The 144,179-nt window shown below is 42.9% G+C and overlaps 2 protein-coding genes across 3 annotated transcripts; both read right to left on the bottom strand.

Moving 5' to 3' along the window:
* Positions 1–1,645: 1,645 nt before the first annotated feature.
* CREG2 (cellular repressor of E1A stimulated genes 2) lies at positions 1,646–47,370 on the bottom strand. 2 transcript variants are annotated; one of them, XM_053587316.1, is made up of 5 exons: positions 46,828–47,370; positions 44,440–44,609; positions 6,134–6,247; positions 3,809–3,960; positions 1,646–3,714 (listed from the first exon to the last, which is right to left on the bottom strand). In XM_053587316.1, exons 1-4 carry the CDS (start codon positions 47,269–47,271, stop codon positions 3,813–3,815), a joined length of 876 nt encoding a protein of 291 aa, XP_053443291.1. In that variant the 5' UTR covers positions 47,272–47,370; the 3' UTR covers positions 1,646–3,714; positions 3,809–3,812. The 2 variants fall into 2 exon arrangements, with proteins under 2 accessions (XP_053443291.1, XP_053443290.1); XM_053587315.1 differs by having other exon boundaries at positions 1,646–3,960.
* A 9,284-nt stretch (positions 47,371–56,654) lies between these two features.
* On the bottom strand, positions 56,655–112,545 carry RFX8 (regulatory factor X8). Its single transcript, XM_053589361.1, has 16 exons — positions 112,474–112,545; positions 108,153–108,410; positions 104,780–104,841; positions 103,789–103,875; positions 86,857–86,920; positions 82,963–83,013; positions 82,012–82,122; positions 81,429–81,482; positions 75,194–75,307; positions 74,207–74,357; positions 70,941–70,999; positions 69,730–69,889; positions 67,006–67,100; positions 64,119–64,233; positions 61,510–61,817; positions 56,655–56,831 (listed from the first exon to the last, which is right to left on the bottom strand). The coding sequence occupies exons 1-16, from the start codon at positions 112,543–112,545 to the stop codon at positions 56,655–56,657; spliced, it is 1,938 nt and encodes a 645-aa protein (XP_053445336.1).
* Positions 112,546–144,179: the final 31,634 nt, after the last annotated feature.

Here is a 144,179-nt window from a genome sequence, read left to right on the forward strand (position 1 = left end):
CCTGACTCAGCTTCCCAAGTAGCTGAAGGTATCTGCCACAATGACCTGCTAATTTTTCTGTTTTTAGCAGAGATAGAATCTCACTTTTGAGCAGAGATAGAATCTCACTTTTGGGGTGGCGCCTGTGGCTCAAAGGAGTAGTGTGCCAGCCCCATATGCCGGAGGTGGCAAGTTCAAACCCAGCCCCGGCCAAAAACTGAAAAAAAAAAAAAAAAAGAATCTCACTTTTGTTCAGGCTGGTCTCGAACTCTTGAGCTCTCCAGGGGTCCTCTCACCTTGGCCTCCCAGAGTGCTAGCATTATGAGTGTGATCCACCTTGCCCAATTATTTTTAACTGTTGAGTTTTGAGAGTTCTTTCTCTCCTAGAACAGATACCAGTCTTTTGTCAGATATTTGGTTTGCATATATTTTCTCCTAGTACATAGCCTGTTTTTTGTCCTCTTCATGTAATCTTTTTTAGTGCAAAAGTTTTAAATTTTAAAGTGTAAGTTATCAAATTTTCCTTCTTATGGATTGTGATTTTGGTGTTAAGTCTAACAACTCTTTGCTTAGCCCTAGGTCCCAAAGCTTTTCTGTTTTTTATTTTCTTCTATAGTTTATATTTTATGTTTATGGATATGAGCTATTTTGAGTTAATTTTGCATAAGGTAGGAAGTATAGTTTGAGGTTCACTTTATTTGCCTTTTGAGATTCACTTTATTTGCCTATCTACTTGCTTCAGCACATTTATTGAAAGGACCATTCTCCCTCTGTTGAATTACTTTTGTATTTTGTAAAAAAAAAAAAAATAGTCATATATTTTTGTGGGCCTGCATCTAGATTCTCTATTCTCTATTCTCATATCCACTGATGTATGTGTCTGTGCTCTACTATCTTGAGTACTGTAGCATATAATAAATATTTAGATTGGGGAGAGTAATTTCTCCTACTTTATTCTTTTACAAGATTGTTTTAGATATCCAAAGCCTATGCCTTTCCATATAACTTTTAAAATAAGCTTGCCTTCAAAAATCTTGTTGGGAATTTGATAGAAATTGGATTAAATCTAGAGATCAATGCAGGAAGAATTGATATCTTCACTATTTTCTATTCCAATCCATAAAATAGTATCTTTCTTCATTTGTTAAGACCAGTGGTTCTCAACCTTCCTAATGCCATGACCCTTTAATACAGTTCCTCATGTTATGGTGACCCCCAACCATAAAATTATTTTCGTTGCTAACTGTAATTTTGCTACTGTTATGAATTGTAATGTAAATATCTGATATGCAGGATGTATTTAGGCGACCCCTGTGAAAGGGTCGTAGGACCCCCAAAGGGATCGTGACCCACAGGTTGAGAACTGCTGGTTTAGACCTTCAGTTTCTTTCCTTAGTATTTAAAAATTTTCAGCATATAAACCTTGTACATGTTTTGTTAGGTTTATACCTAAGTATTTCATTTTCTTTGGTGTGATTGCAAATGGAATTGTATTTTTAGTTTTGTTTTCCACACGTCCATTGTTAGAATGTAGAACTGCAGTTAACTTTTGTGGGCTAATGTTGTGTCCTGAGATCTTGCTGCACTCACTTATTCGTTCTAGGGTTTGTTTTTTTTAACAGATTATTTGGAATTTTCTGCATAGGCAGTCATGCAATCTGTAAGTAAGGGTACTTGTATTTTTTTCTTTCTAATCTGATTTTATTTCTTTTTCTTGTCTTATGGCCATGGCTAGAACTTCCAGTACAGCCTTTAAAATTTTAATCGATGTAGAGTTCTAAAGATTTCCTGAAACATACTTGTCTGAATGGGGTCCATCAGACTTAAAACTCTGAATTTTCAACACTATTCTTATCATCCAAGCTGTTCAGATTTCATTTCCTGTAATTTGTTTTTGTTTTTTTAATAAGAGGAAGGGCTTTATTCACCACATTTCCTGTAATTTGGATAAACAGCTATGATGCATAGTTTTAATACACTTCCCATTTTGCAGAGCTCCTTGAAGCAGCAGTGACTTTTAAGGAGCTAAATGGAACTACAGAAGCAAACCCAGCTCAGAGACATTATTTGTAGGACAGAGCCAAGAGGCAGTGATGCTTCAGGAGTTAAGGTTTGAGGTTGACCTATGGAGTATTTTAAGTATGTGGTTTGTTCTAGCTTTCCCCCTTAGTCTAAATTGAGGGCAGCAATGATTTTAAGCTTTGTAAATATGAAATACCCTCTAAGTTACTTTATTCTTATGTATTAGAAATCACCATCGTTAGGAACTCTTGAGAATTGGCTTATGACAAGTAAAGAATTCTGTGTATTTTACTATGTTTTTAGTATAGGCACTTAACATATTTTGACAACTCAAATTCTCATCATGTCTTATTTTGTTAAACAAAGTATATAACATTAATAACACTTTTTTTGACAAATTTCTCATATATAGTGATGTATTTTTATGCCATACAACATACTGAATCCACCAATGAGAGTTTATAGCTATAATAGAAAGACAGAAAATTTGGGTACTGCTAGATCCTGTACAGGTTTCAATTATAAGTCTTGGATTTATATACATAGGTCCATGTAGGCCTTAAGAGTGTACACAGGTAAGACTAGTTTCTTGCAAACACCAGGAGCCCCTACATACAATTTGTAGAAAATTTAAAATCAGTAGCAAGAATCAAATTTCAGAGATGGTTTGTTTTCTGAAAGCAGGCCTTTTTTTTTCCCCCTGAAAGCAGTGACAAATCATTTCAAGGCAAGCCAATCGTTTTCTTTTCCAATTTTACTGAAATTCCTGGTTCAGTTTATATCTGTGCATTTCAATTCATTTTTTTAAAAAAACTGGAAATGTTCTCTGAAGTACTGTGCCCACCCTGTGCTCTGGAGTCAGACCTTAGGATGGGGCCTTAGCCTCTCTGGGCCTCAGCTGCCCTGTTTGTAAGCAACAACGAGGACATGCACCTCACTGGGGAGGGCCTGGCCCAGGAAGGAGCAGAGCAGGTCTCCAGTTGCTGATTTTCCTTCCTTTTCTGACATGTTGCTTCTGCTTTCCTAACTCCCCCTCTGTCCTCTCCACACTGCAGATTGAGGTGCTTCTTATTTTGTATGCCACTGTTCATGCACGTACGAGGGGACCTTTGTCAGAAGCATGACCATCAGGGATCTGGGGAACTTAATGCTGCAGCTATCCCTGCCTCTTCAATGCCATGGGCCACTTATGTACAGAAGGGCCATGCACAAGCTGTGTGTATTCTTAGGCTGATTTTCATATTACAGTGGGAAAAAAGCTCTGCAAGTGACTAGAACATTCTAACTAATATGACAATGCATGTGCAATGCAGTAGCAGGATATGTAATCCATGGACAAACAGTCTTCTACCAGCACCCTAAATACAATATTGTGGTTGTGGGATTCATATTCAGCTCCTTTGTGATTGCAAGGAGCTTAGAATCAAGACTGCTTTTGGCACAGCAAGCAGCAAAAATACTCTCACAATACAAAGCAATCACATTTACATATAGGCATAATTTTTTTTTTTCTTAAAGAATGAAGGAGCAACAGTCTCAACATGTCATCTTGACAGCCAATAATGATTTCCAAGTAGGTGAGTCTGGATTGAATACACGTAAACAAAGACTATCTCTGTGAAGTACTGTGTGAGTTGGTGATCTGCCAACGACCACTTTATTCTCAAATCTAGCACAGGGTTCCCTGTCCACCCTCTCTCATTCTGCTATGAACTGTTCAACAAAGAGACAGCAGTCAATAGCTGTCTGGAAGCATCACTTCAGAGGTTTTCATTTTTCATGCAAACACCAAGGACTTTTTTCTTACTCCATCAGGCCTTCCTGGGAACTGCTTTGAAATATTCCTCCTTTGAAATATTGGATACACCTCCATACCATTTCTGAAGCCAGATATGTTCTATCTTCATCTTCATAAAGAACCATTCATACTGACGGGGCCACTTCCTCATTCCTGGGTGCCTGCAGGAAGAAAGGGAGATCCCAGTAAAGCTACTCTTATCAGAGTGGTACACTCTGGGCCAAATCATAAGACCACTGGACTCCAGCCCTCCTTTGGGCTGAGAGATGCTTAAAGCAGCCAGAGGCCCCTTGGGACCATCTAGGAAGGCAGAATGTGTAGTCTCTACCCCAGGTGGTTAAAGCCTCAAATCTTGTGCTGTTGATACTGACAAGCCCCATTGCCTTACCTGTCACTTAGGGCGATGCTGCTGGTCACACAGGGAGCAAACCACGAAGCACCTGCAGAGAGCAAGTGCTCAGTGGCTATCAGTATTATTATTAGGAAACAAAACGGCGAGCCTGTGAAACGAATCTGCTCATGGGAACATTTCCAGCCCTGTGGCATGCTGGGACTGTTGAGGCAAGTTGAGAGGCAGTCAGAGTTGACAGGGAGCATTGGATTCTACCTTCTCCTGTTTACTGACTTGCTTTCTCCTCTATGTGTACACCTAAACACAATGCAATAATCTTTAAGGGCAGGGATTGTAGCTCACTTTTTTTTTTTTTAACTTCATAAAAATAAAAATGTCCTTTGTATCTAAAAATGTTAGAAACATAATTCAAAGACCAAGTCCAGACTGGGCAAAGCATTTGTAACAAAGCTAATTCAATAATAGGTGATGATCTTTTAAAAAATTATTTTTTTTGAAATAATCATAAATGTATGTGGAAATGGAGTGTACAGTATATGAACTATTTTCTTTTACGAAACCATATGAGTGGAAGTTGAAGATCTTCACCTTGCCCCAATACCCCAGATACTTGTGCAGCAGAGGTAATAACGTGGTTGGTGTTTTCAGCAACCTAATGTTCTGATTACTGGAATAAGGCTTGGTACTAGGAAGTGGATGTTGTTTCACAAACCCTAATCCATGGGGTGGTGGCCTCGGGCCCAGGCAGTGGTGGAAGCTGGAAGGACCTTAGGAAGACAGTCAGTGAAAGCAAAAGAAAAAGACGCAGAAAGGCTGTGGGAAGGTGGAGGGAGAGGAACCACGTTAAGTAGAGGCTGCAAATTTGGCAACATTGTTGCCTGCGGTTAGGCAGAAAATAGAAACCGAACCTAAAGCACCCCCTTGAAGACTTGGCCTCCTCTAGCTGCTTAGATAAGGTGTCTATGAAGTTTGTGTGCAATTTAAAATAGACAACAATCTTAAATCGTACACAAACTCTGTGGACATCTGTGTAATAACATGTGAGGAGAGGAACTACAGAACAACAGGTGAATCTAAAATAAAAAGTAAAAAATACCATGTGTGCGTACACACATCTGTATCTATTTCTTTAAGTTTTGAAAATAGGGTGTTTGCGTCGACATATCTAATCTCAATCATGCTAGTTTTCCTCTTCCACGGCAGGAAGCGACCTGGTTTCCCTGCTCCTTAGGAAGTTTGTTTGGAGGGAGATTCCTGGCGCGGGATCCGCCTCTCTGGTTGCGGATGGCACTGTCCATTCATCACTTGACTTGGTTCCTCTCTTGCCAACACGGATGCTTCTCAGCCTGTTTTCACCGCCGCCCTCCCCTACTGCTCCAGCTCCCAGGACGCCCTGCTGGGGGACTCTGACACCTGCTGCCCCCTGTCACGCCCCCGCGCGCCCCACGAGCTCCGCCCCCTCCCCCCGGGGGCCACCCGCTCACGCCTTGGGGGCCCTGCAGCCCTAGTTCTCAAACTTCAGCAGGCGTGTCGGCTTCCTGGAGCATGCATTTTATAAAGTAGGTTACTTAAAGACTGGGGCTTATTTCCCAAGACATTGATTCAGTAAATATTTCGGGGCCATTCTCCTGATGCAAGGGTGAGAAGAACCCCCGAGAAACGCTGCTCTAGCACGCTGGGCAGGCCCTGTGCTTGGCTTAACGTAGGCGTTTGAATATGTTTGTTGTGTTGAGGAGGAAGGCACGGCTATTTTCTTTGCAAGGTGAGGCGTTGTCAGAGGTTAGAAGTACATAGGCACTGTGCCTGCAACATCTTGATGTGGATGGGGACCCTGTGGCTCGTAGCGACCTGTGGTGCTACCAAAGGACAGCTCAGACACAACCCTTTCAATGCATCAGAAGTATCAAATAGCACAGTGCTGACGGCTACATTTTATTACTGTCCATATTTCTGGGCAAACCAATTTTAAAGCATCTACAAACCTTGAAAACATGGCTTGCTTGGCAAATTCCACTTCTTCTGGAGACACTGCCATCATCCGTCCAGTGAGCGTTAACCCTACACATCGGGGATCTTCTGGGTCTACGATGTTTTTTCTGCATAGGAAGAACATTTTCCATATATTAGAACAGTGATGGCACATTGGCCTGAACTACTAATTAATTTTTAATTTAAAAATTAAAAACAGCTGTCACATTACTGATTATATCATTCAGATTTCATGTTGTCTATAATTCAAAATACTTAGGCAGAGGCAGTTTGATAGGTGGGCTTGTGTAGACAGACGTCAGCCTACATCCTCAGGGCACTTAGATAACCCTAGCCCAAAGTGTGCATGCCATGGTGGGGGGAATCCAGGAGTTGTTCAAATGGGGAAAATGTTTCCGTTTTGCTAGATGAATAAATTCTAAAGATCTGCCTGACAACATAGTACTTAGAGTTAACAAAATGATAATTGAGCGCTTAAAAACTTCTTGAGAAAGTTGATCTCATGTTAAGTGTTTTTACCACAAAAACAAAACCAAGGGCACCAGAAAACTTTGGGAGTTGGAAGTGTCTATTACCTTGGTTGAGATGATGGTATCACAGGTGTTTGCATATATCCAAACTCATCAAAGTATATACATTAAGTACATGCAGTTCTTTATGTATTAATTATATCTAAATAAACTTTTTTACAAAAAGAATACACATGCCAAGGCTAGCATCTGCAAGACCCTCATCAGAACCTCTATGTGGAAAAGTGTTGCTGCCCTGCACAGCTCTGGGGGTGGGGACACATTCACATAGAAGGTAATAGCAGTGGCACTCCCAGGGAAGTGTGATGCATCTGCCTGGATCCAGTGGTGGCTGGGGTAAGTGCTTCCAAATATTGCCATCAAAACCTGCACTGCAGTTTCTTTAATCAGCATAAGGTATATTATAAATAATAAGAACAGGAGTGTGAGGTTATTTGTGACTGCTTGCCACTGGTAAGAAATGGTAAGAAATGTTTCTGGGATGGCAGAATTGTTCTAAGACTTCTTTCATTGTAAAAGTCTCCTGGTAATGAGCGTGTAGGGAAGAGAATATAAAACTCTCACCTACCTCTAATTGTGTGAGGCTATCTAATTCTGGAAGAAGTAGAAACAGGAGAATCTGGTTGAATGCTGTTCAGACAGTGGCTTCACGTAAACCCCTAGAAGGAAACTTCCTGGCCACAGCCTGTGCTTTGTGTATTTGCAAGCTCTCTGTTAGTGTTTGGGAAGATGATTCGAAGATGAAGCAGTATCGTGATAATGGTAGTCACATTCCCAGTATTTTTGGTGTTTTGAAGAGGCTTCTGTGTATATTTGGTCATTCGAGGCTGTATTAAGATTTGTTAATTCTCATGCCATACATATTTGCATATCACCTCCTTTTGTCTGACCTTCTTGACAATCCTAGCAGATAGGCTGTATTATTAACCCCTTTCAGAGATAAGGAAAATTAGACTTATAGGGGTTAAGTGATTTGTCCAAGGTCATGGAACTCACCTCACCAGTACAGCCAGGCCAGTAGGACCCCAGGGCCTCTCGTCTCTCAAGCAGGAAACTAAGCTCTCTACCAACTGGTCCCTTCTATTTGGACATATTCCAGACTCAACCTCTCCTCTACCTCTCAGATCCAATCCATCCTCAAGGTTTATGGATTCTTTTTCTTACTACCAGATTGCAGACTTTTTTAATACCATGCTAGAACATTTTCTCAAAAGGTTGGTGGGGGGGGGGTTGTTAAAAAAAATACTAGCATGGGGGGAGGGGAAGAGCACATTGCAAGGATGTTTGTTATATTGTTTATGATGGCAAGAATTGCAAGTAACCAAAATGCTTAACTTGGGGGGAACACAAATACATTGTTTTATCAGTACTACAAAATATAGCCTTTAAAAAGGATCAGATAGAGCTGTAAGTGTCCATGATAAAGATAAAGTAAAAACAGCTAAAGAACACTATGTGTAGTGTGGCTCCATTAAAAAAACAAAAGAGCCCCTAAGTGAAGTATGTATTTCTATGTGCTTAGAAAAAGTCCTAGAGAGATATGGCCCAAGGAAGTGACAACACAAAATAAGTGAGGCAAAAATCTAAAACTACGGAGGTTATTAAGCCAAAGTAGAGCATCCACCTGGGAAAAACCCAAACCATAGACATGTCTGTGGCTGTTTTTTCCAAAGAGGAATTTGGGAGCCTCAGTGTTTATAGGGAGATAGTGTTTATAGGAGATAGAGCCCATTGAAAGAAAAAAGGAGAGAGGTGGGTAGTGAGACAAAATAGTTACATGCTTCTGAAACCCAGGAAAATCTACATTTTACAGAGATAAGATAAGGCAAATGTTAGAAGAGAAAAAGGAGTGAAGGATGCATCAATTATGTAGATGTCCTTGGGTAGGTAGAAGAACTTCTGATCCTGTCTCCTCCCGTTCTGCATCTAGGAAGATAAACTGGTAAGCCATTATTAGTGTGCAATTGAATACACTTTAGTTTTAAGAGCTAGACGTATCCTGCAGACCTCAAGTTACAATTTGCATCCTTGCTTATGGGAGGTGAGCAAGGAATTTCCTTGTGAATAATCTATAGGGCCAGTTCTTCATAGGTGCCTAAGGCCTTTACCTTCCATTTAGCATAGGGAGTTGTGGGGTGCTCCTCAGATTTTGATTTTCTTTTATAGATGTAACTCTGGTTACTTCAGATGGAAGGGATTTGAGGAGCTGAGAGGTGTGGGTGAAGAGTCTCTTTTTATTTTATATAACTCTTAATTCTTTGAATTTTACAAGGAGAAGGTACTACTTCCATTATGCAAAGGAGAAAGAAAACCACCAGCAAGGCCCTGGGCTCTGGGCTAGATCCTGCCCCAGGTCTGTGGGGCCCCCTAGACTGTGCATTTTCTATGCATTCTCCTCAACCCCTCTGCCTGTTGTTTGCCTCACATGTAAGAATTCAGCCTTTGGCGGCTTTCTAGTTCTGTGTTCTTTAAAACAGGGGTGAGCCTGGCTGAAGCAGTAGGGTGCTGGCCCCATATACCAGACATGGCAGGTTCAAACCCAACCCCAGCCAAAAACTGCAAAAAATAAAAAAATTAATTAATAAATGAATAAAAAATAAAATAAAACAGGGACGAGCACAGCCTTCCCACTGCCAAGCTGTCCTTCCTACACTCAGAGAATGAGTGTGTTCCCCTTTCCATAATCCTGTGGCAGTTTTTCCTCAAGTGGTTTAAGGGATTATTTTTCAATAAAAGTAGCCAGGATATATTACAAAGTATAATGGGAAGTGCTTATTCTTTTTTTTTTTTTTTTTAGGTTTATCTATTTTATTGACCTTTTCAAAAAACCAACTTTTGGATTTATTGATCTGTTGTATAATTCTTTTGTTTTCAATTTCATTTAATTCTGCTCTAATTTTGGTTATTTCTTTTCTTCTACTGGGTTTGGGGTTGGAATGCTCTTCGTTTTCCAGTTGCTTGAGATGTCCCAGTAAGTTGTTAACTTCCTCTCTTTCCCTTCTCTTGAAGAAGGCTTGCAGTGCTATAAATTTCCCTCTTAGGACTGCCTTTGCGGTATCCCAGAGGTTCTGATAATTCGTGTCTTCATTGTCGTTTTGTTCCAAAAATTTGGCAATTTCCTTCTTAATCAACATCTCTGACCCAGCTATCATTCAGCATAAGGTTATTTAACTTCCATGTTTTTGTATGAGTATGCAGATTCCTGTTGTTACTGAGTTCAACTTTTATTCCATGGTGGTCCGAGAAGATGCAAGGAATCATTTCTATTCCTTTAAATTTACTGAGGTTAGACTTGTGATCTAAGATGTGATCGATTTTGGAGTATGTTCCGTGGGCTGAAGAGAAGTATGTGTATTCAGTTTTGTTGGGATGAAATGTTCTGTAGATGTCTTCTAAATCCAAATGTTGGATGGTTAGGTTTAAATCTACAATTTCTTTGCTCAGCTTCTTATTGGAAGATCGATCCAATACTGCCAAAGGAGTGTTGAAATCTCCGACTATTATGGAGCTGGAGGAAATCAAGTTCCTCATGTCTGTTAGAGTTTCTCTTATAAATTAAGGTGCATTCTGGTTGGGGGCATAGATATTAATAATTGAAATCTAATCATATTGAGTATTACCCTTAGCAAATATGAAGTGACCATTCTTTTCCTTCCTTACTTTCGTTGGTTTAAAGCCTATTGTATCTACAAATAAAATTGCAACACCTGCTTTTTTCTGATTACCATTTGCCAGAAATGTGAATGACCATCCTTTCACCCTGAGTCTGTATTTGTCTTTTAAGGTAAAATGTGACTCTTGTATGCAACAAATATCTGGCCTGAGTTTTTGTATCCAGTCAGCTAACCTATGCCTCTTTAGAGGACAGTTTAAGCCATTCACATTAATGGAGAATATTGATAAGTCTGGTAAAATTTTGGGTATCGAGTTTTTCAAAAGTCCAGTGGACATTTTTAATCCTTTTGCCAGTGTGGAAGTTGGAGTTTGATCAAAAGTTTCTGAGTGAGTTTACTTTTGGGGTAGAAGATTAGGTTGGTCGTTATGGAAGATAGGTCTGAGAATATCCTGAAGAGCTGGTTTGCTTATGGCAAATTCCTTCAACATATGAATGTCATTAAAGTATTTAATTTCTCCATCCTAAATGAAACTCAGTTTAGCTGGATACAGGATCTGGGGTTGAAAGTTATTTTGCTTTAGGAGATTAAAAGTCGATGACCACCCTCTTCTGGCTTGAAAAGTTTCAGCAGAGAGATCTGCAGTCATCCTAATATTCTTCCCTTTGTAGGTAATGACTTTCTTACGTCTGGCAGCTTTGAGAATTTTCTCCTTCATATTAACTTTAGTGAAGTTAATTATGATATGCCTGGGGGATGTCTTATTGGGATTGAGTCATGCTGGGGTTCTGAAACTGTCTGCTATCTGAATTTCAGAATCTCTAGGCATGTCTGGAAAATTCTCTTTCATAATTTCATGGAGAAGGGCCTCTGTGCCTAGCGAGGCCACTTCATCGGATTCAGGGATTCCAATGAGGCGGATATTAGCCTTCTTCGAATTATCCCAGAGTTCTCTGAGAGAATGATCCGTTTTTGCTGTCCATTTCTCTTCCTCTTTGAGAATTTGGGAGTGTTCAAAGGCATTGTCTTCAATGTCAGAAATCGTTTCTTCTGCTTGCTCTACTCTTTTACTGAGGGATTCTACTGTATTTTTCAGATCTTTGAGGGCTGCAAACTCTTGCTTCAGTGCATCAAAATCTTTGGTGGTTTTGTCTTTAAATTTGTTAAATTCTTGAGACAACTTTTGAATTTCTCCTCGAATTCCTAATTCCGACTTTTGAATTGCTGCTCAAATTTCTAATTCCAAATTTTCCTCCACTTTATTAATCTTGTTTGCAATCCAAATTCTGAATTCGATTTCTGACTTCTCGGCCAGTTGTTTATGAATGGAATCTTCAGTTACATCTGCCATATCTTTCCTTGGGGGGGTAGCTCTATTTTGGTTATTCATGTTACTAGAGTTTTTCTGCTGATTCCACCCCATGATTGTTTTACACCCTTTGATTTTTCCCCTGGAGCTTTTTCGAGGACCCGTACAGTGCTATGGCCTGAGAAACAGGGGCCCTGTTTGGTGTGGTGGGGCTGAGTGGTTCTGTCTTGTTTTCAGCTGGTTTCTGTTCGACCCTAGTGAAACAGTTACTCTGGGTTGAAGTCCGCTTATTCTTTTTTAAGCAAAATATTTTAAAGAAATATTAGACTTTATCCCCTCCTCCTCCTTCCAGAGTTTTTTGATTTCTGCAGGAAGGAATACTTTGATGAAAACATTTGCAAAGCACTAGTCTATGCGTATTTCCTAACCATTGGAAAATGCAATCTTAAAATGTAAAACCATTTAATAAATTGCTTTGGAAATTCAAATTCATATAAAATAGGAGAGATGTAGTTTCCCAAACAGTGAGCCAAATTTTTATCTTTTTTATAGGGGCTCTCCAGATCTCCCTCAAGTCTCCTTTCCAGTACAATTGATGCCATGCTGAAAACACAGTTTCCTCACATTTTCATAACAGCTACAATTCCAGCCCTTAGTTTGGCTCTAAGGAGCTTTGATACTGTTCAGACTAGCTAGAGAGTGAGCTCTATTTGCCCCTGTGGTACTCTTCTGGCTCTGATATAGGTAGAAATAAAAACAGCTAAAGAACAATATGTGTAGTGTGGCTTCATTAAAAAAATGAAAGAACACAGTTCCAACACAGTTTGGAACCAGTCTGTTTCTTTTTTAGTGAACAATTAGTTTATCAGAAAAACCCCAGTAAGTCAATCTGCATTTTACAATCATGATGGGGTAAATTCACACCTGATAAGTACAAGGCACACTTTCTGGGTGAAGGGCATACTTTTATCTTTCACTTAAAGTGTACAAAAGCAAATGATATAACTAAAATATGTTTACCCATATAATATTCTGAGATTTAAAAAAACGAAACTATAATTCTCCCTCAGAGGTTTATGGACTAGAGAGGGGTGTTTGTGTATTAAACATGGCAAACATGTTTCTTGTTTTTCATAGTTCACTCCAGCTGCAAACTTCTGGGTGCATGTGATTCTATTGCCTCAGCCTCAAGAGTAGCTGGGACTATGGGCATGTGCCAACACACTGAAAGAACCAGGCCAGCGCCATCTGAAGAGTTAAGTTTCGTGCCCCCCCACCCCACCCCCACCATTTCACTCAGTAAGTTTCACTTTCCAGACAAGCCCAGGCAATTCCCTGAAATCATGAGACAACTGCCCACCAATCAGGGAGCCCCCTCCCCACCTAACCAATCCAGAAGCTCTCCCTTTGTTTCAAGCTGTGCACGCCCACCCGCTGCATGGGACTGTAAGAACCCCCTGCTCCAGAGCTCAGGGCTCTTGGCTCAGATCTGTTGTAGCGGAGACCCTGGGAGCCCAAGCTCGAGCTTGCAATCAAACGGCTCTTTTGCTTTTGCATCGGACTCGGCTCCTTGGTGGTCTTTGTGGGGGATTTCAAGATCTGGGCACAACAACACCTGGCTAATTTTTAAATATTTTGTGGAGACAGAGTCTTGCTATGCTGCCCACGCTGGTCTTAAACTCTTTGGTTGAAGCAATATTCCTGCCTCGGTCTCAAAGTGCTGGGATTATAGGTATGAGCCACCATGCCTAGTCCCAAACATGTCTTAATAAAATCCAAATGTCTTTTATAATTAATATAATTTTATGAATAGGATTATTCCATTTTTGTAAAATTGTGTGTGTGCATTAAAGACAAGAAATGTCAGATGGATGTTTATGAGAATATTTGTGATTTTTTCAGGATGGTAGAATAAAAGGTGAGTTTTTTCTTTATACTTTCACCTATTTGTTTTTTTTTTTTTTTTTAATATTTACCTGGAAGGATTTGGAGACCTATTTTATTTTTATTTATTTATTTATTTATTTTTTTTTTGAGACTCACTATGCCGCCCTGAGTAGAGTGCCATAGCCATGGCTCTTGGCGACCCCAAACTTCTGGGCTTAAGCAATTCTCTTGCCTCAGCTTCCCAAGTAGCTGCGACTATAGGGCAACTGCCACAACACCTGGCTATTTTTTAGTTGCAGTTGTCATTGTTTAGTTGGCCTGGGCTGGGTTCGAACCTGCTAGCCTTGGTGTTTGTGGCCTGTGCCATAACCACTGTGCACCCCGGAGCCCTATTTGATTTTTAAATGAGTTTGTGTTCTTTGTATAATCAGGAAAAGCAATTAGTATGTTCATTTGCTTAAGACACCATAACAAACAACCACAGCCTAGGGGCTTAAACAACAGAAGTTTATTTTCTCACAGTTCTGGAGGATGGAACTCCCAGATCAAGGTGTTGCCACCTATTCTTCTACCGAATATACTGAATGGACTAGAAGGTTGAAGCTCTGATGCTGAACCATTTACCTTGTATTTGCAGGAGCTGTGTTGAATCTCTGAGTAATCGGAAGGGCACAGTGTCTAGCCTCGGTGTTGCTGTTTTCCATGGGACCTGTACCCAGATGTACCCAGCCTCAGTTTCCTCTTCCATAAAGTGAGGATGTTAATTTCTCACCTACCTCCTTCACAAGACCCAAATGTATATAAAAGTACTTTGAGCATAATAAAGAAGTGATGAATGGCGTTATTTTATAGAGAAACATTCTATTCTAACTTATAGGCATTCATAAAACTACATTAAATTAATGTGAGCTGGTTAAAGATGGAGAAGCTCTTTTTTTTCCAGCTAGACTGAGTATTTCTCTCAGTCTATCGCCTTGAGCGACTTTTTGGCACTGCATTTCATTATGGAAGGCTGGATCAGAAAGCTTTATGATGAATTGTTCTCTAACATAGGAGAGAAGGAAGGCGGAGACATTTTGCATTTCCCTTATGCCTCGGGCCAGTTATTGTCAGAAGAAAGGGAACAAGGTATCCTCTTCTTGTGGAGTTAGTACATTCCTGAACATTCTGATATGGGGACCCTGGTGAGTGAGGAAGGACATGAAAAGGCCTACAGGGGGTGCTCTAGCTCTTACATTTGAATCTGGGTTGTGACCCACCTCTCTGTGCCTCAGTTTCCTCACTTATAAAAAAATAGGTAAAAATAGTTCCTGCCTGATACTGCAGGGGAACACTTCTCCCTGATGACCAGGGGGGCTCTACTAGCATACTACCCCAATGCTCTCCATTACTCTATTACTCAGATTTATACCAATTGGTGAATTTGGAAGATGATACTGGGCATGTGTAGTTGCTCCTACCTCCCTGCAACTGGTATTTGCTATTCCCTCCACCTTACTTTTCTATTTCTTGATTGGTCTAGATCAGGCAAACGATGGCCTGATGGCCAAATGTGGCCTGCCACCAGTTTTTACTGTTCGAGAGGTAAGAATGGATTTTACATTTTAAAATAGTTGAAACAAATCATAAGAAGAATAATGTTTTATAACATCTGGAAATGACATGAACTTCAAATTTCACTGTGCTGAAATAAAGTTTTCTTGGCAGCCACATTCATACTGTCAATGGCTGCTTTTGTGCTGCAACAGCTGAGTTGAATTGTGATGGAGACTATATGGCCTATAATACCTAAAAATGTACCACATGACCTTTATAGGAAAAAAATGGTCAGATTTTTGTTTAAACCAAGGGTGTCCAGCCATTTGGCTTCTTTGGGCCACATTGGAAGAAGAAGAAGAGATGTCTTGGGCCACACATTAAATAAGCAAACACTAATGAAAGCTGATGAGCAAATAAAAAAGGTTCGTGCGTAATTTTTGTGAACTTTGCCACCATCAATAGGCAAAAAAGTCCTCACATAACAATGCAGTGGCCTGTTGACAGAATCTTTTAAAATCATCGAGCAGGTCCCAAGTTTGCAATCACTAATATAGAAAATGTACATATCTAAATCATAAAATGTCTTTGGGCTTTTGGGGACATTTTTAATTATAAAAGTAAAGAGAAGTGGTCATCATAAAACTAGTGTGATATTTGACCTTGTATTTGAGAAACTCATGCATCAATATCTAGTTTGATGGAAGTGGTTGCAGTTCTCAAGATGCTCATCAGGTATTTTAGTTCTAGTTTTAATGTTTTTCATTCTTGAAAATAGTTGCTCGCAAATGTAGGTGCTATCAAAAAGTGATGATATGCATAAGACATGATTGTGAAGCAAGAGATGTTTGTCTCTGGAAAGGTAGGACCTATAAAAGTCTAGTAAAGAGACATGATCAAATTTTTTTTAAGTTGCATTTCAGATTGCAGCTTGCAGCTCTAGGCATCCCATTTGAAAACTGGCAGGTAACATACTTATGTCAACTGAAATGACTTACAAATGCACCAAAAAAAAAAAAAAAGTTATTTTCCTGGAAATCTTGACATTGGTTTTCAAATTCTTACATCAAACCAAAAAGCAAGGCTGCATAATTTTTTCTGTTCACAGAAGGTGTTGAAATGCATAAAATTGTTTGCCTTTATTTGAACTTGCCATAATTGAGTTTCATTTGGAAGTCTATTGTGGTTTGAAATGATGTATTGATAAGTTGGTTTTCACCTTGAAGATATATGTTTAACTCTTTAAGTGAGTGTTTTTTTTTTTTTTTTTTTTAATTTGGCCGGGGCTGGGTTTGAACCCACCACCTCCGGCATATGGGACCGGCGCCCTACCCGCTGAGCCACAGGCGCTGCCCTAAGTGAGTGTTTAAATACATTAAAATTGCTAAATCTGTAAGCCAGTTTTCATCAAATCAAATGGTTTTCATCATCAAACAATAATCAATTTGTGCCGGTTTTTATCTGGCACAAATTTGGTTGTTGATACCATAAATGATAACATGTCACAAATCATAAAATTTTTGACAGTTGGGCTTGACTTAGCCATCTTCCAAAAAGTCAATGATGTTGTCACAGTTAGTTAGCATCAGTGCTTTCAAGGAATTCCTGGAATTAGTGATGATTCAATCCCTTGACCCTTATGAAATGCAGTTTTGCTGATGATTTGCATGATGTTATCTATTTTTTTTTTTTTTTTTAAGACAGAGCCTCAAGCTGTCACCCTGGGTAGAGTGCTATGGCATCACAGCTCACAGCAACCTCCAACTCCTGGGCTCAAGTGATTCTCCTGCCTCTGCCTCCCAAGTAGCTGGGACTACAGGCGCCTGCCACAATGCCTGGCTATTTTTTGGTTGCAGCCGTCATTGTTGTTTGGTGGGCCCAGGCTGGATTCGAACCCGCCAGCTCAGCTGTATGTGGCTGGCACCTTAGCCACTTGAGCCACAGGCGCCGAGCCGACGTTATCTATTTTTAAAGCTTTTGAACATGAGTTTTCTTGACGTACTATGCAATGATACTTCATCGAACGTGAGATTTTCAGCAGCAATTGTCTGCTATTATTTTCACAAGTCCCTCTCTTTTACCTACCATGCCTGAGGCACCATCAAAAACTATACCAGATGTGTTGACAATGGACGAAGAAAAATGCTTTAAAATATTTTTATTGCTTCATATAAATCTCTTGATTTAGTTGTATCTTTTAATGGCACTAAAGAAGGCATTTCTTCAGTGGCATTATATTTGTCACCAATACCTCTAATAAACATGGAGTTGAGCTGTATTTGTAGCATCAGTGCTGCCCTCATTGCCAAAGCATAAGAATGTAAAGTTAGGAACTTTACTTTCCAAACTTCTTTTGATGGATTTTCCAGTTTCTTGAGTTCACCTGGTTATAGTCTGGTGAGACAAAGGATTTTAGAAATATCCCCCTTTGATTGTTATGCTCCGGCCTAACAGGTACAATGTAAGGGTATATGGCACACCTCTTGGGTGAGGGGCACAACTACAACAGGGACCTTACCTAACAAACGCAAACAATATAACCTAATTGTTTGTACCGACATATTAATCTGAAATTTAGAAAAAGAATCGATGTAATAGCCAGGTAATATTGTAAGAGAGAAGGAATTTTTCTAAGTTCCTTTATCTCTCTCGTAAATATATCTGAAGAACATTTTGGTGGAAAAGATCACAAACAATTTTACTCAATGCCTGGATATTTTGGAGAAGTAGAAAGCCCAAACCTGTCCTTCCTAGCTTGCAGAATTATGGGAACACGGAGGAAGGGAATGAATCATAGACCTAGAGGCTTCATGAGCAACCAGAACTCCTGGCACCTTGATCTTTGACTTCCAGCCTCCAGAGTGTGAAAAAAATAAATTTCTGTTGTTTAAGCTCCTCCGGTTGTGGTATTTTGTTATGGCAGCCAGAGAAAACTAATACGCAGAGGGCAAGAACTGGATCATGTTCCTGACATGACCAGCATCAAACGCCTCGCCAGCTGCCTCTCTTGCTAAGCTTGTTGCAGATGTAGGTTGCTACAGTGGTGGAGGAGATTCAATTAGCAGAATAGCAAGTAATATACCATGTGAGCATGTGTTCATCTGTACAATTTTGAAAATATGTTTTTTAGGCTTAAAATGTTTGTGGCAGTTCATCTTTCTAGGAGGCCAGGGATGTCATTCAGGAAAGCTATATTTTACATAGCTCTTAAATATATTGTATATTTTTGCCATCCGAATGACATGACGCTTGCCAGCATCATGGAAAAAGCTGGAGCCCATGTAAAGCGGATCCTGACAGGCTCTGGGTGAGCTGTGCAGGTCAGTGGAAATCTGCCTCCCTAGAGGTCTATTCATTTGTTTAGTTTTGTAAATTTGATTATTGCTTAAGAGAATGACATAATTTCTAAATTTTTTCCATTTTGAAATCAGGTATGATTATTTAGCATGTACATATCTTCTCATATTTTAAAGCATCCAACTTGTTTAATTTTCACAATATCCATTGCTGAACGTCACATCACATACCATCATCTTCTGGGGTGCAGTAAAGGTTTCACACAGCCTGGGTTGCTGAAACCCTCCACATTCCAAAGAAAGGCCAGTCTTCAGGAGACCTAGCTCTTGACAAGCTCTTGGAAGACAACTTCTCAGCCCTGGTAATATGTATGTACAAGCATACCTATGACATATTTCAGATTTAGTTTCAGAATACTGCAGTAAAACAAACACTGCAATAAAGCAAGTCATGATAATATCTTTTGTTTCTCAGTGCATAAAGAAGTTATGTTTACCCTACACTGTAGTCTTTTAAGTGTGCAATAGCATTATGCCTAAAAACAATGTACATACCCTAACTAAAAAAATACCGTATTGCTAAAAAATGCTAATGATCATTAGAACCGTCAGCAAGTTGTAATCTTTTTGCTGGTGCAGGGTCTTACTTTGATCTTGATGGCTGAGGACTGATCAGGGTGATGGTGACTGAAGGTTGGGTAGGGTTTGAATGAATATTCCTTTTACAAAAGATTTCTCTGTAGCATGCAATGCTGTTTGATAGCATTTACCCACAGTAGAACATCTTTTAGAATCAAGAGTCAGTCCTCTTAAACCTGTCCTCTAACAACCAAATTTACATACCTTTGCTGGCATTTCAACAATGCTGTCAGCGTCTTCACCTGGAGTAGATTTCCATCTCAAGAAACCACTTTGTTTGCTCATTTGTAAGAAGCAACTTCTCATCTATTCAGATTTTATCATGAGACTGTAGTAATTGGGACACATTTTCAGGCTCCATTTGTTTTAAAATCTTTTTTAGTTTGCATACATGTATATCCGAGGGGTACAAGTGCTATTTTGCTACATTGATGTATTGTGTGTGGTGAAGTCAGGGCCTTCAGTCCAAAGACCACTGCAGCAACATACATTGTACCCACCAAGCAACCTCTCATCTCCCCCTTGACCCTCCCATCCCTCAAAGTCTCCACTATCCCTCTTTCCACACTCTGCTTCAGTGTGTACACATTATCTAGTTCCGACTGATAAGTGAGAACATGCAACATCTGTCTTTCTGAGCTGTTTCACTGCAGATAATGGCCTCCAGTTTCCATGTTGCTGCAAAAGAGACAATTTCATTTTTTTTTTTTTTTTTTTTTTGCAGCTTTTAGCCGGGGCTGGGTTTGAACCTGCCACCTCTGGCATATGGGGCCGGCGCCCTACTCCTTTGAGCCACAGGTGCTGCCTGATTTCATTCTTTTTATGGCTGAATAGTATTCCATTGTTTATGTGTACCATATTTTCCTTATTTAGTCCTTCAACGTGGACACTTAGTTTGAGTCCATATCTTTGCTATTGTGAATAATGCTGTGATAAACATACGAGTGCAGGTATCTTTTTGATATCCTTCTGATATCCTTATTTCTTTTTCTTTGGGTGGATACAGAGTAGTGGGATTGCTGGATCATCTGGCAGTTCTGTTTTTAGTTCTTTGAGAACTTTCCATAGAGTTTGCACTGATTTACGTTCCTGCCCATAGTACATGAGAGTTCCTTTTCCTCTACCATCTATTAATTTTTGTCTTTTTAAAAAATTATAGCCCATTCGGATTAGTATAAAATGATATGTCATTGTGGTTTTAATTGTATTTCTCTGGTGCTTAGTGATGTTGAACAAAAGTGTTCATCTACATCAGGCACCCTCAAACTTTTTAAACGGGGCTAATTCACTGTCCCTCAGACCGTCGGAAGGCCGGACTATAGTTTAAAAAAAAAAAAAACTATGAACAAATTCCTATGCACACTGCACATATCTTATTTTGAAGTAAAAAACAAAACAGGAACAAATACAATTCACACTGCTTCATGTGGCCCACAGGCCACAGTTTGAGGACGCCTGATCTACATATTGGCCACTTGTCTTCTTTTGAAAAATGTCTGTTCATTAAAAAGTGTGCTAAGGGGTGGCTCCTGTGGCTCAGTGAGTAGGGCGCTGGCCCCATATACCAAGGGTGGTGGGTTCAAACCCAGCCCCGGCCAAACTGCAACAACAACAACAAAAAAAAAATAGCCGGGCATTGTGGCGGGTGCCTGTAGTCCCAGCTACTCGGGAGGCTGAGGCAAGAGAATCGCCTAAGCCCAGGAGTTGGAGGTTGCTGTGAGCTGTGTGAGGCCATGGCAATATCTACCGAGGACAATAAAGTGAAACTCTGTCACTACAAAAAAAAAAAAAAAAAAAACTATCTGTCTATTTTTGTACCAGTATGATGCTGTTTTTGTTACTACAGCCTTATAGCATAGTTTGAAGTCAGATGTCTGCAGTTTTATTCTTTTTGTTCAAGATTGCCTTAGGTATTTGTTTCTTTCCTTCTCTCTCTCTTTCTTTTTTTTTTTTGGCTTCCATGTGAACTTTAGAATTGTTTTTTTGACAGGGGTTACATTGAATCTGTAGATTGCTCTGGGCAGTATGGTCATTTTAATGGTATTCCCTCTTCAGCTCCATGAGCATGGGATGTTTTTTCATTTGTTTCTGTCATCTATAATTTCTTTCATCAGTGTTTTGTAGTTTTCCTTGTAGTGATCTTTCACCTCTTTGGTTACATACATTCCCAGGTTCTTTATTTTATTTTATTTTGTTTTATTGTAAATGGGAATGCCTTCTTGATCTGGTAGTCAATTAGATCATTATTGGTGTATAAAAATACTACTGATTTTTACACATTGATTTTGTATCCTAAAATTGTACTGAATTCATTTATCAAATGTAAGAGTTTTTTGATGGACTTTTTAGGGTTTTCTAGTTATAAGATGGTATCATGAACGGATAAAAATAATTTAATTTACCTTTTTCCAATTTATTTTTTCTCATGCCTTATTGCTCTGGTAAGAACTTTCAGGAACTATGTTGAGTAAGAGTACAGAAAGTGGGCTTCTTTGTTTGTTCTTTGTTTATTCTTTGTTTGTTCTTAAGGGGAATTCTTTTGACTTTTCCCTGTTCAATATGATGTTGACTATGAGTTTGTTGTATATGTCCTTTATTGTTTTGAAGTATGTTTCTTCCATGCCTAGTTTGTTGAGCATTTTTTATCATGAAAGCATACTGAATTTTATTTAATGATTTTTTTGCATTTATTGAGATGATAATATTGTTTTTGTCCTAATTATTTATGTGATACATCACATTTATTGACTTGCATATGTTGAGCCAACCTTGCATCCCTGAAATAAAATTCACTTGATGATGGTATATTATCTTTTTGACGTGCTACTGGACTCAATTTGCTGTACTTTGTTGAATGCTGCTAGTATTTTGTTTATATTCATCAGGGATACTGCCTTCCAGGTTTTTTTTTTTCATTGTGTCCCTGTCTGGTTTGGTATCAGAACGATACTGGTGTTGTAGAATGGGTTAGACACAATTCTCTTCTTGATTTTTAGAACAGCTTTAGGAGGACTGGTATTGGTTTCTGTACATTGGTAGAATTTGACACTGAATCCAGTTGATCTTGAGAGTTTTTTGGGGGAGGGTGAGATTTATTACTAATTCAACCTCATTACTTGTTAATGGTCTATTTAGGAGCTCTGTTTCTTCCTGGTTCAATCTTGGAGGTTGTATGTTTCCAGGAATTCATCCATTTCCTCTATGTGTTCTAGTTTGTGAGCATATAGTTGTTCATAATAGTCTTTGATGATCTTCTGTATTTCTGTGGTATCCAGTGTAATGTCTCCTTTTTCATTTCTGGTATTTTTTCAAATTTGGATATTCCCTCTTCATTTCTTGGTTAGTCTAGATAGTGGTTTACTAATTTTGTGTATCTTTTTGAGGAACCAACTTTTTGTTTCTTTAATCCTTCCATTCATTCATTCACTCATTATTTCTTTCTTTGGGTCTGTATTTCATTTTGTTATGCTTTGGTCTTCTTTTCTTTTTTGACAAAGTCTCACTCTGTACCTTAGGTAGAATGCCATGGTGTCTTAGCTCATAGCAACTTCAAACTCTTGGGCCCAAGTGATCCTCTTGCCTCATCCTCCTGAGTAGTTGGGAATACAGGTGCCTGCCATGATGCCTAGCTAATTTTCCTATTTTCAGTAGAGACAGGGTCTTGCTCTTGCTCAGTCTAATCTCCAATTCCTAAGCTCAAGCAATCCACCCACTTTGGCCTTCCAGAGTGCTAGAATTACAGATGTGAGCCATCCCACCCTGGACATTGTTATTCCTTTTCTTCTGCTAACTTTGGGCCTGGTTCGTTCTTGTTTTTCTAGTTCTTTAAGAAGCAATGTTGGGTCGTGATCGTTCTACTTTTTTGATATAGGCATTTAATGCTATAAACCTCCCTCTTAGCACTGCTTTTTCTATATCCCACAGGTTTTGGTATGCTGTTTTCATTTTCATTAATTTCAAAAAAAATCTTTAAATTTCCATCTTAATTTCTTTGTTGACCCAGTGGTTGTTCTGAAGCATGTTGTTTATTTTTCATGTATTTATACAGTTTTTGTCTGAAGTTCTTTGTATTGATTTCTTACCTTATTGCAATATGAGAAGATACTTGATGTGATTTTGATTTTTAAAAGTTTATTAAGTCTTGTTTTGAGGGCTAGCATGTAATCTATCTTAGAGAATATTCTGTATGATGGCAGAAAAAAATTTATATTCTATAGTTGTTGGGCAGAATGTTCTGTCAGTATCTGTTAAGTCCAATTTAAGTCTAATATTTCTTTGCTGATCTTCAGTCTTATTGTCTAGTGGTGAGTGGGATGTTGAAATCTCCCATATTATTGTATTGCTCTCTACCTCTCTCTTTGAATCTAGTAATACTTGTTTTGTGAATCTGGGTGTTCTCATGTTGGGGGCACATATATTTAGAATTATTATATTCTCTTGATGAATCAATCCTTTTATCATTATACATATAATGACCTTCCTTTTTTTAATTTAAAATCTGTTTCATCTGATATAACTATAGCTACTCCTGCTTGCTTTGGTTTCCATTGGTGTGGCATATCTCTTCTCACCCTTTACTTTCGATGTATTATGTAGCATTATGGGTATGGTGAGTTTCTTATAACCAACATGTAGCTGGATCATTTAAAAAAATCCATTCTGACAATCTATATATTTAAAAGTGGAGCATTTAACCCATTTATGTTCAAGGTTAATATGATAACCTGAAGCTTTATACTTGTCACATTATTGTTTTCTAATTCTTTTATAAATTCTTTGTTTCTTTCTTTTTCTGTTTTTTTTGTCTTTGTGGTTTGATGAAATCTGCCATGTTGCCATTTGATTCCTTTTTCTTCCTCCTTTGTGAGATTATTTTATAAGACCTGTGAGTTTTATATTTTCATGTGTTTTCATGATGGTGAATATTGATCTTTCATTTCCATGTTTAAGACCCTGGGCCTTTCCTGTAGGACTGCTCTATAGTGATGAATTCCTTCAGGGTTTGGTTGCCTGGGAAAGACTTCGCCAGTTTTGCAAGAGAGTTAGACCTCTAGATACATGTAAAGCCCCCCTTCACCATCACATATTATAATCAGAATGTCTGAAGTAAAAGTGAAAGAAAGAATTTTAAAATTAGCAAGAAAAAAGCAATTAATAATCTATAAGGAAACTCTATCAGATTAACAGTACACTTTTCAGCATAAAACTCACAGGCCATAAGAGAATGGGATGGTATTTTAAAGTGCTAAAAGAAAAATAAAACTGTTATATATTACCAGAATAAGTTTCATAAATGAAAGAGAAATAAAAGCACTGACTTTTGATCTCTAGCCATGAAAATCCTGCAGGCAGTCTTCTTGCAATATAAAGCTATTTCATCTGCCTTGAAAATCTGTTGTTTAGCATAGTCTTTCTTAACAATCTTTCTTATTATTAACTTTTCTTTAATAATCTTTGCTACATTTTCTGGATGACTTTCTGCAGCTTCTATATCAGCACTTGCTGCTTCAGCTTGCACTTTTATGTTATCAAGACAGCTTCTTTCCTTAGACCTCAAGAACCACCTCTGCTACCTTTCAACTTTTCTTCTGTAGCTTCCTTACCTCTCTTAGCCATCATAGAATTGTGAAGATTTAGGACCTTAGGATCTGTATTAGAATTGGCTTAAACAAGTGTTATTGCTGGCTTAGTCTGCTTTCCAGACCATTAAAACTTTCTGCATATTGGCAATATGGCTGTTTTTCTTTCTTTTTAAATTTTTGTTCAAGACAAGATCTCTCAGGGCCGGGTGTGGTGGCTCACGTCTGTAATCCTAGCAGTATGGGAGACCGAGGCTGGTAGATTGCCTGAGCTCACAGGTTTGAGACCAGCCTGAGCAAGAGTGAGAACCTGTCTCTAAAAATAGCCAGGCATTGTGGCAGGTCCCTGTAGTCCCAGCTACTTGGGAGGCTAAGGCAAGAAAATTGCTTGAGTCCAATAGTTTGAGGTTGCTGTCAGGTATGACACCACAGTACTCTACTGAGGGTGACAAAGTCTCTCCCTTTTGCCCAGGCTAGAGTGCAGTGGCATCATCATAGCTCACTATAACCTCAAACTCCTAGACATAAGCAATCTTCCTGCCTCAGGCTCCCAAGTAGCAGAGACTACAGAAGTGCACCATCATGCCTGACTAAGTTTTCTTATTTATTGATTTTATTGTAGAGACAGGCTCTCAGTCTTGCCCAGACTGTTCTTAAAACTCTGGCCTCAAGCAGTATGCCCACCTTAGCCTCTCAAAGTGCTGGAATTACAGGTGTGAGCCACTGCACCCAGCCTTGCTTTGCTTTCTTATCATTTGTTTGTTCATTGGAATAGCACTTTTAATTTCCTTCAAGAACTTTTCCTTTGCATTTGCAACTTGGCTAACTAGCACAAGAGACCTAGCTTTTAGCTTATCCCAATTTTGAAATGCTTTTCTTGCTAAGCTTAATCATTTCTAACTTTTGATTTAAAGTGAGACATGTAACTCTTCTTTTCATTTGAACACCTAGAGGCCATTGTAGGATTATTAACTGACCTAATTTTAATACTGTTGTGTCTCAGGGAATAGGGAAGCCCAAGGAGAGGGAGAGAAAGAGGGGAATGGCTGGTTGATGGAGCAGTGAGCACATACACAACATTTATCAATTAAGTTTGCTGTCTGTTGTTTTTGTTTTTTTTTTTTAAGAAAAGCAAACATTTACTTCAAATTGCAGTATAGGCTTTTCATACACAAAAGAACAGTGATCTGACAGTGGTCACATCCTGTGCAAAAAACATGAGATAAGTTTGCTGTCTTATATGGGAACAGTTTGTAGAGCCCCTAAACAATTAAGATGATATCATAAAAGATCACTGATTTCAGATCACCATAACAGATGTAATCATAATGAAAAATTTCAAAATATTATGAGAATTACCAAAGTGTGACCCAGAGTTATAAAGAGAGCACCTGCTATTGGAAAAATGGTGCTGATGGAGTTGCTTGATGCTGCGTTCCCACAAACCTTCCACTTGTAAAGAGCACAGTATCTGTGAAGTGCAATAAAAGTGAAGTACAGTATGACAAAGTCTGCCTGTCTCCTGCCTGCCCAGAGCGTTTTTATACGCCCAAGGACTTGGGCCATGCTGTATCAGGTTGTTCTCAGGGGGTTTGAAGACTCACTGGCTAAGATTAGTCACACAGCTGCTACAATTACTTAATGACAGTAAAACCTGGAACACCAAGGCCTAGGTGAGTGTTCACGGTCAGCAATATTTTGCACATGTTGTCACATATTGTTACTGGGAGAATTCAGTACATCTTCATGCGGCTCCATGAGGAGGAGGCACCTGGAAACGTATGCCTGGTTTCTCTCAGATTTTATATCATATAGCTTTTGCCTTTGATGATTTTCATTTGTATTCTGTCATGGTAATAAACTGAGCTTTTGAGTCCTGTGAGTTCTAATAAATCACTGAGCTGAGGGTGGTCTTTAAGTCTCTCCCCTCAAGATGATTATGAAAACTTTTCTTTTCACAGATGGAATATATCATGGAATATAGCTATCTTGAGGGATGATTTGCTGAAACTCATTCTCATCCATTATATGAAAATCCTGACAAAGGTGTATCTGTCAAGTAAAGCACATGTTTTACTCTACTTAATGAACTTGTTTTTATAATATTTGCCTAGTTTTTCTTTATTATGTGCCCTGTCAAGCTGTAATAAGAGTCATAGAAGACGTGCTCTCATTTTCAGGTAAATTGCTTCATGTGAGAACACTGTGTACCATTTAAAAGTGCGACAGACGTCACAAAAATATAGCTGCTGAGCTAGCTGTAAGTTTTTCTTGTGGGTTAAGATGAAACAGTGATGTTTCATCTACATAATAACTACATAATCTCCATAATAACTATAAAAGCTGAATCTATGACTCAGCGTCCGTGCTCAGTGGTTAGGGCGCCAGCCACATACACCGGGGCTGGCGGGTTTGAACCGGCCCGGGCCTGCTAAACAACAATGACAACTACAACAAAAAAATAGCTGGATGTTGTGGTGGGTACCGGTAGTCCCAGCAACTTGGGAGGCTGAGGCAAGAGAATCGCTTAAGCCTAAGAGTTTGAAGTTGCTGTGAGCTGTGACGCCACAGCACTCTACCGAGGGTGACATAGTGAGACTCTGTCTCAAAAAAAAGAAAAGAAAAAGCTGAATCTATATTAAACTTTGTAAAAATAACTGAGGTGCATAGGAGAAAATAAATAACAAGAGTAAGCAGGAACTACGTTTATACTATTAGTTTTTAATATTGGAATTTGTGTCTGGACAAGGTTGTCACCATTTGTACCCCGTTTATTTGCTCACTATTAAAGCTAATTTCTTCATAAAAATGTTCCGTGATGAAACCAATGAAATGAAAATGAGCTCTCAGAAGCAAGTCATTATGGAATAAAACACAGTACATTTACACAGAAAGTATTTTTGCTTCTCCACGTGGGTGATTACATAGAATAGAAAGGAGATTTTAGGTACGTATATTTATAAAAGTAAATAGAAAACTTTCCATTTGTACAATGGGAAACCCAGCTAAGGTGTCACTTCCTTCCCATGTGCGGTAGGGAGGATACTGGCCCTCCAAGGATGTCCACATCCTAATTTCCAGAATTTAGATTGCTAATCAGCTGGCTTGGATAGGGAAATTATCCTGTATTATTTGGCTGCACCAAGGCAATCACAAGGATCCTTGACAGTGGAAGAGGGAGGCAAAAGAGAGTGTTGAAACGATGTGCTGTGAGAAAGACCGTTCTGGCCATTGCTGGCTTTGAGGAGGGAAGGGAGCATGAGCAACGGGTTGCAGGCACCTCCAGACGCCGGATAAGGCAGGAAAATGGCCTCTGCACTAGAGATTCCAGAAAGGAAGAGAGTCCTGCCAATTCCTTGGTTTTAGTCTGGTGAGACCTGTTTTGGACTTCTCCAGATCCATAAAATGATAAATCTGTGTTATTGTAAGGTACTAAATTATAGTGATTAGTTACAGCAGCAATAGGAAACTAACACACCGTCTAAGGAAGTTGGGTTGCAACCCCATCATGGGTCACACCAGGGCAGCACACCTGTGGTTACTGGCAGCTGCTGCCCCTGCCATGGTTAGCAAGTGCGACCCAACTAGGAAGAAGGAAACCGTGCTCCCTGGGACCCTGATCAGTCGCTGTCGGCTTATGAAAACCTAAGTTGGCAAACGGGCTGTAGGAGGCTTTGCCTCTCCTCTTGGTAACAGATCTCAAATACTGTTTAGACACCCATTTCTCTCTCTCGCACGGAGCTTTAGGGACCTGTCCCGTCCCCAGGTCCTGAGCACCTGGATTGTCCAGACTGTCTATCCCATCCTTTGTCTGTAGTAATGCTTTTAGGGATTGGCACAAGGGCAAGTATGGTCATGAAAGCTCAAAGAGCTACTTGCTAAGGACATCTGGAATAGAAACCGCCTAACTTTTCTTTAAAGTCTATCCGGAAGGATGCTCACTTTTTTTTTTTTTTTTTTTGTAGACAAAGTCTCACTTTGTTACCTTGAGTAAAGTGCTGTCGCGTCATAGCTCACAGCAACCTCCAACTCTTGGGCTCAAGCGATTCTGTTACCTCAGCCTCCCAAGTAGCTGGGCCCAAGATGCTGACTTTTGACAGATGTAAATACAGGAGCATGTGTACCTGGGAGTGCTGGCAGCCACAGCAGATTATAAGGAGAACCACCATTAAAATGAAGCAGACAGCACAGAAAGAGAGGGGAAGGTGGAACAATCTCATCTGGCTGACATTTTCAAGTCCCTAAGAAACACCTGAATGAAGCTGGGCTAACATGTGACATGGTTTCTGTCCTATGCTGCACTTAGAGTTGCCTGAAGTAGTAAAGAAGAATACAGGATGCCCAGTGAAATCTGAATTTTAGACAAATAATTTCTTTTTTAACAAGTATAAGCAGATCCCATCCAATATTGGGATGCACTTGTGCTAGAAAGTGTTTGTTTATCTGAAATTTACATTTTACTAGGCACCTTGCACTTTATTAGATAACCTAGCTGTAACCCTCCCCTTCCTCATAAAAGTCTGTTGTCCTCAGGGATACTGTGTGGTGGAAGAAAGTAGCGTCCAGATAAGATATCCCATGTGACCAAGGAGAGGGGAAGGGACAGCAGGAGGGGCCTTCTCTACCTGAAATCCTGAAGATGTTCCCGGGTGCTCGCTCCCTCCCCTATTGGAGTGAGCTTAATTATTATGTTTGGGTACTGCTGGTGTGGGTGATGCTAGGGACTGAAGGACTTGGGTTGTGCTGATGCATTTCTCTTTCAGGTCAATGGGCCTTCTTTGGGGCATTTCTCCCTTTTGCCCTCAACCTCGGGTTGGCCACCTGTCCCCTGCCAGGATGAGCAGCTTGCAACTCTGGAGGACTGGGGTGTCAAGGGTAGGACCAGATAATCCAATCCACTCATTCACAGTGGCTGCCTGGGGAGCCCAGGGATGTTCTTCGTGCTTGAAGGCACCAGTGGAGGGCAGCAGAAGCTGTTCTGAACTGTGACACCTGACCTCTTGCCCTCAGCTGTTTTCATTACATTGTGAAGGCTCTGGCACCCACCCATTGCTTTGCAAGTTGTCTCTGGTGGGTGAGACACCCAGCCAGGAACTCTTAACATTTTTGCTTTTATTTTTATTTGCACACCCAGCCAGGAACTCTTTAACATTTTTGCTTTTATTTTTCTTGTGCTAAATCCTAATATCATATGTGAAGATTTAATCCAGGAGTCAAAGGACCAAAATATTAAAAGGTCTGTTCTTTTATTCTTTTTAGGGGTCAGAGTCTTGTTCTGTTGCCTAGAGTGCTAAGGCATCAGCTTAGCTCACGGCAAACTCAAACTCTTGGCTCAAGTGATCCTCCTACCTCAGCCTCCTGACTACCTGGGACTATAGGGACCCATTGCAATGCCTGGCTAATGTTTCAATTTTTAGTAGAGACAGAGTCTTGCTCTTGCTCAGACTGGTCTTGAACTCTTGAGCTCAGCGGATCCTCCTGCCTTGGCCTCCCAGAGTGCTAAGATTATAGGCATGAGCCACCATGCCTGGCCTAAAAGGGTCTGTTCCTAAGGAGTGGTCCACAGCCATGGACCTCATTGCATTGGGTTCTAGAATGCTTCTAAATAGGTATAATGATCACCATAGCACCTTGAAAGCAAACAAGTGTATTAGATGACGTGGATTATTATAAAGCACACAGTAAGACAGTGATTTTGGACTCAAATAGTTTTTAGTTAAATGAAAAGTTTATCTTCTAAATACTTAATCTCCTTTGTGATAAGTAATCTTCCTTCTGCTACAATAATTTCTTTTATGCTCACATTTTTGTGAGCTACAATTTTGTAAGAGCTCCACAAGGGACTCATTTTTCTAAAAATATATGCAACCTTCCCAAATACTTTATATCTTGATGATTAGTATATTTAAAAGTCTGTTTTATTTTTATGTGTTTGCATTCAGTGGTAAAGAAAAATGTTAACCCAGCTACTTGGAAGGCTGATGTGGGAGGATGGCTTGAGCCCAAGAGTTCAAGATTGGCCTGAGTAACATAGTGAGACCCCATGACAGAGGGAGCAGGGTGGGGCCTTGGTGTGTGTCACACTTCCCAGGGGCAAGACATGATTGCAAGAGGGACTTTACCTAACAATTGCAATCAGTGTAACCTGGCTTATAGTACCCTCAATGAGTCCCCAACAATAAAAAAAAAAAAAAAGAAAAAAAAAAAGAATTTTAAAACTAAGAAGAAGTGTCTTAGAGGAAAGGACACATTATATTCTTTGAGGATTTGGGAAGGTATACCAACATACATAAATACAGAAAACAAATGACTTAAAAATATTTGTTCAACTTTACTTTGATTATTTAAAATGTCAAAAAAAAAAATATGTAATCCTTGAGCGAGTGGATGGCCGGGTGAAATCACCATCATCATACAATGGTTCTCAACTGGGAGAGATTTCTTCCTCACAAAAGGCAGTTGGAAATCTTGTAAAGCATCCTAGGTTGTCACAACAACTGGGTCGAGGGGATCTACTTGCTCAACGCTTCTCAATGCGGGCAGGCCCAGGAATTCTAAATATCCTGTAATGCATGGGACAGTCTTACACAATTACCTGTTTAAGACCCACTAGTGGAGACGTTGAGACATTTACAGGCTTGGGGAAAGGAGAAGAGTGAGTTGCCTCATGTGGCTGTGCATGTTGTCAGAGAAGTCTGGTGCCATCTGCAACTGAGAGAGAGCCAAAGGGAATGATTATGTTTGGTCTCACAAAAAGGGCGAAGGTGTAAAACTGAGGGCGGGAAAGCAACCTTTCTGGGGTGATGAAGTGGGATTTGGTAGTAGTGTTGGGAAGGCAGGAGAGGATTTTGTCAGTGAACTGAAAGGGGCAGCATCAGCTCAGCCGTGTGGTTTGCCCTGTCAATCATGAGCCTTCTGGGTGCAGGAACAGAGGAGGCAGAAACGGTTTGATGGGGGCTGGGTGTGGCCAGGCAGGAACTCCAGGGGATGATCATAAAGATAGCCCATGGAGTGTAACCTGAGCAAAGAGAAAGGGGAGCCAGGAGGTACTGGTGGGTGATAGGATCATGATGGGGGGATAGGATTGGCGGCACCAAGCAAATTGCAGAGGGGTTACTCAAGCAAGAAGACTACAGGGCAGGATGCTTGGAATGGGAAATCTGGATGTGGGGCATCTGCTAGCAAATTTGGGGTGTGGGTGGTGAGAACTTGGCGGGAGAAGCTGGAGTGGAGATGTACCATCCATGCAAGACTGAAGGTGAGAATGGGGGTGGCAGCAGAAAGGAAGATGGTGACGTCTCTGCAGCTTCCACTCTCAGGTTACTTCCATCCTCCAGGATAACCCCAGAACAAATACGATTCCCCTTTTCTGTGCTAGCCTCTCAGACATTGCAGAAGGCACTGTGCTGTTCCTGAGACTGTTCTTTTCCAGGTTGGCTGTTTTTAGACATCCTGGCTTGTCACTGTCCCTGTTAAACCACGGAATCTAGAACTACTCTTGGTCTCCAGTAGGAGGTGTTTAAAGTGGAGGAGGCTAGTCTTATCCACCCACCCTCCGTGCCAGCCTTCTAGGGATGCTGTTAAAAAGTATGTCTAGGGGCGGCACCTGTGGCTCAGTCGGTAAGGCGCCGGCCCCATATACCGAGGGTGGCGGGTTCAAACCCGGCCCCGGCCGAACTGCAATAAAAAAATAGCCGGGCGTTGTGGCGGGCGCCTGTAGTCCCAGCTGCTCGGGAGGCTAAGGCAAGAGAATCGCGTAAGCCCAGGAGTTGGAGGTTGCTGTGAGCTGTGTGATGCCACGGCACTCTACCCAGGGCCATAAAGTGAGACTCTGTCTCTACAAAAAAAAAAAAAATTATGTCTAGTTTATTTTATTTTGTTTTTAATTTACTTTTAATTTTCTTTAATGGCAAACCAGTATAATCCCTCATCCTCTCCTAGTTAATTTTCTCCCCATTGCAATCTCCTTTCTTGGCACCATTTTCCTAGTGATGGCTTTGACTTCTCTTGACAATTTTTTTATGTCTCCAAAATTTGTACTTTTCCATGTCTCTGTCTCAAGCTCCGTCCCAATCAACCCCAGAACCTGACCCCCAGGTTCTCACCACTTTCCAGGGGATCATAAATGATCAAACAACCAGAAACATTCTACTTGGAGTTGAGATTAACACCCCACCCCCCCACCCCGCAGTTAATAAGCCCCTTTGGGTCACTCAGCCAATTGTTCATCCATCCACTGTTTCACATTCTTTGTGAAATTAGGTATAAGAGAAATAAACAGATATAAATCTACCCACGTTACTGTTCCCTAGCTCATATTATTCCATCTTGTTCATAAGTATGTTACCACAAAGCTTTCTTCAGATCCCTCAAGGCAATCCACAGTTGTCACAGGAACACTATCAAAGGAAGGGTCAATCTCTTAATATGACATCCTGCCCAACCAATGCTGCTTGTAGGTGGCTGCTTCCTATTCTTAGGGCACACAAGCCATCTTTTCAACAGTCCCTTCCAGAATCACTATGTGAGTGTTTTGTGTTTCTCCACAGACCCTCCCAGCCTCTGATTTTTTGTGACTTTGAACACTCACACATTTTCAAGCTTTTGATATCTTTTCTACTCCTCAGTTCAGTGCTCTTACCCATGAATTCCCCAAGTTTCTTGGGATAAAATTTGGTTCAGAAGTCTTGGACATATAGTCGATCGACCCTCTGCATTGGCAGGTTCTGATAAAAACAACCCCAGATTGAAAATATTAGGATAATAATACAAATAAAAAATATTGTATAACAACTATTTACAGCACTTAGTTTGTATTAGGTATTTTAAGTAATCCAGAAATGATTGATTTAAAGTATGTAGAAGGGTATGTGTAGGATATATACAAGTACTATGCCATTTAAGATGCTCAGGGACTTAAGTGTCTGGGGTTTGGAAAGCAGCTACACTCTGCACTGTGCCTCCAGCACAGTCAGAGATGCTGTATCCTGGGACTGGGTGGGAAGTTCTGGAAACAATCCCCTACAGATATTTTTCTTTCTTCTTCTTCCTTTTGAGACAGAGTCTCACTTTGTCACCCTCGGTAGAGTGCCATGGCATCACAGCTCACAGCAACCTCCAGCTCGTGGGCTTAGGCGATTCTCTTGCCTCAGCCTCCCAAGTAGCTGGGACTACAGGCGCCCGCCACAACACCTGGTTATTTTTTGTTGCAGTTTGGCTGAGGCCGGGTTTGAACCCGCCACCCTCGGCATATGGGGCTGGCACCCTACTTACTGAGCCACAGGTGCCACCCGAACCATTTTAATTTCTATGTTTTAAAACTTTCATAATATAAGTAAGTGCAATCATGACCCACCCCCCAATACCAAAGAGAGTAGCAGCATATGTTAGAATAAACGACCATGTTTCTCTCCACACTTGCAAGTACATTTAAACAGTTTCATCCATCCGGGCTGGGTTGAATGATGCCCTCCCCACCAAAGGTGTCCACGTCCTAATCTTCAGAACGTGTGACTGGGACCTCCTATGATGGCAAAAGGGACTTTGAAGATGTGATTAATTTAAGGACCTTTAGAAGGGAAGATTGGCCAGCATTATCTAGGGGGCCAAAAGAAATCAGAGGGTTCTTACGGGAGAGGCAGAGGACTGCAGAGAGCAGTAGGAGATGGGCCACAAAAAGCAAGAGAGCGTGATGCAAGCAAGTGCCGCGCACCAGGGAATGCAGGCGGCCTCCAGGAGCTGAGGAAGCAAGGAGATGCGTTCTCCTCCGAGCCTCCAGGGAGCATCCCTGCCAGAGCCTTGGTTTTAACCTCGTAAGCCTCATGTCAGATTTTTTGACTTTCAGAACTATAAAAGAGTACATTTGTGCTGGTCTAAAGCACCAAGTTTTTGGCAATTTATTACAGCAGCAATTGGAAACAAATACACCACCCCTCAATGACCCCTCAAATATTCTGTATATTCAACCAATCAGAATTTAGCCACACACTATGGTCAAGGCCATGGGCTCATTACTGAGGGAGGGACAAAACCAGAAAGGCATGGTCCTGGCCCTCGGGGAACAAGTACTGTAGCAGGGAGGCAGACACCAGAGAGCCTGCTAAACAATGAATGGTTTCTTCAATTGTGCTTATAACATGGAATTTCACCTGTGTTCTGAGGGTCAACAAAGTCTGGACCCTGGAAAATGAGTGGGAATTAGATAAAGCGAGGGTAGGAAAAGCGTTCCAGACAAAAGTGCTGTCCACTCTCATGAACGGGACTGGCAGCTCCTCGCCCTTCCCCTGCCACCTACGAACAAGACAGCAGGAAGCCTTCTTTGGACACTGAATCTGCCTTGACCTCAGACTTCCCAGCCTCTAGAGTTGTGAGAAATAAGTTTCTGTTGTTTATGAGCCACCCAGTTTAGAGTATTTTGTTAGTGCAGCACAGGATAATCAGAGGCAAAAGGACAGAGGGACCAGGACAATGACATGGGGGGACAGTGATGTCAGAAAGTGGGAACTGTGCAGGGGTGGGGGGCCGCAGTCAGGCTTTGCAGGATGTGTTAAGATTTTAAACGTTTCACCCTAAGAGCAATGGAAGGCATTGGAGACTTTTAAGCTGGACAGTAGAAGGACGAGATGTGCGTTCTGAAAGTCTCCCTCTGGCTTCTGGATGGAGGATGGGTTGGTCCAGGGAGACAGTACTGTGTGCAACAGTGGGGGCTTGGGCCGGGGAATAGACGGGGCAGCAGGCGGGGAGAGGCTTGGGGGGTAGGGCAAGTGAGCCTTGCTGACTGGGGGTAAGCATGATGGGAGAAGGTCACCTGTGGGTCTGCTCTGAACAGCCAGCTGTGTGGGGAGCCCAGGCAGGGGAGCCCCCTGAGGAGGAGGCAGCTGAGTTGGAGGTGTCCAGGAGCCAACTGGACTTGGGGTCAAGAGCTCACATCAGAGGTCTCAGCTGGAACTATAATTTTGGGGGTCACTGCTATATAGGGTTGGACTGGATAGAGCAAGGAGAGGTGTAAATTGAGAAGACTTCACTGGTTCACTAGAGCTTTTTTCTCTGCACCAATCGTACCTAGGCTGATACGCAAGGCAGTGGTCACCAACCTTTTGGTACCAGGGACTGGTTTCGTGGAAGACAATCTTTCCACAGGCTGGGGGTGGGAGGGATGGTTTCTGGGTGGTTCAAGTACATTACTTCTCCACCTCAGATCACCAGGCATTAGAGTCTCCTAAGAAGCATGCAACCTAGATCCCTCCATTGCGAAGTTTACAGTAGGGTTCGTGCTCCTGTGAGAATCCGATCATCTAATGCTGCCCCTGATGTGACGGGAGGCAGAGCTCAGGCGGTGATGCAAGTGATGGGGAGTTGCTGTCAATACAGGTGAAGCTTCACTCACCTGCTGTGCACCCAGGTTCCCAACAGGCCAAGGACAGGTACCACAAGCTGGGGTGTGGGGACTGCAGTTGCAGGGTTCTCAACAAGGGCAGCTTGAATGATACATATTTTTCTGTGCATCTTACATCTTGTCCCTCCTATCAAAGTCAGATACTATCTTTTTGATTTTTACCCCTGACATTGTTTAGAATGGTTCGTGTTACACAGTCGATTCTCAGCGACTACTTGTCCAAGTAAAGGCTTTACGGGAAGAAGCTGCGTAGGTGGGTCCATATGCGTGTATTTAAAGCAAGTATCACGTCTTGCCTCTATTGCAATGCAAAACATGTGATGCAAATTATAATGTATTCAAACAGCTTAAATCAACTTAAAAAATGCTTCTGTGTTTCTGTAGGTTCTACAGCTTCTGAGTCAGTTCTTTCTGAAACGTGGGTGGAATGTCTCACTGCTTCCAGTATGCAGCTGATGCAGAGAGGCAGGGGAGATGGGGTGGCAGCCAAGTCATTGGGACTGAATCCCAGCCCCATTAGAATTTGGTCTGTGGGTGCTTGTGTAAGTTCCTCACACCCTCTGTGCCTCAGTTTTCTCCTGTATACAAAGGGGCTAACAGTAGCACCACTCTCATGGGACTCCTGTAAAGATTGCATGAGTTGTTCATGCCAATTGTTTGGAACACTGTTTGGCCCAGGGGTGTAATGTGTGTCATGGGCTGTGCCTCCTACCACACATATGAGGTGTGCAGTGCATTAGGGCACTGCGGGTTCTCGTCTCCTTTCCCTGTCTCTGCCACCCCCCCAATCCCGCACAGAGGAAGCAGCTGTTGTTGACAATAGCTACCGTCCATTAGTCCCGAGCATGTGCTAAAACTTCACACACAACGAAACATTTTATTCTCACAGCCAACTCATGGGTCCTGTTATTTCTTTTTTTTTTTTTTTTGTAGAGACAGAGTCTCACTTTATGGCCCTCAGTAGAGTGTCGTGGCCTCACACAGCTCACAGCAACCTCCAACTCCTGGGCTTAAGCGATTCTCTTGCCTCAGCCTCCCGAGTAGCTGGGACTACAGGCGCCCGCCACAAGGGTCCTGTTATTTCTGTTTGGGGGTAAAGGAAATTGAGAATCAGACAAATTAAATGAACTGCTCAAAGCCAAGCAGATATTAATTGGAGGGCTTAGGATTCAAACTGATGAACCTCAAACAGAATGTCTCTTCTCTGAGGTAGTAAATTCTCATATTTGCGTGCACCGGGGTTCCCTGGCTATTTCTTGGAAATGCAGATTCCAAGCCCCTTATCTTCAGAGTCTGCCAGAGCCCAGACATTGGCCTTTACGGGCAAATCAGGAGGCTCTCCTGGTCTCAGATTTGGTTTAGTTATACGGTGGCCCACCAGGTGGTTCCAGAATCAAGCCCAGTGGAGCTCCCAGACCCAGAGCCAGCAGCCAGCAGCCAGGTTTGGGATGCAGGGCTTCAGGGTCACTCTGGGGCCCTACGGGTTCATCACCTGGTTCTGGGGGCCTGGGGTGGGGTGCCCTGCAACTCCCATCTACCCGAGGGTCTTGCTGCCATACTGATCTCTGATTAGACGCCACCATGAAACCACTTCTGAGATTCCTTCCAAGCCCCCTCTGCCCTTCCACCAGACTTGTCCTGGGCAGACAGGTCTCTTGCTACCCCACCCTGGCTACCTGTGCTTCTTAGATACACCCCTGGCGTCCCTTGCTTCAGCCTGGATGACAGATGACATATGTAGAGGCATATGTACATTAAAGGAAGCCTTAACATGTGCTCCGCCTTTTTCCTTATTCTGCATTGCAATGGATGGAGGAGTTCTCCCACTCATTTAATATGTAACATGTGCGCTGTCAAAGGTCACTGTCCCTGCATTGCATATTCAAGTGTCCTTTCCACAAGTTTACTGTTTACCTTGCTTAGACATGTACTGCAAACAATGAATTAAAAAAGGAAAACTGCCTGCCATTTGAATATGGGATTCATTTATAAGGAGGAAAGTAGCTACAGAGTCTGCAGAAGCCCTAGGAAACAGGAAGCTGAGCCAGGATGATCACCTTTTATAGAGACTGGACAGCAGGGTCAGGGGGTGGTTATAGGGACTAAGTTCTGTTCTATCCATTTTTCTGCCTTGCAATTTTCAATCTGTAAGAGGAAGGCAGGAGCGGATTGCCAGAGCCCTTCCATGCCATAAATACTTCTAAGCATGCTGGAGTCTCAGCTCATATTGTAGCAAAGGCTTTGCTGCTCTGAGGGTTGCTTTTGCCAGCAGCTGGCCTGCTCTCACTGCAGAGGATAAAAGAACAGAGAGGAAGCAGGTGGGCAAGCCCACAACAGCAAGGCTGTCCTGCAGACTGGGGGGTTGTAGGGTAGGGGTGGGATTTTCAGAGAAAGGGTCTTTGGACAGGGCAGTCCCAGGAGGCTGAATCACAGGTTTCCTCACCAGGGAAAAGAAGAAAAATGAAATCCCAGCAAAGACATCAGCAATCACTGGAACTAGAAAATTTAAATGTAGCCTGATGAGAAGAAAGAGGTAAAGAAAGCAGCATCAGCGAGTTTAATGTCTTATTTTTGGACAGGCCAGGTTGAGTTGGATGAGCAGGAGATGATGGGCAGTTAGATGGACAGACACACAGGAGGGAGGAGAAGACACCGGGATGTTGGAAATTGCAGCCCGTGGAATCCTGCTCGTCTTACCTGGTGTGGAGCGGGCTTTCTACATGCAGCCATGTGTTAATCTTGCTGTCTTGAGTCAAATGACTCGTGTCAAATGGGAAGCAGGCAAGAGCCTGTGTCTTTAAGTCTTTTTTTTGAGACAGCACCTGACTTTGTTGTCCTCGGTAGAGTGCTGTGGTGTCATAGCTCACAGCAACCTCAAACTCGTGGGCTCAAATGATCCTCTTGCCTCAGCCTCCCAAGGAGCTCCGCCATAATGCTCAGCTATTTTTAGAGACAGGAGTTCTCACTCTAGCTCAAGCTGGTCTCGAACTCCTGAGCTCAGGCAATCTACTCGCCTTGGACTCCCAGAGTGCTAGAATTATAGGTGCGAGCCTCCACAACCGGCTTGTGTCTTTAAGTTTCATCTATGTATGCCTGGCATATAGTAAGTACTCAATAAATATCATTTGAAGGGAAAATGTCTTTTTTCCATCTTAATATTTAATATGTTGCTTTTGTACACAGTATGATTAATTTATTTTTAATTGAATTTAGTATCGGTATCTACCTGCCTTGGATTTACATTTTCGGAGTAAGAGCTTGCCCTCCCAAATTCCTTTATAATTCAGTTCATGAAAATCTTTTGTCTTATTTAGACATTTTCTCACCATTTCTACACACTAGATGATTTAGGTACACATGCACGTATTATCTCAGGAGTGTTACTTCAATTATGTGCTTATCTGATGAGGAAATCCAGCCTATAAACACAAAAGACATTGATCAAGAAAATATAGAATGGAAATGTCAATTCTTAGCAGTTTTTCTGCTTCTTCCAAGACAAGAGAAAATTTGATAAAACACATAAGGAAAATATTTACAAATCATATATCTGAAACCAGTGATATTTAGAATATGTAAACAACTCTTACACCTCAACAATAAAAAGATAAACAAGCAAATTTAAAATAGATAAAACCACCATGAGGTATCACTTCACACCCACTAGGACAGCCACACTCAGAAAGACAATAACAAGTGCTGGGGAGGACGTGGAGAAATCAGAATCCTCATACCTTTGTAATGAGAATGTGAAATGGTGCAGGCACTCAGGAAAACAGGGAGTTTCTCAAAAAGTGAAACACAGAGTCACCATATGACCCAGCATTTCCACTCCCAGGTATATACATACCAAAGACAAATCAAAGTATCTATCAGAAAAACTTGTACATGAATGCTCATAGCAGCATTATTATTCATGATAGGCAAAACGGGAAAATAAACATTCATCAATTGGCGATGAATGGGTAAATAAAAGTTAAAATGTAGTATATTCAAACAATGGAGTATTATTCAGCCAAAGAAAGGAAGGAATCATCAATGCCTCCTACAGAATGATGAACCTTGAAAACATGCTAAGTGAAAGAAGTCAGTCGCAGAAAGCCGCATATTATGTAATACCACTTATATGAAATAACCATAATTGACAATTGACAAAACCATAGAGACAGAAAGTCTTTATTAATGATTGCCAGGGGCTAGGCGCCGGTAGGTCAGTGGTTAGAGTGCTGGCCCTGTGCACCAGAGGAGGCGAGTTTGAACCCAGCCTGGGCCTGTTTAACAACAACAACAAAAAAAATGGTCGCCAGGGGCTGGGGCCCTGCAATAATCCCTTTCATTTGTCTTAATAGCTCTAAAAAGTTTTTTTGAGGATGTATATTTATGGCTATTACATCCTCCTCCCTTCTTCATCTCTTTTCTGCTTAAGATGAGCCCATGTCAAACAGGTAAGTTTGACAGTTACAAAAAACATTTGTAAACTGGATGGGGAGAGGTCATCAGACAATGGAGGGAACGGGAAGTGTAATGATAGAAGAACTGGACTGACTCATCAGTGGATACATGAAACCGACAGGACTGTGTGGATGAAACCCTGTGGGGCTGAAATAAAATTAGACAGAGAGAAGCGGCTACAGGTTGCTGGAGACACGAACTCAGAAACAAGTGGAAGAAAGAAGAGAATACTTAAACTCCTGTTCGTCAAGCTTTCTCTCTGCAAGGTTCTTTCTCTTTCTAGACAGCTTTTTAAAAAACTATTCCTTTTAGGTCCAGGAATACAGGAACATGCGGGCAAAGATGGAGAAGAGGTAACATGAATCAGAACAGACAGCAATTCATTTAGAAGATTTATATGTCGCCTTCAAGGGGAATGAACAAGATTCAGTGAAGAGAAATTGGGTTCAGGTTCTGTATCCGATTAGGGCTGGACCCTGTGCTTTGAGATGCACATCACATCTCAGGTGGACACAGACTCCAGACACCTTGGCTATTAGCAAACAAGCTGCCGCTGGCACACTGTTATTCTGTGCGTTTACTTGATGGAGCTCCCCTGGAAAGTGATTGAATGTCTTCCAAACACAGTTCTAGGGAAATAAATCCCAGAGCCAGCATTTGCAATTAGGCTGGGCTGAAGTTTTCATCTATCATTCAACATTTTCTTCCTACAGGAGTAGTCAAAAGGAAGCAGGCTGGGGGAGGAGTGGCTACAGGATATTTACATTTCCAGATCTCTTTTTCCTTTTCACATAGAAGAAATGATTAAACTCATACTAATTATGATGTACAGGCAAACCAACCCACTCACCAACACTTCCCCTCGGCCACCTTATTTCATTGAAGGCGAGCCTACTGCTGTTAATGTGCCTACGGTATACAGGGACATGCAGGGGCGCCTAGCAGGACAGGGCAGGAATTACATCAATGTCCCAGCCAATTGTCTGAATCACTCTAATGTGAGCAGTATTTTTTTGTGTGTTATTCAGTGCTGACCCATACAAGCATGTCATGCTGAGAGATTGTCACTTCTGATGATAGGCTCCCATTCTGTATACCCACTGGGCTTCAATCCATTCATGGTTTGGCACCTCCCCCTGGGAAACTAGATTCCTTTACAAACTACAATCTTAGCATCTGCCCTGATGCTAAACCACCCAGGCTCGGTCAATCAAAGAGCTCTGAACAAGAGCTGCTGTTCATTATTTGACAGGGATGCCTTCAACCTGAGGGACTCAAAGGGGTTTAGATGTGACAACAGCCAGGACAATCTTTCACTAAAGCCTTTTGAGGAAGAGGAAGAGGTGCTTCCAGACTTTTTTTTTTTTTGAGATAGAGTCTTACTTTGTCGCCCTCGGTAGAGTACAGTGCATCATAGCTCAAAGTAACCTCAAACTCTTGGGCTCAAGCAATTCTCTTGCCTCAGCCTCCCAAGTAGCTGAGACCGCAAGTGCCCCTCACAATGCCTGGATATTCTTAGACACGAGGTCTCACTCTTGCTCAGGCTGGTCTCCCACCTGTGAGCTCAGGAAATCCACCAGCCTTGGCCTCCCAGAGTCAGATTGGTCTTTCTTAGTAGTCAGATCAGTCTACCTAGGCACCTAGCATTTTTCCAAAGTATTGACTGAAATTTTTTCATTTCAGGAAAGGTATCTGATAAGCCTTTTTGGTTTCATTTATATCCTGATCTTCAAAATGAAAATTGATCCAAAATGATCAAGCAGAATATCGTTCAACCAAAAAGTGCTCCTTAGTCCCCAGGGCTTGCTGGCCTGACTCACGGAGAAGATGCAAGCCTGAATCCCTGGTGTCGCCTGCAAGCTTCATAAGGGAAGATGTTGCAGTGAAAGATACGTTTCTTGGGTGGCCTTTCTTTGTCAGTCAATATTTATTGAATTTTCATACAATTGGGTCTCTGGTCCGTGCATAAATTCACTTAATTGAGAGGCATCTGTCCATGCTTACGTGTGTGGAGGAACAGGAAGATGAAGAGAAGGATGCTAACTTCCAAGGAACCTCTTAAGTTGGAAACTTACTCTATATTTGCTTACCCTGAGCTAGGAAATAGATCTACACCTTTATTTAAGCTCATTAATTAAATGAGGACACTGCAGTCCTCAGGAATAAATGGAATTATTGAATAAAACAGACTTTAAATAGCAACTATTAGGCAAGACATGTTTGAAGGTTCCGGTTTGGATGGAAGGGATGTCTGACAAGTGGAAAAGCCATCTCTCTTTCTATTTTTCAGATTGAAATTTTTTTAAATGTTAAAATATTTAATTGTCAAAGATCAAAAATATTCAAGGTGTTCAGCAGTATGACTTTGTATACAGGCACACGGTGTAATGATTGTCACAATCAATTTAATTAACACATCCATCATCACTCAAGCTGTGCCCAGAACTTGTTCTTCCTACTACTGAAAGTTTACACCTATACCCAACATCTCCCATCTCCCCCCTCCTCCACATTCATGCCCAGTTTTCCTGGGGGGCTTAAGGAAGTCACCCTGCACCTACGCCCTGAGAGGCCCCCTACACTTCGTTTCTCTCTGCTCCCAGCTCCAGTTCCCGCTGACATCTGCCTGGGGACTGCACATAGATAAATCCTTGTGCAGCTGGGGTGCTGCAGCAGCGTTGTCTGTGGCTCTGTGTTCTGTTGCCTGTCCCCAGAGCATGTGTGCTCTGGGTTATGGGGTCCACATGCTCCAGCACCACTGCTTGGAGGCCTCCTGAATTAAAGACAACCTGGGAGGTTTGGAAAGGCACCCTGGGAATTACTTTCAGTAACAGCAGGCTCAGCTGACCAAGAACGAGGAGGATGTTCCATGAGAAAGGAAATATTTCTTTTCCTGGCTTCTTGCCATAACCCAAGGGAGAACAGGGTCAACTGAAGTGCCCCCAGTTTGAGACTCTCGCAGCTGATTTAAAACAACTGGGGTGGCAGAGGCTTATCCAGGCTGGCTTGACATGGTATCTTTGCTTTGATTAGCCTCTGTAAGAACTAATACATTGTCTGGTTATTCTGTTTTTAAAGAATAATAGAATTTCAGAAGTGTGATGCAACCTGTTGAATTTCTAAAGCATCACTACATTTATAGGTGGAGGAACTGAGGCCCCAGAGGCTAAGGAACCCCCCCCCCCAGCCTCTGTACACTTGCTGCTCTTCAGGGTGGGTGGGTCTCCACAGGCAGCCCCCACACCAGCTCAGTGTGGACATCTCCCTGGCAGGATATGATTTCAAGCTTTACATTTTGAATCCAGACAAAAATGTCTGGATTAGTGTTCCATTTGTGCTTCAATGTCTTTAGTTGGGAAGTTGATTTGTTACTTTTTGCATAAAGGAAGACAAAGAAACATGATACAGCAATGTTGTTCACGATCATCCAGCAGGGTGGGTAGTACTTTTCTGTGACTTCAGATATAAACAAAAATATGTACGTTTTAAATTTCCCAAACCCTCCTTGTCAGGCATCCCAGTCTTCCAAAAACTCTCTTTTCTTTTAGAGAGTTTTTGAAAAAGTGTATTAAAGAATGCTAGCTGTTTACTGTACATATGTTGGGGGTGGGTGGGGATAAAAATAAATTGACAAAACAATAAATGGGCTCAGTGCTGCATGTGCTGGGGTGACAAACTTCTCGCCTTTCCTTCAACAATGCTCACTCCCACCCCCACCTTTGCCCTTTTTCATAACACAAGAGCTGCTGTCTTATGCCCACCCTGGTATTATACAAGGCACTTTGCACCTATTCCCAACACTCATAATAACCGTATGTGGTAGAAATTAATATTCCCATTGTACAGATAAGGCTCACAAAGGTTAAGTAACTTGTTTCAAATCACATTGCTTGGTGAGTGATGGAATTCCAATTTATCTGATTTCAAGGGCAAACATACTGATTTGCCTCTCAGGTCCTGTGTGAAGCTATGTGACCCAGAGAGGAAACCACCTCCCTCCCTTCCAGCTCTCTATCAAAAACTTCTCAGGACCTGTGCAGGTGAGGCCAAACCCTTGCCTACCTGCAGAATTCTCCTTCTGATTCTGGCAGCATCAGTGAGGCCATTGGGTTCTTCATCAGATTGGCCACTACAGGGTCCTTGGCTGTCATGTAGAAGAAAGGAATCCCAGTGCTGTTGTTGAAGGGGCCGTCACTGATGGGCAGGCAGTTCCCAAAGGGCAGTCCTTGGATCTAGCAAACACCAAAAAAGGCCTTTTCAATGCAGAGTTTGTATTGACTTGAGCTGGGAGCTTAGCTTATGTCTCTGGCCAGGAACTATAGCACTGGGGATTATTAAAGGACTGTGGCGTCACAGCAGTTTTGACAGGTGGTAAATTAAGGCAAGGTGGTTCCCAATCTACTCAATTCACCCAGTGATGGCCCCAGAATTTATAGGAGATTCTCAGCAGTGAAATTCTGTTTGGAAGAGATGGTTAAAGGATTATCTTGAAGCTGCCTGTGCATAGCAAATACATTCACTTTATTGCATTTAATGTTATTTTCAAAGGGGCAGTGAAATTTACGAGGGTGGAGATGGTGCTAAGCCTTTCCCAAAAGCTGTCCCTAGGGCCCCACTGTCTTCACTGACTCCCCTGAAGTTTTGGTAACTTTAGGGAGAATTTAAGTCTTAATTTGAACATCTTGCTTGGTCTTTGGACTCCAGGAACTTTCTACTATTGTTTCTTTTAGAGCTACAAGGCTTTCTCATTCATTAGTTGCATTTTGTATTGTGATCAATGGCATTTCATTAGATGTGTACCTCAACAAGTTCCGGGAAGTTGATTTGTTACTTTTTGCATAAAGGAAGACAAAGAAACATGATATAGCAATGTTGTTCACACATCATCCAGCAGGGTGGGTAGTACTTTTCTGTGACTTCAGATATAAACAAAAATATTTATGTTTTAAATTTCCCAAACCCTGCTTGTCAGGTATACCAGTCTTCCATGAGATTTATCCCTCACAAGGTGCACCTCATTGTCACTTAGTTCCAAATCCAGGGGGCTTTGTCTTTGAAAGGTTGTGTGACAACAGTGTGCAGAATTATAAAAGGCAGGGCATCAGTCTTTTAAGAAAATTTAATGTTCAGGAGTCCTCCAAAATGGTAACATTTTTCAGCTTTTTATGAACTGCCCAGCGGCATGCTTTGCGTACATGGCAGCCCCAGCGTGTTTTCTGAATTTACTGAGGTTAGATTAAATGTCAGTATATATTAGTAAGGAGGATGCCTAACAAAGCCCAAAAAAGGGATGTTGAAAGCCAAAATATCTTACATACATTGGCACTAGACTTTTAACTGGTTGAAAAAAATCTGTGTTTTCAACCAAGATCAGCTTCATATATAAACTTCATGTCTTCTTAAGACCTGTCTCAGGAGTGCGTGATACAGGTGAAAAATCATTATTCAACTGGATCTGCGGCTGACACTTAAGAGGTTAAGATCTTTGCTAAAATTAGAATACAGTTGCCATTTAGATAATTTTTAAGCAAAGAAAAAAAAATACCTTCAAAACTGCCTAGTCAACCACCCAATTTTATAGATGAGGAAAGCAAAGTGGAGAAGCCAGTAACTTGGCCAATTTCTAACTGGTGAGACCCAGAGCTGAGATAAGAACCAACTCCCTGGTCAATGTCCTATAAATTCTATAAAATATTAATTTTTTTTTTTTTGGCAGGAAGTAAATAAGAATTTAAATTAACTGCCTATCACATCTATCTTAACAGCCCTAAAAGTTTTCTGGAAGTGCAGCTTTTACAGAAACTACATCCTCACTACTCATCCGTGTCATTCCAGGGGGAGTCACGTCTAACAGTTGAGTAAAGGATTCGTGAACCCAATGATTGAAGGTGCAGCTGATAGCTCATTCCCGCATTGACACACTCCAGAAAAAAATGTTTTTTCCTTTCCAGAAAAAGTCCTGAGTTCCATTTTCTTAAACGTAGACTTCCGTGAAGGCCCCGGCGCTGTCTTTGTCCGCACCGCCGCTTGGGTTCCTTGTCAGCAGGTGACCCGGTCTATTGATCAGCGCAGGGAGCCCAGACGGCGCGCCCACGCTGTCATTCCGAAGGCGGCCCTGGCTGCCTTTGTCCAGGTCCCCAGCCAGGCGCTAGTCATTTGTACTTCTCTTTGGCTATCTCAAGACAGGCATTCGGTACCCACGCCTACCTGGGAGGAAGCCTGGTTTTCAAGGTCCCTCTGCCGCCCCCGACTTTCCCGAGCTCACCGAGCACAATTCAGTCCCATTATTTACAGCGTGGTCGGGCCAGTCCAAACCACTGGGCACGTTTGTGAGACCTGGATCCGAGCTTGAGCGGTCCCAAGCCTTTCCCTGTGCCGTGGGCGCGCCGCCTGATGGCCAGGCCACCCGAGGCACGCATCTGCAACCCGCCCCCGGCCCAGGTGGCTTACCTTCTCGTGGGCTGACACGGTGGCCAGACAGCCCCAGGCGCTGGCGTGGGCCAGGGAGCGGGCGGTGCCGGCGCGCAGCCTCGGGCCGGGGGACGCGCCGCTGGCCGCCTGGCGGCTCTCCCGCCGGTAGGAGAACATCCCCAGTGGCGCATGGGGCTGCTTGGTGCGGGGGGCGCCCGCCCGGGGCCGCAGGTGCGCGTCCTCCTTGTGAGCAGAGGCCGGGAAGCTCTGCTGCCAGATGCTGCCCGAGTCCTCCAACAGCGCGGGCAGCGCCTCCTCGGTGGAAGCGCTGTCCAGCTCCTCGTCCACCTCGTTGGTGACAGCCCAGGACACGGAGCTCACGATCACGTACCCGGCGGCCGGGCACAGCAGGGCGCTGCAGCACAGCAGCCAGGAGAGGCGGGTCCCCCGCCGCGACGGCCGCTGGCCGCGGCTCACGGACATCTTGCAAGTGGCACGCCCTGCCGCGGGGACCGCCAGCAGCGCGCCAGCGCCGGGCAAGGGCGGCAGCGCCCCCCTGCGGCAGAGGCGCAGAGCACAGCCCCCCGCCGAGCACCGAGGACTCCGGGGTGGCGTCCTCAGCGCCAGTCCCGGGATGCCCCTCCAGCAGCACTGCCAAGTTGAGAAGTCCAGGCTCCTGGAGGACCAGATTGCACACAGACGCTACACGTACTGCAGTCCCGATGTGCAGAGTCCTTGTCGCGGTGCCAGGTCCGGAGATGGCTTCATTTTCGGCCACGGATTGTACAGGTTCTGCAGAGGGTGGTCGTTCAAATTCCCCTCCATACACTCCTCTGTTCAACAGTTGTGTAACCCTGCCACGCCGCTTACCCTCTCTGTGCCCATTCATCTTTAGAAAACAAAGATAATACTTGTCTGACGGAGACGAGAGGTGGAGGGCAGGTGCTAAATAATTAACATTTGAAGAGGCTTAGAACGCTGGCATTGTTCCTCCCCAGAGGATTGGATCCAGGCCTTCCGCTGATAGCAAAATCCACGGATACTAAAGTAGCCGATGTAAAATGGTGAATAGTAACTAAAATTACTTATAGGGCCTAATACAATGTCGATGTTATGTAAATTGTTGTTATAGTGTTTGTGTAGGGAATAATGACAAGAGAAAGTCTGTACATGTTGGGTACAGACACAACGATCTTGTTTTCCCCCTTTAAATATTTTCAATTCGCAGTTGGTTGGGAACCCACGGTATGAAGAGCTGACTATATTTCGGTAACTAGAGGCAACTTAGGGCAGTTATCACTAATTATACTTTCTTGTCTCAGCTTATGGTGTCCACAATCTTCCCCCACCAAGAAACCCTTTCTACTCTAGATTTCTACCTAAAATCTAATGGTCCTCTTTCAAATTTCGTCTGGATAAAAGTAACTGGAAATAGCACTTGGTTTTTATTTTTAAAGTATTTTGTCAAAGCTTACATTCTATGATCCCCAGGGTGTCCATCCCACTGCTCCTGCGTCCACCTGCTCCTCTTCCATTCTGTTCAAAGCCAGTTTTCTTAAGCCTCCTTCATCTCAAAGCCCTCCAAGCTGGGTTCTCAACCTTACCCCACTGCCCTTTCCAGGATGACCTCTTTCTAGTTTTAATCTTACTGGAGCTCCCTGCAGCCTTCAACACTGATCCTCTTGAGTCTCCTTAGGGTCTTTGCTTTGGTGTTTTAATTTTTTTGAGGGGGAGTTGTCTTGTTTGTTTGTTTTTGTGGACAGGGTCTCTGTTGCCCTGGCTGGAGTGCAGTGGCGTCATCACAGCTCGTTGCACCTTACCTTCCTGGGCTCAAGTGATCCTCCTGCCTCAGTCTCTTGACAGCTGGGACTGCAGGTGCATGCCACCACACCTGGCTAATTTCCTTTTTTTATCTTTCATACAGATGGGGTCTTGCTATTTTGCCCAGGCTGGTCTTAAACTCCTGGCCTCAAGTGATCCTTCCATTTTAGCCTCCTAAAGTATTCCTTCTCGGGGTGTGCTTTCTCAATGTTTTTTGACAACCCCCTGGCCACTTCTCTGTCTGCTCCTGAACATTGGTAGTCTAAGGGGATGTCTGTCTCTGGCCTTGTCTTCTTATCCTTCACACTCATCCTGAGTGATCTCATCCTCTCCCTGGGCTTCGACCATCATTTTATGTGGCTGGCTTGCAGCAACCTAAATCTCCAGCTTAATACTTTCACAGTCTCTCTCCCTCCCACCCCCAAGATGATGAGGCAGTATAGTAAGTCATTCAAATATGGGCTGTGGATTCCAATGAGTCCAAATCCTGCTGTATCACCAGCTAGCTGTCATTTGACTCCTCTGAGTCCCTGTATGCAAAGTGGGGATAGTCACCTCTCCCTCCCTGGATAGGATGTATTTGGAGATGGGGGAATGTGGACCATCCATGCTTTCAGTTTTCACAGGGAAGATGGAGTGTCCATTCCAATCTCTAGAAGGAAAGATTTGGAGGAACATTGCAGGTTTGGGGCTGATGAATGAGTTTAGGAGGAGGAACGTAATGGGCTCATCTAGCTCCTACAAAGCTAGTCCTTTCTGAATGGTCTGTCCACCCATCTCTTCTGACCTGACTGAGCTAACTTGCCTCTTCAGGCAGTGTGTGGGCACTCTGCCCTGCCTGTGACTAAGGGGTAGGTTCAGTTGCACAACCTAATAGGAGTCCTGCTTGGTAGAAATCCCTAATAAACTTTATCTCTATTACAAACTTTTTGATGCTTGTCTTTTCCTTCCCAATTAGATCCAAATTCAAAGGGAATGTAAGCGGGCGTACAATAATTATCCACCAAGCCCTATCACTTCACATGTGCCAGGACATGGTAAATGCTTAGTGAATGATAGACATTATTATTTGCTTCTGGGCTACTTACCCCTGAATATCTAACAGTCCTCTCACACTCAACTTTTGGGAGATAATCCTCCATGGATTTCCTGTATTCCTACAGAGTCCTGTTTGAATAGCCTTGTAAAGCTGAATATAGTGTATCTTTCCGGAGAGATTTAGAGATATATTTTTCAGAGGCATCTTAGGCAGTAGAGATGTGGGTATGAGTATGTTTAATTTTATCATACAATGTCAAATTGATTTCCAAAATGAGTATGCCAATTTATACTGCTACGATATATCCGAGTATGAGACTGACTGGCTGTTCCATGTTCTCATCAACAAGGATCGCTGTTAGTTTTTGTCTCCTCTATGCCCCCAAATCTGGTGGATGAGCAATGGTATCTCAGTGCCATCTTAATTTGCATTTACTTGAGACTAATGTGGCTGATCACTTTTCCCATATTTACTGGCCCATTTGAAATCTTCTTTTGTGAAATGCCTGTTAATGGTTTTTGTTGCTGCACGGGAGGGAGCCACAACACAGCAGAGTGAGAATTTCCAAAGTGGGGACTTTCCCTATAGCCAAGGGAGACCAAGGGAAAAATGGCTTGAGAAATTGACAGGCAAAAGTTTCCGTGAGAAAAATTGCTGACATCTGGAGAGATGGCCCAGAGAGATGGACAGCAACCTGTATCAGCCTGTAGCGAGGCAGATAGGTGCCGCCTGGAACCAAATTCTCAAGAGTTTTTATTAAGATTTTAGGATGCGTGTTTATAGAATGAAGAAGAGTTAATAGTGTCATGACTCAATCATGTGGATGGTCTTTTGATTACAAAAAAGGTCATCAGAATGGAGGCAATAAATCATAGGAACATCCTCCAGGGCAGAACTAAGTAGGTAACAAACAAAGTTGACTTAGGGGATGAGAGGAACTGTTAAGGTTACAGTCTTCAGGCTAGATTCTCCTATCAAGGGTAATTTTTAATCCCTTTCTAACTCATCTGATATCTTGTCTCCACTAAGCTGCTGAATTTCACTCAGGTTTCCCCAAACTAGTTTTCCATCTGTGCAGGCAAACATTCTGACCCCTGGCCATCACAGATAGCATGCTGAGCACTGGGGGCTGAGGCCTGGGGCTATTCCTCCAGAGTCTTCTGGAATGTCCTCTTGCATTGTATTTCTACCCTCAGGGTTTTGCCCATTTTTTTTTTTTTATAGTGGTAATAAACCACAACATGGGATCCGTCCTCTTAACAAATATGTAAGTGTATGGTATGGTATTGTTCACTTTATGCACATTGTTGTACAGCAGATCTCCAGAAATATCTCTAGAAATATTTAATTTTGCATAACAGAAACTCTTTATCTACTGAACAGAAATTCAACATTTCTTCTTTCCACAAGCCCTGGCAGCCACCATTTTACTTTCTGTTTCTATGAATTTGAATAATTTAGATAACTCATAGAAGTAGAATCAAGCAATATTTTGTCCTGTGACTGGCTTATTTCACTTAACATAGGGTCCTCAAAGTTCACTCATGTTGTAGCATATGATAGGAATTTCTTCCTTTTTGAAGTTGAATAATATTCCATTGCTGTATATGCCACATTTTCTTTCTTTTTTTTTTTTAAAGATCTTTTTTTTTTTTTTTTTTGTAGAGACAGAGTGTCACTTTATGGCCCTCGGTAGAGTGCCGTGGCATCACACAGCTCACAGCAACCTCCAACTCCTGGGCTTAAGCGATTCTCTTGCCTCAGCCTCCCGAGTAGCTGGGACTACAGGCGCCCGCCACAATGCCCAGCTATTTTTTGGTTTGCAGTTCAGCCGGGGCCGGGTTTGAACCCACCACCCTTGGTATATGGGGCCGGCGCCTTACCAACTGAGCCACAGGCGCCGCCCATATGCCACATTTTCTTTATCCTTCTGTCCCTGGATGGACATTTAATTTGTTTCTGCCTTGTGGTTATGGTGAATAATGCTGCAATGAACATGGAAATACAAATATCTCTTTGAGATCCTGTTTTCAATTTTCTTTTGGTTAAATACCCATAAATGGGGTTGCTAAATTGTGTGATAGTTTTATTTTTAATTTTTCAAGGAACTTCCATCCTTTTTCCTGTAATGGCTGCACCATTTTACATTCCCATTAACAATGCTCAAGGATTTTGATTTCTCCATATTCTTACAAACACTTGTAGTTATTTTTCATAATGGCCATTCTAACAGGTGTGAGATGATGTCACTGCAGTTTAAATTTGCATTTTTCAGATAATTAGTGATGTTGAGCCTCTTTTTTTTTTTTTTTTGAGACAGAGCCTCAAGCTGTCCCCCTGGGTAGTGCCGTGCCATCACAGCTCACAGCAACCTCCAACTCATGGGCTCAAGCGATTCTCCTGTCCCCGCCTCCCAAGTAGCTAGGATTATAGGTGCCTGCCACAACGCCTGGCTATTTTTTGGTTACAGCCGTCATTATTGTTTGGCGGGTCCAGGCTGGATTCGAACCCACCAGCTCAGGTGTATGTGGCTGGCACCTTAGCCACTTGAGCCATAGGCACCAAGCCTGAGCATCTTTTTATATACTTATCAACTATTTGCATGTCTGCTTTAGAGAAATGTCTATTCCAGTTACTTGCCCATTTCTTAACTGGGTTGCTTGAGTTTTTGCTGTTGAGTTATAGGGGTTCCTTATATATTTTGGTATTATTAGATATATAGGGTATAAATATTTTCTCCCATTCTGTATGTTGTCATTCTATTCTTTTTGGTTGCAGTTTTCTACTAGCAGTTTTACAGTTCCAGATCTTCTATGAAGTCTTTAATCCATTTTGAATTGATTTGGGGGTATGGCATATGTCAGCCATAAAACCTAGAAGTAATACTCTCACCTTCCCCTGCCTTGCTGTGTGTGGGCTGAGTATAAAGAAATTATCTGACCTACTTTGTCTGATTGTGGGTCATCAGAATTTACTCCACAAGGGGTCCTGCCCTATACTCAAGGGGCAGGGAATGCCACACAGAGAGATCAAGAAGAATCTGAACAAACAGGCCTTACTGGGTTTCCCCAGACTATTACCATTAGATCCAAAAGTGTGATTTTTGTCCAATCACATTTCTTCATATTTGTCCATTCTTCTTCAAATCTAAGCTTAAAAAAAATAAACAGTTTTCCCTGGGTCATTGAGTTTCATTTCTGAATGCCCCACATCACATAAAACTTTGTTTAAATATAAATAAAATAGGTGGGCGGCGCCTGTGGCTCAGCGGGTAGGGCGCCGGTCCCATATGCCGGAGATGGCGGGTTCAAACCCAGCCCCGGCCAAAAAAAAAAAAAAAAAAAAAAATAAATAAATAAATAAATAAAATAGGTTATGTCCTTCTCTTATTAACCTATCTTTTGTTATAGGAGTACTGGTCATGACTCTTATGATGGGTGAGGACAGGTAACCCACCTGCCTGCCCCTACAATCTCCACTGTTTAAAGAGTGCCTGGATAAACAAAAAAAAAAAAAAAAAAATGTTAATTTTGAAACACATGGTTGAAAATTTTAGATCAAATAACTATTTCTGAAAGATCTGGCTCCTGCCAGAATGAATGTTAGTGGGCTCCTAACTCATTATCATGAGTAAAAATTTATGCTCCAAGATCGATGTTGGTGTAGCTATTATTACTGTGAAGAGAAATGTGATGTGCCTCTCTTTCTGTAATCACCATATTGACAATCAGTAACGTGCCCTAGGGATATTTCTTTCTGTACAGAGAGCCTTCTTATTATTTTGATTTTCAAATTACTATTTCAGAAAGTAATATTGCCTCTAGGTATATACTTGTGTATCAAATGTTTGTTCCATATCAACTTAAGTTGTATGGAGGGTAGTGCTGTAATAATGACACAATTGATGGGGTGACTATGAGATCTGTGCAGAGGGTCAGGATCTCACTTCTGCTCTGAGCAGGTCATTTCCACTAGGGACTATCTCCTTAATGGAACAATTGGGATAATGCTTTAAATGACATTATAAGGGAGTTGGTGTATGCTGGGGAGACTTAGTTGGCAACCCCAAGGGTTTGACAGCTCCACACCCATTAGGAGCGCCTCTCTTGCTGACTAAGAGTTGGGCAATATGACTTGCTTTGACCAAGGGGACAAAGACACACATGATGCAAGTGGAGGTGTGCAGACACGCTTGGGTGTTTCCACTTCGGCTCTCTTTGACACTCTCTGCCATGAAAACATGCACAGGCTAGCCTGCTGGAAGAATGTGGGAGCCACAGAGAAGACATCTGAGGTCATACCAGACCAGCCAGCCCCCCAGGTACTTATCAGGGACCTCAAAGGGCTGAGAGAGCCCAGCCGAGATTCACTGAGTCCATCCCAGATCAGCAGAACCACCCAAGCAACCGTGGACTGGTGAGGAATAATAAGTAAAGAGTAGCTGTTTTAAGTCATTAAGAATTTGGTCTGCTGCAATAGTGAACCAGTCAGTGGTATAAGCAGAAACCCATCTTTGCTTTGTGGATCATTTCTGGCTCTTGGATAAAAATCTAAGTTTGGGGGAGAGAAAAGGGGTTTTCCTGTCCACAGTCATGTACACTGTGAAATAATACAGCATGGGTTACTTTCAATCACAGGAACTATGTTCAGTTCTTAAGATACCTGGTTCAGTATAATAATCAAAGTATCAGCTTTATTAAAGATGAAATCTTCTCTCTCCTGGCTAACTGCTTTGGACTTGAGGCCTGTGGTAGGGGAGGTGGATGTGGTTGGATTATTTTTTCTTTCTCTCCTTGCTTGGACTCCTATTTTGTCTCATCAGGGAGGAGGATTAGGAGTTTACAACAAAGACATACCTACCAGGCAGGTGCAGTTTCATTCTCACACTTGCTTTTTGGCCCTGGTGGCTTTTCAAATCCGGCTCACTTTCTCTTGGAATCCTCCTGTGTGCTTTTCAGTTTTTTCCCCACCAGGAACCTCCAATCCAAGACCCACCAAGTGGGTAATGCCTTTTATTTTTTAAAGTATATTTTCATGTATAATACATACAGAAAAGTAATCAAATCAAATCTTTAGATATGGGTGACATTTTCACAAGGTGAACACATTCCATTGTATGGCCACTCAGACCCAGACCAAGAACTGAAAAACCATGAGGGTCCCAGGCATAAATTTAACAGAACTGCTGCCTCAGCATCCATTTCTCAGCCCGACATAAGTTGTCTGACATCCAGCTGAATCCCATCATTTTTGGCCTGGTTAAGACCTCCATTTTTCATGTGAGTTTTGCAATATAACTTGCTTGTTCCTTATCTCACTCACATAAAACCCAACGTACCCCCAGCTGCTGACCATGAGAAAGCATCAGAGTTGTGCAATTGAGTCCCCCTCTCATTCATGTTTTCTTTAAATTAGCTAGTCTACAAGCCCTGAGAAAAGGTCCCAGGAAAAATGATCATGGCCACAGTCCTCTGTCTCTGTCACTCTCCACCTTCTGGCTGAGATCCCTGGCTCCTCCCCAAACTCTCCTGGCCTGCAGCAGCACAGCATCTCCAACCTCTCAGGGTCTGTAAGTAATAAATTTCTTCTGCTTCGCGCATTTTTGTTTCACTTCCCCATGTGTCTCACCTGACCAACCCACCCAGACCTAACTCTCTTCCCCTACCCCCACGATTAAAAAGAAACCACAACATGAAAAATCATAGCAGTCCCAGAAGCCCCTCCTCCCATTTCTAACCACCCTCGTTTCCTATCCTAACGTCTAACTCTACAAATAAACAATAGACATTGTTTTCTTTGATAAGCTTGTACCTTCAAGGACAGAATGCCCACAATGACCTCTGCTAGTTCTCAGCAAATCGGTTTACCCCAAATAGGCAAACAAAACTTGTCCTTCCCAGAGCTACAAATCCTGTTGCCTTTGTTCTGTGACTCAGCCTCCAACTGTCTACTTACAGTGAGCAGAGGGATGACATGCCAAGTCACTGAGCAGGGAGAAAAGAATAAATGTCTCTCTGAGTTATTCTCTGACAAAGACTGACAACAACTTCTCCCGGATAGCTTAAGATGTGAGATAATATATTAAATATGATGACTTTTTTAACCCTAAAGAAGAATAATTCTCAATGAATATAGAGACATATAGTTCCTATGTTTCTTTTAAAATTTCTAAGCATTTAGGAAAATGTAACTCATTTCATATGCAAATTTAATTCATGTCATATATGACTGTAAAGGAAATTTAGTTTTAAGATGAGATTAATATTCTCTATTCTTTCCATTTATACCAAAGATCATGCTGAGCATGAATTTTAAAATTGCTTTCAAATATTGTAATCAGTTACATAAAAATGGATCTGGTTTAAGAATGATCTAGTCTTAGTTTCAGCATTTTATAGGATTTTTGCTATAAAAAGGTAACTAAAAAATGATTCACAGCAGGACATCAGCATTTGCTGAAGATATTTTTGCATTAGAATTTTATCTCACTTTTAAGAAAATCAGGATAGTGAATGAAGGTATTTAGTAGACCAGTGAATGAAATGAACAACAGTCACAAATTGGATTTTTTTTCTGGTTTTCATTGTTTGAGGAGATCTATCTACCGATTCTGTTTCAACTGGGGCACTACCAAAAGGAAGAAAAATATTACTACTGGCATTTTACTGCGTTTGTACCAGTTTGTATTCTGCGAATTTTGTTACCTTTCTCTGGAGACTTAACCCTTTATTTATTCCCAAAAGAATTTCTCAAATTTCTCTTAAGTTTCCTTTTAGAAATACTTGGAAAACCCCAAAAGAAAAGCAATAAAGCCAAAAATTATTCTCCAAATCAGTTTATATGTTTGATCAAAATGAACTTCTTGAAATACATAGAAATACAAAATAGACAATGCTACATCTATTATGTACATAAAATCTTTTATATCAATACAAAGCTTTAGTATTTAATACAGTTTTAAGAATGCAAGTCTATTAGTTTTCTCATGCCCTATTAATAAAAAATCTTACATATTAGCATTGCTTTCTCTGAAATAAATATTTTCAGAGCTTTGGGGTACATCTGATATGTGAATCACAAATTTTTGACCATCTTTTAGGGTTACGAGGGCTTCTTGTCCTACAGGAAGGCTGAGTTTAATGGCACTTCTGGTGGCCTTGTCTTCCAACAATACCTGGATGAGCTGCAAGGGGCAAATGTTAAAAAGGAAAAGATTAAAAGAGGAGGTTATACTGTTCTCTGTTGCTGGAACCACCATTTGAATACTCCTACCACATACAAATAACTTTTATTGCACCCATGCCTCCACCATGGGATATAACGGGGAAGTTTGCCCATTTATTTCTGCTAAGGGAAACCCTAGTTTCTCAAGGGAAAAAAGCTCAGGGTCTGATGAGAACTTTGTGGGAGGGCTCCCAGTCCTGGAGTGATGCCAAGGGCAGGGGCACAGATGGGCTCTTTGTGGGAAAAGGAAGAGGGGCCTATAGTTGTTTTGTTAGAAACACTCTTGAGGTCCAGTGAGAATGAAGCCACACTCTGCCTGTGTAGACATGGGAGAGAGTCCTGTGAAATGTGCCTGTGAATTCTCCATCCCTTTGGCTGCCTTCCAGATGGACACCAATCCCTGCATGTCATCAAGTCTCTGGAGCAGACATGGTCAACTCAAGTTCCCACATAGAGTCTCCTTGCCCCACCCATCAGATATTCCATTAGATGGAGGGAAAAGCATATAGAAACAGTCATCTGATATTGGTTGAATTGACATTCGATCATGTGCCCTGTTTCCCCGAAAATAAGACATCCTCCAAAACTAAGACCTACTTACAGGAAAGATAAGACGTCCCCTGAAAATAAGACCTAGCGCATCTTTGGGAGCACACCTTAAAATAAGATACTGTCTTATTTTTGGGGAAACAAGGTAGTAGTCAATTTGAGAGATTCACAGTTTCTAAGTTAGCTTAAGTGCCAGGTCTCCCAGGCCCTTCCCCTGCCTGAGCAAGTCTTCCTATCAGAGAAACAAGAGAATGCACTATCCTTCTTGACCCCAGGGGGGTTTGGAGGACTTGCAAATCCTTGGGCATGATTACTTTCAAACCAATAGACATATATTTTCTTTGTCTGATACCGTCAATAAATCCCTCATAAATCAGTGTATTTTGACAACAATTTGCACCTGATAACTTTGAATGTAAAGCACATTTGCATGAAAGCACATTTCTCACTCTTCCTCTAAATTCAACAAACAGCACCATCCAATGAAAAAGTGCCCTTCTTTTTTCTCTAAAAGCTGTCTTCACCTCTACCCTATAAAGAGCCACTTTAAAAGAAATGGGGTTTTTTTGCTCTGCTTTAATTCTGAGTGCATGACCTAAAACCATGTAGTTTTTTTTTTAAAGAATATTCTTTATTTAATATCATTATAATCTTTTACTTTATCCTTAAACTCGCCTTGGCATCTTACTATTTTGAACACTGCTAGAATGTAAGAGCGACAGATGGATATGGTAATCCGGAATGCTGACTTCAGTCATTAACATAGGTGCAGGGCAGTGCTGAATTGTTCAAAGAAAGAGGCTGCCACAGATGTGCAGCCGAGGCGTTAACTCGTGGCAGATGAATACAGATGGGACACAGAGGGTGTGATTTTTTTTTTTTTTTTGATGATGCTGAGTGCAAATGCTGAATAATGAATGCAACGAAAATTAGATGAGCGTAACTTTTTGGTGTTGGATCATTTAAGTCATTCTAGCTAATTCAGCAGGCATGAAGGAATGAGCAGGTTTAATTCATCTCTAATGCATATTACCCTGGATTATCTGACACTCATCTGCTTGTATTACTTTATCATGTAGCTCAATTAAGTATTTAATATCTTCTTTATGGTTTCCACCAATGAAGTTCAGGTCAAATCTCATAGCTCCTAGTCAAGGAGCTATGGGACTGGGCTGAGGGTGTTCAGCTGAAGGCTCTGACTTCACCACAGTGCAAAATGTCAATGTATCAAGATTGCACTTGGACGCTGTGAATACACACATGTACAAGTAAAAAAATTAAGAAAAAGAAAGGTGCTCATATTAGGAGACATTATTTCAAGAAATAGTGACAATGACTCGTGGTTATGGATACTTAGCATGTTCTAAGAAATAGTCTAAGCATTTTATAACAATTCACTTACACCTCATAACAGCCCTTTGAAATTAGGTATTATTATACCTGTAAATTAAGCAACTTGCCCAAGGTGCTCTGCTAATATGGAAGAGTTAGAATCTGAACCCAGGAATTTATATACTTACAATTGCCCTGTTATCAGACTTGAAAATATTTTTAATTTACTCCCAAGCCCTTGATTTTAGAATTCAAGCACCTGACAGAATACTCCCTAGGGAGAGAGAATGCTGGGAAGGACAGTCTGGGAAGGAGATCTATGGGTGTGTAACTCTCTGCTCTCCCAATTATTAGTGGCGTGACCTTGGGGAATTGACTCAACCCTTCCACAAGCCTCAATTAGGCCATCTGGGAAGTGGGGGTGGTAACAACTGTGTCATGGAGATGCAGCGATGCATGTAAACGCCCAGCCTGGGGAACCTTCAGCATCTGCTCTCCAGCCCCTCTAATTGCGGCAGAAGAGGTGGAGGCTTACTCCTGGTTACTTTGGTGCCTAAGAGTGTGTAAAAGGTGGCAAAGATTCTCTGCTGGGCCGAACTTTAGTCAGGCTCCCGAACCTTCTCCTGTATTCACTTCTATGTAAAATCTAGTTTTAGCAAGAACACTGCTAAGTCAATTTGGCAAGCATGCCCCATCCTTGGTATCTCATCAGGTTTCTAATTCACTTCCATTTCCTCAATCCCAGGTGACATCTGATCACCCTGGCCTGTCTTCTGCAAGAATCCTGTTAGGTGGGTTTAGCCAGAATTCCCCTTACCCCTGATGTATCCTTTTAGTAATTTCCATTCCCTGCCCCCATCCTGCTCCTTGGATTCCCACTTGCCTGTGCTGTATTCAGAGTTGAGACCGATCACTCTCACTGCAACAGAGTGTCCCTGCACCTATGGAGATGGTCCTAAAGAATTTCTTTCTTTCCTTACTGGGCTTTAACAGTGTCATTGAATGATTTTTTTTTTTTCTTTCAACAAATCATCATGCTATGTTTTACCTCTTGCCCCAGCAGGTGAGCAGAGAGAACTGCTGGCTTGGAGATGAACGCAGCAGCCCAGTATTAATGCTGGTCCTGTTGGGGCTCCAGAGAATGCTCCAGAATTTACTCAGGTGAGCTTGCTGCTGGCCAGCCCTTGAAGGGCTCTGTCCTGAGGTCTGGGTCTATTCTCCAGAGGGTCAGGAGCAGGGAGTCATTCTTCTGGGCACAGCCTGGCCAAACAGCCCCTTCTTTAGATCTCTCTGGTTGCTTTCTGCCAATTGCCCTGAAGCACCTGGTCCCTAAACGGTGCCCTGCCTGTGCCTGCTGGTCCCTAGCTCTCACCAGTACATCAGCTCCCCATATGGGGTCTGTACTTCACTATTTCATGCTTCATTTATTATGTCTGCCTCATATACACACTCACAGAGAATGTGAGTTTCTCATTTACAGCCATCTGAATATCCTGAACAGCTAGCACTGAACGCAGCTGGATGTATGAATGTACTATCCCAAGGTGAAAAACAAAGGCCAAATATAGGCAGAGAGACAACTCGTAACCTGAGAGATGTTTTTGTCCAGTGTGCTGTCTTATCCAAGCAGTGCCCAGTAACAGTTTGCACAGGGTCTCTGCACTTCGGAGAACTTGGGGTGAGGGTTTGCTCAAGAAGGAGAGGTCCCTGGAAGGTCCCAATTATTTTGAGCACTATAGGATGTGAACAGTTAGACTGTGACTCATTCAACAGCCAAGACCACTGTGAACCTGGATCGAGGGCAAAGCATGAGCTTCTAACCGTCTCCTACTAAGCACAACTCACCTGTCAAGAGGGTAACTTGTGGGCACAAAACAAAGATGATATAAAGTGGCTAAACATCAGACATGTGTAGAAGTTTTAGAAATTAGTACTAAGACAAAATTTTATTAACCAGCCCACTCCCTACCTCTCAAGGGAGTAGTTTCATTCATTTCCTCTATTAGTCTGGATCCTGTTCACGGCATGGGGGCCAATCTCTGACCACTCCAACCTGTGTCCTGCACTTCTCAGGGCACGGACCCCCTCCCATCCAGGGGGCTGAGAATGGATTGAGATGAAGCAGGCCAGGGCTCCAATCTCTGTCCCACTAGTTCCTTGCATTTACTTTCTGTGTGGCTTTGTGCAAGTAAAGCTTCTCTGAGCTTCTGTCTCCTTGTTTATCAAATGACAATAATAACAACAGATATTCTGCAGGATTGCAAGGCTTTGAGATAATGTATGGAAAGGCTTGACAGTAGGCAGTAGGTAGCAACTCTTACTTTCATATCTTTCATGGTGTACCTTGATTTAATCTTTTCAAAATCCTTTTTAGCCAGACTGTTCCACGTTTCCTTTCATTGAACGCTAGGGGCATTTGCTGGGCTTGCCGCATCAGTTTAGTGATTAATGGTGCTCTATTGTTGGGTTGCTCTTACCATGCTGAGTAAGCTCTGGGAAGGCAAGACCCAGGACATTCTAATATTCCACACTTCTCATCATGCCAAACACATACTCATGTACCACAAACCTGAGCTGACCAGTGATCAACAGATAAGCTATTATAATCACCTTTTGCAAAATACCCTAAAGCCATGTTGATTCTAGAATCCTTTATCATTGTTTGGACAATGTGATCTTTATGGTTTCCTAACCACCTGTAGTGCTCACTTCCCCTGTGACAGCCATATTGAAGGGGGGGGTCCTGTTATATCTACCTTATTGCCTGTGGCGGTGTCCACCAGGAAGCCCAGGACCCTGAGGACCAAGCTGCTCACACCTACTGGACATCGGCTCTGGCCCAAATGCATCAGGGGTGGCTCCATACTTGGGCTTGCACACGCCTGAGTTGGTGAAGAGTCTGGAGGGTGGAAAAGTGCCTGGTCTGGTTGGACAAGGGACTGGTCATCTGGTAGCATTTCTTTGATGTTCCCCACGTCCTCCTCCTCCTCTTCCTCCTCTATGCATGACTGAAGTATATGAATCACATATTCCAAGAGCAGCAAATGAAATAGATGCCAAGAACCTATATTTAAATAGTAACCCCAAATGAATACATTTGATACATAGATGGATGAATAGCTAGACAATAAATAAATCACTATGAAACTGATGACATGTCAGTGCCTAACTCACTTGTACCAGAGCCTCATTCCCACAGCTAACCCTGAAGGGGCTTGGGCAGGGCCCATTGTGTGTGTGGCAATCTATACTCAGAAACCCCCACCTCCCCGCACGCAGGGCAGCTTTCAGACAGAAAAGACAGAGGGCTATAGCTTGAGCCATGAAGGGGAACTTACAAGCAGCCAGTGTGAGACAGGAGGAAAGTAAAGCCTATAGGGAAATGGTGCAGCCCCCTAAGCTGGAGGATGTGTCCCTGGGCCTCAGTGCCCGATGGTTGGCACACCAGTAAGTTAAAAGAGGGGCTGGGAGGAGACCGGCAGAGTGTGGAAGGGATTCTGCTGCTCTGTCGTGGTGCTTGAAATGTAGCACCTTTTCCCTCCTACAGTCCCTCGGGCTGCATGGCCACGGGTGGGAAGCAGGTAGGGGAGCCAGCAGGTGCTCAGCAGGCAAGTGGCATCTTCTCAGATGGGTCTGCCATCAGTGCCATCATTAAGACATTTGGACAATCAATGTCCTAATGGTTGTGGGGAAAGACAGAAGGGAATAGGACTTAAGTGAGCGCTCCAAATCCCAAGGCCTTTGCTCTCCCAGAAAAGAAAATGGCCATTAATGTTTGCTCGAGGAACAGGAGGAGAAATCTGGCCTATTGCCAAGTGTTAAAAGATAATTTTCAAATAAAAGTAAAACCATGACTCTTACACAGATATAAAAGGAACACACATCAAAGATTTTATTTAACTCATTAATTAATGAGAGAACTAGTAAGATGTTATAGCTGGTTCAAAAGATAATTCAAAGCACCAAAAATATACTATAGGCAGAAAAGAATGGTGACATTAACTTATGAGTAGATGCAAAATGGATCTGTCCTCTTGGCAGTAATTAATTGCATCCCCCTGACACAACTCATTGGAATTTCTGTGGATGAGGGTCGTTGCCATTATCAATTTGCTACAACTTACAGAAGTGTGAAAATAACTCACAGACAATTTAAGGCAGAGATAACCCTGGGGATGTGCCAAAACTTTTTGTTCATTTGAAGGCCTTCCATACATTTGTCTATTTCAAAGCCTTTTATAACTTTTTACTACATAATGTTCCTTATTCCTTGATGGATCTGGCTGGAGTGAGAGATACTGCCTCTGTGGGATGGCAGGATCTGGTTTGGAATAAACTTTGCAACAACCCCTGGCCCATTTAAACTTACAAAATCCATTGTTCATGTGAAGAGGAAAATTCTCTTTGTGTTAATACATTGGCTTCATAGGGAGGCCCAGGGAAGGTAGACCAGCAAAAGCAACAATTACAGGGCTAGATTTCTTTCCATGATTACATGTGAACTCTGCTCTCTCTTTGGTCTGGAAGAGCATTAGCATGAAGCAGAGTCAGTTTGGACTTTGTTAAAGGGGAGCCCTCCTCTAAAATGGTTGTCACCTATATGGCAGCTTACAGCAGCAGCATTTGCAAAACTGGTCTAGAATAGGCAGTGTTTTCCTTCTTACCTACATGCTGTGAGGGCATCGACAGCCCTCTGGGGCAGGGATCACTTGCCTTGACTAGCATGTAAACTCACAGGGCGGATTGTCTTTCTACTGCTGTTATGCCCAGTGCCCAGAAAGGTGCTTGGGACATTGTACAGGTACAAGAAATTCCTCTTGAAGGACTCATCCAGTCCATGAAGCTGGTGGTGATCTCTTTTTCCCACAGCCCTCTTTGTGACGTATCTGCATAAAATATGTGACCTTTCCCCCACAAAAGATGACTAATGAAGTTTGCAAAATGCATACTACTCTGCTTTTTCCACCAGCTGCATACAATGGTGACATTATCAATCCTTACACCTGAAAGTTAAGTGTGGGTGCTCCAAAGAACCCATGTTTTCTCCATCTTGTTGGGTCTTGGTGCTTTTCTCAAAATGTCACAAAGCTCATAATTCAAAACCAAGAAGAAGCTTTGCATGCATCCAACAGTGATGAAATAGGAGAGGGAAGCAGGGTCTATCTATTTGATGGACTATCATGTCACCATTTAAAAAAAAAAAGTCACCATGATTTTTTTTTGTTTTCTGTGTCTCTGTTAGTATTTTATATAAAAAGATTAAAAGAGGATGACACGATTCTACATGGCAATATGCAAAATATTTATGCTATCACAACCTTTTTAAAAGGCAGACTACAAAATGCCTTTGCCTTCTCTGACTTACCAAAACTATCTCTGTGGCAGAGGGTCATGGCTTTGCTCACGGCAGTGAGTAGGAAATTCCATCGTAGCTGGAAACTGGCGGCCAAATTGATAAACTCCTCTTTGCTTCTGCTTGGCTATTACATTTTTGTGAGAAAAAAAAAGGCTGTAGGTGCCCCATGATCATATTAATGTACACAGCTATGATTTAATAAAAATTTAAAAAAAGAAAAAAAAAGGCTGCATTTATGATGAAATCAAGGGGCATAGCATGTTTTCAAATGCACACATTTGTCATGCACACACAAGAGGCCAGAGAGAAGAGGAAGAGGAAACGGTAAGGTGGGAGGCCAGGCAGCTGCAAACACCTATTTCTGGTCTTGCTACATCCCCGTAGAGATGGCTCCAGGGCAGAACCCTTTCAAGTCGGTGGAGAGAGGGAGGGAGGTGAGAATTCAGCCTACTTCTTTTTTTCTTAATCAACAGGCAGATTTTAAAAAGAAACAACCGTGAAACACTTCAGCCTCACTGAAGCCCACTTGGGACCAGCTGTGGACAGTGGCGGGGGCTGGTTGACAGCTGTACTTCTGCATGTCGAGTCTGATTGTGAAAAAGGGCATCCCATAATAACCAAAAGTGATATGGTGCTTTTTTGGGAATGCACAAAACTGACCACTCCACTGTGTAACCGCTCTCAGGACTGGAAAGTCCCGGGCCAAGAATCCAGTGGAGTGAGATCATCTGACAGCCGGAGTGGCACCAAAGCGGGCACCGCAATGCTGCCACATTCAGACGACAAAACTGCCTTCCTCTAGCTTAAGCCTTGGGCCACACTCCAAGTGGCCTACAGTGCACGTGTCGACATGTATGCTCCAGGCCTCTCCTCATTCGCAGTCACATGCCTGTGGATGTGGACCCCACCCTCTACCCCCACTCCCCACTGGGCCACGTGTCTCTGTGGAAGAGAGGGAGGAGCTGGCTAGAGATGACGAAATGTCCTTTCTCATCATTATTTCTCTCCCCTTCTGCCCCACTGAAAGCCCCCGACACACCACAGGGTTGCTCTGAGCTTTGGGGCTACTCAAAGTCCCTCCAGGTAGGGCTTGAATTGCACAAGGACAGTGAGAACAAAACATGTAACCAACGTCAGACGTTTCCCTCTGCGAGCATACTGCCAGATGCAGGCAATTGAAGCTGTTAGTCATCGCTGACAAGCCCAAGGGTTTGCATTTCCATTGTCTGAGTGTTTTATTGACAATAGTCTGTTTTTTAAAAATCAGCTATGCTATTCTACAAAAACAAGCCTGTCAAAGGTACGCACTAGCACCATTTTTCTGACATGCTTCATTTGGGAAGGGTGAAGCTAGGACGATGGGGACTTGGGAAACATGTGGGGTGGTTTACCATGGAAGGCGGCAGAATTTGTGTTAATGATCTCAGCAGGTTCATTCTGGTTAAAGTTGGAGGCAGAGAGAGTATTGAAAATATAGACAAATTATTGATAGCTGCTGTCAGTCTGATTATAGTCTTCAGCTAGCTAGAGGTCTTGAGACCAGCAAGGAGTAACAAAAATCATACAGAATCTGGCTCGGTGCCTGTAGCTCAGTGGGTAGGGCACCAGCCACATACACCCAGGCTGGCGGGTTTGAGTCTGGCCTGGGCCTGCTAAACAACAATGACAACTGCAACCAAAAAATGGCTGGGTGTTGTGGCAGGCACCTGTATTCCTGGGAGCTACTTGGGAGGCTGAGGCAAGAGAATCACTTCAGCCCAAGAGTTTGAGGTTGCTGTGAGCTGTGACACCACAGCACTCTACTGAGGGTGACATGGTGAGACTCTGTCTCAAAAGAAAAATCATACAGAATCTGGTATAATTATTTTCAGTAAGCAAAGAATGGAAACTGACACCTGCCGAAGGTTGGACTGACTTTTCAGCTCCTTCCTGGGGAGTTTTCTGGTTCATCTCCAGGAGGTTTAAGACCCCAAAGTCCCCTGCAGTCTTGTGGTCTTGGTTATCATTCCTGGTCTTGGTTATCATTCCTGCCCTTGGACAGACAAGCCTGGGTGGGGGGGACTGGGGAATGACAGCAACATGGGCAGAGACGGAGCACACATTGTGCTTCTGGCCATGGCTCTCCAAGTCTTTGCCCTCCACAGCAGCATCCTCTGTTCCTTCTTTTCCCATTTCCCACGGGCTCGCTTCTGCTCATGAATGCCTTATCTCCCCCTTGTATTTTAATCCTACACATGCTTTAAGTCCCACCTTCTCTTCTAGGCCTTTTCCAACCCCTCAGCTTTGGAGAGCATGAAGTCTGAAGAGGCAGGACCCTGGCTGCCTTGCTTTCCCTCTGGGTTTGAATCCACCGTGTGCCCACTGGAGCAAGGTGCCAAGGCTCTCCAATAGCACCCTCAGCCCTCCAAGGGACACCGCCCAGGTAGATGATGATGCAAACCAAACCAGGACCCCATTGAAGTGCTCCCAAGAGCCACACTGGCCAGAAGGACCAATCCACCCACATCTGCAACTGAATCATCTCTGAGGTTTTGGAATCAAGCCACATGCTTTACTGGGATCCTTTTGTAAAACATGCAGTGCTGTTTTCCCAAGATAGATAGGAGCCTTCCCTTCCTCCACGCTCACTCTTGGGGAACATGTTTGCACACATACACACACACACACACACACACACACACACACACACACACTGTGTTATGTGTCCCCAGTTCTCTGCTTTGCTACAGAGGGAGAGTCCACCACCTGCCCTCACACCCCTGCTAGCCTAATACATTTCTGACCAGAGCTTGGAGGAAACCTCTTTTCATAGCCTCTAACCATGAGCACTCAGGCTATAATTTAGTTAGGATGATCCACACCCACTTCCCTCCTTTAAAAAGTCACAGTTTTGTACCTGGAAGACAAATGCTTGGAGATTTGAAGACAGACAGTTCAGGAATACACTGAGATCTGTTGATGTTCCCAGCAAAGAAATCAAACTGCTTAAGCCTACAAAGAAACAAAACCAAACAAGTGAATAGACCATGTGCACCCTAGTGGGATGTCTCTGGGCGTTTGCTTTGGTTACCCTAGGGGGCCAAACTGAACAGTAGTTCAGAGGGATTCCCGAGGCCTCACACTCATTTTGAACACAAAAGGATGAGTTCTAAGGCTGGATTTGTCACCTCTGGGGGCATCCAGTTCAGTCATACAGTCATACCTATTAAGAGCTACCTCTGCCACTTGCTGAAATAAAAAGAAATATTTTGAAATAATAACTACACCTTGCAATTATACAGACCCTGTCTTCAGATGAGCTCATTGGAAGATATAGACATGACCTCATCTATCCTTGCCATTTTCATAAAAGGGTAAGTTTATTAGTGTCATTTAAGAGATGGCAGACATCAAAGCTGTAAGTTCCTTGCCTGGGGTTATGCACTCAATTAGTTGGGAGCCCCAGGGAACACATGTGAAACATGTGAAACTTCAGGTCTTAGGTCCTCCACCTGCACAGGGAGCACAGAGAGCAGTCTTGGCCTTTGACCTTCCCACATTTTTGACTGCTTCTGCCTAATAAGCAGAGTTCAGAAAACCAAGTCGGTTGCGGGGGCCCCTGTTGAGGTTTGGTCAAGGTTCATGTTGACCTCAGAAGCACTTGCCCGCCAGGTGTCAGCAGTATCCCCCAGTGTGCTGTCTCCTTACAGAACTCCACATTCTCCTGGAGGGACTCTCAAGGGTGCCCCAGGAGCACAGGATCCCTGGCCAGACCAGTGGGCAGTCTGGCAGGCACCCGGGAGGCCTCATGCTGGGGACAAGAGCACAGTTTGGGTGCCCACCTATGGTTTCTGGGGAAGCCAGTGCCCTGGGAGGGAGACTTTTTGGTTCCAACTAATCAGAATTGCTGTCATAGCTCTAAAGTCTGCTGGGTTAGATGTTAACCCTTTAGTTGCTAAACGGGAAGGGAAGTGCCCCAAGGAGGATCTGGGATTTGAGTCAGCCCAGGTAATAAATGCAGGGGGCACAACAAGGGACAAGACAGTTAAGGGAATGAGCAGAAGTTACTTACCAACCAATAGGGACATATTTCAATATTTTCATAACTGGTACAACCCTACCAAGGTCAGCCCTACTTCAAGGTCAAAGAAAGAGGATGGGATCATTTACAGATGGTGCTTTTATACACTGGTGAATCTGTGTATCCACCTAGTCATGAATATGAATGCTGAAGCTCTACTACGTGCCAGCACTATGCCAGGTGGCCCAAGGTGAAAGAAGCCTAGCTGACCCTCTGAAGGAGCTCACGGGAACTAGGCAGGCAGCTTTATGCACAGTGAGTGTGCTAGGAGGGGTTTTGCCCACACAGAGAGAAGCTACTAGATCTTCCTTGGGCAGCCTGCCAGGGAGTTTTACAAAGGGCATAAACAAGGGAGCCTGGTACCTTACCAGGAACTGCCACTGGGGGGAGGGGGGGTCCTTGAGATTGGCCCATTATCCATTATTTGGGGCAGGGGGGTAATATCCATTCTACAGCTCTCCTCCTGAAACATCTTCAGGTTCCCTAAGTACCCCTGCCCCCAGGAATTCCTTTGCCCCCCCCCCCAGGGATGTAACAATATGCATATCAGCCAGCAATCTCAGCTCTCTATGAAAAGGAGATTTTTTTTTTCTTGAAAAACAATTGCAGTGAGCATACAGAGAATGGCAAGAAGATTCAGATGCCTCATGTCACTTGTTTGTAAAGTAATGAAATATGGCAAAAGTACCTTTGTTAGAAACTTCATGTTGTTAAAAATAATATGTGATGCTGCTAACAGGAGAGACAGTAGGGAGCTGTCTCAATCCACTTCAGATGTGGAAGAGAAACTTGAATATATGTGTGTATGACATAGAAACAGAAATCAAGAAATATTTTCCCCAAAGGAGATACTCTAGTGAGAAATATCATCTAGAAGCAATCACATTCTTCTGTTGGTTCATTTACTCTACAAGCGTGGGTTAGCACTGCTGCCCTGTCTGACCCTGGAGTAGGTCCTGGAAGTGCATGGCCATAGGGCCTTCCTTAGTGCTGAGGTTCCCCACCCCCGGGCTGCAGACCGGTATTGGTCTGTGGCCTGTTAGGAACCAGGCCACACACCAGGCGGAAAGCAGCAGCAAATGAAGCTTTATCTGTATTTACAGCCGCTCCCCCCCTCACTGCCTGAGTTCCTCCTCCTGTCAGATCAAGGGGATCTTAGATTTTCATAGGAAAGCAAAACTGCTTAAGCCTACAAAGAACTATAAACTGCACATGTGAGGGATCTAGGTTGCATGCTTTTTGTGAGAATCTAAAACTATCATTAGCAGAGTGCTTTGACTGCGCAGAGGCCATAATAAATCAATTGCTTACAGACTCATGTCAAACTATCCCTCTACCTCTGTGAAAACAATCGTGTTCCATGAAATCTGTTCCATGCTCAGGGGACCACTGCCTTAGGGTACTCATTGTGAAGTGAAGAGATATGTGAGCTAATAAACTAGAACATCAAAGAATGATAATATTCTACTTCTATTAAGAAATGCCTGAATTAGTTAGTGATGGCTGTTTTAGCTCCACAAACAAACACTCCAATAAAGAAAGCTGCAGAAGGAAGATTACATTTCATCTCTGAATTTTTCTCCAGTTCATCATCCTTGTTGCTTGGATCACCTGCCAGAGTTTTCTTGGAAATATCCAAGGTGACCTGATTGAGAATGGCGTGCAGATCTGACTTCAAAATGCTGACTCTCCTGTAATTTTTCAATACCATTCTCATAGTCTAAAGAGGATGGGGAAACACAGTATTCAGTTAAATCTCATCATTTTACTTCTGCCTAATCCCCCTCTAAATTGCCAAGATCTTGTTGTTGTTAACTATGGAGAAGGAAAAGGAGTGTGGGTATTTCCTGTTAAAATGGAATATTAAGTGACAATTAAAATGTTAAAAATTTTACACACTCTAGAATTGCCTTTCTAGAAACCAGAATTTAGGAAGCCTTTTCTCCTGGGCAGATAGATACAGTTAGGACTGACTGGGCAGTGCTGTTCTAATTCTCTGCACCCCATTCAATATGCCTAAATTACCCTGGAGAGGAACGTAGAATGATTGATCATCTGCGAGGGAAGTGTAGGCATAGCATGGACTGATTTTGAGGGGTTGGCTGCAGAGGGCGTGGATTCAGATGTCTGTCATTTTCTCTTGGGAACAGTGGACAAATTTAGCCTGCATTAGCTGGCCTCCTCATCTGTCAAATGGGGACAGTTTCATCCCTGATGTTTTCAGACTGGGTAAGATGAACGGCAGGTGGCCGTACACCAGTCCTTAGAGTCTCCCCTCCTCCATTTTACAGAGGAGGATGCTGAGGGGGACTTTCCCAAGGCGGAGTGAGTGTAAAGACAGGGCTCAGAGCTGGGGCAGGTCCTAGAACACAACTTGCTGCTCAGGTTGGGCTGAGATGAAGGACCTGCCATAGGACCCTGCCAGACCAACTGAGTCCTGAATGTGACAACTCTGAAGAGCAGGATGGGCCAGGAAGACTCAAGCAGGTCACAGACTCAGCAAGCTCAGAATCTGGGGTAGGCTTTGCCCTGGAACAGTGGATGCCCAGCACAGGTTCAACCAAAAATCAGGCTGAGGGCCTCTTAAGCAGGGACTGATCTGGGGCAGAGTGACAGTGCCCTGGATTTCAGAGCAGGCTCCTGGTGGCTGACAAGGTCCTCCTGTTTGCCCTCTGCCCCCCAGATGGACAGAATCACCTCTCAGGGGGTGCTTTCACTTGTCACTTTAGGACACTGCCTTGCGCCCTCCTGCCTGCTTGGCTGAAACCTACCTTTGCCATGTTGGAAAGGTATGTCTTTCTTCTCAGTCTTTTGACAAACACAGTAACTTCTGTTAAGAACAATACACATGGCCATTATTGATAGTATAACTTCAAGTTCTTTTGTGCGACAGTGGGGAAGAGGGGCACTATGCTTTGAGTAGGAAGGCACAGCTGCTTGGATGATTAGGAGATCTGGCAGGGGCCACTTGACTAAAATGTCACCACATGCCAGAAAAACTAGGTAATCCCTGACATGAGTGCCACCATGGCCTGAATGTTTGTTTCCACCCCGCCCTCCTTTCCAAATTCACATGTTGGATCCTCACTCCCAAGGTGATGATATTGGGAAGTGAGGCCTTTGGGAGGTGACTAGGTTGTGAGGGTGCAGCCCTCACAAATGGGATGAGTGCTTTTATAAAAGGGACCCCAGAGAGATCCTTCACCCCTTCTGCCATATGAGAATAAAGCAAAAGGACTATGAACCAAGAAGGAGGCCTTTGCCAGATACAGAATCTGCCAGCACCTTGATCTTGGACTTCCCAGCCTCCAGAAACATGAGAAATAAATTTCTATTGCTTATAAACTACCCAGTTTGTGAATTTATTTTTTATTGTTAAATCATAGCTGTGTACATTTGTGCAATGTGCTGGTTTCATATACAATCATATACAACGTGCTGGTTTCATATACAATCTGAAATATTCTCATCAAACTGTTCAACATAGCCTTCATGGCATTTTCTTAGTTATTGTATGTAGACATTTGTATTCTGCATTTAGTAGGTTTCCCCTGTATCCATTCTAAGATGCACCGTAGGTGCGGCCCCACCCATTATCCTCCCTCCACCCTAACCTCCCCCCTCCCTTCCCCTCCCTTGGCTCTTTCCCCATATTCTTGAGCTATAGTTGGGTTATAGCCTTCATATGAAAGCTATAAATTAGTTTCATAGTAGGGCTGAGTACATTGGATACTTTTTCTTCCATTCTTGAGATACTTTGCTAAGAAGAATATGTTCCAGCTCCATCCATGTAAACATGAAAGAGGTAAAATCTCCATCTTTCTTTAAGGCTGCATAATATTCCATGGGAATTTTTTTTTTTTTAATAGTAGGCAGATTACGCTAAGATAGGTGCTTAAAGGAGCTTAGGGCTTTTGCCCATGAACTTTGAGCTCTCTCAGATTTCTCATCCCCGCAGAACTTTCCTGGGGAAATGATCAAAGGTAAAGAAAGGATGCATGGAGAACCACACAAAGAGAAGGGGTGCTTTTCTCCTGAATGTATCCATTCACTCATTTGACAAAAAAAAAATTTTTTTGAGACAGTCTCATTTTGTTGCCCTTGTAGAGTGCTATGGCATCACAACTCTTGGGCTTAAGCAATTCTCTTACCTCAGCTTCCCAAGTAGCTGGGACTACAGGCGCCTACCACAACGCCCGGTTATTTTTAGAGATGAGGTCTCTGGCTCAGGCTGGTCTCTAACCTGTGAGCTCAGACAATCCACCCACCTTGGCCTCCCAGAGTGCTAGGATTACAGCCATGAGCCACCAAGCCCAGTCTCATTTGACAAATATTGAGGAGGACACTTAGGCAGTGGTTGCTCAATAAATGCTGGATGTTTCCAAAATTGATGGATAGAGGACAACCCCTCCCTCTTCAAGGAGTTCATCCTCCAAAGGATGGGTCACCACATATGAAAACACAACAGAAGTGTGAGTCCACAGGGGAGGAGAAAGGGAGCAGTTCCAGTAACTTTTAACCAGGACTTTGAGGTGTAGGTAGGAAATAGTCAGGGGAGTGGGGCCAGGTTGGTGGGGGGAGAGGCTGTCCAAGCACAGAAAATGGCAGGAATAAAGTCCTTTAGAGGGGAACCACTAGTCTTGTGTTCCTGGGGAGCACTACTGGGTCATGAGGATCCTTGGGGAGATGGAGAGAGGGCCAGGGCCAGGGGCCAACCGGTGAGTGACTGCAGGCAAGGAAGGGAAGCTGGCTGCCTGGGTAGGGGGCCAGGAAAGGTGGCAATTAATCAAATTACAATTTTTGAATGATCACTGGAGGTGGAGAGAGGTGTGGCCGGGGAGAGGCAGGAGACAGGATGATTAACTAGGAAGCTGCTCATGTAGCCAAGAGAGTGAGAGGGAGAAACCGATGGCTTGAATTCAGGTAGGTGTTAAAGTGGCCACAGGGGTTCTGCTCCCTTTCTTTGAACCCCTGTACCACAGGCTGGTCTTACTTTCTCTCTGCAGCCCCCTCCCTGCTGCCTTCATGGCTGGCAGCCACATAGGCCCACCACCCCACCCCCCACCCCTCACCTGGCCCCGCCAAAAATTTCCAGATGCAGCAAACCAGGCTCAGGGTGCCCAGTGTGAGTACTGAACACACCAGGGTGCAGGGACGGGGGAGGGGGTGAAGATTAGATGTGGCCCCCTGCTGCAGGCACTTTGAGAAGACAAGACCCCCACTTGCAGGTGCCAGAGAACAACAGCAGGAAGCGGGACTCACAGAAATGTGGGGGATAACAGGGCCCAAGTTGGTGAGAGGAATGACTTTCAGCTGGTACAGAAGGCGGTGACCCTTGTGGGGAGGAGGCACCAGAGAAAGGTACAGGCCATGATGGGAAACCTCACACAGTCGCCAGGGAGAAGTGGGCACTCCAGGACAGCCAGCCATGGCACCCACATGGTAGGTATGTGCTGGCCTTTGAAAGGCACAAAGAGGACAGGTCTGTAGGGGCTGGAACCCACTGACAGAGTGATTCAGGCTCCCCACGGGAAGCCACTGAGGCCTTGAGCAAACAAGTAGCCTGGTGGAAGCAGCATTTGGAGTCCATGACTCTCCACCAGACGCACAGTGAGGAAGGCAGGGATGCAGGAAGACTTTCTAAGGAGAAAGGGACAGTCTCTACAAGGAGCACATAGAGGCGGGACAGACAGTTGAGCCACTGGGAGGAAGGTTGGCGCAGGGCAGGATTGTCCCTTTCCTGACAGCTCCCATCAGGTGAGCTGATGCCCCTTTTGTGCACCTCTTACCCCTGGGACCTGCCAACGGTCCAAGTTATTATTCAGAAGGGGAAATAGATAAAAAAGGTGCAGCTGGATCAACACAAGAATCCCCCATGGCCCTGACTGTTAGAATCCCTGAGTAGGCCAGGCCTTCAGACCAGGTTCAGTGCACACAGGGCCAGGGATTACAGCAGCAGACAGGCACCGCCTGGTGTGACACTGCCATGCTTCATCTGCTGTTCCAGAATTGGTTTATTGTTTTCATTGAAACCTACCTTTGAGTTTGGAGATCTGTAAGAGAGCTGGAAAACCTTCCAAAGCATTAAGAAGCCACAGCTTAAACTTCTTACTAAATAACCGTACAGATTTCAGGTACTGAATAGAAACATCTTCCAAGAAGTCATGAAGGAGAACGTCCTCAATTCCCTACAACAAAGTGTCAAGACCCTGTGATTCTGCTGGCTGGGCTGGGTGGCCTCTGACTACAAGTGACCAAGGCTCACATGTGCCCCAGGGACAGGAGAGTCATGACTAGTCAGAAGGAATGCCCCCACCTGGCCTGAGGGGGAAGCCACACTGGACAGCCCAGCTGCTGCTCATTGTGCAGGATGCCAGGCTGGTGTGGCCAGATTTGAATTTTTTCAGTTTTAAAAGTAATTGATAACTGATTCTATTAAAAAAAACTCAACTGTGATGTCCAACACTAGGTGGGTCAAAATACACATATTTAAAGGCTGAACCCAGCCTTCAGTTTTCTATTTTCGTGTTAAAGACATATATACTAAGATGTTTCCTAAAAAAACAATAAAAGGTAAGGTTTGTGACTCACTGAAGGAGACCACATTTCAGTGAGATAGATCTCACCCTCCAAATACGATAATCACTCTAAAGATAGATCTTTAAGCAAAGCAAGATAGAAAATCCAGCAGTGATGTGTATTCTAAAGCAATTGTTCTGATTACTCATTTGAAAATGTCTTCTGTTACTGAAATTCTCAGAGAAAGAACTTTGACTCAATTCAGGGTTTTCTGGAACTGGAATCCTAGGTCACTATGTGCATGGGCTTTTGCTTTGCAGGCAGTAATTCAGAAAGAAAAACTGAATGTGAGGCAGAGATCAAAGCCATCACACCCACTATTCACTCCTCAGAGGACCCGCAGACCCTGGATGTGGGTGGTGGGGGTGGCGGCCTGCAGTCCCAAGCCCAGCATTTGCTGTAACTTATGGGAAAGGCTACAACCAGAGGCTCAGCATCTTCTTACCTTGTACAGCTGTATGTCGTAGCATTTAAAGAGCTGGCACACATCAGGCAGCGACATCAGCATGACCGTGTCTTGCTGCAGAGACTTCCAGAAGGAAGTAAGCAAGTCCCCCACCTGACGGTAAGCAGAACATATCAGCAAGGCTCACTTTGTGCCTCGTGAGATGGGTCCCCTTCTGTACCTCACTAGTCCCAGATAGTAATGGGATGTATTTGTTCCAACGAACACATACAAGCTGTATTTTGGAAACATTCCCTCCAGCAACCCACCAGAGACTAGAGCCAGTTAGATGGGACAATTTGGAACGTATTTTCTTGAAGGAAAGCTCTCTCTGACCACAAGGGGGCTCCAGTTGACTACAATAGGGTCAGGATTGGGCTACAGGGCACAGCCAAAACGTTCAATGACTGGCTAACTGACCGTCTCGGCCATTTTTTGGCTCAGAAAGAGGTATAACAGTACTTAATCTAATTTTTTTTTCTTTTTTTTTTTTTATTGTTGGGGATTCATTGAGGGTACAATAAGCCAGGTTACACTGATTGCAACTGTTAGGTAAAGTCCCTCTTGCAATCATGTCTTGCCCCCATAAAGTGTGACACACACCAAGGCCCCACCCCCCTCCCTCCGTCCCTCTTTCTGCTTTCCCCCCATAACCTTAATTGTCATTAATTGTCCTCATATCAAAATTGAGTACATAGGATTCATGCTTCTCCATTCTTGTGATGCTTTACTAAGAATAATGTCTTCCACTTCCATCCAAGTTAATATGAAGGATGTAAAGTCTCCATTTTTTTTAATGGCTGAATAGTATTCCATGGTATACATATACCACAGCTTGTTAATCCATTCCTGGGTTGGTGGGCATTTAGGCTGTTCCCACATTTTGGCGATTGTAAATTGAGCTGCAATAAACAGTCTAGTACAAGTGTCCTTATGATAAAAGGATTTTTTTCCTTCTGGGTAAATGCCCAGTAATGGGATTGCAGGATCAAATGGGAAGTCTAGGTTGAGTGCTTTGAGGTTTCTCCATACTTCCTTCCAAAAAGGTTGTACTAGTTTGCAGTCCCACCAGCAGTGTAAAAGTGTTCCCTTCTCTCCACATCCACACCAGCATCTACAGTTTTGAGATTTTGAGATGTGGGCCATTCTCACTGGGGTTAGATGATATCTCAGGGTTGTTTTGATTTGCATTTCTCTAATATATAGAGATGATGAACATTTTTTCATGTGTTTGTTAGCCATTCGTCTGTCATCTTTAGAGAAAGTTCTATTCATGTCTCTTGCCCATTGATATATGGGATTGTTGGCTTTTTTCATGTGGATTAATTTGAGTTCTCTATAGATCCTAGTTATCAAGCTTTTGTCTGATTGAAAATATGCAAATATCCTTTCCCATTGTGTAGGTTGTCTCTTTGCTTTGGTTATTGTCTCCTTAGCTGTACAGAAGCTTTTCAGTTTAATGAAGTCCCATTTGTTTGTTTTTGTTGTTGTTGCAATTGCCATGGCAGTCTTCTTCATGAAGTCTTTCCCCAGGCCAATATCTTCCAGTGTTTTTCCTATGCTTTCTTGGAGGATTTTTATTGTTTCATGCCTTAAATTTAAGTCCTTTATCCATCTTGAATCAATTTTTGTGAGTGGGGAAAGGTGTGGGTCCAATTTCAGTCTTTTACATGTAGACATCCAGTTCTCCCAACACCATTTATTGAACAGGGAGTCTTTCCCCCAAGGTATGTTCTTGTTTGGTTTATCGAAGATTAGGTGGTTGTAAGATATTAGTTTCATTTCTTGGTTTTCAATTCGATTCCAAGTGTCTATGTTTCTGTTTTTGTGCCAGTACCATGCTGTCTTGAGCACTATGGCTTTGTAGTACAGACTAAAATCTGGTATGCTGATGCCCCCAGCTTTATTTTTGTTACAAAGAACTGCCTTAGCTATAGGTTTTTTCCGGTTCCATACACAACGCAGAATCATTTTTTCCAAATCTTAAAAGTACGATGTTGGTATTTTGATAGGAATGGCATTGAATAGGTAGATTGCTTTGGGAAGTATAGATATTTTAACAATGTTGATTCTTCCCATCCATGAGCATGGTATGTTCTTCCATTTGTTAATATCCTCTGCTATTTCCTTTCTGAGGATTTCATAGTTTTCTTTATAGAGGTCCTTCACCTCCTTCATTAGGTATATTCCTAGGTATTTCATTTTCTTTGAGACTATGGTAAAGGGAGTTGTGTCCTTAATTAGCTTCTCATCTTGACTGTTATTGGTGTACACAAAGGCTACTGACTTGTGGACATTGATTTTATATCCTGAAACATGACTGTATTTTTTGATGACTTCTAGGAGTCTTGTGGTTGAGTCTTTGGGGTTCTCTAAGTATAAGATCATGTCGTCAGCAAAGAGGGAGAGTTTGACCTCCTCTGCTCCCATTTGGATTCCCTTTATTTCCTTGTCTTGCCTAATTGTATTGGCTAGAACTTCCAGCACTATGTTGAATAGTAAAGGTGACAGAGGACAACCTTGTCTGGTTCCAGTTCTAAGAGGAAAAGCTTTGAGTTTTACTCCATTCAGTAAAATATTGGCTGTGGGTTTGTCACAGATAGCTTCAATCAGTTTTAGAAATGTGCCACCTATGCCTATACTCTTCAGTGTTCTAATTAGAAAAGGATGCTGGATTTTATCAAATGCTTTTTCTGCATCTATTGAGAGGATCATGTGATCTTTATTTTTGCCTCTGTTAATATGGTGGATAACGTTTATGGACTTGCGTATGTTAAACCAGCCTTGCATCCCTGGGATGAAGCCTACTTGATCATGATGAATGACTTTTTTGATGATAAGCTGTAATCTATTGGCCAGGATTTTGTTGAGGATTTTTGCATCTATATTCATGAGTGAGATTGGTCTGAAATTCTCCTTTTTGGTTGGGTCTTTTCCTGGTTTTGGTATCAGGGTGATGTTTGCTTCATAGAATGTGTTGGGGAAGATTCCTTCTTCCTCAATTTTTTGGAATAATTTCTGCAGTACAGGAATAAGCTCTTCCTTGAAGGTTTGATAGAATTCTGGTGTGAAGCCATCTGGACAAGGGCATTTTTTGGTTGGAAGATTTTTTATTGTTTCTTTGATCTCGGTGCTTGAAATTGGTCTGTTCAGGAGCTCTATTTCTTCCTGGCTAAGTCTAGGGAGAGGGTGTGATTCCAAATATTGATCCATTTCCTTCACATTGTCAAATTTCTGGGCATAGACTTTCTGGGAGTATTCAGAGATGATCTCTTGTATCTCTGTGGGGTCAGTTGTTATTTCCCCTTTGTCATTTCTGATTGAAGTTACTAGAGATTTTACTTTTCTATTCCTCATTCGTCTGGCCAATGGTTTATCTATTTTATTTATTTTTTCAAAAAACCAACTCCTTGTTTCATTAATTTTCTGAATGATTCTTTTGTTTTCAATTTCATTGATCTCTGATTTGATTTTGGATATTTCTTTTCTTCTACTGAGTTTAGGCTTAGATTGTTCTTCTTTTTCCAATTCCATAAGATCTCTTGTGAGATTGTTGATGTGCTCTCTTTCTGTTTTTCGAATGTAGGCATCTAAAGCGATGAATTTTCCTCTCAAAACTGCTTTTGCACTATCCCACAGGTTTTGGTAGCTTGTGTCTTCATTGTTGTTATGCTCAAGGAAGTTAATGATTTCCTGTTTTATTTCTTCCTGCACCCATCTGTTATTCAACAGAAGATTGTTTAATTTCCATGCCTTTGGGTGGGGTCGAGCATTTTTGTTAGAGTTGAGTTCCACCTTTAGTGCCTTATGGTCTGAGAAGATACAAGGTAAAATTTCAATTCTTTTGATTCTGTTGATATTTGTTTTGTGTCCCAGGATATGATCAATTTTGGAGAATGTTCCATGGGGTGATGAGAAGAATGTATATTCTTTATCTTTGGGATGGAGTGTTCTATATGCATCTGTCAAGCACAGTTGTTCTAGGGTCTCATTTAAATCTCTTATATCTTTGTTTAATTTCTGTTTAGAGGATCTGTCCAGCTCTGCAAGAGGAGTGTTAAAGTCCCCTGTTATTATGGTATTATCAGATATCATTTGCTCAGACTGAGTAAGGTCTGTTTCAAGAATCTGGGAGCATTTAAATTGGGTGCATAGATATTTAGAATTGAAATGTCTTCTTGTTGTATTTTTCCCTTGATCAATATAAAGTGACCATCTTTGTCTTTTTTGACTTTAGTTGCTTTAAATCCACATGTATCTGAAAATAAGATTGCAACTCCTCTTTTCTTCTGAATTCCATTTGCCCGAAAAATTGTCTTCCATCCTCTAATTTTTTTTTTAAATATCAAATTCTAAGTCATCTAACAACTGTGTAATCAGAAGGCACTGTGTGATTCTACATCGGTGCCTTTTCTAAAGACTTATGCGGACAATTTTGTGGAGGGGAACAAGATGGCAGCTTCTCTTTGTTTTTCCCCACGATGACTTTGCAGATTTTGTTCTTGAACCAGGTGGCCAATCAGAGCTGGCAGCCAATAAAGACTCTGAGCCTCTTGCAGGCTCAGATTCTGAGGCGTCACAACCCTGTTGTATCTCCCCTGACACAAGGACCAACCAGCACTATTCCCACGGGTAGGCTTCATAAAGTTAGAGATACCTCCTGAGTTATATAGGATGGTGGGCTCTTGATTTGCAATCCTATTATCAGGGGCATTAATTCTAGAGAAGATGTTTCCGAAGAGACTCAGAAACATACAAATCAGGACATATTAATCCTTTTGGTCTCAGGTTGGTAACTTTGGAGCATGATTTCTTGGGGTTGGTGGGTCTGAATGGAGACACCAACCACAGACTCCTCTCTGCTAACTTCCTCCCCATCCGGGTCCCAAGTCATCAAATTCAGCTGTGCCAACCTCAGCTGCGTCCCCCTTTCTCTCTGATATCACTGTCCCCAGATGAGGCTTCATCGCTTCTCATCACCCTCTCTGCTCCACGTAGGCCAAGCCCTCTGTCACCACCCCCTCACTGCCTTCTCAATTAATCAGAATCTCCCTCGGGCACTGGAGGCCTTTTCTGGTGCCAGCATACTTTCCTACCTCACCACTGGCTTCTTTCCTTCGGAGATAATAAAATCTAGGCATAGTGACCTTTTCTGTTACGTCATACCCGGGAGCATCTTGCTGGCCTTGACAGCACTGCAGGTTCTCCCTGGAATCTCTTTCCTACCCTGTTTTCTGTCTGCACAGTCACACTTCTGCCTCTCTTACTAGAGTCCACAGCAGCATAGTCTGCTTGGGGAGCACTCCTCAGCCTTCTCTGCTGCTGGCACTGTGAGTATTCTGATTGTGAATATTCTAGAACTTGCCACGTGTGTCACCTTTATTGGCTGATAGTGCTCCTTTTATCATCAGACTACAAGCTTCTCGAGCCCTTTGGAAAATAATTTCCTAGTCCTGGTAATGGTGTCAGTCTCCAGGTACAAATTAAATATTTGATGAGTAAGTGAAGGAGAAGAGGAATGTGTCAGAAGTCCAGTGTGGATGGATACTTATAACATTGCCTCAACGTGACAGGGCCCATTCTGAAGACAGCTTGGTCTTGTCCTCACTATGATGCTTTACATCAAGGAGGTATTAACTACATTCGTGTTGAATGAATATTACCTCTCAAAGTTGGAGTGCTTAGACTCCTAAAGCATCAGAAAAACTTTCATTTAAAGGAGCTTGTGTTTCCTTGGATTTTCATCTCGTACTGCAGAAGATGAAATTCAGAATAGTTGAAAGATTTATTCATGTTTTCCATAGGGACTTCTAGAACAAAATCCAATCATTACGGTACCCATGCCAGATCACTTTGCTTCAAAGTTCCACCTCTTTTTCAGTTAACATGTACCAAAAATTGGCATTATTGAAAATCCCGGGGTAAATAATATTCCAAATACGTTATTCATAATCAGCTGAAATTAGGATGTAAAAAATAGGTGAATTTGTATTGAAAGCATAAAGTTATCCACCTTCGCACCTTAGAGAATTTCCACTGATTGCATTGAATATCAAGGCGACCTTCAAGAACTCATTAACTACAAAATAAGTGCATTATAAGTACTTCAGTGCAATGGGTTACCACTAGACATCCCTTCAGGGGTCTATTCAAATATAATGGTTAACCAATAATGAGTCATAAGTGCTTATATTTTATAGATAAAACCTACCCTCTCAAGTTCTTGATTCCTCACATTTTGTAAAATGTCTTGACAATAGTTGCAGTATTCATCAGCAAGAAAGGCCATCTAGGGAGGAAAAGAAATTTATTTCAGCCTGGTGAGCCACAAAATGAACTGATTCTTAAAGACCTTTCTGAAGCTGTTAGAGGCTGCTCTTGTTGCAATTCTGATATGACGGTAGCTGGGCTCTTCACTTGGGCTACAGTATTTTTTTGTTTCTACGGAGTAATCATACCTTACCAGTCTATAGCTCTGTAGACTGAATCTCCATATCACAACTCCTAGTATATTTCCTAGGTTCATTCCACCACTACAAAGCCACACACCTTTGGGACCTTTCTCTCTAAACTCCATTTGTTCTTCCCCGTCCACATCTATCCGCCCCAGTTTCTAGGAAATCTGTGTCTCTACTTCCTTCTCTGTCATGGAGGAAGCAGGCTGTGAGGGGAAAGCCCAAACTTCCTCACTACTGTGGGAGTGTTGGGCCTCACGGGTTTGGGAAAAGGCAAATATTACTCCATGGGACACAACCATGACCACGGGCAACATAAGGAGATCGTCACTGCGCGCTTCCCCCCTCCAAGGGCAAACCTACCATTTTGCAGGAATATTTCTTTGCCAGTTCTTGCTCCCAAAATGGACACCTCCTGAATTCAGACAATGGGCATCCAACTGGGTCTGTCTTTATTGGCGAATGATCCTCACACTAGAAATCATTTACACAGTAGATCATTTCTTTAAAATAAAATGCATTTTCTAGTATATAAACCATGTAATAATCACATTAATACTATATTGTAGTGTTCTGTGTAACCTTTTATCCGTATCTCTAAACACACTGATTCTAGCAATGTTTCCCTCATATTTTATTCCAAACAATGTTAACTTTTGTCTGTAATTCTGCCAATTATGGCTGTCAGGGAGGGGTTGGGATTTAATATATGACCCAAACATATCACTCTTGGAGTTATATATTTATAAGTGCTATATAGCAATGTACAATAAAAATATTCTCTGTGAATAATTGAATATCACACATATATTTCTGTAAGCCTTGGGCATATAATTGTCCCTCCTTAAAATAAAACCATATCTTAAGCCAGGTGTATTGGCTCACACCTGTAATCTTAGCACTCTGGGAGGCAAAGTTGGGAGGATCCCTTGAGCTCAGGAGTTTGAGACCAGTCTGAGTAAGAATGAGACCCCATCTCTTAAAAACAAACAAACAAATCTTGTCTGGATCATCACACCTGTATTATAAAAATGGTTAGTTCTATCTGAATCCTCACTTTCAACTCTGAGCTAGCCTCTCACACTGCAAAACCCCGATTGTGTCTATTTTCTCCAGAGCACATCCCAACCTCCTGGTTACAGCAATGTTATTCAGATGCCACTGCTTCTATTTCCAAAGCCAGTGTCTCTTGAAGTGTGGTCCTGAAGCTATCCACATCGGGATCCCTTGGGGTGCCTGGGGTCCATGATCCTAGAGCCCTAGTAAATCAGATGAGATAGAAATCTAGAATTGTAACCAGCTTCCCAAATTCACCTTCTGCGAGCTCACGATGAGAACTGCAGCTCTAGGCGGCCTGTTCTCTGTCTAATAACACAGGAACCTCTACATGTCAGTATGGCAAGTGCAACACAGTCTCACCCTTTCAGAAGAAGCCATCTGACAGTGTGGTATGAGGATAACCAGCTCATGATTACAAGGAGCGTATAACAGCGTGTTATTACAAAGCATACTAAAAAGCAAAGCCATGAGTTCCTGAAGGCAATTCCCGTAGGTCTTCTCCACAGAAATTTCTCACAGGCATGATCCTTTCATTACTAACTGGAAAGAACTGATCTGTCATAAAAGGTATTTTTAAAATTTTGTTTGCTAAATTTTTTTTTATTGCTTGGGATTCATTGAGGGTACAAGGAATTAGGTTACACTGACTGCATTTGTTAGATAAAATCCTTCTTATGATTGTGTTCCGCCTCCCAGGGCTGTGTCACGCACCATGACGCCCCCCATCCTTCTCCCTCAACATAAAAAAGCAGAAACCTCAAGCAAAAGTAGGAAGCAGAGCTACTAAAACTCGAATCCCTGGAGGAGACTGTCTGTGGGAGAAACCACTGAGAAAGAAATCAGAGGAATTCGGTGCTGAAAAAACAAAGCAGCAAAATAAAAAGAAGGCAGTGAAGAGAGGTTGGTGGATATGGGCAGGTGCACAGGCGGAGGAAGCAAGACCTGGCATTCGATAGGTCAGGAAGGGGCCATAGTTAACAAAAATCTATCTTATGTTTCCAACTAGCTAGAAGAGAATAATTCAGATGTTTCCAGCATACAAATAAATGTTTAAGGTGATGGATATCCTAATTGATCTTTACGCATCATTTGAATGAATCAGAATATCACTTGTATCCTGGAAATACATACATTTATTATGTGTCAGTTAAAAAATACACCAACTTTGAAATACTGTAAAATGACATGTACCAAAAAGACAGCTAAACATAAAAAAAAAAACATTGAAAAAGTGAGATATTCTGTTTACATTTTCTAGGTATGTTAAACGCAGTTGGAGATTTTCAATAAACCCAAGAAATGTCATTGGAATTACATATTACCACTCATTTATGCAGTCCTTAGTGAGTGTGTGTGATGTTGCCCACCCCTTGGGGTAAGACGGGGGGACACCATTCCACCATCACCTGCCCTTCTAGGCACCATCTGGCTCCCCCCTGTTACTCCATCAATTCTCCTGAATGCCTTTGGTCCTTCCTGCATCCCTGAAGACACTGCTCCCAGAATTACCATACCCAAAGCAAATGCATCCTGAAGATGCCACCCCCGTGCCCGATAGCCTCTTGGGACAAATTCTCAGCCTAGCCGCAACAAACTCTGTGCCCTCTGGACCTCTCCACTGATCTCACCCCCAGCAGCCTCACACAAAGTCCCCACTGCCTGCACCCTTTGGTCGTCACCTCCCAGCTCAAATGTAAGCTACATCCTCAAGAAGAATGCCCTCAAAGCCTAACAGAGGAGCCAGTGACCCCTCTGAGACCAGCTCAAGGGAAGTGTGACAGGCAGAGTCACAGCCCCCCAAAATGCGCATGTCCTAATCCCCAGAACTTGTAAATATGTTATCTTATATGGCAAAAGGTACTTTACAGATGTGATTAAGGTTAAAGACTTTTTTTTTTTTTCTTTGAGAGAGAATCTCAAGCCGTCACCCTGGGTAGAGTCCTGTGGTGTCACAGCTCACAGAAACCTCAAACTCTTGGGCTTAAGCGATCCTCTTGCCTCAGCCTCCCAAGTAGCTGGGACTACAGGCACCCACCACAACGCCTGGCTATTTTTTTGGTTATAGTTGTCGTTGTTTGGCAGGCCCAGGCTGGATTCTAACCAGCCAGCTCCGGTGTATGTGGCTGGTGCCTTAGCCACTTGAGCTACAGGCGCCGAGCCAAGGTTAAAGACTTTGAAATAGGGAGATTATCCTGCCATATCTGTGTGGCCCTGCTGCAGAGAACAGAGAGACAGCCACTTGAGGACCCAGTCTGCCTTTGCTGGCTTTGAAGAAGTGGCCAGGGGCTATGAGCAGGGGCTATGTGGGTGGCCTCTAGAACCTAGAAAGGCAAGGAATAGGTTATCCCTTAGAATCTCCAGAAGGAATACAGTCTAGTCTGTATTCCTTGATCTTAGTCTGGTGAGAACCATGTCACACTTAAGGCCTCCAGAATGGCAAGGTACCAAGTCTGAGTCATTTCTAGCCACTAACTTTGTACTAAGTTGTCATAGTAGCAGTGGGAAACAAAACAGGCCACCTCTCCTGTGAAGCCTTCCCTAATCCCTTGGGCCTACCACAGCCTTTCCCTGTTTGGAGATTCCAAACCATCCATAGCCTGCTCTGCCTGTTCAGCATGGATCCAGCCATCTCAGTCTGTCTTAACTCCCCCAACAACAACACTGTGTTCTATTTGAGTATTAGGGGGTGTTTTCCTTTTTGTTTCTGCTTTTCTTTCATACACATTCCTCTCTCAAGAGTGCTGGTCACAGCCGGGCATGGTGGCGCACTCCTGTCATCCTAGCACTTTGGGAGGCTGAGGTGGGTGGATTGCTTGAACTCAAGAGTTGGAGACCAGCCTGAGCAAGAGTGATACCCTGTTTCTACTAAAAATAGAAAAACTAGCTGGGTGTTATGATGGGTGCCTATAGTCCCAGCTATTTGGGAGGCTGAGACAAGAGAATTGCTTGAGCCCAAGAGTTTAAGGTTGCTGTTGAGCTATGATGCCCTGGCACTCTACCCAGGGTGACAGAGTGAGACTGTGTCTCAAAAAAAAAAAAAAAAAAGGAGTGCTGATCACAAAACAGGTTTTCTTTTGTTTTCTTATTTTGAGACAGAGTCTCACTATGTTGCCCTCAGTAGAGTGCTGTGGCATCACAGCAACCTCCAACTCTTGTGCTTAAGTGATTCTCTTGCCTCAGCCTCCCAAATAGCTGGGACTACAGGTGCCTGCCACAATGCCCAGCTATTTTGGTTGTTGTTGTTGTTGCTATTGTTGTTTGGCAGGCCCAGGCTGGGTTTGAACCTGCCAGCCCCGGTGTATGTGGTGGCTGGCACCCTAGCTGCTGAGCTACAGGCACTGATCCCACAAAATAGGTTTTTAAAAGGTTTTCTGTTTAATGATATTTGTCAGTAAGATGGTGTCTGTTATGGACAGAATGTGTCTCCTCACATCCATATGTTAAAACCCTAATTTCATTGTCATGATATTTGAGGCCTCTGGGAGGTAATTAAGTCATGAGGGTGGAGCCCTCAAGAATGGGATTAGTGCCCTTATAGGAGGTCAGAAGAGGCTATCTCACTCTCTTTCCAGAAGTCGCTAGCTCACTTTCTGCCACATGAGACAGAATGAGAGGGTCCTCACAGAACCCTACCATGCTAGCATCTGAGACTTCCACCCTCCAAAACTGTGAAAAATAAATGTTTGTTCTTTAAGCTGCCCTGTCTGTAGTAATTTGTGATAGCAGCCTGAGCTAACACAGTATCAAAATACTATCACATCATCTTGGCCAGCTAAAGTAAAATCAATTCATGATGCAGTAGATTGGTTATTAATAGGCCAGTGTCCTAACTTAAAGAGCTATAACTGTAATAGAGAGACACCTTCAGACAAATTTATTGCCAACAGCCTATATATTCTTTTTCATTTTAGCTGAAGAAATTCAGTTAAATTGCAAATCTGCAGCCAAACAGTATGTCCCTTGAGGACAGGGACCTGTCCCACCACACAGTGTGGTAGATGGCGGATACCCCATGAATCATGGTTAAATGGCTGAATGGTTAAGGGATACTCAGAGTAAGAACATCACATACAGAAAAACAGTTGCATCTAATTAAGCAATTACTGAGTATGGCTAGGTCTATTATAATCTATTTTATTCAACACTCACTCTTCCTTCTTGTTGGATAATGCTGCTATAATTAGTAGATTTTTCAAAGGCGGCAAGATCTCCACTGTGAAAGAACAGATAACAGAGAAGTAATTTTAGTAAGACACCTGTCTCTGAACCCACGGGTGATGTTTCTTTTGCAGCGAGGTTATTTGTTTGGGGTATAACTTTTATTTAAAAACCCTCTCCAAAGTTTCTGGCCACAAACAGTAATTATCACATGTTTGGGGTTAAAAAAATCCATTTCTGTAACTAAGACAACCGTGTGCTTATTTTTAAAGGTTTGTTCCTTTCAGAAGCAAAGCTATGATATCATCATAGGTAGAATTCCTATGGGAAAAGAGAAATCATCATGAAAATGAAATCTTATAACTTTCTGATTTCAGTGCTTTTTAAATAATCAATCTAGGCACAACAATATCCTCTGAATTGCTGGAGGTAGCAGAGCACCTCCCGGAATGAGGACACTGGTAATTAATAATAGAGATATAAGTTTCATTTCACCTTGGCCTCTTGGATTTGTAGGTGATAATGGAGAACGGAGTCAGTTCTGCCCATGTAGTGTGATACATCTTTCCCTTAATTATGGGCCTTTGAGAAAGTGGGATCCCCGGGACTCGCCCCTGCACCAGACAGTGTGCATTCTCTGGATGCTAGAGGTGGTGGTGTCTCCTCCCGGTCTTCCCTGTGAGCTCAGTTGTGGGCAGACATGACCCAGGTGGCTCCATCCACTCAGAGTCAACACACACGTGTCTTCACTTGTGATGGTTTTGGCTCTACATAAACACAAAAGGAGTGGAGGAAGCCAGTGGACCTTTGCTCTGTGTCTGGAAGCAGGGCAATGATGGTTCAGGTAGGAAGGGGGTGAGAGTGAGCGGAGGTGGAGAAAAAGGCTCTTAACTCTCACAGGAAGATTCTACATCCCCAACCAGACCTTAACAGCCCCAGGGGCTCTCTTTTGAAGGTTTGCTGTGTCAGTTCATTCTTCCAGTCACAGAAAAGTGGGCAGAATATTTGATACCCAACTGATAGATGTTTGCATATAATGCTCTATTTCAAAAAATAGATTCATGTTCTGAATACGAACTCACCAGAAAAGCACTTTCTTCATCATTTAACAAAGTTATTATCAAAATAGAAATTTTACTTTGGTCTTTCCAATGAAAAGAGGCTTTGAGGCCATGGGATCCATTCAACCTGGAAAGATATATGTATAAATCCTGCACATGCACACAGGATGATGAGCAAGGTCAGGAGAGCCAAAGGCAAAGCATAGGAAATGTCTTTGAGGTTCCATTTGCTGTGTGTTACAGACCGAGTTGTATTCTCCCTAAATTCATGTTGAAGCCCTAGAGTCCAATGTGGTATATTTGGAGACAGGATCTTTAAGGAGATAATTAAGGTTAAATGAGGTTATAAGAGTGGGGTCCTAATGCAATAGGATGGGGGTCCATACGAGAAGAGATGGAGATGCCAGAGAAGTAACTCTGTCCCCACATGTGCACCAAGAAAAGACCACGGATGACACAGGAAGAAGGCAGCTGACTGCAAGCCAGGAAGAACCCTCACCGGATACCACACCTTTTTAGTACCTTGATCTTGGACTTGAAGCCTCCAGAATTGTAAAAAATAAATTTCTGTTGTTTTTTATTTTTTTAGATGCCCTTATTATTTGCATTTTATTTTTATTTTTTTATTTCAGATTAACATGAGGGTACAAACGATTAGGTTACAGTGTTTGCATTTGTCTGGCAAAGTCCACCTTGGAGTGGAGCCTTTCACCCAGGGGCTATGCTGTGTACCCTTACATTGTGCCCTTTAGGTTAGAGCTTACCAATCCCCCTTCCTTCTTGTCTCTCTCCTCTCCATCCTCCCAAATTTCTGTTGTTTAAGCCATCCAGTCTGTGGTGTTTTTTAATGAAAGCCCAAGCTAATGACACATCACGTCTCAGTGATACCTTGTGTAAGTATGACAATGATGGATTCTCCACGTAAAACTTACAAACAGCCCATTTCCACAGATTCTGGGACATTATAGCAACAAAAACAATGAATAATAAGTAAAACTAAAAATAAAGTCTTTAGTGTAATAAGACATAGAAAATGTCAGAAATGAAGATTCACGAAATAAATTGGAGGAAGAGGCCACCACCAGGCCAGGTCTGGTGGCTCATCTCTGAATCCTAGCACTCTGGGAAGCCAAAGTGGGGAGATCTCTTGAGCTCAGGAGTCTGAGACCAGCCTAGGCAAGAGTAAGACTTTGTCTCTTCTAGAAATAGAAAAATTAGCTGGACGTTGTGGTGGGCACCTGTAGTCCCAATTACTCAGGAGGCTGAGGCAGGAGGATTGCTTGAGCCTGAGGTGTTTGAGGTGAGCTAGGCTGATGCCACAGTGTTCTACCCAGGGCAACAGAATGAGACTCTGCCTATAGAAAAAGAATACACGTGCGCACACACACATATATGTTATAAATTAAAGGAAGAACCATTTCTCCATAATTTCACATTGTGCCAACATGCTACCCCTAATATGTTTCTTTGGGAAGTAAATGAAAGACTGAAGTAAGAGTACTCATAGCTCCATCCATCCATCTATCCATTTCTCATTCATTCATTAAACATGTATTGAATGCCTACTATATACATGTCAGGCATTGTGCTAGACCTTGGTGGATATAGCTGTGATTCAGGGAGACAGGCCTATTCTCATGGAGGTTATAGCCTATAGCGGAGGAAAAATGTCATTCAAATACTTGCAAAGATGTTGATTGAGGGTTGTGACAGGTGCAGTGTCAGGTGTTAAAAGAACATATGCCAGGGGCCATATCATTCTCTTATTAATCCAAGTATCCACATTCCTTTCAGCTGGCAGCTTGATAAGGTCAGGAGAGTGTCCTTTTCTACTAGTTAGCCTGATTTGGTTGGTGTTTATCACATCACCATATTTGGATGGCACTTATTAGGTAATTCTGATGGTGACATTGATCTTCATGAGTATCTTTTGGATACTCAGAAATAGGAATTTGAAAGCCAGAATATTTGGGTTCAGACTTCAAGGAGCAACAAGGGACACTCTCAACTTTACCACTTATCCTTCTCCCTCAATCCCCATCCTGGTAGCTTTGGAATAATTAATAATGCTTATTATAATTGAATAATGCTCTCAAGTCTTTTGAGTTCTTAAATGATACTGCCGAGTTTCTGCATGTGTTCGATGCAGAACATGGGTTTAATTCAACAGCAGTGGAAAGGTAAGTGGCATTACCCTCCTTGTTTTTATAAGGAAAACTGCAGGGAACTAAGTTGCCTGCCCTGCAAAGGCCCATCCTTGCTGGGGGAGCTATATTACTTTTTAGCATTTCATTGGGAGAATTAAAAATAATTAGCAGGAGAGAAAAAATATTTCAACCTCATGGAGACATGTCATCATCTACAAAAAATTCCCAACCTCCGTTTAGCCAAAGGAGTGTCAAGTGGAGTGTCTCTTTCCACTGTTAGATGCCCTAATTCAAGAGCATGGCTGATAACATAGGTCAAGGTGTAGCTTTAATGAGATCATATTTATGTATTAACTTCTCAGAATATTTTAGGGGTACAAATGTCTCGGTTACTAGATTACTTTGTGCTGCTTGAGTCAAAGTCATAAGTACGCCCATCACCCAGACAGTGTACATTGTACCCCTTAGGTATAATTTGACCTCCCCCCTCACCTGCTTGATTTCCATTGAGTTTTACTTCCATCTGTGTACTTGAGTGTTAATTGGTTAGTTCCAATTTAATAGTGAGTATATGTGGTGTTTGTTTTTTCAATCGCTTAGGAGAATGGTCTCTCCAGGTTCATCCAGATTGTTGCAAAAAATATTAATTTTTTTTTATGGCTAAGTATTCCATGATATACATGTATCACATTTTCTTAGTCCACTCCTGAATTGATGGGCACTTAGGTTGATCCCAAATCTCTATGATTGTGAATTGTGCTGCAATAAACATTCTAGTGAAGTGTCTTTTTGATAAAATGACTTTTTTCCTTTGGGTGGATACCCTATTGTGGGATTGCTAGATCAAATGGCATGGTCTACTCTTAGTTCTTTGTGGATTCTCCATATATGTATATATTTTAATCATTTCTTTTCCGAGGCCTCATACAAGAAAGCAAAGATCCACAAAAATATGCATGACTTAGAGGAGGAGTGAGGCTGCAACCAAGTCGGGCCACAGGCAGTTGAGCAGAGAGTCGTCACTGGTGGGGATTTGTGGAGGTCCGAGCCCAGGTCGTCGGCACCCAGAAGACCTGGCGGAATTGGCTGCGTGAACACGGCAGTCATTGGTTATTTTTACTGTGGCCGGCAAGGCCAGGCAAGGCTAGAGAGAGAGGCAGACCAGCCCACCGCTAAAGAGGAGGTGTGAGAGGGTGAGGCCGAGGCCAGAGAAAGGCTGGGGCTGGCCATTTCAGATGGAACTTCTCAGGGTGCCAGCCAGGATGCCTTTGTGTCTTTGAACCCACTGCCCCTTGTGTCATTTCCTGAGCACAGTTCTGATTCAGGCCTTTGGGATTTTTATCAGGCTGTGACAAATGCACAGTCATTTCTCAAATATGGCTCCAAGGAAAGCACATACACCATTCAGAGCCAGCCTTGCTGGGAAGGAAGAGCTTCCATTCCCAAGTGGCATCTTTTCCCGCCTGCTCTCTGAGGCCTGTGATGCTTTAGTGGTGCTGAATCATGAAGGCAGAGGAAAAGGCCAAAGCCTACAGCAGAGGTGAGTGTGTCCCATGAAGTCTTCTGTGTTCTTGGGAGCTGCCCCTTCACTGTTGCTCCACAGGGACCCAGACAGGCTGGGCCTGGGATGTTGAGATTTAATAGCTGCTCAGGGATAACCCAGTCAGCTGGGAATGGAGGCAGGGAGAGCACAGACAGAGGAGACCAGGAGGAACTGAGGCTGAGACACCCACAGTGCTATGGAATGGGCACCCTTGTCCAGCTCTGCCATCAGTTGGCCATGTTGCTTGAGCAAGTCCTGTGAGCTCTGGGGCCCCCAATTTTCCATGGCTGTAAAGGGAGGGAAGGGATGGGATTTGATAATCTTCATGACCTTTGCCAGTCCCACTTGAACACGTGGATTCAGAGCCCCCCTGCCGCCCACTGGGGCTTACTAGACAGTCAAGAGATTCTTCCTGCACGTCATGCAGGGAGAGTGGAGAAAGACTGGGTTACTCCTGGGCACCAGCGAATTGTCCACTTCACTCAGGACAGTGGCGACAAAGCCTGAGAACCACTTTTTACTTTAGTTTTTATGATCAATTTGGCTGAAAAAAGGAGTTGGGCATAAAGAGGACGGAGATGATTATACGGCATGCAACTCATCTTGATTTAAAAACATTTCCTATAAAGTCTTTCAAATGTAGCACTAGCTTAACATGCTTTTTGGCATTGAAGTTCCTTTTAGTCTAACTACAATTTGCATTCTCAGTTTTTGACATCATTTGTCATTAATCCAGAATCTCATTGACATCATTTTGGCATCATAACTTGCCCTCACAAATCACTCTAACAGCAGTGAAACAACTTGAAGCAATTACAAAGTTAAGAGGATAAGAATGTAATAAAACCTAGTTCATGTACCACACTTGCTCAGTGTCAGCTATCAGAACAGAGGTGCTCCATCTTCTAGTCATTAAAGGGCCTAATTGCAATCGCTCCTCAAAGCACATGAGATAATTCTCTTGATTAGGAAAAGACACCCTTGATATGATGAATATTTTAATATATAAAGTAGTAAATACATCTTCATATAAGGAATGTCATTATGACTACAAAAAAAATATATAGTTTCAATTATGCTAATAATATTAACCACTAAAATATACTAAGCATTTACTTATTCCTAAATGTTTTACCCTAATTCCCACAAGTACCTGTTAAGAATGTAGATAAGAATTATATTCTTATTATTTATGTAATTATATTACTATTCCCATTTTGCAGATGAGCGCAGAGAAACAGAATTCAGAGCTCCAGATCCAGCGTTGGCTTCAGAGTAGACTATTGCTGTCCTACTATTCTTTTAAGATACATGTATGTGTCATAAAAAAATAATGTGCACAAGAAGCATAAAAGTAAGACATCCATCTTTGGAAACTTAAAATGGACAGGGACAACCTTATTTTAAAAACTAGCTTGCTGAGGGTTGTGGCTTTGTCATTTTCTGCATGGGGGCTGTTGCCATTATATGGCTTAACTGGATCTTGACCCGTTGGATTTTATGAGCCACTTTATTGCAAAATGATGACCCACGGGGAGGCCTTTGGAAGTGGTGAAAGTATAAGCCATCCACATTCACCTTCTTGAGGCAAAACTCCGCAGCTGGGGGCCAGGCTTTGCTGGCAGACAGCAAATCACACGGTGCATTGCAGCAAGCGTCGGTCCGCTAGAGCAGGGCAGGTAAGGGATGCTTTGAACAAATGATACTGTTCCCCATGTGAAGGGGCTTAGGAGTGGCACCTGCTTTTAAAACTTTTCCCAAGCAAGGAAGAGTATCATCTTTAGGGTGTAATTCTCCATCTGTATGTTTTTTTTAAGCTGCCAGACGACCCAGGTAATACACATTTTTTAACCTGAACAAGTGCTAGCCAGCCTTGAAAACCACAGGGTGGACAGGGCCAAAAGCAGGTTGCAACTTGGACACCTTATTAGTACCTGAGAGTGAGCTGGTCTAGGGTGCATCAGAGGCCTCTGGCGGCTCTTGGCCCCCTGCCCCGGGAAGGCTGAGCTCTGACTCCCAGGCCCTCCTGGGGCTGAGGCTGCACATATGGAAAGAAAAGAGGTACCTTTGGGGGGCTGGAGAAAGCTTCTAAGGAACTGCTGGGGTGTGCCAAGGTGCCCACACCCACCAGGCCAGCAGTGTGTGAGCTCAGTTTCTTGGGAGTGGGGTGGCCTGGAGGTCTCGAACCCTTTGCCTTTTCTGCTCTGGGGGCACAGGCAGCTAGCTGTGGACCTGCACCCCGCCTTCTCCAGGCTCAGGGGCTGGCAAAAGAACAAAGGTATGGAAGAACAAAGGCAAGGAATGCAGAAGGCATGGTTTTAGAAACCTTTTAAAGGCCTTTAATAAGCTAAGTTGGCAAAGCCAAGAGAGAGGGGGAGAGAGAGTGTTGTTGCAGGGCAAGGGTTTGTGTCCATACATCCTGCAGAGAAACATGAGTTTCTGTAGAGTTGATTTCAGAACTTTACATGCGATAGAAGGGGACTTCCTATTAAGAAAATGAAAAAAAGTTATCCTTGAAACTTGTCAACTAGGGATGTTGCCTAAGAGGTAGAGAACCGGAGAGAGTGAGGCAGAGCTGCTTCTCAGGCGTGGTACCACACACAGGCATGCGTATAAAATACGGTATAAAGTATTTCACGCATTGGCCTCAATCTTGCATGAATTTCTAGGTCAGCAGTTCTACCCGAGTCCCAGTCTCAGTCTGGTTGCCAGCTAAACAGGAAGGAACCTGAGAAGGCCATTCCCTGTAAAGTGGTGCTGCCCTTGAAAGGGAGACAGGGAGAGAGACCGAGCTCGACTTGGTGAGGAATTCTTTTTCTACAGCACACACAGCACATTTATGTCACTTTCACTTAAAAAAAAAAAAAAAAAAAAAGGCCTCAAGCTGTTCATTTGCTTTCAAAATCAAACCCTGGCTCAGTGCAAATGCTGCCTCAGCAGTTTTCAGCAAGACCCACTCATAATCACCACCAGGCCTGGTGACAGCAAGTGCCCTTGGCCCCAAAGCACCCGCCACCTGCTAATCCACCACCACTTCAGGAGTCCAGTTAGGTGGACATCAGTGCCTGGGTCCCCACTCTGTTCCTGACCCCTGCTGCTTCAGCGAGGGGAAGGCAGCTTCAGAGATCAGGGCATCGAAATTTCTAAACTGATGGGGCTGAGGAGGGGCAATATGGAAGCACAGGGAGAAGATGGGGGCTTCCCTTGAGACTAGACTTTTTTTAGTTAGGTTACATGTTTTTTTAGAGTGCTTGGGGGTGGTAATTACAGACAAATCCCTCCAAGCTGTCCCTTCGCTACCAACCCTGGGTCCCATCTAACCTCTCTATAATGATGCTCTTATTGCCATTTCCCTCTCTTTCCTTAATACAAGGTCCAGAAAGAGAAAAATAAAAGACTTGAATAACTTGGCACAGCTGGGTGACTCAGAGGGTTGCTCTGGGAGAACTTGTATAGTTCACTCTAAGACGATCCTAGCAAGGCACACTCTTTTCAGCCAGCCCTACCTCCACCTGAATCCAATTCCTTTTCCTCCCTTGGGCGAACATTAGCAGAAGATTGTTTGTAAATCAGTCCATGCTTGCCGCACACAGAAATGCCAGCTTCACCAAGGCACGCAACTTTGGGAAACAACTGAAATGCTTGTCTGTAGGTTTGTGGAGGTTCCCTTCTAGGTTTTAAACACAAGAGAGATGTGCTCTTAAAAGCCACAATGGGCTGAGAGAATGGGCCCTGAGCAGACACAGCTCACATCGTTGGGCTGATGACCTCCAGATGCTCCACGCTGCTCCTGTCCTGGCAACTGGTCTCCTGGTGCTGAGGGGCCCTGCTCCTGTTCTGTTCAACACAGACAATGCTCCAGTCTCCAGAAGAAGAGCAACCGCACAGTCATGTCAACGTTCATGAGGATGAAAGTGCCAGAAGAATACTTTGACAGAAAGGAAGAATTGCCTGCCAACTGTGAGAAAAGGGGTTGAGTCTGTGAGTGGAAGAAACACTGAGACCTTAGACCACCCTGAGGATGGGGGTGGGGAGGCTGTGGGACCCACCGTGATGGCCTTTGCTGGATTGTAGAATTCTCCCTGATTTGCTGTTTTAAACTGAACTTTTTCTGGAGGTAATTGTAGATTTACATGCAGTCATAAGAAATAACTCAGAGAGATCTCCTTTTACACTCTGCCCAGTTTCCCCCAATGGTAACATTTTGTATAAACTATAGTGTAGTATAGAGCTGGTTAGTGACATTGTTACAATCCATTGATCTTACTCAAGTCTCCCAAGTTTTACTTAAACTCTTTAGTGTGTGTGTGTTTAGTTCAACACAGTTATATCACCTGCACAGCTTTGTATATCTGCTACCCCAGATAAGATACTGAACAGCTCCATGGCCACAAAGATCCCTTGTATTGCTTTTATAACCACACCCCTCCTTTGGTCCTCCCATCCCTAGGTCCCTAATCTCTGGCAACCACTAATCCATCTTCCATTTCAAAATGTTGTCATTTCAATATGTTTTATAAATAGACTCAGATGGTATATAACATTTTGGCACTGGAGGTTTTTTACTTGGCAAAATTCATCCACGTTGTCCCACGTGTCGGTAGTCTGCTGCTCTTTACCGCGAGTTGTACGTACCCCATGTTATGGATGGACCACTGTGTGATTACACAGTCACCTGTTGAAGGACATCTGGGCCGATTCCAGTTTGGGGATGTGGTGAATAAAATTGCTATGAATATTCATGTGCAGGTTTTTGTGTGGATGTAAGCTTTCATATCTCTGGAATAAATGCCCAAGAGTACAAGTGTTGCTTTGGATGGTAATTGTGTGTTTAGTTTTATAAGAAATGATCAAAGTGTTTTCCAGAGTGCCTGGACCATTTTACTTTCCACCAGCAATGGGAGTGATCTAGTTTCGCTCCATCCCTGTCAGCATTTGGTATTGTCACTATTTTTCATTTTAGTCAGTCGATAGGGGTACAGTTTTATCTCACGTGGTTTTAATTTATATCTCTGTAATGACTAGTGATGCTGAACACCCTTTCACGTGCTTAGCTGCCATCTGGATATTCTCTTTGGGGAGATGTATACGAGTCTTTTGCCTATTTTCTCATTGGATTGTTTCTTTATTGTTGAGTTTTGAGCATTTTTTTTTTCTGTATTGTAAATACTAGTCCTTTGTCGGCTATGTGGTTTGCAAATATTTTCCACCTTTCTTCACGTAGGCTTTCCAAAAGCGAAAGTTTTGATTTTGATGAGGTCCAACTTAATGAGTGTTTCCTGTTACGGATCATGCCTCTGGTGTCAAGTCTATGAACTTTTGAACTTTTTGCCTAGGTCCCAAAATTTAAGTCTATGGTCCAAGGTGAGTTAATTTCCTGTAAGTTGTAAAGGCTGGGTTGAGGTTCATTCTTTTGACATCTATTTGTCCAATGGTTGCAGTGCTATTTGCTCAAAAGCCACCTCCTCCATTGATTTAATTGTGTACCTTTGCCAAAAATTCACTTGAGTGTATTTTGGATTGATTTCTGTATCCTCCACTTTGTTCCATTGATCTCTGTGGCCACACCTCCACTACAGCTATGGCGAGCCTTAACATAACATAGAGTGTTTTCCTCCCATTTTGTTCTTTTTTGTCAAGCTTGTTTGAGCTATTTGCTTTTTCCAGATACCTTTTAGAATAAGCTTGTCTAAGTCTACAAAAAAAATCTTGTTGGGATTTTTTTTAAATTAATATTAAATCATAGCTGTGTACAAATGGATTAATAAATTGTGGTATATGTACACCGTGGAATATTATGCAGCCTTAAAGAAAGATGGAGACTTTACCTCTTTCATGTTTACATGATGGAGCTGGAACATATTCTTCTTAGTAAAATATCTCAAGAATGGGGAAAAAAAGTATCCAATGTACTCAGCCCTACTATGAAACTAATTTATGGCTTTCATATGAAAGCTATAACCCAGTTATAATCTGGGCTTTTTTTTTTTAAACAAACTCATTGAGAAGTAATTTATATACTATACATTTGAAGAGTGTGATTCAGTATTTTCTTAGTATATTCATAGGGCTATGCAACTGTGCAGAAAAGAGATAACACTACCAGCCTGAGACCGCTATCCTTAGAAAATCCTGCTGCCAAGTTTGGTCCTTGGCTGGGGTTTGGGAATGTGGCTCTTGGAGTGTTCCCAGTCAACAGTTTGCTGACAAGCACTCCGTCTGCTGTGCCTAAACTGTACAAACAGTATGGTTTATACCGAACACTTGCTTTCCTTGGGGAGTCTATAATTTTGGCATGTGTTAGGCAGAGGGCGCCTATGTGACCAGCTCTGGATGCCCAATCTCTAATGGGCTCTCCTGGGAAGAAACCTCATACACATGCTGCTGCATGTTCATTGCTGGGGAAGGAGTGCACTTCGTGTCACCCCCCGCCCCCCACCATGACAGGTACTCTTCAGAGTGTAAGAAAAGGCTCACACGGGTACCACCAGACTCTGCCTCCTTTCTCTTATGATTCTGGGTATCTTTACTACGTCATTATCATGAATCTTTGGCATGAGTCCTTCTACTGGATCTCTGAAAGTGGAGGTGGTTTGCAGAACCCCAGTGCAGTGGGGGTAGTGGCTGAGAGTTGCTAGAATAACTTCGGGTCATTGTAGTAGGGCTATAGCATTATTCAGGAAACAGAAAGACCAGCTTGGTTGTTTTGGTGCACACACATTTAGGATGGTTAGGTCTTCCTGGTGGGTTTTTAAAATCATGATATCATGTCCCTGCTATAGTTTGAATATTCCACCCATCTAAAATTCATGTGGAAAATCCTCAGTGTGGCAGTATTGAGAGAGAGGGCCTTTGAGAGGTGGTAGGTGATGAGGGCCCTGCCCTTAAGAATGGATGAATCCATTCAGTGGTTCTCAACCTTCCTAATGCCGCGATGTATTTCCATTGTTACAAAGGGGTCGCGACCCACAGGTTGAGAACCACTGGATTAATGGGTTAATGGATTAAAGGGCTATCATGGAAGAGGAACTGGAGTCTTTATAGGAATAAGAAGACAACTTAGCTAGCAGGCTCAGCCCCCTCTCCACATGATGACTTGTGTTGTCTTGGGACTCTGCAGAGGGTCCCCAACACCCTCACCAGATATGGCCCATTGGACTTCTCTGCCTGTATAACTGTAAGAAATAAATTTCTTTTACTTATAAATTACCCAGTTTCAGGTATTCTGTTATAATCAACAGAAAACAGACTAAGACAGTCCCTTTCTGTCTCTAATAATTTCTTTTGCTCTGAAGCCACACACAGTATGGCTCATTTAACAGATGAGGAAACTGAGGCACAGAGAGGTTATGCTGCTTGCAGCTTATCAGTGTTAGAGCAAGACAGTCTGTTCCAGAGTCTCTGCTCTTATCCATGTGGAAGATTGCACAGCATTATGCTGCCTTTCTAGGAGAAATAAAATTATTTCAGTAATTAAATTTGAAGGGCCAGTTCTCTGGGACTTCTGCAAAAGCTTCCTATTAGTCTCTCTGTCCTCTCCCTCATATTGTCTGGGTTGTTCTCTCCCCCTCTCCCATTCACCTACCAAAGTCCACCCTCAGATTTTCTTGTTGTTCTTTAAGCTCATCTCTGCCTCAGGCCCTTTTCACTTGCTCTTTCCTCTGCCTGAAATGCTTGTTTGTCCCAGATCTTCCCATGGTGGCTCCTTTACTGGCACTCTGCCCAAATGGCATCATCTCAGGGAGCCATTCCCATGACTCCCATGTATGGTCTTCAGATCACATCAGCTATTGTTCCTTTTTAATTCTTTCTCCTTGACTAATAGTAAGAGGAGAGACCTTGTTTAGCTTGTTCACTGCTATATCACTAGTAGCTAGAACAGGCCTGACGTATTGTAGAAACTCAAGTATTTATTGAGCGAACAAGTAAATATTAATAAACTGAGGATAAGTTATAGCATTTTCGTTACCTGAAAACCAGAGAGGTAAACATTTTTATTTTGAGACCTAAATTTTAAGAGGGATTTGTCACACAGATTCTCATGTAAAAGATATCATGAATAAAATTGATGACATTTTCATCAGTACAGCTCATTGATTATTAACATTGTAACATTTATTATATTTCTGCCTCCTAAAATACATATTAAGTTTTTTTTTAGATAGAGTCTCACTTTGTCCTCTTTGGTAGAGTGCTATGGTGTCATAGCTCACAGCAACCTCAAACTCTTGGGCTCAAGTGATCCTCTTACCTCAGCCTCCCAAGTAGCTGAGACTATTAGGCACTGGCCATAGCTCCCGGCCATTTTTAGAAATGGGGTCTCACTCTTGCTCAGGCTGGTCTCGAACTCCTGAACTCAGGCAATCCACCTGCCTCGGCCTCCCAAGTGTTGGGATTACAGGCGTGAGCCACTGTGCCCAGACTCATTTAGTAAGTCTTGAAATGTGGCATTGCTTAGGAATATAATGCTTTTAAAAATAATATAATGCTTAAAAATAATTTCTTAATTGACTAAGACTTTAAAGTTCATCAATTATTGACTGATTTGTTGAACACAGAGTACATGAAAAGCATCCACTATTGGACTTGTCTCATGAACAAGCTAACATCACCCCTGCCCTTATCTTTATCCCCTGGTAGTCCTCTTCTTCTTCACTGATGAGAAAGTCTATTTTCTTTATCCCACAAAGACTGCGCCTCTCCCCTCTGTCTGTGATGTCTGATATAAACACAGAGTCCCCGGGATGCTAACGGCCTCTCATCCCAAGCGCCAAGTGCCTGCCTGGTTAGTTGTCTCCTTGGAGTGTGCAGGGCTCTTTCTGCGTCCTGTTAGTTGGCTGACTGCTGGGCACACTCTAACGTTAACTGAAGAAATAAACCTCTCGGCACAGATATTCCCTTTCCCAGCTTCTCCCTTTTTGCTGATGTAACTTTTCCATCTTTGTGACTAAAGGATGAATAAGAGATGGAAGAGGAAGACCTGGGCTGAGACATAGCATAATGACTTTATTTGAGGTTGAGTTTGAGGTTTTGGTGGGACAGGTGTGGCTGAGTCATCTCCGTGCCCTTCTATTGACACTGACTCAACCAACTGCCAGATTCCGCAGGCCCTGACTCTGAGAGGCCTCTCAGACCTGCCTCTAGCTGGGTCAGATGCTCCCGGCAACTACTGTAGCAGCCTGGGACTGGCCTCCTCCTTAATCTATTCTTCTTAACCCCCAATCTGAGTTTTCAGCTCTTCAACAGCTATTTCAGTGCCTACTCTGAATGATAGATCTTAGTCTGTTCCTGCAGCTATAACAAAATACCTTAGACTGGGTAATTTATAAATAAAAGAAATGTATTTTTCACAGTTCTGAAGGCTGGGAAGTATAAGGTCATTGGTGCTGCAGAGTCATTGGTGAAGTCTCTGCTTTTTTTTCTTTTTACAGTTTCTGATGAAGTCTCTGCTTTTTTTTTTACATAATAATTGTACATATAAATACCCATATCAGGGTATTTAGCACATCCATCGCCTCAAACATTTATCATTTCTTTATGTTGGGAACATTTCGAATCTTCTAGCCATTTTGAAATACACACTACATTGTTAACTACAGTCACCCTGCTGTGCTGTCAAACGATAGACCCTCCTCCTTCCATCTAACTGTACGTCAGTATCCTTTAGCCCACCTCTTGTGCTCCCACCCCACTTCCTAGACTCTGGTAACCACTATTCTACTCTCTACCTCCCTGAGATCAGCGTATTTGTCTTTCTGTGCCTGGCTTATTTCACTTCATACAATGACCTCCAGTTTTCATTCTTTGCTCCTAAGAAGGCACCTTGTGGCTGTGTCCTCACATGGCAGAAGGCAGAAGCCCAAAAGGTATGAATGCTGTGTCACTGAACTTTTAATCAATAAGCATTTTGAAGGAACACACACATCCATACCTCAGCAGGATCGAAACAAGCAAAGCTCCACGGCATTTGCCCTGGTGGGGGTTTCAATGATGATTCCACCTTGTTTCTCACAGGAAGCCTCTGATTTATAGATGACCCCTATTGCCCAGCCGAGCAGTCCAAGCCCTCTGAACTTGCCTTCCAGATTCATCTTCTACTGTGGCTCCACACACACCCACACAGAAGGAACCTCACACCTTCACATCCCTTCACCTCTGCTCACCTTCCTCCCTAAGCCGGGAGGTCATCTGCTGTCCTCCTTCCCTCTCCTACACCACCTGTCAAAATTTTAATCTGTCCTTCATGGTTTTAGCTCAAAGCTCCCTCATAGGCTCTTCATGATCCTCTGCTCAAAATATGGGCTCCCCATCTTTGAGTTCTCATGAGACCTTTTGCACATTTCTGACACCCATCATGTCACCCTTAGTATCAAGTGAAATGTCTGATCTTAGCTCCCCTAGGAGGTCTTCCGAGAAGGGTCTATGTTTTATCCATGTTGGAGGCTTCTCATCTTTCCACCTCAGCAGGTGCCTCACACATAGGATGCTTTATACAGAGGGTGGCCATGCAATCTGTTATAATTTGTTGTCTAAACTAGAACACTTTTGAGAGTGAAAGGGGCACTATTAATCATTAAGTTGGGCTATGAATGAAACTGAAATTGTCCTTGGCTGCTTGGACATATGTCATCTATTTATAACAGATGAAGACTCAATGAATAGTTCATGAATTAAGCAGAAGTGCTGGCTGTGTAGATGGGCAGTGAGCAGTGTGAAAAAGGAAAGAATCTTTCCTGAAGCTGCCATTATTGGGGATGGTCCTACTGGGTGGGTGGTCCTTGAGGCATGTCCAAAGGGAATAGGATGGTCCTATTAGACAGAGACAAGAAGGAATGGCGTTGTGCAAGGATGGAATGGTGGGAGAAAGGCAGAACCGCATTTGATATATGCAGAGGGAAGCAGGTGTGGCTGAAAGGAAGGTTTATATTGGGGAGAAACAGGCAATGTGGCTGGAAAGAGGAGCAGGAAGGAACTGGGCTGCTAGCACCCATCTGGCAAGGGCAAGCACCCTCGTATTTCTGAGAAGGGAAAGAGACAAAGCAGATGCAGAATTTGGGGAGGTTGGTCTGGTGGTTGTGGTTAGAATGGGAAAGAGAGGAGAGAAGGCCATATGAGATCTCTGGAAATAACTTCAGTGAAAGATGACAAGGGCTTAAGGGAAATATCAGTACCAAAAGGAGTGAGTCAGTAGAACTGAAAAGGAAACATTAACAGAGCTTTGTGCCCAAGGGGCGGTCAGGGGTGGCTGTGCAGTGCCACTGTGTCCAGATTCTGCCTATTGGTATGTTAGATTAAAATAAGGAAGTCAAGGGGCAGAGACAATTTGGAGGAAGATTCTAAGTTTAGACTTCCACATATTGAGTGTGAGGCACCCATGGGCCCATCTAGATGGAAATGCCCAGTAGAGAGCCAGAGACAAATGCCTGAGTCAGGACCAGGGGCAACAGTTTAGGAGGCATCCGCCTGTGGGAGGTGACAGGTGTGAGTTACGACAACAGAGAAGGGGGTGGGGGAGAGTCTGGGAGTGGGGAGAGTGCTGAGGGCTAAAGAAAGTTTCAAGAAAGAAGTGCCGATTTCTAGCCACCCTGCCTATTTCTCCCTAATGCAAATCATAATTTTAGCTGTACTCATTTCTCCCTCCGAATATGTCAATTGTGTCAACTTTTGCATACAAGTTGAGAAGAATAAAGACTCGCTTAGAGAAAAAATGGCTCTGGCAATTGGGATGAAACTTGAAATGGAAAGTATTCAGAAGTCCGATTTCTCAAAGATGCTGCAGAGGCTGACAAGGTGTTGCTGGTCAAAGACCTATTGATGTGACGTGTGTGTCTCCATCTCTAAAGAGGACTTCAAGGCGGAACTACCAGTCAGTAAGATGCGTGGTCACTACCAAGGTTTTCATACAGACCATGTTAGGGTCCATTATTTCACTCCCAGCAAACACAGTTGGCAGCCTCCTTTTTGATTCACCCATGCAAGTTTCACCTGGCTTGGCTTCTTGGGGCTGCTGGGAGGGCTTTGTTTGTTTCCATATAAACACAGATTTTATGTTTCTTGATTTTCGTGTAACTCAAAACTTTCATAATAACCATGTACAACTAGAATATGAATGATTCAAATATTACCCAGGCTTGTGACCCAAAGCCAAAGTATCCCAATGATAGAGACTAACCTGTGATGCCTTTTTTCGCCTAGAAGATAGCAATACTGCGCATAGAAGAAAGAACTTTTCTTGATACAGATTCCATCATAATGATACCTGAAAAAATAAAGGTCATCTTTAAAATCAGGACAAACTGTTGGCAGGCTTTCTGTAAGGCACAGAGAAAGTTCGCTAATGAAGACTTGGCGTTCTTCTCTGGGTTTTATCAGTGACCCGTTTATTCCAAAAGGCTGATCTTTCAGCCTGACCAAACTCTGTTAGGTAGACAAGCACTTTCATACTATTTCATACATATGGGTCCTGAAATCTTAGAGAGATGAGACCGGGAAAGCCTCCTATGCCCCTGCCATTTGTATGGAGTGACACCAAGGTTCCCTCTCCTGAGATATAGGAGATTCAGGTTCTCAGAAATGCAGTCCAGTGGGCAGGCTTCTCCCCTGCAGCCCTTCCCTCCTCAGCCCAGGAAACCACAGCAACTTGTCCAGTCTCAGAGCAAAACAAAAAATTTTCAAGTTAATCATTGCCAAAGAATAAGGTTTGGCAAACACTTTCCCTATCTTCCATCCCTTCATGAGTGGCAGTTCCTTTTCCTAAATCAGCTTTGATCCCTTCTCACTGATTTCCTGTCTCAATTTAAAACAAATGATAAAGAATAATAATAATTGAGTGACAATTACGACATGATACACCAGATAACGCTGGAATTTCCTTTTGCATGGAGCTTGGGACCTAGCTTCCTGAATATTAATTCATGTATGCTGATTAGATGAATACTTAGAAATTTTTGTTCAAAACATAATAGAGTGGTTTCATTATTCGATGTGTATAATTATTTAAATATTTCAGTTATGAGACATTTACATGTCCAAACATTGGAAGTGTTATACTATATGTGTAGGTATACAGTTTGTTCTGTTTTGCCTTTGTTTACCCCTCGTTTTGAGATTTTTCCAAATCCCTGTTTTTAACGTTAGAAATAAAACAAAAATTATAAACCTACCTGGCACTTCCTCTTGTGCCCAGCCTCCGAGTGCCCAGATCGGGGAACACCACGCGCACCAGCTACAAAAATAAGCCAGAGTTTTAAGCTGAAATTTGAAAATTGAGAAACACACTTCCATTTTTTTCTCTTTTCTTTCACCATTGAATTTGTTTTTCCTGTTTTCTGATTATAAAGAAAATAGATGTCAATGATCCAGACAAGAATGGAAAAGACAACGTTCCGCCCAGAGAAAACTGCCCCTTCAAACTCGGCGTCGCTCCTTCCGGTGCTCTCCTTACAGCCTCCTCCTGTGTTCATGTGTTAAATCTGTGCTCACACGTTAAACACCTGCCATCTGCAGTCGGCACGTCTGAAGTTTCACGTTCTACTTTCTCCTCTCAACATTATACCACCGACATTTCCTCTTGTCATTACAAAGTCTCTGGAAACAGGGAGTATTAACAATGACCTTGCAGTCCATCCTGTGGGAATGCTGCGATTTTACTGTTTTCCTCTTTTTCTAATGAGACACTCATTTCCACTTTTTGCCATTCATTCATTTATCTACTCCTCTCACTTTCAAGGTTTTGTGAGTGAATACGTTACACTCTTGAATAACTTAGCTACTTCTGATTCCGTGCCTCACCCCCTAGTTACCTTGCTGACATACGCTTTGTCAGAGAACCCTGCATTACACTGGGGATCAGGAGACATTTGTCCCAGTTTCCCAGTCAGAAGAAGTTCATGGCATGCTTGGTACCCAGGTGCATGTCTGTTCAGAGTGGAAATCCTGGATGCTGATGAAATTACAAAACACACAGCAGGGAAGCCACAATCTTTGGAGCTGTCAAGTAATAATGTCCATTCTTTTGCTACATCCCCTCTGTAACCATTTGGCCCCTGTTTCTGCTTCGTCTCATGTTGCATCTCTCTTTCTTTCATTTTATTTTCTCTGAAGCAGCAGGATGGAACAGAAACATCAAATGTTTCTTGCCCTGTCTGGCTCTTAAGTCCTGCCTCTTTCTACAGGAAACTTACACATGCTGGGAGTGAAGGAGGCGAGAAGAGAGAGCAGGGAGGCAAGTTTGTCACAAACACCACTGTCCTGGGAGCAAGTGCAGAGGGTCTCTCAGAGAAGGAGAACCAAAATGCACAGAAGATACAAGTGAGGTCTAAAATAACAAGAGACAAAAGGAAAAGTCAGCCAAGTTTAATGGCAGAATTTGAAGCCCTAAATTCCTATGGTGGACAAGAGATTCTGACCATTTTACTTCTTCTGACTTAAGGAAGTCATTCAAAACCTTACTCTATGCCTAGTTGTAAAATAAATATCAAGATGCAAATAGTAGATACCTAAAAGAACTATTATAAAATATATAACAGGCTCAGATTTCAACCCTAGGGAACAGTCTGGAGTTTTGAAGGGAGAAGTAGAAGTAAGCGTCCTGGCTGTCTGGACATACGTAATCATCTGTATATTTGATATTGCCAAGTCTCTCCCATCCCAGACTATTCTGTGACTTTATTTGATTTTATTTTTTTGAGACAGAGACTCACTCTGTCACCCTGGGTAAAGTGCTGTGACATCATGGCTCACAGTAACCTCAGACTCTTGGGCTTGCACAGTCCTCTTTCCTCAGCCTCCACAAATTAGCCTGCAATGATGCTCAGCTAATTTTCCTACTTTTAGTAGAAATGGGGTCTCGTTCTTACTCAGGCTGGTCTCAAACTCCTGAGCTCAGGCAATCCACCACCTTGGCTTCCCAGTGTGTTAGGATTACAGGCGTGAGCCACTGCAATGGCCTTCCGTGATTGTATTTGAATAGAGAGGGCAGGCATATCATGGTTAAAATTTAAAAAACCCAAAACCTGGGAAATTACTTTACTTGCAAAAAATACAATTCAGTTAAAAAATGATAACCTTAATATGCACAAATCAACAGGAAAAACACTAAAACCTGATAGAAAATGGTCTGGTGACATACACACAAGATGTACATGTGGGACTCACACAAGACACACAAGACCAAAGCACATGCAAAAGGGCCTGACTTCCTCCAAAAGCCAAGAAATGCCAAGTGGAGACAGCTAACTATAATATTTACCTAACAAGTTTTCCTAAGTTAGGAATATTATGGATTGGGGTAAGAACATCATGAATCAACAGTGCGATCTGGCTACAATTGGTTGCAGTTGGTGGCAGAAGGCAATTTGGTAGGCCATATCCCAAAACTTACCCTAGGAAATGATCAGATGCAAGTGGTAATTTACCTTGCTTAGAGCAGAGGGAAATCATAAACAACTTATATTTCCAATAAGGAATATGATTAATTAAATTATGGTAGATCCAAAAAATATTTTATAGTCATTATATAGTATGCATTTGGAAATATTTTAATGTAAAAATGTTTATTTGAGGCAAAAATAATGATAAAAGTTAATATTTCTTGGGTGCTTCCCATGTGCCAGAATGGTTTTATTCTCTTTACATGCGTTTTCTCATTCATTCCTTAAAAGAACCTCCTGAAGTAAGTATTATTATTAATATCTTCATTTTTCTTATAATGATGTTGAGACACAACATGGCTACCTTGCTCAGGGTTACAACCTGAAGAGTCTGATTCTGGGCTTGATGCTGTTAAAAATTATACCGCATTACATGCTGGCTAGCTAGCTAGCCCTCTGTCTATTTCTATTTATCTGCCTACCTATCCATCTGTGTCTATTCTCTCTCTCTATCTTGTTAGGGTATTGACAGGAAACGACACGCTCAAATGAAAATAGCTGGAGAAAGACCAGGAGACAGGGAAGCAAGAAGAACTCATGCATTAATAGTACCCAAGGCCCAGAGGAGACAAAAATGAAACCGGGAAGGAGAAAGTCTTCAGAGGGGTCCTTCTATCTATCTATTAATTGTCTGTCCATCCATCCTCCACCCATTCACAGGACTTCCAATCCCTCTATCTACATAGTGTCTAAACAAAAGAGTGAGGCATGAAGACAACAGATGACAGGCAGCAAAGTGAACTGTGAAACACACACCCCGGGGGACTTGTATCTCCAGGCAGCTAACTAAAATTTGGTCATAAAACTCTCCTACAGCCCTCATCTGTAATCACCCACAGGAGGGGGAGAGGAGGAAGACAAAGGGGCATTCTTGACACAAGACCCTCCCCTTCCCTGTGACAGTATGCAAGAGGGACAAGGATAGTCACCTCAGGCAATATAGAAGGGGATTTATGAGTCACTGGAAGAGCTTATGGTGAGGTCCCTTCAGCTAGTGTCTGGCAATGGCCCAGGACTCCCAGTGGGCAGTGAGGGCAGGCCTGGCCAGCACCTATGGTAGATGAACAGAAGTGAATGGTTGCTGTTCTGGGTTCCGCTGGCACACCAGGAACTGCTGAGTCCTTTCTGTGGCCTGAAGTTGGCCATACATGAGACCGAGCTGGCATATGGGAGAGCCCAGATACTGCCCAGCAAGGCCCTGGTGGGCAGTTTTCCCTTGGCAGCCTTTGGAGGTGGACTTCTGGGCAGGCAGCAAGTGACCACCAAAAAAGAGTCCTTCACCAAGCCCCGGGACGCGTACTGGGACATTGTCCAAGGAGGACTCTGAAGAGCTCATCAGAGGGTCCAGGGCATAAGGAGTCCACTGCACCCAGAGCATGCAGCCATGAAGTCAGATCTTTCCAGCCACTCTTATCTCCTTCCCTCCATCCCAGAGGGGTCGAACCACACCCAGCCAGGGGAGGAGGAAGAGGGCATGAATAAACCCGTGCCTAGTTCTCTGTGGCAAGATGCCAAGCTGCAGCAAGCAGGGAAAGGGCTTGTTCTTATCATTTGGGACTGAACTTTAAGCATCACAAGACCAATACCGATGGGTGAACTAGAGTGACAACAAGACCGTAGCATGCAAGGATTTCTGGCAGGGCCATGTTGCTTGCTTGAATGTTCACTGAGTGGCTGGGGGAAGAACTGCCCTACAGGCAGGTCCACAGGGATGAGGGGAAGGGAAAACAAAGTCGCTGTGTGGTTGCTCCCCCCACTCAGCTGGTGACATGTCACACATGCAGGTAAACTACACTCGTAAGGCTATAGCTATGGACAGGGAGCCTACAGCTGGTATTCATTGTCTTCTTCTTATATACTTTTCTCTAATTTTCACATTTCCTACAAGGGAGATATATTCTTTTTATAATCAGAAAGACATCAGTAAATGTTATTTCAAAAGAGGAAGTCTGGAAATTACCTAATCCATGTAAAGTATCACTTGTACCAGCGCTAAGCATTCCCAGTCATATGCCCAGGACTGCCAAAAGGAGTGAGAAACAACCCAACATCTGCACAGGAACTCCGTGTGAAATCAACTCCATTCCCCAGGGAGAAGGGAGGAAGCGAGAATTGGGTATTTTGTTGTTTCTCTTGTAAACATGCTTTGGGGTCATATCCGCTTCCCCTTCCCCTTCCCTTCCCTTTTCCAGTTCGTCCCACAGCAGCAAAGAGCCCCTTCCCAGCTCTACTGAAGAGGACCATCCTTCAGGCAAATTTCCAAGGAGAGCTTAAAGTTAGTACCTTGGCATCTTGAAGAAGGTGTTCTGAGGGGAGTATTAAGATGAAAAATGCTACATAAATGTATGTTGTCACACACAGGAGTATCTTTTTAGTTTTTTTGTTGGCATACTCCACAGTGCAACTTCTGTGAAGGTGAAACAACCAGTTAACAAGATCTTAAGAAGATTCTGAAAAGGGAAGTAGGGATTCAATGTGGCCAATGCTTGTCCAGCCAAAGTCCACCACTTCCCTCTGATAAGGCTGGTTGGTACATAAGAGAAGGCTGGAGTACCTGGACAGCAGGGCTCAGCAAAGCTGTGGATGAAGTTTCCCAGTATTCTGAGTCATGAAATGGCAGTGTAGGCTGAGTGACCACATAGCTGGAAGTGATGGAATTATATAGTTCTGGGAGGCCGAGGCAGGTGGGTCACCTGAGCTCAGGATTTCGAGACCAGCCTGAACCAGAGCAAGGCCCTGTCTCTAAAAATAGCCAGGCATTGTAGTGGTCACCTGTAGTCCCAGCTACTTGGGAGGCTGAGGCAAGAGAATCACTTGAGCCTAGGAGTTTGAGGTTGCTGTGAGCTATGATGCCATGGCACTTTACCCAGGGTAACAAAATGAGATTCTGTCTCAAAAAAGAGAGAGAGAGAGAGATACATGTATGTATGCTTTTCAAACATGGCAGCTTTACCAGGTTGGGGAGGCTGGATGACCTACTGATGATTGATTCTAAGAGATGGTGATAAAGAGAACTGAAGAGGGAAAATACAATAGGAACAAGGGGCTAGCTACTCTTGGGTCCAAACAGTTAACTGCAGGATGATAACAAGCTGATAACAACAACTACAGCATTTTGTATGTAGGTAGAATATTTCATGGTTTACAAAATCATTGTAGGAGCACTAGCTTAATTTTACCTCATTTGAAAAATTACTTAAGGGTTGTTTTTGTTGACCACCAGCTTAAAGTGAAACCAAGGGAGTGATATAAAAAAATAGAAGCCAATAATACCGAAAATAAAAATAAAAAGTAAGTGCTCCTGTTCTCTGAGCATACCTGAGGCACTGGGTCGCCCCTTCGCGGCCACCAATCAATAGTTGAAGTCATAAGGAGACAGATGGGCAGGGAGGTGAAGTTCTAGAAGCTAACGCTACTGAGGGTGGTGACGAAAAGATGGAGAGATGTGAACAGTTGTTTTAAATATTTGGGCAGCTGCCATATTAGAAGATTCTACGATTATCAAAAGGGCAGAACTTCCACCAATGACCAGAAGATTCAGGGATGAAGATTTTGATCGGAAGAATGGATCTAGATATTTTGAAAATAAAATTGGAAAAAAAAAAAAAGAAAAGAAAATTGGAATTCACAGGCTCACTGTTGGGACAGGGACATGGAGCAACCACCTTGGGAAGCAGTGCAGCCCCATCCCTTGATGTCGTTTGGGCATGCACCCTCTGACTCTGCAAGTTTATCCCTGGACATACAGGTCCAAGAGAAGATCTTCACATGCCCACCAGGACATATGTACACAGATGATCGCAATGACAACATGTGCAAACAACCCAATGCTCATCAATGGAAGAGGGGGGTGCATAAACTGTCAAGCATTATGCAACGTTGAATTTAAATGAATCTTAATATTAGGTGAAAAAGCTCACCCCGAATTGCAAACAACACAATATCTCTTCTAAAAAAAGGTTAGACAAAAATTAAAAATAGGCTTTTGAACAATACATGTACATGAACTAAAACTCTTAAAAAGGCAAGATGCTTATCAAGCTCTGCATGCATCCAGGGCGAGAGGGTGTCATGAACCAATCCAATTCTGTCCACCTGGGGATCACTAAAAGCAGAGAAAGAAGGAAGGAAGGAAAGAAGAGAAGAGGGAGGAAACTGAACTTGCAGCTTTGTGGGCCAGTGAGCAAGCTTCTTGTCACCTAGATCACTGAAGCCCAAGCCAGGCCACCAAAGTGGCATGGTGGTGCAGGCTGTAAACTGTACCACAACTCCGATGAAGAATTGCATGGGTTTGTATCAGCCTATGTTCTGCTTGACAAGCCATAAATCCTGGTGTGGGGCTGTGTGTCCAGAGGAACATGCCTTCCTCTTTACATAAATGTGCTGTCCCCTCACCCTTGTGGCTGTCTCTGCCTCAAATGGGCATACTGTTTTCATAAAAGACTCCAAACCAGAGGTGCTTTCCAAGAGATCTTGTACTGGGTGTGCACTTGGACCAGGCGATCTCCAATATCTCTTTGAACTCAAGAAAATGTGAGGGGGAACAGCAAGTGAAAAGAGCCTTGAACTGAAATTCAAGAGGCTGAATTTGCCACTCAAGCCTGGCAACAGCTTTAATCACTCCTGGTTGGTTTTCTTGAACATGAAACACTAATGCTACCTGCCTGAACTAGGTGGCTGTGACAATCAGAGTATAAGTTCAATAGAGGCAGAGATTTTCATCTATCTTGTTCATTATTGCATCCCCAGCCTCTGAAACAGTGCTTGGCATATAGCAGATGCTCGTTAAACATTTCAGGAATGCAGAGGGTTTTAGATTATCCATGTGCTAATGTTTGCTGTGTAACATATAGTCTTAAACAAGTTCCTGGATTTAGGTCTTAACCTCCAGAGGAAATCTTTAAGAACCAATGAATTCTCTAAGTACTACCAAATTGTGGGAAGCATCAGTTGTCTGAGACCACAGAGTGGCTCTCAGAGCTTGTGTGGTGCTGAGCCTTCACATCTCCATGGAGGGCATAATGGCCCAGCAAATCTGGCTCCCCAAGGTGTGTTTGGGGCAGCCATAGGTGCCACCCATGGGTCATCTTTCCTGGCTCCTCACTATGCAGTGTGGACAAAGGAAGGCAGCTAGCAGACTGAATTTTCCATGAAGGTGAAGCATGTTGACCATCTGATCAGATTTCCAAGATGAAGCCAATTATACCCACGGAGAACCCAATAGATGCAAATACATTTCAAAATGTCCTGCTTCCTCTCCCCCCCTTCATTACTTAGCGAATACAATATTCTACTTTTTTTTTTTTGTGGTTTTTGGCCCGGGCTGGGTTTGAACCCGCCACCTCCGGCATTTGGGACCGGCGCCCTACTCCTTGAGCCACAGGCGCCACCCTGCGAATACAATATTCTAAATCTTCACAGCCTACCTTCCCAAATGTTGCCGGGTTGACTTGGTTCTGAGCATTCTGCCCACAGGTCTCCACATAAATCTCATACATGAGACAGCGAGGCACGCTGTACCCTTCGCAAATGCAGAAATTATCAACCAACCTGGGGGCAGAGGAGGATAAGGAAGAAAAAATTGGTATGTTTTTCTAGAGCAAGATACTTCAACAAAACCAGAGGTCAGACGTGTGTGGAATCCCCAAATAAATGAAATATGTTTAATTTATTGAGTGGAACCCTGCAAAGTCTCACAACCGGTATCAATAATGTCTCCTTTAGTCTTTAGGTCAGGGTTAAGTATATTTATTATGGGTTTTTAGATTATCAGCATAGTAGGTTTTCAGTTTTGTTTGTTTGGGGGCAGGTTGGCATGCTACAAGGAAGTCCAAATGATCGGGTTCGACAGACCCTGTTTCTTATACCTTTGTAAAGGCTGCAGCCAGTATCTACAGCACCATAAAGTGGGTAATGCTTTACACGGCTTCCCACTCCATGTGTTCGTGTCTTTTCCTCCTTTATCCTCTCCACTCTGAAGCAGTTGCTTGCATGATTCTTAAACCCCCGCCATTTAGGGCAGGCCACTATGTTTTGAGTCTTCGAATTGCGATGAGATGTAAAATGTAAAGACGTCAGGAGACAGAGAGGCTGCACACTTTTGTTCTCCTTTATTTCCTGGTGGGTACACAGCTGAAGCAGCATTTAGGGATCACCTGCAGTGCCTGTGGCCTCTGCTCAAGGGGCGTCCTTCAACCACCCAGATGCTCCCAACCCTGGGGCAAGGTACATTCCAATGGCTCTGCCTGAAGTTCATAGACCAGGCCAGCAATGGCTGAAAATTCTTGCTTCTCTGGACTTGTAGATGCATCAATCCAATCTCTGTGTCTTCACAGGCTCCTGTCCCTAGGTGTCGGTATCTCTGAATTTTCTCATAAGGACACCAACAATTGGACTTAGGGCCCACCCTAATCTAGTATGACCTCAATTTAACTAACTACACCTGCAAAGATCCTATTTCCAAGTAAGGTTACATTCTGAGGTTCTGGGAGGACATGAATTTTGAGGGGATACTATTCAACCCAGTGCGGGTCCCCATGAGGTAGATTTTTCTGGGAGGCTCTGGTAACTCAGCCTGGGAGCCTGACGCATCAGGTGCTTCATGATGGTTATAGACAGCTGCCACTGCCTCCATCATCCAGCTCAAAGTTGGCTATCTGGTTCTCTCTGTTGGTGAAGTGGGAAGGGCCAAATTCATACATCTAGGTGACATTTACAGTTCTTTTGTTAAGACACTAATAGATGAAAAACACTATCTCTGAAGTATCACCGAAAAACAGTGGGCTAAGTTTGGAGAGCTGTGGCAAAATATGATCTGTGTCAAATTCGAACTCACTTTTATTTATTCATAGCTCTACTACAGATTTTGTTCAGGGAACTATCTCCTAAAAAAGAAATGTACAAAATACAACTTCTTAAGATGAGCTCTAGTTTCAATTTTTGCTGATTGTTCTTTCTTGTCACGGATACTCATTTGCTCTGAGCATCTGTGAATCATTGTCCTCCGATTTCAAAATGACATTATGGAGTCTGATTGTTATCTGAGTGGACCAGTAAGACCAAATAACACTATTTTGTTGTTGTTTTGAGACAGAATCTTCCTTCATTGCCCTCTGTAGAGTGCTGTATCATCATACTCTTGGGCTCAAGCAATCCTCTTGCCTCAGCCTTTCAAGTAGCTGGTACTACAGGTGCCTGCCACAATACCCGGCTATTTTTAGACAAGAGGTTTTGCTCTGGCTTAGGCTGGTCTTGAACCTGTGAGCTCAGGCAATCCACCCGCCTCGGCCTCCCAGAGTGCTGGGATTATAGGCGTGAGCTACCGTGCCTGGCCAAATAACACTATTAATAAGGATAATAATAAAGGTGTGCAACCAATGTCCTTTCTATGCTACACACATAAAGAAAGGGCCGCCTTCTGAGTTTGAGCCCAAAGATTTGCTCTTAGCCTGGTTGCTCCAACAGATTTATCTCATTACTGACCAAGGGCCTTGGGTCTTTTCCCCAAAGTTCTCATCCAAATCTCAGAGGCTGACCGGTGGCAGTCAGTATACATTAAGTGGACAAACGGAGGGTTTAAATGAGGGCTTTGTAACAGCAGTTGCCTCAGCCTTTAGTCTCAATAAAAATGGAAAATTATGATTACCACAGTCACAATTATCATGGCTTAGCGCCTCCTAGACCCAGGTTTAAATTCCAACTCAAAGACACCTGAGAGTTTCTGCAATTAGAAAACAAGTACACTGGCTTACACGAAGAAGTTCTTACTATTATCTTTTTTATGTTTACCACTAAAATCCAGAAAGGAAGCAAGAAGGATATTGGTGTTGGCAGACCGGAGCACCTGCTGTAGGTGAACTTGGCTTCCAGCCACCTGTGGCCCTAAGAAGAGGCGGAATGGGAAATGTGGGAGCACAACTACTGGCAGGTGACATTGGTTCAGGGTTTTACACGATGCCACCAGAATGCCCTCTGATGATACGTGATTATCAGGCCTGTCTTTGCTGCAGAATAAAAAATATTTTCCAGGGTTGCTGTCACATACAGCAGATTCAAAACAATAACATTCATGATGTTTTCATTTTGAGTGAAGGACAATCTGACAATTGCTAACTTCAGAGCACACATATCCAGTCGGCCAGTGGTTTGCACGTTTTCTGAGTATTCCTTTATACCACAAAGAAAGCTGTCAGGAGTCCCCATAGTAGGAATTACAGTACCTTTGGTTCAGCCTGATCAAAAGCTGCTATGAGTTCTTTTTTTTTTTTTTGTAGAGACAGAGTCTCACTTTATGGCCCTCGATAGAGTGCCATGGCTTCACACAGCTCACAGCAACCTCCAACTCCTGGGCTTAAGCGATTCTCTTGCCTCAGCCTCCCGAGTAGCTGGGACTACAGGCGCCTGCCACAACGCCCAGCTATTTTTTGGTTGCAGTTTGGCTGGGGCCGGGTTTGAACCCGCCACCCTCGGTATATGGGGCCGGCGCCTTACCGACTGGGCCACAGGCGCCGCCCTACTATAAGTTCTTTACCTTTCCAAATAAATTTTGTATTCTATTAATTTCAACAGTCCGCAGAAAAATTTAAAAGTCTTATATATACACCGGAGACACTTATTTAATCTACACCAGGGATCAGGATGCATAGGGATTAGATGACGCCTAGGTTTTAACACGAGGTCTGAAGTCAGGGGTCCCACCCAGCCAGACCTGCTGGGTCTACACTCCAGCACGGGAAGTCAGGGTCTTTATTTCTTGTGCTCCCCAGATGCTCAACCACTTCTCTCTCTGTTCCTGTCTGTGAAACAAAACTTTCTCTCACTTCCATTCCCTGAGACTAGCCAGGTCTCCCAAGACCTTTCTCCTGGGGGAATTTATTCTGTGCAGATGACAATGACCCTGATATTTCTAAGACATGTGGGAGTCCTAACAAGTGACAGATTAGAAGATGAAACAATGAAGTAATGTGGAAAATGGAACATTTCTTCCACAAGACAGCAGTGGGGCCCATCCCTTGCCTTTCACTCAGAAGCAGGCTACTGACCGCTTGCCCACTCTTGCCACTGTGGCTCCTTGGGCATCTTGTGACATCTCCCAGGATGTCAGGTTCTAAACTACAAGCAGAGAGGCTGTCTTTAATGCTGACATTAAAACCACCAAAGCCAGGATCTGTGAATATCCCACCTCAGTGACTGGATGCCTAAGAGCAGCCCTCCCCAACAGAGGAGAGGGCCCCTCCCTACTTCCACTGCCATCCCCCAAACTTGGAGAGTGTGGCCTTGTGGGTCAGAGGCCTGTAGGAGCCACAGCATGGGATTTGAATTAGCCTACTCACTGCTCATCATCCTGAGGGCCTTTGTTACCATTTGAAACAATTTAGGTCCTTTGCCCCAATCAAGTTCAGGAATGACCTTAGGAGGGTGTTCAGATATTTTTTAACCCATCTCTAACCATTCTTTCCAGTCTGAAGAATAATTCAGCCTCTGAAAACGCTAATATACTAAATGGCAACCCAAAATAGTTGACAAAGGCTTCCTGAAAACGTGTGTGCTTCAGTATTTTTTCTTTTGTTTTTTTCCCCCTTGTGCAAGATAAGACATATCAAAAAATTTCTTTGGGAGGAAAAGTGGTAACTGTTTAGGCCTGTTGGGGTTAGAATTACAAACACACCCTTCATTTTTCTATTTCACTCACGTGACTTTTCGAGAAAGTCTTCCCTTAGAAATAGTTCTTGAAACATATAAAAAGAAAAATGTTGCATATTATGTAATAGTTATTCACCTTATAAAACTAAGGTCCTAGGACTGGTTTCAATTATTTTCCTATTTATGAAAAGCTACAAACCCATGAATTCGTCAGCCCCAAGAACTAAGTGTATTTCTCTTTTTTTTTTCCTGCTCTTTAAATAGCTAGAAGTGAATTTCACAAACATGTGGAATGCATTGTGACAGCTAACCATTGCTTTAAGTTAGGAAACATCTCATTCTGGAGCTTACACTAAGAGAAAACATTTCCTCCCCCTGGCCAACGCCCAGGTGCTCTCAGTTGTGTATGTAGGCACAGTCCAAGCAACAAGCCCCCCGGGGAGGGGGCCCGGTCTGGATTGCTTCCCGTGGGAAGTGTGACCAACAGCGAGGCCCACAGATGGAAATCCCAGTCCCAGTGCTGACTCCTGACAGTGAGGCCTTTGCAGGAGTGTGTGTGTGTGTGTGTGTGTGTGTGTGTGTGTGTGTGCGCGTGCCACCCTCAGGCGGGTCAGCATTAAAAGGCGCCCAGCGTGGGGGTGAACTGCCCTCCTTTAGACCTCGCACTTGGCCTTGGCTGGACACGCTGGAGGCAGCAGCAGCCGGAGCGACGCTTCCTCCTCCCCTGCCCCACCTCTTCCATCCGATCGTCCCCGGGCGCCCCCGTCCCCGTGGGAAGGCGCCTGGCGGCTCACCACTGGATGATGCCGCTATGCAGGCCCCGGCTGCCCCAGCCGCCCGACAGGGAGGCCGGCACACCCTCGGCCATGGCTCGGACCCCAGCCCGCAGCACCGACGAGGCCGGGAGCGGGCGGCGGCGCGTCCACGGGCGCTGGCCTGCACCGGTCCCGCCGCGCCGCTCCTGGGTGTTTACTTTAGAGCCGGACACCAGGGCGCGCGGGGGCGCGCGGGGGCGCGCGGGACGCGGGGACTGGAGCGCAGCCGGCCAGGCCCGAGACCCGCAACCTCCCTCCGGTGCCCTGCGCAGGACGCTCGGACCGCTCCCTGCACTCTGCAGCGCGTGTTGGAATCGCCTGCCCTTGGATTAAAAAACTGAAAGACAAATACAGCACCTTTCCCACATTTGTACCAAACAGTCAAACAAGCCACAAATAAAGCTGATGTATTTTCAAATCGGGTCACAGTGTTTGATTAGCAGGGGTCCTGGATCCTGGCTGCACATTGGAATTATTTGAGTAGTTTTCAGAAATATCCCTAAGTGCCACCCCCGTACCCCCCAAGAGGTTCTGATGTAATTTGTCTTGGTTGGGGACAGCGGCCTATGCCTGGACAAACTGGCTTTTCCGAACTCCCGAGATGATGGTGGGATGTGCCCCCAATTGCTGAGAGCCAATTGTCTAATTGAGTTTTGACACATCTGGGCGCTCAGAAACTTTGGAAGAAGGTGCACCTCGGACAGCTAGCTCCAGGTGGCTCCGAGTCCTGAGCAGTGTTTCCCAGAGTGATCCCCCAAGTCTGCAGCCAGGCCCTGGCAGTCTTTACATCAAGAGCCATTAATGTTAAGGTCAGTTGCTGTGTTGAGCTGCTTACTCTCTCCAGACCTCGCTTAATTTACGGGGAATTGCGTGCTTGCTGTGTTAAGTTGTAAGGCATCCTGCACAGTAAGACCTCAGACATGTAGCCGTTACTGTGGTTGCTGACTGCTTAAACGTCTCCTGCTAAGGGTTTCTCAATCTAGATTAAAAACAGATTTGACAACTTAACAATAACAAGACTCCCATACAGCCCAATTTAAAAATGATCCAAGGACCTTAATATACATTTCTCCAAAGACGATACATCATTGACTCCTGAGCACATGAAAAGATGCTCAGCAGCATTAGTCATTAGGGAAATGTAAATTAAAACCATACATTGAGATGGCAGTTTTTTTTTTAAGAAAATAGAAAATAACAAGTGTTGGTGAGGGTGCAGAGAAATTGGAATCCTTGTTCATTGTAGGTGGGAATGTAAAACGATGCAGCTGCTCTGGAAACGGTATGGTGGTGCCTCAAAAATGAAACACAGAATTACCTTATGATCCAGCAATTCCACTTCTGGGTGTATATCCAAAAGAAATGAAAACAGGAATTGAAACAAATATGTACAACAATGTGCACAGCAGCATAATTCCCAATAGCCAAAAGGTGGAAGCCACGCAAGTGTCCAGGGAGGGATGAAGGGATAAACAAGGTGTGAGTTAGACATAAAATGGAATGTGATTCAGCCTTAAAAAGGAATGGAATTCTAATACATGCCTCAATATGGGTACACTTTGAGAACATTATGCTGACTGACATAAAAGAGCGACTCCACTCACGTGAGGTATTTAGGATGGTCAGAGTCGTAGAGACAGAAGGTAGATGGTGGTTATCAGAGGCTGGGGCGGGGCGGGGCGGGTGGGCATGAGTGAGGATGGGGATTCAGTGTTTAACGGATACAGTGTCAGTTTGGGAAGACGAAGAGTTCTGGAGATGGATGGTGGTGATGTGCAATGTGAGTGTATTTAATGCCACTTAAAAATGGTTGAAATGGTAAATTTTGTTATATTTTACCACAGTTTTTTGGTTTTTTTATTAAAGTCTACCCCTAAAACATACACACACAGATGTGAGAACTACTTCCGGCAGTAGGGCAGAGAACTATTGAACAAAGGCAAAAAGTGCCAACTGCCTCCCATGTGCCACACCAGGATGTAGAAGCTGGGGCACAGCAGAGGTCCCCAGGGCCAGCACCCTCCCTTCGCAGGGATGCCATCCTTGGGGGTGAGGCTCCGGGGCAGTTCCAGGGGAGAGATCACAGGACATTCAACCAGGAAGCTGAGCCCTGAAGTTTGCAGATGTCATTGGAGCTTACCCAGATGACATTTGGCTCTCCTTTGGGGAGCTGTACCAGGTGTCATCCTGGGCCTAATTCTTTAGTTTGGGGTGTAGGGATGGGGAGGGCAGGTGAGTGGGAATGACTCCGAGTCAACAAGTTATGGAGGTCGCTGTTTGCCCTATTTTGTTTTCTTAGACGAATTTCCTTTTTCAGGGCTGGCTGCTTTAAAAAGCCATCCAGTAGGGGACCATTGACCCCACATCGTCCTTTCACAGGCCAGGAGTCGATGAAAACCTCACGTCTTGCCTGGAGCACGTTGGTCAGATTGTAAGGCCAACTGTGTGGGTAAGGAGTAAATTGGCAGTAACTGGTTTCAAGCAGAGGCAAGAGACTCTGCTATTAAGGGACAGCAGAATGGCCACTGCAATGGAGAGATGGCAGGAAGAAGGAAGGGATAGTAGAATGGAGCCATGTGGAAGGACGCCCCACAGCCGCTCTGTCCAGAACCCTGTGGGGCTTCTTCCTCTCATTTGCTTTGCCCTGAGCGCTCAAGTCCTGGGCCTCCTGCAGCAGTGGCCCAAGGAAGCCGGGGGTGTGCCTCCTGTCCCTTCCTCAGCCTGCAGCTATTCCCTTCCACCTGAGAAACTTCCCAAGACACCCATTCTGTCTATAGAAACTACAAGTGACCACGAGAAGAAGAGCCTGCTATTATTTAGTACCTCATTATGTCACTCGAGGTTGTATTATGTCACTGGTTACATGATATTTGCATATTTACTAAGCACTAAGCAGGCACTGAAACAGAACTTGGGAGTACAACAGGGACGCCATGACCCTCTGGTTGACCAGTGGTCTCTTTGCTAGTTATTGCATGGTCTGTTAGATGCTATGAAGTGCAAACACTACCTTGTCTTGGCCAAGAGCTATTGAGAACTATTGGCTGAAGGATTCTACAAATGAGGCCATGAGGTCAATTTCACATCCTGCACCCAAAGGGGCTGTTAATTTCATCTACTACAGGTAACAGCTGGTGTCCTTAGTTTGACAAGCCATATTGTAGCTCAGACCCCAAGTAGTTACATGCTAATATAATGATGCTATTAGAAGATTTAGTCCCAGCTTCTGCCTTCCCAGTGTGCTAAAAGTGCAAAGGACATTTACCGCTACACAGGACTCTCTTACGAGCAGTGTAATTAAAGCTTTCATTTGAGTTGAACATATAGCCACATTCCTTAAGCGGAATTAGGTACAAAATCCATTGTCTTTTCAAAGAACGTTTCGTTGACGTAACAAAAAACTTTGCAGCATTCACTGATGAGACAACCAGACCTGTGCATGTGACCTGGAAAGTCCAGCCTCTCTCTACCTCCAGGTTCAGCATCTTTAATATCTAATGTCATTCAAGAAAAATAAATCTTAAGGTTCATATTAAATAAAATTCCAATTCTTTATGTCACATTTTATGCACACCAAGCTTTTTCTCCCCCTGATGGAGAATATATCTCTTTTTAACTGCACAGCGACTTCTTTTGCCTACTTCTGTCTGCTTGGTTTCATGCTTACCCAATTAGTCTCATCTCGCCCTGAAAAAGGACACCAGCTGCGCCTTATCCTTGCACAAAACCATCTCTGAGCAGGGTGCTTAATTTCATCCAATTCTCACAATTATTCACTGTCTGTGGATGTACCCAGGTGTCTCCAGGCAATAGATGTATTTTCAAATAAAGCTAATGAGCATAATGCATGGTGTCCAGAAAGCACAAGGTACCCAGCATCTGCACAGAGCACAGCAGAATAGACGATGTGTGTCCCATTTTAACCTGCAAGATACTTCCTAAGATCGGTGGGCTCTAAACCAGTAAGCTGCGGAGAGTTTCAAACTACATTGGAGCAATGCCGTCTCCTTGGAGAGATTCCAAATTACTGTTCTTTGTGACAGTTTTCCTTGGTCCACACTCACCTTGTGAGTATCTGGCTCTTTGCTCATTTGAAATCACTGGGAACATCACATTCACCAGAATGCAAGGAAGGGGAACACCTAACGCCACCCGAAGGTCTTCTCTGCCATTTCTTGATCTAAAATCCATGATGTGAAGATACCTCAGCGCTACAGAGAATGTTTTCTCCTTTTGGGGGAGGTCACAGAGAAGGCTGGCCACATGTGCAGGAGCGTTATCTGCAGAGGAACTCTGAGAATGTGAGGAATGAAAAGGAACAGACTTCATTTGTCATAGCGCACTTGTTAAGCTGTCATTTGTAGAGCAGTGCAGGCTCCTTTGTTACATTAAAAGTGGGGCTTTTCTGGAAGTCTGATAGAAAACCAAGCAAAAACAAAATGAAAAGTGCTTTCCTTTTCTGCAGAGGATTAGTAGAAATTTAGTTAATCGTTTTATTAAAGCTATCATGTAAGCAAAATGGGCAGTTAGAGGGGCACTTTTCCAAATCACAACTGTGTACAAAAGCGTGACTCTTACCCTAATTTACTATGTAATTTTCCCAAAAAATGGGAAAAGGCACACTAAAGCAATTACTTTGGATTTGTTTAAGAGATTTTTACCAGCATGGAGGAATTATTTTTTAAAAGCAGTTTTAACATGATAGCTTTAGCTGACTTTCTACTGTGACAAACCTTCATCTTTCCTCGGAGTTCACACATGTATAATTGTTTAGTAAACATTCTGGAACAGCTGCTTGCTGCCAGCCGTTCTGCGTGGAGTTATTTGCTGATACTAGTCCCATTATGAAATGAATTTCACTACAGCATCCCCTAAGTACACACTTGATACATCTTAAAGACAAGCAGCTGACCTTTCAATTAGTCACGTGCTCCTCCCTCTAATTTACCAATGGAATTCCCCTACAGAGAGGAGCAAAGAGGATGCTTTATGAAGAGCACCTGCCCAAGAGCTTGGCTGGAGAACAAAAGAAAACACATCCTAAGCATTGTCTAAAGAGTGCTGAAGTACATTGGGCATTAAAAAAAAAAAAATTGCTAAACGAAGTCTCACTATATGAAAAGAAGCACGTTCTCACCTGGGTTAAAAACCTCTACGACCCTACAAAGCCGATCCAAGACGCCAATAGTTGTCAATATTGTCTTTTACAAAAACAATTTTCATATGTTGCCACCAGGCCAGAATCCTAAAAGCTTACCCAGCTCCTGTCAGCCACTTCCGCCTCCTGGCCTACCTCTGATGGTTCCTTGGCCACACCACTCGATTTGACAACACTTCTTAGAACCGGGTTCAGGAAATAGATGAGCCAAGAGAAACTGAGATGAGAAGCCGAGTGGGGAGAAGTCAAGTGGGGAGAGCTGGAGGGTGAAGATGCCTGAGGACTGCCTGGCTCCCGATAGCGCGGCTGTCCCTCCTTAAGTGGAGTTTTGCAAGATTCCTCTGTGCCCTGCCCTCTGACAAACCACCTTTTCACCTGAGCTGTTTTCAGCAGGTTTCCCTTCTTTTTTTTTCTGAATGTTTTTAAAAATTATTTTATTTTTTAATTATGTTTTTGAGACAGAGTCTCACACTGTTACCCTGGGGAGAGGGCCATGGCATCATAGCTCACAGCAGCCTCAGACTCCTGGGTTTGAGCGATCCTCTGGAAGTGACCATCTCGAAAGATATTTGGTGTGTCATGGCACAGAGGGCACATTCACTGAGAGCTGGGCCATTCAATCAACAAATAGGGAGCATCTGTGTGAACTACATCTGTGCCTAGGGGCTGGGGAGACCTGAGGAAGGACAAGTTGCCATGGTCCCTGCTCTCATGGTAGCCACAGCATGAAATAGTGCTATCCTGAAACTTCTGTAAACTAGAACACATTAGATGCTGGTTGAGGGATCTGGCTGGGAAGCTTGTCAGGGTGATTTTGAAGCTGAGGACCACAGCATCCCCGTTGTCAGGGATCACAGGCAAGTCACAGTCAGACCTCAGGGTCCACAGAGCTCAAATGAAGTAGTGTGAACAAGTCCTCCAGGGAAAGTGACTCAGGCCACACCATGACCTGTCACACATATGGCTATGGCTGCCACTACAGTGACCAACACCCAGGAGGACCAGGGCATTGCTTCCAAGTCTAGGGGGCCAGGGAAGAGGGCAGGACCCAAGTAGGGACCCTCATGGGTAGAGATTGCCTGTTGCCCTTAGGCAGCTGCCGCTTGGTCTCTTTTCCACTGGAAAGAGTACCCTGGCTTGACCCACGAATTATATAGGACTCCCATATGGTAGGTCACTCCCTTTCCCCACATGCTTTGGTGCCATCTTAGAGAAAGATGGGGGAGGGAAATGAACTGAGAGGTAAGTCATGTTTACCAAAGGAGATGGGGTATGTTCTCAGAGGCCTGAGTCAGGACACAGAGCTGACTCAGTAGATCAGACTCACATTTACACCCCAAGGCCGCCAATAACCTGGTAAGAGTGAAAGAACATGTGAGTACTTCTTGAGGGTTGTACACGGGAATCCGGGAATCCACTAGCATGGACTCACTTTAGAGGGAGGAGGAGGAGACTTGAAAATACCTAAAGAGACTAGAAGTGAGTTTGTATAAAGTCATGTTGCCAGGAAGTGACTGGGCACGTAAGGCCACAGGTTGAAACCCTTTTCAGGAAGTCTGAGGGCCAGTTTCTCTGTGAGTATGGCTGTGAGAGCTGAAAGAGAGGAAGTAGATGAAGCTTTTAACTTGGCATATAGTAAATGCTCAGTAAACTTTGAACCATTGCCTATTTTACAGTTTTCCTTGAAGAAATACTTAAGATGATGTCAGTTATTTCAAAATTGTGGGTGTGATAGTATTACGGTTATGTCTTATCGCTGTTGGAGCTACACCCTCAAATATCTACAGGTGAAATAAAACAATGTCTGAGGTTTGCTTGAAAATACCCCAGCTGGCAGGAGTGGGGAGAGAGGCTGGGGCACGGGCAGGTCCTAGTGACGGCTGACACTGCTCCCCACTTTTGTATGTGTTTGAAATTGTCTATGACAAAAAGTTGTAATACATGTAGCTTTGAACCTGTACCCTGGAGAACCATTTAACTCTATTTAACTTAGTGTGTCGAAGTTTGTCTACAGAAGCCCAACCCCTCCTTAGTCATTAAATAACACTGACTATCGCTCATAAACGTGTCGAAGGATGCTAGGATTTCACAGCTCCCAGTTTGGGGAACATTGGTATGAGCTACCTCACAGAGTAAATGAGGCTTTGTCCTGGGAGCTTAGGCTCTGTTGAACAAGACTTTTTAGAAGTTTGACAAAAAGGAAACTTAGTGCCTGCTATGGTTTGAAAGTGTTCACTCCAACATTCATGTTGAAACTTAATCCCCAAGGTGATGGTATTAAGAGGTGAGACCTTTGGGAAGACATTAAGTCCTGCGGGGATGGGGCGGTCTTTCCTCGTGAATGGATTAGTGCCTTAAAAAAGGGATGGAGGGAAGTACGGGGGTCCCTTTGCCCTTCCATCTTCTGTTCCTTCTGCCATGAGGGGGCCCAGGATTCACCGTGCCATCTTGGAAGCAGAGATTGGAGCCCTCACCAGAAATGGAACCTGCCAGCACCTGATTCTTGGACTTCACAGCCACTAACACCATGAGAAATAAATTTCTATTATGGTAAATGAGCCAGTCTTTTGTATTTTGTCATAGCAACACAAATGGACTAGGATGTGCCCTTGTCTCATGCTTCCTTTGTCCATGTTCCTTCTCTCTTTTCTCCTTCCCAGTCTGTCCCCCTCCCCTACCTGCCACACACCTTGAAAAGAGGAAAGGGCAGCCTCGTATGTATACCTCACTCACCTGCCCCATGAGAACAGTGTCATGCGCTATGGCTGTGGACACATTTTCAACCCTTGGGGCTCCATTCACTCCTCTCCATAATTGTCAGGTGCGATTTAAGTCAAGTGTTCCTAAATTAGGTATGGCTCTATCTAAAAAGGAGACACATAAAGTCCTACATATACACATTAGCCATGTTTGATACATCCAGTACTCTGATAGGATGCAAATATATTTCTCTGCTTCTTCCATTAGCCTTGCATTCATGTTTTAGTGCTCTGAAAACCACTATGAAACCTGAATACATTTAGCAATTTAGGATTTCCTTGCTCCAGAAGTTTTATTTTTAAAAAATTAAGAGAGTACAACGATAACCATTCAAGAAATATGCCAAGAGTCATAGAATGTTGGTTCACACACACTCACATTTGCATTTATCTGCCCACTGTACAACTGGCCATGTCCCTTTCCGGACCCTTCTGCAGGTCAGCCAAATGCCCCCACCCCCTCTTCCTCATTCTTCCTGACAGAGGCAGGCTTTCCTCTGTCAGGGGTCCCCAGGGACTCTGGGATTCTGGAGTCTTCCACCCACCCCTTCCATTCCCTCTGCTTCTCTATTCTTCTTTCCTTCCTGTCTCTCATCATGCACAGGGGTGGAAAGAGTTATTCACCTTGAGATGATAATGCGGATTAGCAGGCTAATATTGCTAATGCTACATGCAGTGTTCCTTGATGCCGTTGTTACTAACTACCATTATATCATATTTGCGCCTAAAATTCATAAAACACTTTATGTCCATAAGCCTCTGGAGTAGATATTTTAATTGTTTTATAGATTTAAAAAAATGGAGTCATCCAGAAGTTGAGCAGTCAAGGTCATAGAGTTGCAATTTGTTTTTGTTTTCAGATAGTCTTGTTCTGTCACCCAAGCTAGAGTACCATGCTGTCAGACTAGCTCACAGCAACCTCAAACTCCTGACCTCATGCCATCCTCCTGCCTCATCTTCCCAAATAGCTGGGACTACAGGTACCTGCCACAACACCCATGTAATTTTTCTATTTTTAGTAAGAGACAGAGGTCTCACTCCTGCTCAGGCTAGTCTCAAACTCCTAAGCTCAAGGAATCCTCCTGTCTCGGCCTCCCAGATTGCTAGAATTGCAGGTGTGAGACACTGTGCCCAGCCTTTAGCTATATTTCATTGTGACCTGCTTAAATTTTCACTATTGCTCAGATTTCTATCACACCTGGATCCTCAGTTTACCAAAAATGAGTACAGTGGCATGGTCACGCACCTGAGAAATTCTATTCCTCGCCACAGGTGTAGGCCTACCATTTCAAATGTTCATACAGAACTTATTCAGGTTTGAACAACTTTGCTAGCCTCACCCACTCCCCTCCCCTCTGGCCTCTCTGAAGCACAGAACTTGCAGTGGCTTGAGGGGCTGCTTGTCTGTGTGCCTCATCTTTTGCACCAGCCGCTCTTTCTGTCTGGAATGTCTAGACCTCTCCTTTTTAAATGCTGCCCAGCTGACTTAATTTATCTCCCTTTATCCTGAAGTCATCCGAGAGACTCCTCTCTTCCTCAGCCAGTTGAAGTGGGGCCTCCCTGGTGCCCTCCCACATCCCTACGCTCACCCCTTCCTAGCATTGCTCCTGCTGCCTCCCACAGTCTGTGTGCTTGGACTACACAGTAGGCTCCTCAACTGACTGGCATAGTGCTGGGCAGATGCCAGTAGGTGCTGAATAAATGTTCGTTGAATGACTAAAACAAAGAGAAACGCCATCTGAGAAGAGATGACAGAGACCTGAGTTCTGTATTTCTCAAAGGCATCATTTCTTGCACCTTTTGCTTTAGCATTGAAGCTTCAGTGAGGTGGGGGTGGTGTTTTTGTTTGGACCCATCCTGAAAGCCATCACTTGAACTTCCTGACTTTGTTGCCTTTGCCACATTGGATTCAGCCTACTATTAAGAGGCTGGCTGCATTTGATTTCCTCTGCAAGGAAGAAAAACAAAACAAAACAAAAGTCTCAATTTATCATAAAACCCAGCACAGGAAAGCTTAAACAATGGCTCCCAAGCTCAGCTCTTACAGTTACTAAAACTATTTGTCTTATAGGAGGAAGAGAGTTCCTCAAATGCAACAAAGGCGACTCTTCTTCCTGGAGAGAGAAACTGTGCCAGTAACAAGAGGGACATTCACAATACAGGTGGGTGGTCAAGTGGTTTTTTGTGAACCCATTGGCTCCTCAAGGGAGGTTGTCAGAGTCTCACCAGGGAGTGGGTCCATTTAGTTTTGAGTATAAGAGGGACAACAGCTATGAATGACAACATCTTTGGATGACATCCACGTTAAAAACACATCATGAAATCATCAAATGTTTTGGAGGAAGCTGGGAGCCCATTGAGTAGCACGCGGCTGTGCAGATGGTGAAACAGTCTGCCTCTGTTCTCATCCTGTGCCTTCCTCTGATAATTGCCAAGTAGGAGTGCCTGCTTTCACTTTATTTAACAGTGACCTCGACCATGAGGTCTGTATTACCAGTTCCATGATTTGTAAAGCACCTCTGATTCCCTGATTTACTCATTTTTTTCTCTCTTTACTCTTTTTAAATTAATTTAATATTTTTGTTATTCTACTTTTGAAGTCCTCTAGTAGTTTAAAAGCAATATGGTATGTTTCTGTTTTGTTAATGACTGCTCTAGGAATTAAAACCTAAGTCTTTAATCTCTCAAAGTCTATCTTGGTGCATTTAGCCTACTCCTGGACAACAGAGGAACCTTACAAACATTTACAAACTCCTTTTACCATTCTGCCTACTTGTATGTAAATGTTGTCATTTACTTTAATTCTGTCTTTTTACTGTCACCCTCTCTAGTATTAATATTATTTAATTTTTAATTTTTTTTTTTAGAGACTCTAATGCCCAGGCTGGGGTGCAATGTGCAATCACAGCTTACTGTAGCCTCAAACTCCTGGGCTGAAGTGATCCTCTTGCCTCAGCCTCCTGAGTAGGCAGGACTATAGGCATGTACCACCACCCCTGGGTAAGTTTTTAATTTTTTTTGCAGAGATGGGGTCTCATCATGTTACTCATGCTGATCTCAAACTCTCCCTTCAGCCTCCCAAAGTGCTGGGATTTCAGGCATGAACCATGGTGCCCAGACCAACAGAATTGCTTTATACAATCTTTGTTTAGTTTTATCCATCTATTTCATTTTATTTTGATCTTTCCCCCCATTTCTTCTTTTATCATAGTAGTCCCAACTGTCGTCACTCTCCTTCTACCTAAAGAATATACTTTAGCGTTATTTTTATTGTCTTGGAAAACTCAGTCTTTGTTTCTAGACACTTTCTTGAAAGATGGTCAAGACTGTGGCTGTTCAAAGGCTGTTATTTTTTGTTTGTTTGTTTTTTGAGACCAAGTCTCTGTCTCCCTGGGTAGAGTGTTGTGGCATCATCATAGCTCACAGCAACCTTAAACTCCTGGGTTCAAGTGATACTCTTGCCTCAGCCTCCAAGTAATAGTTCTTCATTGGCATTTACTGCCTTTAGCACATTGAAGATGTTATTCCACCGCCTTGGGGCTTCCCCTGTTGGTGCTAAGTAGTCAGTTGTAGTCTGTTGTTTCTTTGAAAGTAATACACTACATGATGGGGATATGGGGATGAGGAAGTGGGGAATGAGGGGGGGAGGGTTGGGGGGGAATGGTGTATGGTGTACCTCCTGGGGATGGGATGCAATTATAAGAGGGAATTTACCTAACAAATGCAATCAGTGTAAACTAATTCTTTGTACCTTCAATGAATTCCCCCCCCCAAAAAAAAGAAAAAGAAAAGAAAGTAATATGCCTTTTTTCTCTACCTTCTTTAAGTTATCTTTGATTTTAGTGTTCTTCAGTTTCACTGCGATGGATTCTGATGTGAATTTCTTTTTTCTTTTTTTTTGTAGAGACAGAGTCTCACTCTACCGCCCTCGGGTAGAGTGCCGTGGCGTCACACAGCTCATAGCAACCTCTACACTTGGGCTTACGCAATTCTCTTGCCTCAGCCTCCCCAGCAGCTGGGACTACAGGCACCCACCACAACGCCCGGCTATTTTTTTATTGCAGTTTGGCAGGGGCTGGGTTTGAACCCGCCACCCTCGGCATACGGGGCCGGCGCCCTACTCACTGAGCCACAGGCGCCGCCCTGATTGAATTTCTTATACTCTACCCTGCTTAGGGTTTATTTGGCTTTTTAAATCTATATTTAGTATCTTACACCAACTGAAAAATTCTCAGGTAATATCTTCAAATATTTCTTGTATCTTATTCATTCTCTCTTCTCTCCTTTTGAAACTATTATTAAATAAATATTAGACTGTCACTCTATTTTCCAAGTCTTTGCATTTATCTTTGTGTATTTTCTTCTATTTAATTCATTGTGTTTTTAATTTCAATTATTTTATTTTTCCTTTCTAGAAGTTCTGTTTGGTTATTATTCGAATCTATTATATCACATTTTGTAGTTCCTTACTTCCTATGGGCATAATCTATTTTTGTTTTTGTGGTTTGTTTTTTAAGACGGAGTCTCATTCTCTTGCCCTGGGTAGAGTGCCATGGCATCATCATAGCCCAGAGTAAACTCAAAGTCTTAGTCTCAAGCAATCCTCTTGCCTCAGTTTTTCTATTTTTAGTAGAGACAGGGTCTTGCTCCTGCTTAGGCTGGTCTCAACTCCTGAGCTCAGGCAATCTGCCCACCTTGGCCAGAAGGCCTAGGATTATAAGTGTGCACCACCTTGCCTGGCCTCCTTGTAGCTTTTCATTAACATTTTTTTCTTTTTGTTTTTTTATGGTTAACTTTATTTATTTTTATTAAATCATAAATACATAAATCATGTATACATTAACACATTTATGGGGTACAATGTGCTGATTTTATATATAATTTGGAATTTTTTTTTTTTTTGTAGAGACAGAGTCTCACTTTATGGCCCTTGGTAGAGTGCCGTGGCCTCACACAGCTCACAGCAACTCCAACTCCTGGGCTTAAGTGATTCTCCCGCCTCAGCCTCCCGAGTAGGTGGGACCACAGGCGCCTGCCACAACACCCGGCTATTTTTTGGTTGCAGTTTGGCCGGGGCCGAGTTTGAACCCGTCACCCTCGGTATATGGGGCCAGTGCCTTACCGACTGAGCCACAGGCGCCGCCCAATATAATTTGGAATTCTTGCATCAAACTTGTTCAGTGAGGTGAGCCTTCACCTCTCTTACTTAATTATTGTGTTAAGACATTTATGCTCTACCCTTGTAATATGCACCATAGAAAAATTTACCAAATATTGTTTTTTTTTTTTTTTTTGTAGAGACAGAGTCTCACTTTATGGCCCTCGGTAGAGTGCCATGGCATCACACAGCTCACAGCAATCTCCAACTCCTGGGCTTAAGCGATTCTCTTGCCTCAGCCTCCCAAGTAGCTGGGACTACAGGAGCCCACCACAACGCCCGGCTATCTTTTGGTTGCAGTTCGGCTGGGGCAGGGTTTGAACCCACCACCCTCGGTATATGGGGCCGGCGCCTTACCGACTGAGCCACAGGTGCCGTCCAAAAATTTACCAAATATTGTTTTTTGTTTTTTGTTTTTTGTTTTTTTTTTTTTGTAGAGACAGAGTCTCACTTTATTGCCCTCGGTAGAGTGCCGTGGCCTCACACAGCTCACAGCAACCTCCAACTCATGGGCTTAAGCGATTCTCTTGCCTCAGCCTCCCGAGTAGCTGGGACTACAGGCGCCCGCCACAACGCCTGGCTATTTTTTGGTTTTTTGCAGTTTGGCCGGGGCTGGGTTTGAACCCGCCACCCTCGGTACATGGGGCCGGCGCCTTACCGACTGAGCCACAGGCGCCGCCCCCAAATATTGTTTTATAAATTTACCAAATATTATTTTGTATTCTTTGTCAGATAACTAATTATCTAAAATCCTTTCAGTGGAGTTTCTCTAATCTAGTGTTTTACTGGTTCTTGCTTAAGGAGTCTGATTACCATGTGTATCTCTTTGCTTGGTTTATATGTTGAATGCTGTACTTGGAAAATTATCTTTGGAGTTTTACCTATTCTAGACTGCAGGTACTTTCTTCTAGAGAGAATTTATGCTCATTTTCACCAGCAGTCTCAGGATACAGTTACTCCAGGAGTTTAAACTAACCTCAAGGGTTAAGTTTTATTGGATCACCCAAGGGATGTAGTTTTAGTCTACAAATCTATACAGAGCCTGGTTTGTGATTATGACCCTTTAGGGGAAATTTTATTTTCCATACCATTCTCAGTACTGATTCAATTTTCCTTATAGTCTTCTTGAGGGAAGTGTGCTTAAGGAATAGCCTTCTGTTAGTTGTAGCTTTATGTAGTCTCCCATAAGACCAATTTCATGCTGGGTCATATGCTGGTTGGTGATTTTTCTCCCATGAGGCTAGGAAAATCCAACCTCCATTTTGGCCCAAATTGGCAGATCTCTCCAGGGCATAAACAACTGCAGAACTCCACTTACCTGACTAGGCTTCCACTTAGATAATTTCTTACTCTCTTCTAAGCTCTTTGATGTTTTTGTTATATTAGTATTTTAAAATATATTTCATACACTATTTGAAATTGATTTTCAGCATGAGTGCTATTTTGAGTAACCTTGCCTACCTTATTCTCAGAAATAGAACTCCTCTTACCTTTTTATAAGACTGACTCTTACTTAGAATTTAAGGTACTTTCAAGCATCAATTCCCAACTCCCAAAAATATTTCCTTACTCTCTTCGCCCTTCTCATGTGAAGGCCTGTTCCTATGGGGCTGGCTGTTGTCATTATACTTATCACACTGCATTCTTCTCTAACCTTTTTAAACTATAAAATATAATGCATCTGGATGGTGCCTGTGGTTCAAAGGAGTAGGGCGCCAGCCTCATATGCTGGAGGTGATGGGTTCAAACCCAGCCCTGGGCAAAAACTGAAAATATAATGCATCTATTAAAAAACATGAAACATGAAGTACAGATTACCAAATTACTATAGAGTAGAAGTTGAAAAACTTTTTCTGCAAAGGACCAGATACTAAATATTTTTACGCTTTGTGGCTGTATGATCTTTGACACATCTATACATCTCTGCCTTAGTGGTGTGAAAGCAACCGTAGACAATATGTAAATGATGAGTGTGGCTCTGTTCCAATAAAACTTTATTTACAGAAACATAGGGCAGGCAGGATTTAGCCCATAGGTCATAGTTTGCAGACCTTATGGTAATTTATACTAATAAGTAACATTCCTATAACTATTAACCCAGTTAAAGAATGGAATATTGCCTTGGTTGGCCTTTCTCCATTGGAAGTCCTCTCCACAAAGATAATCATTGCTGACCTTTGTGGTAATTTCACCTTTGTTTCTCCTTATAGTCTCATAGCCTAATTATGCACTCTTGAATAATGTAGTTACACCCGCTTTAAACCGTATGCATGAAGTCATGTGATTTTTTGCTTTTCATTAGGTTTTTAAGATTATGTTCCTGCATGTAGCTGTAATGAATTCATTTGCTTTGTTATGTAATAGTCCATATGATTGTATGACCATACCTCAATTAAAGACCATTCGGGTTATTTCTACTTTGGAATGATTCTGCGTAATGCTTCTATGAAATATCTTTTGGTACCCACACGCAAGCATTTCTGTTGCACTAGAAATATCTGGCTGTGGAATTGCTAGGTCATCAGGTATGTATTTCTTTAATTTTACCCAATATGCCAAGTTGTTTACAGAAGAGTGGTAGCAATGTACATTAACACCATCAGTGTAGGTCAGTTCCTAATCCTACATATTAGCATGTTAAAGATTAAAAATTGCAGGCTGAGCAGGTACTTACTCCCCCACCACCTTGGAGAGGAAATTTGATCCAGCAGAGAGTTTAATGTGTTTAATCTAATGGCTATTAATATATTCACATATGCATAGTCATAATATATATGCACCCATCACCACAATCAACTTTCAAACATTTTTGTTATCCCAAAAAGAAAACCTGCACATTTTAATAGTCACCCTTCAAGTCTCCCATTCTCCCCATCCCTAGGTAACCCCAATCTACTGTCTGTCAATGGATTTGCCTACTCTGAGCATTCAATGTGAATGGAATCGTGCAATATATCGTCTTTTGTTACTCGCTTCTTTCGCCTTTAAGACAATGTTTTCAAAGTTCATCCATGTTATAGACATGTAAATACTTCCTTTCTTTTTATTGCTGAATAATACAGTCAGTCCTCCATATCTGTGGGTTTACATTCATGGATTCAACTACCCACTGATTGAAAATATTTTTAAACAAAAGAATGGTTGCATCTGTATTGAACAAGTACAAACTTTTTTCTTGTCACTGGTCTCTAAACAGTACAGTATAATAACTATTTACATAGTGTTTGTAACTGTTTACATAGTGTTTGTATTGTATTAGGTATTATAAATAATCTAGAGATGATTTAAAGCACATGGAAGGGTATGCATAGATTATATACAAATACTATACCATTGTATATCAGGAACTCAAGTGTTCATGGATTTTTGGTATTCTTTGAAAGTCCTAGAACCAATCCACTACAGATGCTGAGGTTTGACTGTATGACATTATATAGCTATGTCATATTTTATTAATCCATTCATCAAATGATGAACATTTATATTGGTTCCAGCTTCGAGTTATTATAAATAATGCTGCTATGAACATTCATGTAGAAATTTTTGTGTGGTCAGGTCTTTTCATTTTTTTTTTTAGAGACAGAGTCTCAGTTTGTTGCTCTCGGTAGAGTGCCGTGGCTTCACACAGCTCACAGCAACCTCCAGCTCTTGGGCTTAGGTGATTCTCTTGCCTCAGCCTCTGAGTAGCTGGGACTACAGGTGCCTGCCACAACGCCCGGCTATTTTTTTGTTGCAGTTTGGCTGGGACCGGGTTTGAACCCACCACCCTCAGTATATGGGGCCGGCACCCTACTCACTGAGCCATAGGTGCTGCCCCATTTCTTTTGATTATATACCTGGGAGTGGAATTGTTGGGTCATATGTTGTATGTTAACTTTTTATCTCGTGATGCTGCTAAACTTGATTGTTAACTCTGGGATTTCCTTTATAGATTATTTTGATGTTTTTCTATGACAAAACTATATTAATTAAAGATTGCCATGGTACAAATGTGTCCCTCAAACTTAATATGCTGGAAACTTAATCCCCAATGCAACAGTGCTGAAAGGTGGAGACTTTGTGGAGATACTTACGTCACAAGGGCTCTCTTCGTAAGTTGTTTAATGCTGTTATATAAAGGGCTTGTGGGAGTGGGTTCACTTTCTCTTGCCCTTCACCTTCTGTCACACCAGGAGGCAGGAAGAAGGCCCACACCAGATGCCTGCACCCTGATCTTGGTCTCCTGGCCTCCAGAGCTGTGAGAAATGAATTTCTATTCTTTATAAGTTACCCAGTCTGTAAGTAGGTTGTTATTGTGGCGCAAAATGACCTAAAACAAAGTTAATAACAGTTTTTGTTTCTTCTTTTACTGCCTTTACATATTTTATTATTTTTATGCCACTGTTATCTCACTACAATATTGAATAAAAGAGGTGATCGCAAGCATCCTTGTCTTCTTCTGATCCCCAAAGGAAGTTTTTAGTCAATTGTCTTAGTTCATTTTCTGTTGCTTATAACAGAATACACGAAATTCACTAATTTAACAGAAAAGGAATTTATTTCTTATAGTTATGGAGGCTGAGAAGTCCTGCTGGTGGGGACTCTCTGCAGAGTCCCAAAGTGGCACAGGGCATCAAGTGGCAAGGGTGCTGAGTGTGCTCGCTCAGATCTCTCTCCTCTTACAAAGCCACTAATGCCACACCCTTTGATAATCCATTAATCTGTAAGTGGACTAATCCATTCATGAGAGCAGAGTCCTAATAGCACAATTACCTCTGGAAGGCCCCACCTCTCAATACTGTCAGATTGGGGCTGGGTGTGGTCATACCTGTGCTCCTAGTACTCTGGAAGGCTGAGGCAGGAGGATCCCAGGAACTCAGGAGTTGAAACCAGCCTAAGCAAGAGTGAGACCCCATTTCTACTAAAAATAGAAAAAATTAGCAATGCATTATGGTGAGCACCTAGAGACCCAGCTATTCGGGAGGCTGAGGCAGGAGGATTGCTCAAGCTCAGGATTTGAGGTTGCTGTGAACTACACTGAAGCCACAGCACTCTATCCTGGTCAGCAGAGTGAGACTCTGTTTAAAAAAAATAAAACTAGAACCTAACCCCACCCCCCCAAAGAAAATGCCAAATTGGGGATTAAGTTGTCACATGAGTTTTGAAGGGGATAAACATCTAAACTATAGAATCAATTAAAAATATTAATATTTGGGGTGGCACCTGTGGCTCAGTTGGTAGGGCGCCGGCCCCATATACCGAGGGTGGCAGGTTCAAACCCGGCCCCAGCCAAACTGCAACCAAAAAATAGCCGGGCGTTGTGGCGGGCACCTATAGTCCCAGCTACTCAGGAGGCTGAGGCAAGAGAATGGCTTAAGCCCAGGAGCTGGAGGTTGCTGTGAGCTGTGTGAGGCCACGGCACTCTACTGAGGGCCATAAAGTGAGACTCTGTCTCTACAAAAAAATATATGTATATTAATATTTGATATAGTTTTTAAGTGGATAACAGTTATCAAATTATAGAAGTTTCTTTACTTTACTAGCAATCTTTTTGGGGTTTTTTTGTGAACTGATGATGTATTTTATTAAACAAATTTTCTGCATTTATGGACGAAAATCACAGGATGGTTATCTTTTAGACTGGTTAGTATAGTAGATTGTGTTGATTGTGATTCCTAGAATAAACCCAACTTGGTCAAGATATATTATCCTTTTCATAAAGTTGTTTGTAATATTGCTGCTATAGGCTGAACGTTTGTGTCCTGACCAAAATTCATATGTTGCGACCTAATTCCCAATGTGACAGTATTGAAGGGTATTTTATTAATCCATTCATCAAGGCCCTTTGGGAGTTGACTAGGTAATGTAGGTGGAGCCTCCTTAATGGGATCGGACCCAGCCTCCAGAACAGTGAGAAAGTAAATTTCTGTTCTTTGTAAAATACCCAGTCTGTGACATGATATTCTGTTGGAGCAGCACAAAAAAAAAAAAAAAATCTAAGACAGAAATTGGTACCAGAGAAGTGGGATGTTGCTATAACCAATACCTAAGATGTAGAAGTGGCTTTGGAACTGGTAATGGGTAGTGGCTGGAACGGTTTTGAAGTGAATGCCAGAAAAAGCCTCCATTGCTGTAGATGAGGCATGAAAAGCAATGCTGATGAGGGCTCAGAAGCAGAGGCGAGTTTCAGGGGAAGCCTTATTCTTCCTAGAGGTTGCTTATTTGGTCATGTTCAGAGTGTTGGTGGAAATGTGGACAGTGAAGGATACCTTGATGTGGTTTCAGATGGAAATGAAGAAGGAGGTATTGGAAACTGGAAGGAAGACTGTCTTGTTACAAAGTGACAAAGGACTTGTAGGAATCATGTCCATGTCCTAGGACTTTGTGAAAGGCGAAACTTAAGAACAGAATGCTAGGATATTCAGCAGAAGAAATCTCTGAGTAGCACAAATGTTGTAGGGACTGGATGTCTTCTCTTAACTGCTTGCAATAAAAATGTGAGAGGGGAGAAATGACTTTCAGACAGAATTTGTAATTCAAAGGGAAGCAAGAAGTAAAATTTGGAAAATTCTCAGCCTGGCCCATAAAGAAAAAAAAAAGCATATTCAGCAAAGAAAACTAAAGTTGTGGCCAAGCAATTGTTTGATAAGAAGATTAGTACGGATGGAAAGAAGCCAAAGGTTACTTATTAAGATTATGGGAGAATGACCTGGAAGGCATTCTGGAGAGCTTCAAGGCTCCCTCTCCCTTCACAGGCCTGGACAGCCAGGGCCTTGAGAGCCGAATGGTTTCAAGGGAGGAGTTCAAGGTGCTTGAGAGACTCTGTACAAGATACCCTGCTTTATGACTAAGGCAACTTCAGACTCTGCTCCCCGTTTCCTGGAGCAGCAGTCCCTGGCTTCCCAAGCTGTGGTTCAAGTGGGCTCAGACTTGGTATGGGTTACTGCTCCAGAAATCTTAGCTGCAACCTTTTGTGATATCCATATGTTGCTAACTCCAATCTATAGAGGCCTGGCTTCCTCTACTTAATCTATTTTTTGGCCGGGGCTGGGGCCAGGTTTGAACCTGCCACCTCTGGTATATGGGGCCGGCACGCTACTCCTTGAGCCACAGTCACCGCTCCACTTAATTTTTTTTTAAAAGACAGAATCTTGCTCTGACCCAGGCTAGAGTGTCATGGCCTCAGCCTAGCTCACAGCAATCTCCAACTCTTGAGCTCAAGTGATCCTCCTGCCTCAGCCTACTTAGGAGCTGGGACAACAGGCATGTGCTACCATGCTCAGCTAATTTTTCTCTTTTTAGTAGAGACAGGTTATTACCCTGGCTCAGGCTGGCCTCAAAGTCCTGAGCTCAAGTGATCCTCCTGCCTCAGCCTCCCAGGGTTAGGATTACAGGTGTGAGCTACTATACCCAGCCCCTCTACTTAGATTTTAAAAGTAGTATTGGACAGCACTGGGTCCAGGCAGAGAATTGTCAAAGGGGTGAAACTGCCATAGAAAACCCCCACCAGGATAGTGCTTAGTGGAGAAGGAGCTATCCCCAAGACCCCAGACTTACACTGCAACACTATCCTGTGAGAGCCATGGGTACCTGACTCTAACCCCTGAGAACTGCAATGTGGCTACACACAGCAAAGCCATGGGTGGGGGTCCCTTAGAGCCTTGAATACCCAACTCCTGACCTGATGTGTTCTGTAGGCAGGACATGAAGTCAGGAAAAACTACTCTGAGGCCTCAAGATTTAATGTTGTTTTCATTATTGGGTTTTGCACTTACTTAAGACCTATTATTCTTTTCTGCTTTTCTATTTGTGATCTAGGACACCCCTTAACAACTAAGATGGACCCTAAGGTTAAGGAAACAAAAGTTATCTGTGAGTTGAGGATTCAGGGCCCAGCTGCCATGGCAAATTTCTGAATTCCTATAGCTACGAGAACTTTGGCAAGTTTACTCTTCCTAAACTCCCTAACAATAGGAGCTATTAGACTCCTTCGAATTCTGATTTATAACCCAGACCACTACAACTCTAATTGTTCAGAGGATGAGCCTTGCAAACATCTTACATTTTTTTTTGAGACAGAGTCTCACTTTGTTGCCCTTGGTAGAGTCCTGTGGTGTCATAGCTTACAGCAACCTCAAATTCTTGGGCTCAAGAGATCCTCTTGCCTCAGTCTCCCAAGTAGCTGTGATAACAGGTGTTCACTACAATGCCCGGCTATTTTTACAGACAGGGTGTTGCTTTGCTCAGGCTGGCCTTGAACTCCTGAGCTCAGGCAATCCATCTGCCTTGGCCTCCCAGAGTGCTAGGGTTACAGGCATGATCCACCGCACCCAGCCTCAAATATCTTCTAATAAGCGACTGTAGATCTTAAGCCAGTTTCAGCCAGCTTATAGACGCTGTGCACAAAATAAATGTCTTTGTATTCTGTAGTTCACCTTTTGATGTAGAGATAAATTCCATCTCATTTTAAAGCTAAGTGAATGCGGGATGTATGTTACATACAGGTTTTCTCATTGTGCATGTGCTTGGCTCCCCTGATAAATGTGTACAGATTCTCCCCCAAATCTCCTGAATATGCATGACTCCACTGTGTTATACAGACGCTGTGAGGCATAAAAGCCCAACCTGTCCCTTCCCTCATCCAGGAGAGAACACCTCCGGTCCATTCAAGAAACTATCTCTTCCTAGTTTGCAAACCGGTATCATCAATAAAGCTTTCTTTCCTACTGTTGATCCATCTTGGTGGTCTTTTGGATGATATACTTCTCCCTTTTTGAATGGCAATGTCTAATGCTCACCATTATATTTCGGAAGCACATAACTTGTTTGATTTCATAGGCTTACTTTTTTCTCAGGATGAATTTATGCTTTGATTCTCACTCATTTCTGATTTAGATCAGTTGAGATTGTCGACATTAGACTTTTGGTTTGATGCTGAAACAAATTTAAGACTTCTGGAGCTACTGGGAGGGAATGATAGTGCACTCATGCATTGCTTAGCAACATTTCAATCAATAATGAGCCTGCACATAAGATGGTGGCCCTGTGAGATTATAATGAACCTGGAAAATCTGTATTGTCTAGCCATATTGCAGCCATTGTAAAGCCACCATAGCACAATGCATTAATCATGTGGTGATCCTGGTGTAAACCCTTCTATTCTGTTGGCAGCCATATGAAAGTACAACACATCAATTGTGTACTGTACTTAATGCTTGATAATAAATGACCATGTTACTGGTTTATGTATTTACGATACTACACTTTTTATCATTATTTCAGAGTTCACTCCTTCTACTCATTAAAAAAAAAAAGTAAACTGTAAAACAGGCTCAGGCAGGTCCTTTAGGAGGTGTCCAGAAGGAGGCATTGTTGTCACAGGGAATGACAGAACCATGCCTATTATTGCCCCTTAAGACCTCCCAGTGGGACAGATGTGGAAGTGGAAGACAGGGAGATTGATGATTCTGACCCTGTGTAGGCCTAGGCCAGTGATTTTCAACCTGTGTGCCATGCTGTAAGAGGACTTTAGGTGTGCTGCAAAAATTTTTAAAGATTAAATTATTTTTAAAAGAAGATCAAAGTGTAGTAAGTATATTCCTTTTTTTCACTCTTTTTTTTTTTGATCAACATATTTTAAGTGGGCCATGGAAGTGTAACTATAGATTTAAATGTGCAGTGGAATAAAATAAAAAAGGTAGAAAAATACTAGCCTAGGCTAATGTATGTGTTTGTGTCTTAGTTTTTAACAAAACAGTTTAAAAAGCAAAAGTAATTTTTTTTTTTTTGAGACAGTCATATTCCGTTGCCCCTGCTAGTATGCAGTATATTGATCATTGTTCCCTGCAGCCTCCAACTCCTGGATTCAAGTGATCCTTCTGCCTCAGCTTCCTGTGTAACTGGAACTACGGGCACCCATCACAATACCTGGCTATTTTTTTTTCTATTTTTTGTGGAGATGGGGATTTGCTCTTGCTCAGGCTGGTTTCAAACTCCCAGCCACAAATGATCCTCCTGCCTCAGCCTCCCAGAATGGTAGAATTATAGGTGTGAGCACCAGGTTAGGCCTAAAATTTTTGTTTAAATAGAAAAAGTTTGTAGAATAGGAATATAAAGAAAGAAAATATTTTTATATAGCAGTACAAGGTATGTTTTAAGTTCACTGTTACTATATAAGAGTCAAAATTTAAAAAAAATTTTTAAAGTTTATAATGTAAAAAATGGTAAGCTAAAGTTAATTATAGAAAAAAAATTTAATTTAATAAATTTAGTATAGCCTAAATGTATCATGTTTATAAGGTCAATAGTAGCATACAGTAATGTCCTAGGCCTTCACATTCACTTACCACTCACTCACTGACTCATCCAGAGCACCTTCTAGTCCTGTGAGCTCCATTTATGGTAAGTGGCCTATGCAGGTATATCATTTTAATCTTTTATATCATATTTTTATTGTATTTCTTCTATGTTTAAGTGTGTTTAGCTACACAAATACTTACCATTGTGTTACCATCACCTCCAGTTTCAGTACATTGGCATGCTGCATAGGTTTGTAGCCTAGGAGCAATAGGTCACCATATAGCCTAGGTGTGTAGTAGATCCTGCCATCTAGGTTTGTATAAGGACACTCTGTGATGTTTGCACAATGACAAAGTTGCCTCACAATGCATTTCTCAGAGCATATCCCTGCTATTAATTGATACATAACTGTATTCTGTATAGGAGAAGGACAAGAAGTTTGAGACATCAGGGAGGTAGAATGTTATGATCCAAATATGTCCTCTCCAAAATTCAGGTGTTGCCAATGTGATGATATTAAGAGGTAAGGCCTTTAAGAAGTGATTAAGCCATCAGGACCCCTCCCTTATGAATGAAATCAGGGGCCTTATGAAAGAGCCTTCATGTAGGGTTTCTGTCATGAAGCCTTTCTGCCTTCTGCCAGGGAAGGCACATTACTTCCCCCCCAGAGGATGAAACAGTAACGTGCCACTGTAGAAGCAGAGAGCAGCTTTCACTAGACAACCAAACCTGCTATGGTCTTGGATTTCCCAACCTCTAGAACTGTGAGAAAATAAATGTTAATTCTTTTTTCTTTTTTTTTATTGTTGGGGATTCAATGAGGGTACAATAAGCCAGGTTACACTGATATGTTAATTCTTTATAAATCACTCAGTCTTAAGTATTTTGTTATAGCAGCACAAATGGAGTAGGGCATTCATTTCTCTGGACATTGGCCTATTAATATTTCACTGTCATATTAACTCCTGAATATTCTTTTTTTTAATAGACATAGTCTCACTTTATTGCCCTTAGTAGAGTGCCATGGTGTCACAACTCACAGCAACCTCCAACTCCTGGACTTAGGCGATTCTCTTGCCTCAGCCTCCCGAGTAGCTGGGACTATGGGCATCCACCACAATGCCCAGCTACTTTTTGTTGCCATTTGGTCGGGGCTGGGTTCAAACCCACCACCCTCGGTATATGAGGCTGGTGCCCTACTCACTGAGCCACAGGTTCCACCCAACTCTTGGATATTCTTAAGTCATCTGGAAAAATATTTCATGCAACTGTTTAAGTTGTCTTCTCTGAATTAACTAGTTGCTGTGAGCTGTATTTAAATTGTTTACTTCTTTTTTCTCACCAGATCTGAAGCATATTAAGGTTGAGGACTGTGTTGTATTCATTTCTGTATCCTTAGAACCTAGGACTTCTTTTTAGTGCCTGATATGTTTTTTAGGAACTCAGTAAATATTGGTTGATTAATGCAGTCTTAGCATGGGTTCATTCCTCCTGAAGATGTCAGAAAAACACTTGTGTAATGCTAACATCAAGCTTGTACAAAGGTAAGTTTTAAGGACACGGCCAGGGTCACACAGCAAAATAACTTCAAGAAATACCAGTGTAGGGCACATGAAAAAAAATCAAATCACTGACGAACAGGAAGAATAAATAGGCTGTAAGGTAATAAGGTAGGGATAACATTACTTTCCTTCATATTTCAATGACTAGGTTTTGTGGAGTGTGATTTTTACAAAATATGCTATGTAATCATTGTTGCAATATTGCCTAAAAAATAAAATAGACAGTGAAGAAAAGTGCTCATTGATTCCAGGCCATTCATAATACCTTTGATGATCCACCTTAGACTTACTGGTGTCTGGGTGACATGAATTTTGGGAGTCAATTTGGAACTTTGGGTACAAATTGACCCCTAAGTGATTAATGACGGAGTTCTCAGCTCTATGAGCTGAAATTAATTTCCTCACCTATCAAGGGAGCAGGGGGGTTATCTTTTCTTCAGAGCTGCTGGTGAGGTGAGATTCTGCCAGCCAGTGCCTGGCATGAACAGGTGCTCAGAGCCCATGGCATTGTTCATTCTTCAAACCTCAAGCAACAAGCTCAGCAATGCCTTGAGCAGGCTTCCTTGGCCCTTGGGCAATAGACAACACCTTCTAGACACGGGCATTCAGAGTATCTCCTGCTGATTTTCTTTTGGGTATTAAAGAAAGTAAGTGCAGTAATTTCTTTGCCTCTGTTCCCATGGCTATTCACGGGAGGCCAGGGTCCCTAAACTTCAAACTCACTCCCACTTTCCTTGTGCCCCCCTCCAACCCAGCCTGTACTCTGCATCTCAATTAGTTCCCACTAATTATCCACTTTTCAATTATATTACTTAATTTTAAATTAATTATTTTGTGAAGTAGCTATTAATTATCCAAATACCCTGATGCCATTTTCTGCACTGTGCTAAGTGCTTCCTTATCGTCTCCTAGAGCCTTGAATGAGCAGAGACATTTTCTTCCTGAAAATTACCTGACATTTTTCTAAATAAAAACAACTACCTGCCATCTCCATGTGAAAAGAGGGCCTATTCTCTATCTTTGGGAAATGGAAGAAATTTAAACCCCCTAGGGGTGGGAAATAGCTATTTTACTAATATAAATAGAGGAGGTTCTTAATGTGAATGAAGTGTCAGATTCTGATGAATGGGATTAAAGATTTGGTGCCAGATGAATTGCAAAAGGGTTATATTAGATTTTATGTCAGCTAACATCAGGAAATGGTGCTGGTACAGAGTATCCAATGTCATTCTCCCCCGCTGAGCAGCCGCCATGATGTGCCAGATCAACTTTGCTCTGAAAGCTTTCTTAAGCTTGGAAATACCTCCATTTCATCTGCCTGGATGCTTTATTTTAAAAAGCATTTCAGGGTTCCAGTGGCCAAAATCTCTCAGCTCCCTTTGACCAAAGATAACACCAGGAAAGAAGGAGAATTATCTGAATAAGCTGGGAGATGACTGAGCCTAGGGTGCTTCTCACTGAAATCCCTGTGGGATGCTAAAAACTGAAGAAAACACAAAATCAAAGCTGACGAGAAGATTGGCTCACAGCATATTGATTGATATTCCAAATATTAAAAGAACTAGCAATAGAACATTAGAAAATGAGTACTCAGATGGAATAAACATCAAATAAGCGAAAAACAACAATGACTTTATTTTTAATTTATTCCAAAGTGAAATGTTCAAGAGGTTGAAAACGTGGCTTTCTTGTGCATCTAGATATAGGGGTCCTCAAACTGCGGCCCGCGGGCCACATGAGGCGGTGTGATTATATTTGTT

This window comes from Nycticebus coucang, chromosome 4, assembly GCF_027406575.1.
Source record: "Nycticebus coucang isolate mNycCou1 chromosome 4, mNycCou1.pri, whole genome shotgun sequence".
NCBI classification, from domain to species: Eukaryota; Metazoa; Chordata; class Mammalia; order Primates; family Lorisidae; genus Nycticebus; species Nycticebus coucang.

Coding starts and splice junctions, on each gene's coding strand:
- CREG2 (XM_053587316.1), bottom strand. CDS start 47,271: ATGTCCGTGAGCCGCGGCCAGCGGCCGTCGCGGCGGGGGACCCGCCTC. Junction 44,610..46,827: donor CCGTGTCAGCCCACGAGAAG/GTAAGCCACCTG, acceptor GGTGTTTGCTAG/ATCCAAGGACTGCCCTTTGG. Junction 6,248..44,439: donor TCAGAAGGAGAATTCTGCAG/GTAGGCAAGGGT, acceptor CTTCCTATGCAG/AAAAAACATCGTAGACCCAG.
- RFX8 (XM_053589361.1), bottom strand. CDS start 112,545: ATGTATGAGATTTATGTGGAGACCTGTGGGCAGAATGCTCAGAACCAA. Junction 108,411..112,473: donor ACCCGGCAACATTTGGGAAG/GTAGGCTGTGAA, acceptor CTCTGGGTGCAG/TGGACTCCTTATGCCCTGGA. Junction 69,890..70,940: donor ACCTTTCCAACATGGCAAAG/GTAGGTTTCAGC, acceptor CATCCTCTTTAG/ACTATGAGAATGGTATTGAA.